At 44.4% G+C, this 143,005-nt stretch overlaps 3 protein-coding genes, 1 long non-coding RNA gene and 1 other non-coding gene across 17 annotated transcripts; 3 read left to right on the plus strand and 2 right to left on the minus strand.

The window, feature by feature from the left end:
• The first annotated feature begins 8,676 nt into the window (after positions 1-8,676).
• Positions 8,677-22,520, plus strand: Kiaa1191 (KIAA1191 ortholog). Of its 4 annotated transcripts, XM_028863773.2 has the most exons (9): positions 8,677-8,865; positions 9,396-9,502; positions 9,740-9,826; positions 12,229-12,407; positions 14,545-14,671; positions 17,275-17,399; positions 21,514-21,620; positions 21,760-21,899; positions 21,984-22,520. In XM_028863773.2, the coding sequence occupies exons 3-9, from the start codon at positions 9,799-9,801 to the stop codon at positions 22,187-22,189; spliced, it is 912 nt and encodes a 303-aa protein (XP_028719606.1). In that variant the 5' UTR covers positions 8,677-8,865; positions 9,396-9,502; positions 9,740-9,798; the 3' UTR covers positions 22,190-22,520. The 4 variants fall into 4 exon arrangements, with proteins under 4 accessions (XP_028719606.1, XP_028719607.1, XP_028719608.1 ...); XM_028863774.2 differs by lacking the exon at positions 9,740-9,826; XM_028863775.2 differs by lacking the exons at positions 9,396-9,502; positions 9,740-9,826 and having other exon boundaries at positions 8,682-8,865.
• A 763-nt stretch (positions 22,521-23,283) lies between these two features.
• On the minus strand, positions 23,284-58,963 carry Simc1 (SUMO interacting motifs containing 1). Of its 10 annotated transcripts, none has more exons than XM_028863765.2 (11): positions 58,726-58,962; positions 48,956-50,279; positions 47,895-48,919; positions 44,475-44,707; positions 43,755-43,824; positions 37,949-38,103; positions 34,623-34,775; positions 32,905-33,033; positions 28,757-28,913; positions 28,522-28,606; positions 23,284-24,211 (listed from the first exon to the last, which is right to left on the minus strand). In XM_028863765.2, the coding sequence occupies exons 1-11, from the start codon at positions 58,852-58,854 to the stop codon at positions 23,949-23,951; spliced, it is 3,723 nt and encodes a 1,240-aa protein (XP_028719598.1). In that variant the 5' UTR covers positions 58,855-58,962; the 3' UTR covers positions 23,284-23,948. The 10 variants fall into 10 exon arrangements, with proteins under 10 accessions (XP_028719598.1, XP_028719597.1, XP_028719596.1 ...); XM_028863764.2 differs by having other exon boundaries at positions 47,895-48,505; positions 48,542-50,279; XM_028863763.2 differs by having other exon boundaries at positions 47,895-48,430; positions 48,467-50,279.
• Positions 58,964-59,148: 185 nt separating this feature from the next.
• Positions 59,149-79,989, plus strand: LOC114689469. Its single transcript, XR_005091551.1, has 5 exons — positions 59,149-59,257; positions 59,350-59,533; positions 63,493-63,570; positions 64,290-64,396; positions 79,767-79,989. It is a non-coding gene; the product is annotated as an uncharacterized LOC114689469 (long non-coding RNA).
• Positions 79,990-84,423: 4,434 nt separating this feature from the next.
• Thoc3 (THO complex 3) lies at positions 84,424-95,201 on the plus strand. Its single transcript, XM_028863777.2, has 6 exons — positions 84,424-84,767; positions 85,359-85,515; positions 86,654-86,858; positions 90,843-91,004; positions 91,098-91,198; positions 94,917-95,201. The coding sequence occupies exons 1-6, from the start codon at positions 84,432-84,434 to the stop codon at positions 95,078-95,080; spliced, it is 1,125 nt and encodes a 374-aa protein (XP_028719610.2). The 5' UTR covers positions 84,424-84,431; the 3' UTR covers positions 95,081-95,201.
• Positions 95,202-130,272: 35,071 nt separating this feature from the next.
• Positions 130,273-130,345, minus strand: Trnaa-agc. Its single transcript has one exon. It is a non-coding gene; the product is annotated as a tRNA-Ala (tRNA).
• Between the last annotated feature and the right edge of the window lie 12,660 nt (positions 130,346-143,005).

The following is a 143,005-nucleotide window of genomic DNA, read 5'->3' on the forward strand; positions in this document are numbered from 1 at the left end:
GTGTGGGTCTGTTGATCTCCCCCCCCCCCCCAGTACTTCAGAGAAAGAAACACTGAGACTTAGGTGTTAAGGACGCACCTTAGTGCAGTGATCTAATTTTACGTTCAAACCCAAGCTGGTATCACTCGGAACCACAGAGAAAAATTGAAGCTCTTCATAGGGAATCATACGCCAGTAGGATGGCAGAAGGAACTAGAACCGGAGTTCCCAATTCGAAGCAGCTTCTAACCCTCCTTTGGTTGCCTCCTAGAGGCCAAGGCTTCTTGCAGTGCTGTGCATGGTGAAGTATGTGGAATCAAAGTTTAGAGCAATCATCTTGTAAGTCACTTCCAGAGACTGCAAGATTTCCAGGTCCGAAATAGAAAGTGGAAAAAATGATTCAAGCTACAGCAGTCCCTTAGCCCTTCACTGTCGCTGCAGGATAATGGGAAAGAGCCAATGAGTTACTCCTAGTGTACCCTTGTGCCCGCCTTTCTCTTTAAAAGTTACCCACACTACACACTCCTTGCAGTGCCAATTTCTCTGTGTCCCAGGCTCTGTCCTTGTTGGATCCCCTTTCCTTCTGGCTACGTATCTGTGCTGCTCCCTTTCTTTTAAAATTATTTTTTATGTGCATTGATGTGAGGGTGTCAGATCCCCAGGAACGAGAGCTACAGGCAGTTGAGAGCTGACATGTGGGTGCTGGAAATTGAACCTGGGTCCTCTGGAAGAGTGGCCAGAGCTCTTAATCACTGAGCCATCTCTCCAGCCCCGCTCCCCCTCTAAAGTTTTTTTTTTTTTTTTAAGCTGAAGATCGAACCCAGGGCCTTGCGCTTGCTTGGCAAGCGCTCTACCACTGAGCTAAATCCCCAACCCTATCTTAAGTTCTTATCTCTTATTTTAAAAAAAAAGTGTTTTGTTTTTTGTTTTTTTTTTCTATAGGAGGTAGAGAGATGGCTTACTGGTTAAGAGTGTGGACTGCTCTTCCAGAGAACCCAAGTTCGGTTCTTTTTTTTTTTTTTTTTTTTTTTTTCCAGAGCTGAGGACCGAACCCAGGGCCTTTGCTTGCTAGGCAAGTGATCTACCACTGAGCTAAATACCCAAACCCCCCCCCTTTTTTTTTTCGAGACAGGGTTTCTCTGTGTAGCTTTTTGCCTTTCCTGGAACTCGCTTTGTAGACCAGGCTGGCCTTGAACTCACAGAGATCTGCCTGCCTCTGCCTCCCGAGTGCTGGTATTATAGGTGTGCACCACCACTGCCTGGCCCGAGTTCTGTTCTTATCACCTAATTGGTGCTCACAACTGTAACTCCAGTTCTAGGGGATCCAACCCTCTTATCTGTCTTCTGCAAACACATGCATATGCCTCCTTGGTGCTGGGATTAAAGGCATGCACCATCATGCCTGACAGCTTGTCTGTTATTTTAACAAGGATCTTTCCAGGCCCCTGAAGATGTATTCCAGGGGGTCATTATGAAGCGGAATAAGGAAGAAAAGATCAATTATTAGATTTACTTAAAGCACCGCTTGTACCGTTTGTTGCCAAACATGACTTCATTTGGCTACCAGAAACAGAATGACCTGAAGCAATATCTAAAACACAATAAGTTGTAGCCCATATTTACCTAACAACAAATGCTTAGACCTGTCTGTAGCACAAATCCTAATGGGTCTTAATAAAAAGGTGAAAGATCAGAGAAGCAGAGCAGCCAGCCACTAGTTCTTATTCTATGAAATCCTCCACGTGAAAGGGGACTGAGTTCCTGTCTCCTCCCACCTTACATTCCTCTCTCTGCCCAGACTAGTCACTTCCTATCTCCATCTCCCCAGTGCTGGGATTAAATGTATAAGATCCCGAGTGCTGGGATCAAAGGTATGTGCTACCACTGCCTGGCTCCTATGGCTAACTAGTGGCTTAGCTCCACACTGTGATCCTCAGGCAAGCTTTATTTGTTAGATCACAAACAAAATCTCATGCCTGTCCAGGTAACATATACCTTAGAAACCTCAAAGCCAACTGCCACCTTGTAGTCGGACTTTTTCATCAGGACTGTTGGCTCCCCAGCAATGACAAGAGACTGATTATTAATTATGGAAGCTCAGCCTATAGCTTTGGCTTGTCCCATTAGCTCTTAAAACTTAATTAACCAATTTCTGTTCATCTATGTGTTGCCACATGACTCATGGCTTTTCCCTCTCCTCTTGCATGTTGTGCTCTCTGATTCTGGTGACTCCACCTTTCAGAATCACTCCAGTGATTCCGGTGACTCCACCTTTCTTCTTTCCAGACTCTTGGTTGCCAGAAGTCCCACCCAACCTCTTCCTGAATGGCTAATGGCCATTCAGCTCTTTTTTTAAATTTTTTTTTGTAAATTTACATGAGTCATGTGGCAACACATAGATGGTTTTATAGTATGAAATGAGAAGCAAACTAGACCTGAAGCTGGGTGGTGGCACACGCCTTTAATCCCAGCACTCAGGGGGCAGAGGCTGGTGGATCTCTGAGTTCAAGGCCAGCCTGTTCAGCCAGGGCTACACAGAGAAACTTCTCAAAAAAAATCAAAACCAAAACCAAACCAAACCAAAAAAACCTGGACCTGAGACTGAAGACTTTCAGGAGCTATCTTGGCTTCCATCCACTGGTGACATCCCCTCTCTCTGACCTCACCTTGTTGTGGCTTAAGAAGCTCCATTTTATACTAGGTATCCATCTTGGTACCCACTAGCTGTTTGTCACTGACTGGAAGATAAGGTCCTAGTAACTCCAAGATCTGACATCCTCACACAGTCATACATGCAGCAAAACACCAATGCACATAAAATATAAATAAATAATTTTAAAGAAGATTTGTTTTGTGGGGATGGAGAGATAGCTCACCATTGATAACATTGAATGCTCTTCCAGTTGACCCAGTTTGGTTCCCTGCACCTCGAAGTGGCTTGCAGCTGCTGTAACTCCAGTTTCAGGGATTCCAATAGCCTCCTCTGGCCTCCATGGTTACCAGGCACACATATGCACATACGTATATATGTGGGCCAAGCACCAATACATATAAAATAAAACAAAAATTTAAAATGTTTATTGGGGGTTGGAGAGATGATTCTGTGATTAAGAGGACTGGCTTGTTGGAAGCCATGCAGCCTTGTCTTGGATCAGCATATGACTGACTACCTGTCCAATGGGTTTCCTCGGGACAAGGCACCCGTGGAAACTGATTCTCAATTGGCAAGGACCAGTAGTCCAGGGGACAGTGTAGGAATTTGCAAAATTCATGCAGTTTGCAGGCTCTTTTCTTTCTCATTATATTGTTGATTCCTTTGGTGGTTTTTTTTTTTTTTGGTGGTGATAATGTGTTCCCCAATATATTGTGCACCCTAATAAACTTATCTGGGGTCAGAGAACAGAACAGCCACTAGATACAGAGGCCAGAAAATAGTGGCACACACATCTTTAATCCTAGCATTCCAGAAGGCAGAGATGCATCCGGATCTCTGTGAGTTCAAAGCCACACTGGAAACAGCCAGGTATGGTGACACATGCCTTTAATCCCAGGAAGTGATGGCAGGAAGTGGAAAGGTATATAAGGCTTGAGGACCTAGAGCCTGGTGAAGCTTTCAGGCTTTTGAGCAATAGTTCATCGAGATCTATTCTGTTAGAGGCTGAGGACTCACGGGCTTCCAGTTTTAGGAAACAGGATCAGCTGAGAAGTTGGCAAGGTGAGGTTCGCTGTGGCTGGTTCTGTTTCTCTGACCTATCAGTGTTCACCCCAATATCTGGCTCCCATATTTTTATTAATAAGACACTTTAAGATTCGTGTTACAGTTTTCAGTTTTATTTTGTCCGTCACACATGGAACAGCTGTAATTTGCCCTGGAAATTCTGTTCTTCCTTGAATATTTTCCCCTAAGATTCAGCTAGGGGCTAATGTTTCTCAAATCTCTTATCTGGAATTACGAACTACAATGTCTAATCCTGGGAACTTTTCTGACTCAATAGAGACAGGTACATATGAGAAAACAGCACTTGGAACATTAACTATGTTTCACAGTTCTGGAAAGGAGAGTAAGGCATGCATACACAGAATAGGGGAAAGCCTCAGGAGTACACATTGTGCCAACTGTTGAGAGAAAGTTCCCTGGACACCAACCATGTAGAGTCAATGATTGGATCAAGTGTGATCCAATGGGAAAAATGCAATGTAAAGTATGGGATGGAGAGATCCATCTCTACCCTACACAGGAGCTTATATTGGTGGAAGAAGCATGGTGTAGTGGGATGGGAAGAGAGTGCCTTATCAAAGTCTGCCTTTACAGAGAGACTGAGACATGGGGCCGCCTTGTAGAAAAAGGAACTGGATAAAAGCATATCTTGCAGACATGAAGGAATTGTCTGGGTTTGAATATTGGTGTCCTTTAAACATTGTACCCATCTCTGTTACTTTTTAACTTTGTAACCACAGTAGCTGCTGGCTGACATAAATGCTGCCAGAGCAGGATGTGTCTGGTGTGATATTTAGTTAAGCCTGCAAAAATGCTGAACTCTGTAAGAGTTATATAAGGGATGAGAAAGTGTATTTGGGGACACATAAAGAAGAACAATGGGACTTTTATAATAATTGCAATGTATTTTTTCTTTTCTATTTCTTTCTTTTTTCTTCTTCTTCTTTTTGTTTTTTGAGACAGGGTTTCTCTGTGTAGCTTTGGCGCCTTTCCTGGAACTCACTCTAGCCCAGGCTGGCCTTGAACTCAGAGAACCACCTGGCTCTGCCACCCGAGTGCTGAGATTAAAGGTGTGTGCCACCACCACCTGGCTACTATTTTTGACTTTTAAGAAATATATCATATTTTAAGAAATACAGCCAGGAGGTGGTGGCACACGCCGTTAATCTCAGCACTCCGGGAGGCAGAGGCAGGCAGATCTCTGTGAGTTCAAGGCCAGCCTGGTCTACAGAGCAAGATCCAGGACAGGCACCAAAACTACACAGAGAAACCCTGTCTCGAAAAAACAAACAAAACAAAACAAAAAAGGAGCCAGTAATATAACTGTTTGTGTAAGCCTGGTAGAAAAAAACTCTGTTAAAGTATGAAGACAGCTTGAGCTAATTGGGCCACTTGAGTACAAATCTACCTGTGGTCAGACTCTTTCCTTGTGCTGACCCTCTTTCCCCATCTCAAGATTTGAACCTAGAGCTGAGGCTGAATCCTGCATTAGCTGCTCTTCCAGAGGACCCAGGTTCAATTCCAGACACCCACATGACACCTCACAAGTGCTTGTATTACAGTTCCAGGGGATCCAATGCCCTCTATGACCTCTTGGGACACCAGGCACTCATGTGCTGCACATACATACATATACACACTCACACATATACATTAAATAAAAATAAAGCTGGGTGTGGTGGTGCACATTTTTAACCCCAGCATTTGGGCGGCAAAGGCAGATAGATCTCTGTGAGTTGGAAGCCAGCTTAGTATACACAGAGAGTTCCAGGTCAGCCAGGGCTACATCGTAAGACACTGCCTTGGAAACAAGTTTATAAAATTTCAAAAAATTATGTGAATGTGTATATGGATAAGTGCACATGAATGCAGGTACTTGCAAAGTCCAGAAGTGGACATCAGATCCCCTGGAGCCAGAGTTTGCAGGTGGTAATTAGCCTGATGTGGGTGCTGGGAACCAAGCCCTGTCCTCTGCAAGAGCAGTATATTCTCAGCTGCTATATCTCCTGCCTCCCTTTGAATTTTGTATTAAAATTGAGTTTATGTCAGAGCCGCACAGGTGACCCTGGTGCTCAGGCTTTGTTTGATCAGTTTGTTCCTCCTAATGTGGCTACACCGAGCAGGTTTTCCTTGTCTCACTACTGTGTCTTTAAACAGTGTGTTCGGGCGAGCGCTGAGCATAGTTACTGGGGCCGTGGAAGCACGGACCTTTGTTTTGAAACTCCTGTTATCGTGTGAACTACACAGAATTGGGACTAAACACTCTCACTTTATGTCAGCACTACCTTAGAAATCAACTTGGTACCATGTACAGGACGTGGCAAACCCGATCAACCATGCAGACCATGCATAAACACCTGCAGACTACATGAAGTTGAACCAAAGGATTTTGTATCTTTTCATTTAGTTTTCATTTGTTAATTTTAAGTTATTTCTGCTGATCTGATTATTTTCTCCACAGCATTAAGTAATACTTATTACAAAATATGCATATCTAAGATATGACTATTAGAGATAAGGTAGATTTTAGGACATTTTAAAATTAAAAAATTATTTATTTTTAAAATGTGTGTGGGTGTTTTTGCCTGAATGTAAGTCTGTATGCCATTCGCATGCTGAGGCCATAAGAGGGTGTCAGATCCCCTTGAATTGGAGTTACAGACACTTGTGAGCTGCCATGTGGGTGCTGGGAATTGAACTTGGGTCCTCTGGAAGGACTCTTAATCACCAAGCCTTCTCCCAGGTCCCCATTTTAACTTTCTGTGATTTATGATTGAATGAAAAAAAGAAATAAGAAGGAAAGAAAAGGACATGACTGCTCTTAGGTATGGTTGAGGAGAAAGTTGACTGCAGATAAAAGCAAGAGCATATGTAGAGGCAGAGACACCTGGGATGTTCAGAGTGGACACAGCCAGGCTGAGCTGGGTCAGGTGGAGAGAGGGGTGTAGCAGCCCGGAGGCCAAAGGTACAAAAGAGGCGGGTAATAAAAATGTCTGGATTATATAAGGAAGAGCCTCTGGGGAAAGGGCAGCCCAGCCCCTGGACTAGAGAGTTCAGGGTAGAGACTGGCCATACCCTGTGGTGGTATTGTGTTCTCCGAAATATTGTGCACCCTAATAAACTTATCTGGGGTCAGAGACAGAACAGCCACTAGATATAAAGGCTAGAAAATGGTGGCACACACGCTTTTAATCCTAGCATTCCAGAAGCAGAAATCCATGTGTTCAAGGATACAGCCAAGCATGGTGACTCATGCCTTTAATCCCAGACAGTGATCCTTTAATCCCAGGGAGTGGTGGTAGAAAGCAGAAAGGTATATAAGGCGTGAGGACCAGAACTAGAAGCATTTGACTGGTTAAGCTTTTAGGTTTTGAGCAGCACAGTTCACCTGAGAGACATTCAGAGATGAGGACACAGAGGCTTCCAGTCTGAGGAAACAAGACCATCTGAGAAGTTGGCCAGGTGAGGTTAGCTGTGGCTTGTTCTGTCTCTTTGATCTTCCAGTGTTCACCCCAATACTTGGCTCTGGGTTTGATTTTATTAATAAGACCCTTTAAGATTCCTGCTATAGGCCGGGCGGTGGTGGCGTACGCCTGTAATCTCAGCACTCGGGAGGCAGAGGCAGGTGGATCTCTGTGAGTTCAAGGCCAGCCTGGTCTACAGAGCGAGATCCAGGACAGGCTCCAAAGCTACAGAGAAACCCTGTCTCAAAAAACCAAACCAACCAACCAAACAAACAACAACAAAAACAAAGCAAAACAAAAAGATTCCTGCTATAATACCCTTTAACGGATAGGGACTTGAGGGATGTTGGGAGAAACTGGAGGCCAGGTCCCATTTGATACATTAAATAGGCACCTCAGCCTTTTGTTCCGGGTTTGAAACTTAATAGTGATGTGTACTCTTCCCTAGTAGTAGAAAAGGGCAAGAGTTAAAAAATTTACAAGAGTTAAAAAATTGGGCATATTTTCCCAAAATCACAGTGCAACTCAATTGTGCTATTCACAAACCAAGTATAGAATTTACAGAAGACCTTAATTCCTGGGGCACTCATGGTCATAACAGAAGGCAGGCAAAGTCTAATGCTGGACTCTGGATGTAAGATTTCCCTTCCTTCAACAACCATTACTGCCCCCAGAGGTGACTGCAAACCTTGGACTTGGAGCAGAATTGAAGGTAGATGTTTTCAGCTTTTTCTCAGGAGCACAGTTTTTTGTTTTGTTTTGTTTTGTTTTGAGACATCTGAATGGTGCTGGGGAGGCAAGGTCGTGGTATGCTCCTGTATTTGGTCCAGTACTAGTGTGGAGCCTCCCTGCTTCAGAGGCTTCTGGAAGAGTTTGGCCACTCCACAGCTTATTAACTGAAGTGATTAACATTTTAAGATCCACTGTGTGTGGGATGGGTGGGGTGTGTGTACGGTTTATGGACAGACCTGGACAAGACAGAGAGAGGACGGGAAATGGTGACAGGGCCACAAGCCCAGGGAAGTTCGTGAGCTTTTGGCTTTGATTTTATGGTATATTTACTGTGTCGTCTCCATCTCCTTTTTTAAAAGATTGATTTTATTTTTATATGCATTAGGTTGTGTGGAAATGTGCGTGTGAATGTAGTGTCCTCGGAAGCCAGAAGAGGGCGGCAGATCTGTAGTTACAGGAGGTAGTGAGATACCGAAAGTGGGTGCTAGAAACGAACACAGGCCCGCCAAAAGTGCAGGATTTAACTCTTTAACTGCTGAACCATCTCCATCTATCTTCATTCTTTTCCCCCTCTCCTCTCATCCCACCTCCCACCACGCTCCCGTCTCAGCCTCCAAGTGCTGGGATTACAGGAGCAGAGAAAGTGATGGTAACAGGTGACCCTCCCTCCGGGAACCCCGTGGAATTTCCCTTTAGAGTCCAATCTAGAGGGGCAGATGAAGGTGGTGATGGTGATGAGCCCAGATCGTGGACTACAACTCCCGGCATGCCCTGCGAATCTGCGAGTCAAGTCTCGCGTGACGTGCTGCGGTCTTGCTCTGGGCAGTGGTTCGGCTGCCGGCCGGAGGCAGTCCTCGATCGGGGAGCTTTCACGATGGCTCTTCGCTGCTCAGCTCCGCAGCCTCTTGGGCCATCTGGAGCCTCGGAACCTCTTTAGTGCCGGAGTTCGGGCCGCAGGCGGCGGGCGAACAGGTGACAGATCACGGCCTGGCGCCGCTGGGGACAGTCAGCCTCCGGGCGCCGCGGCCTCTGGCCGGGTGGGAGCCTCCGAGTACGCGCGCCGCGCTCCCACGGGCTTGGCCTCGAGGGGTGGAACCGTGGAAGGGTCTGGCCAGGCGTATACATCCCAGAGGCTTTGTTTTGTACTCCCTGAAGGAGAGACGTGGGCTTGGGGTCGCTGAGGGAGGGGGAAAGGCTTGTGTTTGTCTTGCGGATGCCCTCTGGGCTGCGGTGAGTGGCCCCTGTGAACTTGAACAAAAATTCGGGTCAGTAATGCCTGCTGTGCAGTGCGTCGCAAGGGTTTTTAAAGACGAGTTTTCTGTAAGGTGCGATTACTGTTAGCCGGCGTTAGTAATAGTGAGTTGTTCTTCTCTCTTTCATAGCCCATTTCTGTCTAGCGGAAATGCTAACATAGCTCGGGAGGCCGATAGTTGGGCATGTACAGGGCATCATTTGGTGGACCTGGGAGCGCTGTACCAACCCCGGTTGTTTATTGTTATTAGAACCTCTGGATGGACTCTTCCTCGGAAGCTTTGCTAATTTGCAGCAGCTGGGCAATGCTCCTCATTACCATCTGTCTGTCAGCATAGTCCCGCGTCATTTCACTGTGGTAAGGTGTCTTCACTGTGTCTTGTCTTTACCCTCTCAGGTGTTAAGATGAGCCAATGGATACGGTGAACCTTGAACTTTACCCTTTTGGGGTGTGTTTGTCACACATTGGTTATAGTATATCTATGTTTCAACCTTGTTAACAAGCCATAAATCGCTGTGTGTCTGTCAACAGAACAGCACTGGAGTGATCCTCTGCTGTTCAGCATAAGAAAATGCCCTTTGTTATTTTTATTAGGTGGCAGGGACTCAGCTCCGAATTCTGTATAGAGAAAGCACCTGGATCCTAGTCTTTCAATGGCTTCAAGACAACCAGAAGTGCCTGGTAAACTTAGTTCTTTTTGGTTAAATCTGTTTTGCACTTACTGATCTAAACTTATTTTCTCCAAATCACATATTAATGGTTCCTTTTTGCCGCTAGGGAAATAGGTTGTTACCATTTTAGTATTATCTCATTACCCTCCCAGCCATGCCCAGATCTAGATTTAGAGCCACTGCCCTTAAGTGTATGACAGATACATTATTTATGCCAAAGGAGAAGAATTAACAGTGTGTTTGTAGGGTATATCAGCATGATTAAATTACTCTAGCTAGGATGCAGGGCTGGGCAAAAGGTACTATCACTTGTTACATCTACCATAGTTGTAAAAATGTTTGCATCAACATTTAGTATGTACTTGGTTTGTGTTGCACAGTGCTGTCTGGGTTGCTGAAGTCATTGATTTCTCCTTGAACTGTTACCAGAAAGGAAGGTGATTTTTAAATCAATCTGAATTGCCAAGTCCCTGATTCTCAGGAGTGTAGATGGTCTTGCTTGCCCATCTAGTGTGAAGATTAAACAATTTGTTTTTTTTGTTTGTTTGTTTGTTTTTGTTTTTTTCTCTGTGTAGTTTGTAGTTCTTGCTGTTTTGGAACTCTCTATTTAGGCCTGGCTGTCCTGGAACTCACAGAGATGCTACTGCCTCTGCCTTCTGAGTGCTGGGATTAAATGCATGTGCACCACTTCTGGCTCAAAAAGTTTTTGATCTCTTTGTAGGAACATTTTTCCTAGTAGAGGTTAGCTGGCTTTATGTCTTTGTTTTTATGAAGCCATTGGGAGAAGTCTTAAACATGGTTTTGAAATTGCTCCCCAGTTAGGTGGGTTAATGGAAGCTCCCCACTCTGTGTGTCCTAACATCTTTGTCTCTCCCATTACTCGTGTCTTCCATTCATACCACATTGCTGTACACTCGCTGCAACCATGCGGAGCTGTGGTGGTGCACTCGTTAGGCCAGTGCTTCGGAGCATGGGAGCCTGGGGGCCCTGGCTCCGGTGTCTCCTGCACACTTGCCACCTGTATGATACTGCTTATGTTCTGTACCAGTTTCCCAGTCTGGGAATAGGGAGAAAACGTGTTTGATGAGGATTAAGCTACAAGGAGGGCTGTTAGTGCCTGGTAATTTTATTTGTGTGTCTGTTTTAGTTGAGATACAATGCACATACTGTAAATTCACCCACCTAAAGTAGGTAATTTAATGGTTGGTGTGTTCTTAAGGTTTGTGCATCCATCAGATTAATCTACTTACAGAGCATTTTCATTCTCTCAGAAAGACTTTGTTCCCATTAAGAGTTATACCTCATTGCCCTCTCTTCCTGGCCTTTGGCAACCAGTAACCTCTTGGGTTTGTTAGTAGTTCTTAATATTAGTAATAGTCACATGGTAGCTCTGGGTCCCTTTGCTGTTTAAGTGGCTGCCAGGCAGGTTGGTATCTTGAAGGATATGATGATATAACAGGAAACTATCACTTTGTGGAAGGTTCTGGATCAGTAAACCAAACAAAATGAACCTTGCTCTCTGCTTTGGCACAGCTGAGAGTGCCCTTGAAGCATGATGTGTGCGTCACAGCTGGACATTCTGGCAGTCAGTCCTGGGGACAGGAATGGCAGGATCAAGCTGGTAGTGTTAAAGAGAGTGCCTGTCCGTATTGTCTTTGATGGAAATGTTTAAGTCATCAGAACACTAGGAACTAGAGGTGGTGCCAGACCCAGAGCACTGCAGCTTGTAGTTCTCTTTGTGAAGGAGACACGAAAGGCCTGAGGAGGGCTTGTCATAGGTGTGGTCAGACCTCAGCCAGCCGTTTTCTCTATGAACTGAGGCAAATCCGTTCACCACTAGGGTTTAGTTGCCTCATCAGATGAGACAGTGACAGGCTGTGGAGTGAGGAAAAATGAGAGAAGATACCTTTAGTCTCTTTATAGTCTCCTTAGTCCTGTGTGACTGAGAGTTTAGTATCCAGGCTTAGAAATGAGACAGGTTTGCATTTTGACTGGAAATTGTGCTTTGAAGTTGAGGCTTTGCACAGGTAAATTTAAGTTGAGCTTAAGGTTCTTTAGTCTATAAAAGTGGAGTAGAGCCTGGTGTGGTGGTGTGTGCCTGTGTCCTGCACTTGGAAAGAGCTGAGGTAGGAGGACTGACAGAATTTGAGGCCAGCTGTGCAAACTACACAGCGAGTCCCAGCCAGTCAGGACTCCATGGCAAGACCCTGCCCGAGAAAGGAGGGGCGAAGAGCGTTGCGGGTGGAGTGGAGGAGGAAGGCAGTTGGCCTGCCTGTATTCCCCTCCTTGCAATGGATTAGTTGTTGCAGACAAACTGTCCTTAAGTTTCACAACTTTCTTGTCCACAGATTAACTTAAAGCCACTAGTATGTGCAGTTGGTATCCCATATTGACAGGTGTCTCTGTTCTTAGCTCTTGCGCCCAGTGGGCCTCTAGGCAAGATGTCCCTGCCCATCGGGATGTGCCGCCGGGCATTCAGCTATGATGATGCCCTAGAGGACCCTGCGCCCATGACTCCTCCTCCATCGGACATGGGCAGCATCCCCTGGAAGCCAGTGATTCCAGAGCGCAAGTATCAGCATCTTGACAAGGTATCTTACCCTGCTGACGGCTTCTGGCAAACTTACCCTCTTTGTTCTCCTCCTGTTTCAGAAGCCTTCAGTGATTCTCTGTTCCTACAAAATTGGGCAGCAATTGTTCTCTTTGTATATTTTTTGTGGTTTTTAAAAAATTCAAAACTTGAACAGTAATGTCACTTGCTTGAGAGTCTTCTGGACTCTACTTCCCCAACTAAAAAGCCAAACTCCAGAACCTCTCAATGCCTGAATTCTGATGAATCCTGCTTTCCTCTTTGTACCGTCTATTATCTAGCCATAGAATTATTAGGCTATTTGCATAGACATAATGAGCTAGTTGAGGGAACAGGACCCAAGTCTAAATATGAAATTAATTGATGTTGTATACATACCTCCTACTCATAGCCTGATTACTCTTATGTAGTCATGTTTTTATGTACAAAATGAAGTTTGTGGGATGTTTTACTGCCTCTTGTGTCACGGCAGTGTGCAAACGGCCTCAGAATTTTGGTCACTTTGAGAGTTTAGTTTTTGGATAGTGATGCTCAGCCTGTAATCTGTTGCAGTCCAAGGTTTGTCATAGAGTCCAAAAAAGCCTTAGCAGGTTGGATTTGTGATGGGCATAGCACAGGTCTCTTGAACAGCTGCTGTGTTCTTGCTTGTGCTTGTGTGCCTTTCCCTTGCTGGCAGCAGGGAGCACAGCACTCTCCTCAGGCTCCTTCTACACAGCTCCATCTGCACTCAGGGCAGGTCGGCCCCAGGCCACTGTGTGCACTCTGCTGCTGCTGCTGAAGCCTGTGCCTCTCACCTCTGATTCCATCCCTGGACTACAAGAGAGATCATCCTACTGCCTGAGTAAACCAGGCCTCCTAGAAGCTCAGAGAAAGCCATTTTACCTGCAGCTTCAGCTGGAGGCCTCAGAGGAAGCATCCAGTGAGGGTCTGCTCAAAGCAGACCTGGAATGGATCCCAAGTGGCTTCACTTGGACAGTTTAACCCCCAAGTGCAGTGCCTCTGTCTGAGAGCAGGGAATTCTTAGAAGTGGTGAGGGAGTAATAGTCTTAAAGACTTGGTCGGTGTGTGGCTGAGCTGAGCCAAGGGCTGTCTGTGCTCTCCTTTCTGATGAGTGCTACCTTGTTATTCTTGCAGAACAGGGGACTTCTTTCCAAGACCCATCCCCTACTGCTCTGGAGAGCTCCTTAGTCAGTTGTCAGCTGTAGTCTGAATCAGGTAGCTGTTGAAGAGAAAGTGTTCTAAAGACTGGGAAGCCAGGCGGTGTGGCACACAAGTTAGAAACACAAGTTTTATTTAAAAATATTATTATTATTATTATTATTATTATTATTATTATTATTATTATTTTCTGTGGTGCTGGGGATAGAACCCAGGGTTTCACACATGCTGGGCTAGAAACAAATTCTTTTTTCTTTTGACATCGAATCTCATTATGTAGTCCAGGTTGGCCTTGACCTCACGGCAGTCTTTAACCTCCGTGCTGGGGCTACAGATGGGCGTCACCGTGCTCTGTTTCTTTGGTCCTGGAGATGGAGTCCTTGTGTCTCACCTCTGACAGCCAAGCAGCCTGAAATGTATTTGTTCAGTACTCAGGTCACTGATATGTGGCCAAGCCTGAGGGAATGTTCTGCTCAGGCTGACTAAGGCTCAGTACTTGGCATATGGTTAGTGCTTTGTAAGAGGTGTCTCCATTTTGTTTATGTTCCCTTGTGTGTCCTTTCTTTCCTCTACCCCTCATTAATTTTTCCTCAGTTTTGGAGACAGGGTTGTGGTAGATATTCCATCCTTGCCTTGAACTCACTGTGTAGCCCAGACTAGACTTGAACCCACACCAATCCTGCTTCAGCCTCCAGCACTGGGATTCCATGTGTGTGCCATCAAGCCCAGTCTGCACCTGCAGTCTTAGGTGCAGACAGACTAGAAAGTTCGGCCTTTCCTTGTGTGATTCTAGGCTCTTCTCATAGGGTCCTTTCCTGTTGACACTGTGGGCCAGTGGAGGTTGCCACTGTCCCTTTCAACTGTGTCTTCCCTTAGAGGTTACATATTCTCGTAACTCTTTCTCTAAAGAAGTAAGTGTAGGTGTGTGGTGGCCCTCCCCCCTGCCCCCCCTCACCTACTTCCTTACCTCTCTTGAACAGACAGAGGAAGGAGTGGCCAGTGTCTCTTCCCTTGCTGTGATTCCATCAACAGCCACTGACAATTCAGAGAAGGCTCCTGTGGTGAAGGCTAAAGCTACCCATGTCATCATGAATTCCCTGATCACAAGTAAGCGCCTGTGGTGGTATTGTGTTCCCCAGTACTGTGCACCCTAATAAACTTATCTGGGTAAGAATAAGCAACAATATTAAACATAGAGGTTAGGCAGTGGTAGCACATGCCTTTAATCCTAGCATTCCAGAGGCAGAAATCCCTCTGGATCTCTGTGAGTTCAAGGCCACATTGGAAACAGCCAGGCATGGTGACTCATGCCTTTAATCCCAGGAAGTGAGCCTTTAATCCCAGGCAGTGATGGCAAAAACAGAAAGATATATAAGGCGTGAAGACCAGAAACTAGAAGCATTTGGCTGGTTAAGCATTCAGGCTTTTGAGCAGCAGTTCAGCTGAGAGGCATCCAGTCTGAGGAAACAGGATCACTTGAGGAATTGGCGAGGTGAGGAAGCTGTGACTTGTTCTGCTTCTCTGATCTTCCAGCATTCACCCCAATACCTGGCCTCAGGTTTGATTTTTATTAATAAGTACCTTTAAGATTCCTGCTACAAGCACCCACCCTTCAGTCTCAGCAGAGTAAATTGAGGGAGGGAGAGCTTGAGCCTCAGCTGCAGATGATGCTCAGACCTGCTTTCCTGGGGCCCACATCCATCTGGCTCTGAATTTCGTCAAGGAGGAAGATGTACTGACTGTTAAGCACCTATTGCCTTAGATAGAGCCCTGCGGTTGCTTGATATAGTCTGGTTTTCCTGTAGTGACCAGTGGCCACTTAACACTAGATTCAGCACCTCACTTTCTTCTGAAGTCGGGGATCTAGCTGGCAGGTTGATGTTAAGGTTAGAGTTCATTAGCAGGAGCTTTGGATCCACTGCTATTCCTGGCCTAGGTGTGTTGCTAGAGAAGGTGGCACACTGGAGGGCAGCCCTCTGCACTGCTACATATGTTTGTTTGGTTTTGAGACAGGATCTTATTATGTACTCATTGGCTTCAAACTCAAAGCAGTCCTCCTGCCTTAGTGTTGTGAGGGCTGGTCTTGGTCATGCACTACTGTACCCAACTACTTTAAAAAATTTTACATATGCATTAATAAATAATTTATACATATTTTCACAAATTTGTGATAGTGTTGACCAAGACCTTGTACATGTAGGTCCACCAGGAAGAAGACCAGGTTTGGTGCTTCAGTTTCTTTCTTTTTTTTTTTAAAGGTTTATTTATTATGTATACAGCATGTATGACTGCAGGTCAGAGGAGGGCACCAGATCTCATTACAGATGGTTATGAGCCACCATGTGGGTGCTGGTAATTGAACTCAGGACCTCTGGAAGAACAGTCAGTTCTCTTAACCTCTGAGCCATCTCTCCAGCCCCATGCTTCAGTTTCTTTAGTTTTTAGAATGTGTTATTGATAGCCCTAATGAGGCTTGATGAGAGCTTTTTTTTTTTTTTTAACTTATTTTTCTTAATTTTTTTTTAATTTATGTGTATAGTATGTGTGCTTGAGAGTGTTTGGAGGTGGTGAGGAGGCCAGAAGGTATCAGATCCCCTGGAGCTAGAGTTATGGACAGTTGTGAGCCATCCAATGTGGGTGCTGAAATCTGAATTTGCGTCCTCTGGAAGTGCTTTTAATCACTGAACCATCTCTCCAGCTCCTCGTTTTAAACTTCTATCACAAGTTACCTAAGCGTCTTCCTTCTCAAGGGCCATTCTAGTTGTTGTGGGAAGTTAATTATTCAGTACTTGGCTCTGCATGTCAGCAATAATACCTGTCCCAGGGCTGAGGTGCGCAGAGGTTCTCCTTGGTTGGCTCTTTTTATGTCAAAGCTCTTTACTTTCTTCTCCAGGAGGGCATCAGTTTGTTTTTGTCACTTCTGGAAAGTTGCCTCAGAGTCCAAACCCACTGTTTCTCTGTGACTGCACCGTCTGAAGCAGTAGCAGCTAGTTGTATTCTGTAGCTTGACTATTTTGGCATTAGGAAGCATAGCTGTTGTGGCTTCCGAGGGCACCAGGCATGCACGTCGTACACAGATATAGATCCTAAACCAGCTGCCATGCTCGGGTGTAGTGTTCAAGGTTTGTAGCTTAAGAAAAAAGGTCATCTCTTGTTCATTTCACAGTAAGTGACTTGTGAAATAATAAACCAAGCTGAAAGAACATTGCTGGCTAGGCCAGGAACAGCAACAGGCAGATCATACATAAGAAACATGGCGTCTGTAGGCCCGGGCTAGTTCAAGGCAGGTTGTGCTATGAATCCGACTGGTACCTTGGTGCCAGCTGGCAGGAACGTGACCTGCTGCCCTTTGGCAAAGCTTCTGTGCAAGTGCTAAGTCTCTTAGGGAGCTTAGTGATTTGGGAATTCTGGATGCCAGGTGCCTCTGCTCGCTGTTGCTGAATATGAAGGTGTTACGGAGTCTAAGTGAGAGGAGGTAACACATCTAGCATCCCTTTAGGGCAACTTGCTTTTAGTGTGCTGTGAGGGAAGGCTGGCTTCCGAGGGAACCTTTTTGTCAGGATCAGAATTACCATGTCAGTGCCTGTTTGGGGCACCCTTATTCTCCACTAGTCAGTGTGGCCTCTTGCTTCTGGGAAGAACAGCAGATACTTGGTCCCGGCTGGTTTGTGACTGGTTAGGAGTTGAGCATGACTGTTCTTTCTTTTCAGAACAGACTCAGGAGAGCATCCAGCGTTTTGAGCAACAAGCAGGACTGAGAGATGCTGGCTACACACCTCATAAGGGCCTCACCACTGAGGAGACCAAGTACCTCCGAGTGGCAGAAGCACTCCATGTAAGCAACCACAACTGTTCATGGCTTGACATACGGCTACAGTGTAGAAGTTTACAGCTTAGCTATTGGGCAGCTGAGACAAGTGACAAGAAGATAATGGCAAAGGGATCAGGACTGTCCTCCTAAAGCCCGGAGGTCTTAGCTGCAGATATTTTGCTTGCTTGTCTGTAAATTGAGGGCATGTTTTGCTTATATGTGACATGTATGAAAACTCTGAACTGTGGACTATTTTATATGCCAGAGTGGTTGGCTATGACAAGTGAGAGGAGAATCCCAGTTCCAAGAGTTAATAGTTCAGCTGGATAACATCATTCTGTTTACTTATAAGCCTAGGTTAGTATAGTAGCATATTCTTTTAATCACAGTGTTATGTGTGAGTGTGGGGCTTTCCAGGCTAGCCAGGGCTACATAGTGAGATCCTATTTCACACAAACAAAAAACTCCAAAACTCAGGCTAGCCTTGAACTTGTGATCCTCTTGCCTCTGCCTCCCAAGTATTGAGGTTATAGGTATGTGCCATCATGCCCAGCTTATACTTAACTTTTTAAAAATTAATTTCAGGAGCTAGGTGTAGTGGCACACATCTTTAATCCCAGGATTTGGGAGACAGAGGCAGGCAGTCTGTGGGTTTGAGGCCAGCTTGGTCTGCATATTGAGTTCCAGGCCAGCTAGGACTACATTGAAAAACCCTGTCTTGGGGGGTGCAGAGATTATTTTGATGAAGGTTTATTTAATGATGGTTAAAATTTTTCTTTGTGGCCAGGCATAGTGGTGCACACCTTTAATCCTAGAACCCAGGAGGTAGAGGCAGGTGGATCTTTGAGTTTGAGGCCAGCCTGGTCTACTGTGGGGGGCCAGCTCCCACATTTATTTATCCCAAGGACTCTTGAGGAGTGAGGGATAAGAGATGTAGATAGAAATATAGAGGAGAGAGACAGACAGAAACACAAGATAGCCTCAGGAGGGCCTGGGTCAAAGCCCACGGGTCTCTACTAAGGGGCTTTTAAAGGAATGCCAAGGGGTGAAGCAAAAGACCTCCCCTCAGCACAGCCAAGTGTAGACCATCCCAAACACCTGGTAACCATGCACATGGTCAGTCCATCCCCTGATATAGTCCTGCTGTGTAAAGCAAGCTCAGATCTCACTAGAAAACCTTTGTGGGCTCCCACAGTCTACAAAGCAAGTTCTGGGACAGCCAAGGCTGTTACACAGAGAAACTGAAACCTTGTCTCAGACAGCCACAAAAACCAAACCAAACAAACAATTTTTTTCTTTGTGCTACCATATCTTGAACCCAGAGCTTCATGCACACTGCGAAGTGTTCTACCACTGAGATACATCTCCAGCCCCTCACCCCCTTGTTTTTTGTTTTATGGATTTTTCTGTGTATGGGTGACTTGTCTACACGTGTGTCTGTGTACCACTTTTGAATCTGGTATCTGCAGAGGCTAAAAGGGCATCAGATCTGGAACTGGAGTTACAGACAGTTGTGAGCTGCCATGTGGGTGCTGGGAACCAAACTTGGATCCTCGGGAAGAGCAGCCAGTGCTCTTAACTGCTGAGCCATCTCTCCAGCCCCTTCCTCTACCTTTTTTGAGATGCATCTTTCTGTGTAGTTAAGGCGGGCCTCAAAGTTATGATTTTCCTGTCTCAGCCTCTCAAGTGCTGGGATTCCTGGTATGTCGCTATGCCTGGCTGTGTTGAAATGTTTCAATGACTTCCTTAAAAAATGTTTTTTTACATTTATTTATTCATTTATTGTGTGTGTGTGTGTGTGTGTGTGTGTGTGTGTATGCGTGCGTCTGTGTGTCTGTGTGGTTAGTTCATGCCATGAAACATGTGGAGGTCAGAAAAAACTTGCAGAAGTTGATTCTTTCCTTCCACCCTGTAGGTCTAGGGATCAGACATCGTTGTCAGCCTGGCAGCAAGTGTCTTTACACACTGAGCCTTCTCACTGTGGTTCACATGGTTCTTTTAGAGAGGCCACTTCATATGGAATGGTGTTCTGTGACTTACAAATTCACATAATCTTAACATTGATCCTTGGTGGTAGATACTGTATTCTGTTTTGTAAATAAAGGAGATACTGGAGAGATAAATCAGTCAGTAAGGTGCTTGTTACAGAAGCATGAGTATCAGTCCCTAGAAACCATGTTTAAAGCCACATATAGTGGTCCATGCTGGCTGCCTCAGTGCTAGGGAGGTAAATAAAGATAGGCGTATTCCTAGAGTTGACTGCTAGCCAGCCTAATCTAATCAGCTCCAGATTCCAGTGATATGATCTCAGAACAAACAAACAAACAAAAAAACTAAAGTGGTGACAGACATAGTGATTCATGCCTTTACTTCCAGCACTCAGAGGCAGAGGAAGGCAGGCAGGTTTCTGTGAGATCAAGGCTAGCCTGGTTTACATAGTGAGTTCCAGGACAGACAGAGCTTACATGGAGACCTTTCTTAAAAAAAAAAAAAAAAAAAAGCCCAAACCAACAAGGTGAGTGGCTGTTTTTTTTTTTTTTTTTTCTGGAGCTGAGGACCGAACCCAGGGCCTTGTGCTTACTAGGCAAGCACTCTACCACTTAGCTAAATCCCCAACTCCAGTGAGTGGCTTTTGATTAGTGATGGGAAGATGATCTTATGCATTCCTACCCTGTGTGCACACCCTCCCCCCACAGTACATATATACACACATGCAGGCAAACACTCATGCACATAAAAAATAAAAATAAAGCAGGGCAGTGGTGGTGCACGCCTTTAATCCCAGCACGCAGGAGGCAGAGACAGGCGGATCTCTGTGGGTTCGAGGCCAGCCTGGTCTACAGAGAATTCCAGGACAACCTGGGCTGTTACACAGAGAAACCCTAAAACAACAAAACAACCTATATACACACACACACACACACACACACATACACATATATACATGTATGTATATATGTGTATGTGTGAGTGTGTGTGTGTGTGTATATACACACACTTTTTTTGGTTTTTCGAGACAGGGTTTCTCTGTGTAGCTTTGCCCCTTTCCTGGATCTCGCTCTGTAGGCCAGGCTGGCCTGGAACTTATAAAGATCCGCCTGGCTCTGCCTCCTGAGCGCTTGGATTAAAGGCGTGCGCCACCACTGCCTGGCATGTATTTTTTTTTTTTTTTAAAAGAAAGAAAAGGCTGGGCAGTGGTGGCACATGCCTTTAATTCCAGAACTCAGAACTCAGGAGGCAGAGGCAGGTGGATCTCTGAGTTTGAGGACAGCCAGGGCTACAGAGAAATCCTGTCTCAAAAAAACCAAAAACAAATGAACAAAAAATCCAAGTAGCCATGGCAAGTTCCTTTGGGCATAGTAAGAACATAAAAAGCACCAGGAGATGGTGTACATGTGTGTATGTGGGGGCGGGGAAGATGCAGGACACCATGGATGGGCTGCATGTGGAAGGAGTATTCCAGATGAATCTGCAGGCTAAGTTTAAAAGCCACTGCTGTGAGAAGTCAGTGTTGAACTGGTGTCCATTTGAGCTTAGACAAGAGAGATGCTTCTTGTGCTCAGTTTTTGCCATTCATCGTATAACAGATTGTCAGCTTACACAAATTGATGTGTTGAAAGTCAGCTTGGGTCCAGCAGAGAGAGGCACAGCCCTCATGGAGAACAGACCTGCTTGCTACTCTGGAGCTTCAGCTTAGACCTATAGCTCTATAGTATAGTCTTAGACCTATAGCATTTTAACAATGCTGTGGAGGTGGTTGGTTATGGGAGAGGAGGGAGAATGAGGTAGGTTTCTTGGAGGAAACATTTCGCTAAAGAGGACAGCAAGTCTGAGTCTTAATTTGAAAGTCTGAGCAGGGCAGGTGTTGTACTGAAAGTCAGGAGCAGAATTGAAGGCCAGATCTAAGAGGTTTGCAGCTTGGTGCCTCTTCCCCTGAACGACTTGGCTTTTTTGGACACATAAGTTCTAGTGCAGGAGTGTGAGGTGCTCTAGAGCACAGCTCCATAGGAACATGGTGTCCATCCAGTGTAGAAGAAACAAAATCACTGAAGTTAGGATGTGCGTCCGAATGCTTCTGCCCAGACTGCACTGCTTTGTGTCTGCTGTCCTCTGAAGTCTCTTCTTGCCATCTGAACAGAAACTAAAGCTGCAGAGTGGAGAGACAACAAAAGAAGAGAAGCATCCTGCATCAGCCCAGTCCACTCCAAGCAGCACCCCCCACTCCTCCCCCAAGCAGAAGTCCAGGTGGGTCCTTCCTTCAGGAAAGCCAGTGCTGAGATGGTGCTGGCCTCCAGCCTGTGGTTTCTTGTTGCTTTGGTGGAAGACACTTCTTGTGACACAGGAAGAGGCCATTCAGAAATATCTATTTACTTCTCTGTTCCAGAGGCTGGTTCCCCTCTGGTTCCTCCACAGCCTTACCTGGCCCAAATTCTCACACCATGGATCCTGGGAGTGGGAATGACAAGAACTCAGCAGAAAAGTGGAGCCTCTTTGGATCGAGGCCCCTGCAGAGGTCTGACTCTGGTAAGGCAGCTCCTTCAGAAAGAGTAGGGAGGCCCTGGCTGCTATGTGGGCTGGGGGCTGTAATCATTTGCTTTTCCTTGGCAGGTTTTGCCATCCAGGCTTACAAAGGTGCCCCGAAACCCTCCCCTATGGAGCTAATGCGTGCTCAAGCCACACGAGTAGGTGATGATCCAGCAACCTTCAAGCCGCCTAAGATGGATATCCCAGTGGTAGAAGTGAAGAAACCACCACCTCGAACCCATAATCTCAAACCCCGTGACCTGAATGTGCTCACACCCACTGGCTTCTAGAATGCTTTCTGTCCAGGGTCTGCAACTTTCCCTGGGCTCTGACATAGGAGTGATGTAGTTAACTGGAGGCTGGAGTGACATTGTGCAGATTGTCCTTGTGTGAGAGAAACCATTTTGCACTGCTTTCAGGTTGGTGGAAAATGTCAGTGGTGCTGAGTGGGGACCTCACTTTTTTTTTTTTTAAATCATTTATCCTAGAGGAGGATTTGACCTTTGCTTTCTTAGGTAAATAGTGCTGTTGTGCTTCCAAAACTATCAACATGAGCAGTTACAAATCATGATAGAGGTGCCCACCATCTCATTTGGACAGCCATGGCTTCTTGACATGCTTTAGCCTTGTGAGTGGGCCTGGACTTGTCTGAGAGCTGGGTACAGCTCATGACCACACTTGGCAGGAACCTGGCTCTCTAAGTTGAATCACGGGTTCTTTTTCCTGATTAGTCCAGTGTACACTTTGTCCTGACCCTGCAGTTGGAGGGTTGTCTATCTGCTGTGTCACAGAACAAACACTAGTCTTGCATGGCCTCTTTTGCACTTTAACATGAAATTAATTGAGCTCCTAATTGAGTCTACTGGTTTCATGATGATAACTCCTTTTCCCCCTTCCCTTACTGGGTCTTGCTCATGCTAGGCAAGTGCTCTACCACTGATTTTCACCCCTAGTTCCTAAATCCTAAGGTTTTTTTAGTTGTGTGTGTTTTGTTTTTTGAGATAGGGTCTTACTATGCAGCCTTGGCTAGGCTGGAACTCACTCAGTAGACTCAAAGAGAAGATCTACCTGCCCCTGCCTTCCAGTGCTGGGATTAAAGGCGTATACCACCACTCCCAGCTCAAGCTTTTGTTAAAGATAGGTACAATTGGATTATAGTCTTCAGGTTCATCTGAACTTGGTTTCACCTTATTGTGATAACCTGAGAGCATTTTCCACCAAGTTAGCCTCATATGTTCAGTAACACATCTTACTGAGGAAAAGATTCTCATTGTTCACAGGTCTGTTGGTCTTGCACACTGTCACATTCGCTTGCTAGATCATTTTAGAAATTAGTCTGTTTACATAATGAGCTAACCTCACAGAGAAGCTCTGGAGTCTAAGATTGTTGTAAAAATTAATTTATTTGTGTTATCTTGTATTGACAATAAAAATCTTTACTACTTTCTCAAACCCGGGTCTCTTGTCCATTCTGCCTGCCCTGTAGTAGAGCCAGAGCATTGTAAACTTAGTGCCTTTTGTTGTATCTTTCTGACATCATGCGTTTCATTAACAGGCTCTATCCTTTCTTTCTTTGCCTGCTTTATCTTATCTTTAAATAACTGGCCACAGTCATATTCATAGGCAATGTGAAAAGTCTAATATAGAATATGCTCTATTCAGGAAAAACTGTCTTTCCAGAAACAGGCGATCAGTACCTTGACTGATGTAACACTGATGGAGATTGTTCAGCAGAAGGGGGTCTTTCACATCTTGAATGGAAATGTTGGACATATAGTGCATATCGTATTGCCTGTTTCCAAAGCATAGATAAATAATTTAATAAAAAATATATACACATTGTATATTTAAGCCACATTTGAATAGGCTAGGATAAGGATTATAAAAAAAGATATACTGAAGAGTTTCAAAGTGATTACAGCATACAGATAAATAAGATAGGTTTGGTCCTATGATATTCTTAACTACTGTTTGTACTTCAGAGCTTCTAAGTAGCTGGCGACAGTCAGGAGGTATTCTTGGTACTCAATGCTTAGAAGTCTGGCTGCCTCAGTGCTGTGCGGCAGGCTGTGGGGCAGGCTCTGTGTCGGGGTTCAAGTCGGCAGCATAGAAGAGCAGCAGCTTCAACAAATGCACTTTGTCTTGGAGCTGGGGGACTAGAGGTTCTCCCAGTATGTGGACCAGGCGGCTGCGGAAGGCCTCAATCTGCTTTTCCACATCCACCACCGTGATGTCATCTCCTTGCTGGGGCTTGGGCTTGATTCTTTTGATGATCAGATCTTTCCGATCAATCACTGAACTCCGTAGATGCTCTGCAAGAGGGAAGGGGTCAAACAAGTGCCTTTTGTTCCTGGGGATTTAAAAGTTCAAGTCCAATTTTATAAGCAAGGCCTGGCTCCTGGCTACTAGGAGACAAGTCAAAAGGTCGTGAGTTACTGTGGGAACTCCATTTCCTGAAGATTTGTGTTCTTGTCAACACTGTCAAGAAGAATGTTGCTGGGTAAAGCAGTCATGACTAAATAGACCCTGTCTCCAAAAAAACAAAACCCAAACCCTAAAAGATATTTATTGTATGTGTGCCATGTGTGTGCAGGTGCCCAGAGGCCAGAAGGACATCAGATTCAAGTGGAGTTACAGTTTTGAGCTGCCTGATGGAGGTGCTGTGAACTGAACCTGCAGTTCTGAAGAGCAGTAAATGGTCTTACCTACTGAGCAACCTCTCCAAGAAACTTTACATATTAAAAATATTCTAATTTCTTTCATTTGACTTAAACAGTAATAACTGTACTAAATAAAACTATAATAACCACTTAGGGGGGTGGGGAATTTAGCTCAGTGGCAGAGCGCTTGCCTAGCAATCACAAGGCCCTGGGTTCGGTCCTCAGCTCTGAAAAGGGAAAAAAAAAACAAAAACAAAAAAAAAAAAAAAAAAACAAAAAACAAAAAACCACTTAGGGAAAAATTCATGTGATTTTTTTTTATTTTTTAAAAAACCACTTTGTGTGTTTGGGTGTACTTTTCATTAAGGGTGCTAAAAAATGCACACTCTATGCAGCTGTGTACTATGGCCTGAAACTGCACCCTTTGACATCTAGTTATAAGGACTGGGGTACAGTTAAGTGGAAGGTGCATGTCTAGCATGCAGGAGGCTTGGGTTCACTCTAGCACTACAACCCCAGACCCCTGAAGTTTTAGATGTAAGAGTATGAAACAGAAAAGTCTTGTCTGCCCCCAGACAGGCAGGCTGAAATTTAGATACTGGTGAGAAAATTTACTACTTTTTCTCATACAAGAATAATCAATTCTAAGTTAAAGATCACCAGCACTGTAGTGAAGAAGTGAACCTAGAAGCCTATGTGTAGCTCACCCTATAGTCCAGGATTTAGGAGGCCAAGGCAGGAGAATGGCCATGAGTTCAGGGCCAGCTTAGGCTAGAGACAGTCAGACTAAGTTAGTGCTAGTATTTAAAGAATGTCCTGCACAACATTCTTGTTCCCAGGGCTGAGCAGGTCATGAGGTCTCTTTACTTTCTATGTGACATCACTGAGTTAAAGTCAATCTCAACATAAGCATGGACAAGTAAAATTTCCTCATTACTATGTGAGGATAATCTACAGATACCATGATCAATAACGCAGCATGCATTTCCCAAGATCAAGGACATTTACTATTGTAATCTGCTGTAATTAATGAGAACAATATCAACACAATATATCACACTTCAGATTCCCCAGCTGTGCCTTTGATTTTTGCAGACCTGGGACTAAACACGTTGCCTTGCATGTGCTAGGCCAGCGCTTTATTGCTGATCCTCAGCCCTCCAATGCCACCTTTTTTTCTAATTTAGAATCCTGTCTAGGATCACACGTTATATTTAGCATTTACATGCTTTAGCTGCTCTTTAGTTGAGAACAGTACTTTTGAAAGAAAGGGACAGACCATTCATTTATAAATGGTTTCTGTCCCAGCAAGTTTAAAATCAACTTGATTTGGGAGGAGGGACTCTGAATTGAGAAAATGCCTCTGTAAGATTGGACGGTATGGCATTTTCTCTAGTGATCAATGTGGGTGATGCCAGCACTGGGCAGGCTCCTGGGTGTTGTGAGGATGCAGGGTGAGGCCAGGCATGGTGTCACACACCTCTAATCCCAGCCCTTGCAGGTGGATCTCTAAATTAGAGGCCAGTCCGGTCTACAAAGCAGAGTTCCAGGACAGCCAGGGCTGTTACACAGAGAAACTCTGGTGGTTGGGGGAGGCTGAGTAAGGTAGGAGAAGCATGTCAGGCAGCAGCGGCGGCAGCAGCAGCAGCGGCGGCGGCGGCGGCGGCAGCAGCAGCAGCACTCCTCCATGGCCTCTGCTTCAGTTCCTGTTTCCCAGTTCCCCTGGATGATGGACTGTGATAGGAGGCATAAGTAAAATCAGCCCTTTCCTCCCCAAGCTGCTATTGGTCATGGAGTTCTATCCTATCCCAGCAACAGAAACCCTGACTAGGACAGCCAAGCTATGGAAAGAACAGCATGTGAGGCTGTGTTCTCCATCCAACATGTCCAGGGGAAATGCCCTCCCCATGATGTTACTATTTTTGGTCAGTCGTGGTGGTGTACTCCTGTAAACCTAGCACCCGGGGAACTTGAGGTCGGAGAACCTGGGATACATAGTAGGTCTCAGACCATCCTGAAATACAAAACAAAGTCCAATCTCAAAAAAGAAAAAAAAAATGTACTTAGTACTGTGTTTACAAACTTCCTTAGTGACAAGGTCTGTATCGCAGGCTGGCCTTAACTTGCTAAGTAGCCAAAGGTGACCTTGAACTTCTGATTCTCCTAGAATTCTCCAACTGAATGCTAGTTTATGCTGTGTTGGGACTGAATCCAGAGCTTCATGAATGCTTGGAAAGTACTGAGCCAACTGAGCTATAGTCCTAGTCTTTCTAATCATTTATTAATTTGTCATTTCTTCAGATTTACCAAGGTCCTCAATAATCCCTAGTGAAATCATTCTTACTTGATGAAGTTATTCAACCATGATTTTTGCCAGCATGTGCAGCCTGCATGCTACCCAGTCTAACTCTCCCAGCAACTCTGAACAGCACTATTTCATAGACTTTAAGGTTTCCCTGTCCACAGCACTGGGGATTGAACTCAGGGACTCACACATTCAAGGCAAATGCTCTAACCCTGAGCTACAATCCTATCCATTGTAAAGATGTCCATCTTGCTGCAGATATGCTCTATAGTTGTACTTTACTGACAGCTGTTTCTAATATTGCTAGTCTGTGAACATCTGACTCAACAAAGGTGCTAGAGAAGCCAGGGTTCTCGTGATAGGATGTTTTTTGCTTATCTACAGAACCTCATAACTAGGAGGACCACTGTATTACCATCAGCTGTAACAAAATAAGAACATTTTCTCATCACAGTGATTCTAGCTATGCTCCCTGTACTTGTAATCAAGGAATGATGCTTTAAATTTTTGATTTTGTTATTATTATTGGTTTTTTTGAAAGAGGGTTTCACTGTGTAGCCCTAACTGTCCTAGAATCCACTCTGTAGACTAGGCTAGCCTCTAATTCACAGAGATCCACCTGCCTCTGCCTCCTGAGTGTGGGATTAAAGGTATGCACCACCTGGTGTGGAACAACCCTTTCTACACTATGAATATGTATTACTCTCATTGGTTAATAAAAAGTTGACAGGCTGGTAGCTGGGCAGGAAGTTAGGCAGGAAAGCCAAACTGAGAAGGATAGGAAGGAGGGCAGAGTCAGGGAAGATGCCAGCCAGCTGCCCAGGAAGCAAGACATGCTAGAGGACAGGAAAGCCATGAGCCACGTGGTAATACAAAGATTAATAGAAATGGATTAATTTAAGTTGTAAGAGCTAGTTAGTAACAAGCCTGAGCTATCTGCCGAGCATTTATTTAATATAAGCCTCTGTGTGGTAATTTGGGAAGCAGCTGCTGGGTATTTGGGAGCAGGAGGTCAGGACAAGGAATGTCCGATTATACCACCTGGCTTCTTGTTTCTATCCCCCACCCCTCCCTGAGGCAGGGTTTCTCTGTGTAGTTTTGGTGCCTGTCCTGGATATCACTCTGTATCCCAGGATGGCCTCAAACTCACAGAGATCCGCCTGGCTCTGCCTCCCGAGTGCTGGGGTTAAAGGCATGTACCACCAACGCTCGGCTTGTTTCTATTTTTAAAAGTTAAATTTACTTATTTTTATTTTATGCATGGATGTTTTGCTTGCATCTCTATTAGCACATGTGTTATGCCTATGGAAGACAGAAGAGGGCACTGGGTGTCCTGGAATTGGAGTTACAGTTGTTAGTTACCATGTGGGAGCTAGGAATCGAACATGGGTCCTCTATAGGAACAGCAAGTGCTCTTAATCGTTAATAATATCAGCTGGAAAAAAAAATATCAGCTGAAAAGATGGCTTATTACTTTTTTTTGAGACACACTATTACTATGTAGCCTTCAACTCTTCATCCTTCTGCCTCAGCTTCCTGGGTGCTGGGATTACACCAGTGTCACCAACAAGTGAGTATGATCTGAGAAACTGTCCTTTATGTAAGGTCACTGTGAGACTTCTCACAGGACCTCCTCTTGTGAGCAAGTGCCCCTTACCTCTCAGCACATGCTGATAACTGGACAGCAGGAACTGCAGATGCTCAACCAGCTCATCCCATGTCTGCCACTGGGCTTTATCTGACTGCAGAGATAGTAAAAGCAGCAGGTAATGAATGCTTGCCCAGTTAAAGGTCCCAGTTACAGCACAGTTTCCAAAGCTCTTCCATGATGCCCAAACAGTAGGATTAGGGAAAGTGCTCTGGGCGAGGAACTGAAGCAGAAAGGAAAGTACCTGACACTTGAGCAGTGATGTGGAGTTGTTCAGAAAGTAGAGGGCCTGGGCCAGAGACAAGGGAAGCCGGGTGGGTGTCTCACAACTGTGGAGGAATATGATCTCTAACACTTTGCAGCGCAGAAGATGGCTTTCCATAGTAGTAAAGAACATCTCCCTGTGTGGAGAGGAGGGAGTTAGACAGAAGTCCATTCAAAAAGCACACGGCACAGTGTGCCCTGAGTGTTCTGACATAATGGATGCTAGCATTCAGGCATCTGCACTGGCCTGCCCTGTGGGTCCTAACAGAATATAACCTCGCTACGTTTCCTCATAAAAGGTGGGCCTTGTACACTTCCCGTGTGTGTGTGTGTGTGTGTGTGTGTGTGTGTGTGTGTGTGTCCGTCCGTCCCCGTGTCCGTTGGTCCGTCCATCCTTGTCCCTGCCCTTCTCTGCTCCTTCTCTTTCCCCTTCCCCTCAATAAACCTCCTACATGGGCCCTGTTGTATGGTATGACTCCTTCCTACCCTTTTTAAAATACAACAATGGAGGTCTACAAAACCACATGCTGTAGATAGAAATGCATTTGTTCATGAAGTAGTAACTTACAGGATGAGGTGACAGTCTGACATTTAAAAAATAAAAGGTATCCTGGTGTACACCCAGGGAGGGAGGCAAGGGAGGAGCTAGAGGCTGGCCAGTCATGGACTGAACTCAGGACCTGTGCTTCAGTATGTTGTCTACCACTGAGATGGACCCTTTGACCTAAAGTTCCTAAGGCTTTTCATCAGAGATGATATACTCGAGGTAAGCAGAACATCTTTAAAATACATAAAGTACTTAGCAAATTAGGAACTGTATTCAGCAAAAATAGTGAAATAAAAACAAAATCAAGATAAATAAAACAATATAGCAAGCCAGGCATGGTGGCATACACCTTTAATCCTAGCACTCGAGTCAGAGGCAGGAGGAACTCTGTGAGTTTAAGGCCAGCCTGGTCTACAAATCTAGTTCCAGGACAGTCAGAGCTGTTATGCACAGAAACCCCGTTTCACCCCACTCCAAACAACAACAGTGTAGCTAGGTTGCTTCTCTTGCCTCAGGCTTGAGAGTTGAGATAACTGGCTTCAAACACCAGGCCCAGCTCTCATTTGTTTTTCATTTCACAATATATCCTGGAAATCAGTTAATAGAAATTTCCTTATTTACATAGCTACATTATGTTCCATCATATAATAGGCATTTATCCTAGCCTGTGTATGGGCATTGGTTGTTCCCAATATTTTGCAATTGTAAATATCACTGTAGTGAATATCCTCATGCACATGTTTCATTATTTATCCCAGCACTCAGGAGGCAGAGGCCAGCAGATCTCTGAGTTCAAGGCCGGGCTGCTCTCTAGGGATACAGAGAAACCCTGTCTTGAAAAACAAACCAACAAAAAATGGTAAACTCTAGAATGCACATGTAGTTCTGTCAGACACTGCCAAATATGCCCACATTTCTCTCTAAGGCTCACATCATTTGTATCCTCATAAGCAATGAACATGCACCTGTTTTCTCATAACCTCCTTAATAGAGAATATTATTGGTCTTTAAGTTTTTTACTGTGTGGGTAGGTAAGAAATGGTATCTTGGTGTAGTTTTTACTTTTTAAAAATATGAAATTGAACATCATAGGAGAATAAAATTACAGATTATTATCCTTTATAAACATAGATGTAAAAACTTTAAATATTAGCAACATGAATTCATCAATATCAACATATTAAAAGGATAGCATGCACTGGGTTGTGGTGCACACTTTTAATTCCAGCACTTGGGAGGCAGAGGCAGGCAAATTCCTTTGAGTTTGAGGCCCACCTAGTCTACAGTGCTAGTTCTAAGACAGCCAAGGCTATACAGAGAAATCCTATCTAACCACCCCACCTCAAAAAAAAAAAAACAAAACAAAAAAAAAAAAAAAAACCAAAAAAAAAAACAAAACCCAAACCAAACCAAACCAAACCAAAAAACCCAACCAACCAACCAAAAGAAATGACAGCATGCAACCAAGTAGGGTTTTGATTCCTGGCATGTAAAGCTAATTAAACTTTATTTTTATTTATTTTTTTTTAAAGATTTCTTTATTTATTATGTATACAGAAGAGGGTACCAGATCTCATTAGAGATGATTGTGAGCCACCATGTGTATGGTGATATTTTATTTGTATTAAAATGTTATTTGTATGTTAATAAATAAAGTTGCCCAGGGGTCAGAGCTATTAGCAAGCCATAGGAAAGCAGGGCAGTGGTGGCGTATGCTTGTAATCCCAGCACTTGGTAGGCAGAGCTAGGTAAGTCTCTGTGTGTTCAGGGATACAGCCAGTATTGGATACACATGCCTTTAATCTCAATACCAACCATAGAAAACCTGGACGTCTGTACAGACAGGCAATGATGAGGCGGTCATGTGGTTGGGTTTACAACCAATGAGAAGGCAGAACAGAAAGTCTATATAAAGACTTTAACACAGGAAGTAGCTTTGGTTCGGAGAGTTAGGACCACAGCAGGAGGAAGGGTAAAGTTTTAGCTCTTAGCTCTGACTTCTTGGCTTTCTTCTTTGCATTGGTTCTGTGTTTCTTATTTATAATAAGACGGTTGGTTACATCTACACATGTGGGTGCTGGGAATTGAACTCAGGACCTCTGGAAGAGCAGTCAGTGCTCTTAACCTCTGAGCCATCCCTCCAGCCAGCCCCTAATTAGACTTTAAGAAATTAATTAGCATAATTCTCCCCTTGAAGAGAAGAGGAAAAATTATGATTATCTTAATAAATGCTGAAATCCTCCATATTTATTCTTTAGAAAAGTACTAGTCAAGTAGAAACAGAACTTCTCAGTCTGACAACAGGTGCCTACAGACATCTCTAACTTACATGGAATGCTCAAGACTAAATGGTTCCCTGAGCTGAGGAATAAGGCAAGGATGTCTGCTCTCACCATCTCTCTAACACTCTACTTGGAAGTCTTGGTGGAGTAAGGCAAGAGAAACAGGCAAAGTCCTACAGACTGGAAGGGAGGATGTCAACCTCCGTCTGCTGAGGTGAGTGTATGGAGAGAGGGCTAAGAAAATCGCAAAGAGACAAAAAGTCCTATTGAATAGGCGAACTTGTCAAGTTTGCAAGATTTTCTTTTTTAAACATTAAGGAAACCATCTTCCATCTTAATTTTTTTTTTTTTTTTACATTTCTTATTAATTTTGTCTGTGTCTGTCTTCATGCCATGGCATGTGGGTGGAAGTCTAGGACATCGTGTTGGGACTCAGTTCTTTCCTTCCTCTGTTCGGACTCCAGTAATTGAACTCACACTGGCAGGCTTGGCAGCAGGTACCTTTCTTTACCTACTGAGCCATCCCGCCAAGGCTGCAGGATCTCATACTACCAGCAAGCCACTGGGAAAAGACAGGTCAGCATTTGTCAGGACTCATGAGTACTACCTGTGTAAACCTGTGGAGTTTAACAGTTAAAAAAAAGATAACTGCAAATTATACCTGAATTAATAATGAATCAAAGTAAACGGTACTTCATGTATCTTCTAGTATAATTTGGGTGGGTGGCCAATTTATCCCTTCTGAGAAAAACTTAGTGTTAGCTTTTATTTATTTTTGTCTATTCCAAGTCTAAGCTTGAAGGATGACTTGTTAATCAAATTGCTATGGTAGGGAGATTCAGGATGCCTTGACAGTGTCCTGCTTCTTCCCAAGGAATTATGCCTTGACTGCACATCGATTATTTGGGAACCTCCTCCTTTCATCTCAAAGACATAAGTAGTTCTCCTACCCCTTTTTTCCTTTTTCAATTAGTTTGTGTGTTTTTTTTTTTTCTCTTAAAATTCTGTTTCTGACAGGCAGAGATTTAAAAAAAAAAAAAAAGTTAATTAAAAAAAAAAAAAAAAATGGTGCCGGGCGGTGGTGGCGCACGCCTTTAATCCCAGCACTTGGGAGGCAGAGGCAGGCGGATCTCTGTGAGTTCGAGGCCAGTCTGGGCTACCGAGTGAGTTCCAGGAAAGGCGCAAAGCTACATAGAGAAACCCTGTCTTGAAAAACCAAAAAAAAAAAATGGCTTTTTAGTTCTCCTTTTAATGGGGAAATCCATCCAAACTAAAACAAACCTATCCCACTAAACTTACCTCTGACTCCTCTCAGGGATGTCCAGCACAAACCCAAACATCATCTCAGCTATTTTATTGGAGCTGCAGGTAGGAGTCCTGTCCACCTCCACAGCGATGGACAACATCCTCTGAAGCTGACACACAACCCTGGATCCAGAGCACAGGATAAAAGTGAGTGGGAAGACTTGGTGAGAGACTTCCTGAAGCTGGAGGTCCCCACCAGTGTATCCCAAGAACAGACTGCTGGGTGTGCAGGTGTATGCCTTTAATTCCAGCACTCAGAAAACCTCTGAGTTCAAAGCCAGCCTGGTCTACACAGTGAATTTCAGGCCAACCAGGGTTACATGGTTAGACTCTCTCACAAACAAAACAAAGCAAAACAAAACCAACAAGCAAACAGCAACAACACAAGGACAGAGACTATTAGAGGGTCAGCAAACACACAACAGGACAGGGAGAGTAATCAAGTTATTAGCTGGCTCTCACTGAGAATTCATCCATCTGAATCCCTTTGCCAGATCATATGTGAACCTGTCAGAATTTGAGGGTGAACTACATAAGCAGAAGCACACAATCCTAAGGGTCTAGAGAACTTAAGACACTGTAATGTCCCTACTTTGTAAATGAAGAAACAGGTCCAAAGTGACTAACTTTATTTAATTTCTTTGTTATGGGAGAAGACAAGCATCTGCCATTAAATTTTTAAAAATTTTAAATTAATTACTTTTACGTATGAATATTTTTCAGGCAAGTATGTCTACATGCCACATACTGCCTGGTATCCTTACAGGTCAAGAGGGCTCTAAATCCCCTGCAACTGGAGTTACAAGTGGTTGTGAGCCACCATGTGGGTGCTGGGAATTGAACTGGGTGGGTCCTCTGGAAGAGCAGCCAGTGCTCTTGACTGCTGAGCCATCTCTTTAGCCCTACCAGGTAATTTTCCTATTCCTGGTTTCTTTATGACACAGTAGTTCTTACCAAGACTACTTTCAGAATGTCCACCGTTGGACTTTCACCTTCTCTCCCTTCAGACACAAATATGGGAGAGAGGCAGAGACGTGGCTGGGAAGCTTGGGCAACACTTCAGAAAGGTGAGTCTGGCTTACTAGTCATTTAAATAGGTATTTGATGGAAGGGCATTGTTTTCAGAGGAAACGGCCGACAGTGGCAAATAATGGACAGATTCTGGCCTACAATGAGAGGTTTATAAGTTACTATGTTGTCTCTGTCCAAGTCTAATCATGTTTGTTTTTTTAAACATGAGGACAGTTTTATTAGAGTTTGAGAGAAAACAACAGGACAGGCAAGCTAGAGGTCTTGAGCAGCCGGGAGGTAGGAGATAGATCAGACTAGAAGTCAAGGAAGGGGGTGTCCCCAAAGGGAGCAGGTGCCCGGTGTCAGGCAAAGCAGGCCCAGGACTTTGGTTAGTGTCCACAAAAGGGAGCTGGAAAGGGGGAAGTGACACCGAATGAGAATTGGAAGGTGCAGGCATGGAGGCTTAGCAGTGAGGACCTGTAAGCAGCAGCCCTCCCTCCCTTTCTGCTGGTGAAATCCAGGTCCTAAAGCACGCCACACAAGGATCCTATCATCATTACACTCCTAGTCCAGACTAAGTGAGAATCAGCCTGTGTTACAGAGGTTGGTAATCTGGGGCAAGTTGCTCTTTGGGACTGGTCCTACTCTTTAAATACCAACTCTTCGCAGCCCTGGAAGACAGCTCTTTGTTTGCTCCTTACAGCTGATTGGTGTTCCTGGTCAGGTTAGGCTGGGGAGACAAGTGGTCACTGCTAGCTTTCAAGACTCCTGTTCCTGAAGAGGTCTGAGTCCCATCTGGGGGCTGTGTTAATTCATTTTCAGTCACTGCTTTGACCAGCCACTTGATAACATCTCTGGAACACAGAAGAGGCAAGAAAGAAAAGGTTTGCACTGCTCTTGCACCTATAGTGTTCAGACCCGCATCTCACACTGGACTCCCAGACCAGGAGGTCCCTCCAAAGGCAGCCGAGGACCGTCAGGGTTGGTTTTTTTTTTTTTTTTTTTTTTTTAATTTTTGGTTTTTTTGAGACAGGGTTTCTCTGTGTAGCCTGGAACTCTCTCTGTAGACCAGGCTGACCTCTAACTCACAGATATCTTCCTGCTCTGCCTCCCGAGCGCTGGGACTAAAAGTGTGCACCACCACTGCTCGGCTATTTTCAAAATTTAAATAAGTCTAATGAAAATCACACATTTGGGCTGGAGAGATGGCTCAGAGGTTAAGAACACCGACTGTTCTTCCAGAGGTCCTGAGTTCAATTCCCAGCAACCACATGGTGGCTCACAACCATCTGTAATGAGATCTGGTACCCTCTTCTGTGTACATAATAAATAAATAAATCTTTAAAAAAAAAAAAAAAAGAAAGAAAATCACACATTTAACTGCAGCCTGATTATAAAAGCAAACTGACATACAAACATTTTTCTTTTTTCTTCTTTTGTGGTACTGGAGCCTGAGCCTAGGACCTTGTGTATGCATGCCAGCCAAGCATTCTACTACTGGGCTGTACCTCTAGCCTTCAACACTTTCCTTGAAGTTATTATATATTAGTTGCGTTTTACCATTGTGTGGTAAATTTCTGACAGAAATACCTTAAGGGAGGAAGGCTTTATCTCAGCTCACAGTTTTAGAGGGTTCAGCCAATGGATGCTTGGACCTGTGCAGTCAGGCAGAACATCCTGGAAGGGGAGCACGGGACAGAGGCTGTTCTTCACTTCTTAGTAGATAAAAAACAGAAAAGGGGAATGTAGGAAGTGGCCAGTTATGAGTATGTGACCCTGCTTCCCCCAATCAGTATACTATGAATTCATAAAGGAATTAACACATTCATTAGGGCAGAGCCCCCAAGATAACTATCTCTGGAAACACCATCACAGCCCACTGAGGTGTGCTTTACTAGTCCATTCAACTGGACAATCAAAAGTGGCTACCATAAATAGTAATTATACAAAAGCACCTCTGGGGCAAAGATGACTTTCTGACCAGCAATCCTACCTAGAGGTGGAAAGCAGGACTAGGTGAGAGGTGGGTCATCTATGAAGGCAAGAACTAGGGCTGGAGGATGCGCAGTTGGACATACTTCACATGGGGCTCAGGCGCTATCAGTAAGGCAGAAACAGCTCATATCTTTAAGATTTATTTTGTTGTTGTTTTTTGTTTCTGTTTTCCAGACAGGGTTTTTCTTGGTAGCCCTGGCTGTCCTGGAACTTGGTTTGTAGACCAGGCTGGCCTCAAACTCAGAGATCTACCCTGCCTCTGCCTCCCAAGTGCTTAAAGGCATGCTCCACCACTGCTCAGCCCTAAAATTTATTTTGCTGATTACTAATTGCTTAAGTAACCAAGTTTAAAAAAGTTGTATTGAATACACACACTTAATTATTTCCCTCCTAAAACCACAATAACACTAGAGAAAATAAAATTGTAAAGTACTGATTTGGGTGCAGTGGCACACACGTTTAATCCCAGCACTTAGGAGGTAGAGGCAGGCAGATCCAGCCTGGTCTACACAGTGAGTTCCAGGCCAGCCAGGGCTACATAGAGAAACCATGTCTTAAAAAACCAACAACAGCCAGGCGGTGGTGGCGCATGCCTTTAATCCCAGCACTTGGGAGGCAGAGGCAGGTGGATCTCTGTGAGTTCAAGGCCAGCCTGGTCTACAGAGCAAGATCCAGGAAAGGTGCAAAACTACACAGAGAAACCCTGTCTCGAAAAACCAAAGGAATCAGAGACCCAAATAACCAAAACAACCCCACTCCCCTGCCAAAGGCAACTAACTTAGGGAAAACAGATGTTATGCAGAAAATCAGATAACAATTACCAACGATAAGAGATGTATGAGCGCTAGCCCCTCTTTTATTTTTCTCTATAAATTATTACTGATGAAATTTAGACAGCTTTATTTTTTAATCTTAGGTGTTTGCTCATTTTATCTATATGTATGTCTGTGTACCACATATGTATGTGCCTGGTACCCATGGAGGCTAGAAGGTGGTGTCCTATCTTCTAGAACTGGAGTTATTTATGTTTTTGAGTTGCCATGTGGATACCAGGAATCGAACCCAGGCCCTTTAGAAGGGTAGCCAGTGTGCTCCTAACCACTGAGCCATGTCTCCAGCCCTGCTTCTGATTTTTATATATGTGCTTTATTTGCATGTATACCTTTGTGACAGAAGAGGGCATCAGATCCCATTATAGATGGTTGTGAGCTACTATGTGGTTGCTGGGAATTGAACTCAGGACCTCTGGGAAGAACAGCCAGTGCTCTTAACCTCTGAGACATCTTTCCATCCCTGCTTCTGATTTTTTAACCGCACTTCTGACAGCTAGAAGACAGTTTCTGCAAAGTTCTGCACAAAATTTATTTCTAAATATCTAAACTAAACTAAAAGTAATCAGCCTACTTATTAGTCAATACACAAGAGAAAAAAGATTTTCAGACATATGAGATCTCAAAACTTTTACTTTCCATATAATCTTCAGAATAAGGGAGTAATCCCCACTACTTAGACACATGTTCAGTCCAGTTCTTTTGATTGTCCACAGTTTTGTTATTGATCCAATTTATGGTATTTAGCAATGAGGAAAATCTCATGCCCTTGTAGTCTCTGGGTTCATGAGTGACTGAGAACACTAGTAGAGAGAACTTCCTAAAACAATTATGCCTCACCGTCACAAAAGCTCTTCTCTAATGTTGGTCCAATCTACTGATGAATTCAAAATCTGAGTAGACTGTTGGGAGAAGGTCAAACTGTGGAAGGGGAGAGCCTAGCTGGAAAAGTGCATCACTGGGGACAGGGCCTTGGGAATGCATGCTGCTTTGGCCCCTTCCTTTACTAATCTCCTTTGCTTCCTGGCTGCCATGAGCTGAATAGCTCTGCTCCTGCTACGACAGATGAAAACCCCCAAAATGATGACCTTAAATAAATCCCCTTTCCTTGACTTTTCACACACTGTCAGTGATGAACTAACACATTTGTCACACACTACAGTCCCTATTCTTGTCATATCAGAGAGCTAACAGCTCATTACCTGACGTTGTGGGGCTGTTTGTCACACGAAAGAACAGTGTTTGCAATGGATTGCTGGAGGTGCTGCCGCTGTCTCCTCAAGATCTGCTGGAAGTCATCTTCCAGGGTTTGTACTACATAACGTAGAAAGAGGATTCGTCCTGGCAGAGTCTGTCCCTGTGGAAGAATGAGTAAGTCAGGCTTGCTTCTCAGTCTCTTGAAGAAAGGAAACCATAGGCTGTCAGAACCCAAAGTCCAAGAAAATGCCATGAGTCAGAAAGTCTGTCTATCAAAGAGAGGTTTGTGGGAGACAGCAGGTACTCTGAGTCACAGCAATAGAAACTACCAACTGCTTTGTAGAGTGCTGTACCATTTGCATTCTCACCAGCAATGACACAGACTCATTCCTCACAGTCTTGCCTAAAAATGTAAAATAGATACTATATCAAATTTCTATCTTAGCCCTTTTAAAATAGTGTTAGAGTTTGAATGTGTGTCCTCTACAGGCTCATGTTTTGGAGGATAACACCTCAGCTGGTGTTCTTTTAGGAGCTTTGGCACCTTAGGAGATGAGGCCTAGGTGGATTGAAACAGGTCACTGGGAGCATGCATGCCTTGAAAGGATGCATCTTGACCCAGCCCCTTCTCCTGCTGTTTGAATGCTTTTACGTGAAGTGATTTCCCTTCACTGCCACCCTTCTACTGGGGTGTTTGACTCATTACAGTTTGGACTGAAATCTGAGACCAAAAGCCCAAATAAATCTGCCCTTTTAAATTCTTTCAAGTATTTGTTACTGTGAGGACAATCCTGATACAACTAGCAGCTTATTCATAGTCATGCACAAGGATCCAAAAATCGGTCATCCTGCAAAACGGAGCTGCACTGAGATAAAAATTCTTCAATGGAATGTCCCAGAATGCCTTTAGTATCCAACTTCCTCCAACTAGTACCAACCTCCTCTAATGCCATCCACTATGAAACCACCAATGGACTAAAAGCCCTCATTCAGTCACCCTTTGTTTTGTTTTGATACAGGGTTTCTGTGTATTGCTGTCCTGGAACTCACTCTGTAGACCAGGCTAGCATTGAACTCAAAGATCCACCTGCCTCCCCAATGCTGGGATTAAAGATACACACCACCTCTGCCCTCTATTCAGTCACCTTTTATCTACAAGCTGGGGACAAAGCCTTTAACATGTGAGGAGGTGGTAGTTATATATATATATATGTATGTATGTATATACACACACACACATATACACACATAAATTTTCATGATTTACTCATGGCAAGATATACATGTCTAAAAATTTATCCATTTCTTATATATTATCTTTTTTTGGTATACAGTTGTTTAATCTCTAATCTTTTCTTTCTTTCTTTTTTTTTTTTTTTTTTTTTTTGGTTTGTTGAGACAGGGTTTCTCTGTGTAACAGTCCTGGAAATCACTTTGTAAACTGTTGGACCATGGGCCTGGGTACCAGGTGTTTCCAAGGTCTAACCAGCAAGAGGGAGGTCTTTTGATCCATCCCCTGGCATTGTTATAAACAGACCTTTGGAATAAAGTTCTGGGCCCATTTGGATAAGGATCCAGGCCCACCCAAGTCTATCCTGTGTTTTCTCTCTCTATTTTAAACTAAGTCTCTTATCCCTCATTTTTCAAGAGTTTCTGGGGTAAATAAATGTGGGGGCTGGTCTCCTACAGTAGACTAGGATGTCCTTGAATTCACAGAGACCAGCTTGCTTCTGCCTCTGCCCCCTCAATGTTGGGATCAAAGGTGTGTGCCACCACCCCCGGCTCCTCTAATGATCTCTGTTTATCTCCTTTTTCTTAAGTCTAGCTAACAGCTTTGTTTTTGTAGTTTTTAGAGAATGAACTCTTAGGTTGTGACCTTTCTTTGGAAATAGGTATTTGAAGAAAGTGCCTTTTCTAGTATGTACAGATTGGATTTATTTAAGGTAAGACATTTAGCAATCAGTATGGCTTGAAATTCTGGACCTGTCCCTTTTCTAGTAATACCCACTTTAGGCATGTACATATACTGTCCTTATTCTGTTTTGTATATGTGGTGTGTGTATGTGTACCCATGCACTTGCAGGGAGGGCAGAGGAAGACATCAGGTGCCCTGCTCTATCACGTTGTCTGATCCCCATGGTCTCTCACTTAACTTAGAAGCAGGCTGATGGCATATAAGTCACAGCAATCCTCTTGTCTCTGCCCCCACAGTGCCAGGGTTACAGGTTTATATAGTACACCCATCTTTTTACATGAACGCAGGGGATTTGAATTCAGGGACTCAAGCTTGCACAGTAAGTACTCTTACTTACTGAGCCTTCTTCCCAGCCTTTTGCACTATATTTAAAAAAATTTTTGTGCTGGGCGGTGGTGGTGGTGCACGCCTTTGATCCAAGCACTCAGGAGGCAGAGGCAGGCAGATTTCTGAGTTCAAGGTCAGCCTGGTCTATGGAGCCAGTTCCAGGACAGCCAAACCAAACCTTATTGTTTAAATATTAATCATATTTATATGAGTGTCTATGCATGCACACATGCACATATCTACACATCTGTGGAAATTAGTTCTCTTCTTCTGCCGTGTGGGTTCAGGGGATTAAACTCAGGCTGTCAGCCTTGACACCAAGTCCCTTTCCCTGGTGAGCCATCACGCTGGTCCCCATATACCATGCTTTTAAGTGCATATTTAGCATTCCATGATCTACATGTGGCAGTTAAAGGTCAGAGGATAACTTAAGAGTTCTTTCTTCTCTTCCACTTTGTTGAAACAGGTTCTCTCTTTTTGGTTTTTCAAGACAGGATTTCGCTGTGTAACGGCCCTGGCTGTCCTAGAATTCTCTTTGTAGGCCAGGCTGGCCTCGAACTTACAGAAATACGCCTGTCTCTGCCTCCCAAGTGCTGGGATTAAAGGCTTGCACCACCACACCCAGCCTGAAACAGGTTCTTTCTTGTTGATCTGTCTTACTGTTTATTCCAGCGTACCTAACCTGCCATCTCTTAGGGGATGCGGTCTCCTTCTCTCAACCCACTATGCTCACAACAGGAGTGCTGGGATTCCAGATTTGCAAACCGCAATCAATTTTTAACATAGGTTCAGGACGTCACGATGTTACCCGCTGAACTATTTTGCTAGCCTCCAAGTAGTGTACTTTTGACTGTCCTAATCTCCCCAAGTGGCTTGCTTCTCTCAGCGCTCTCTTGCTTCCCCTGGTGTCTGTCTATGGAATTGCAGACACTATCGGTAGTTCTAATACTTGGCATTACTGCCTGTTTTCAAACCATTCTATTGTTTTCGCCATGCTCTGACACAGGCAGGACAAAAACTAATCTCTAGCAGCTCCCAAACAAACCGGCACACTTGGGGTATGGTAAATCTGTTTCTAAGGAGGAGCTGGGAATGAGTGGTTTCTTTCTGGATGTAGCTTGTTACATTGAGTAAGGGGAAGTACCTGAGCACGGTAAACACTAGGAAATGGCTACCTCTATTGATGGAGCACCTTCATGGTCATGAGTTAGACGGTACTCTGTAGCTACTCTACAGTCTCTGAAGTCCTCACAAGTCTTGTAGTCCATGTGTTGTCTGGTGGTTTGAATGAGATGTCCCTGTAAGTCTCAGGCATTTGGATACTTGGTCCCTAGTTGGTGGTTGTTTGGGAAGGCCTTGGAGGAGGTGTGTCACTAGGGGTGGACTTGAGGTTTCAAAAGCCTCCCACTATTCCTATTCCCTGCCTCCTTGCTCCTGGATCAAGATGTGAGCTATCAGATGTTCCTGCCATCATGACTTTGCTCGGTTATCATGGACTCTAACTCTCTGGAACCAAAAGTCACTCGTACCTTACAAGAGTTTTGATGTGGTCATGTCTTAAGCTTTATTGTGCACATGGGATTGAGTTAATTATGACCAGGAAACTTTCCTCCAAGGTTGTGTTCTGCTTAAATATGCCTAACTACCAGGTGTCAGACCCTCAAAGTTTGAAACAATGCCAGAAATTGAGTCATGTTGAACCAAATTTCCTTCTTGCCTCCCCTGGATCCACATTCTGCTGGCCTTGGTGTATGCAGAGACCTCTCCCCCACTCTGACTATGTAGTGTTTTTGGATGAATGTGGACAACTTTGAAATTTTCAACTAAAAAAGTGACTAAATGCTGTAAATTTAATGGGCCAACCTAGTAGGAGCCTGGCAGATAGTGCAGAGCCATGTGGACTTTGGAGGCCCATTCAGAGGTTTCAGGGGAACAATATTTGCAGCTGGGCTAAAGACTGTTCTTGTGATATTCTGGCCAAGAACATGGCTGCTTTTTGACCTTGCCCTAAGAATTTGCCTAAGGTCAAATTATGAAGTATTAGTTTCCTTGGAAGACATTCCAAGACAGTCCAATATTTACTCTATGTTGTGGTTATTACTCTATTCGAGTCTACAATGATGAAAGGCAAGCGGGGGCAGGAAGAAATACAAAATGTCCAGTTTGACAAGAGCAGCATCCCAGGAAATTTAAATGTTGGAGCTAGCTTGTGTGAAAGACATGAGGAGATTAAAAACTCCAGCAGTTAAAGTTGGATGTCACTAAAGAGAGAACATGGAATTTTTTTTTTTTTTTTTTACTAACTTTATAGCATCTGCTTTTGCTTATTACAGATGGTTCATGCCGTTTCTTTAGACTTTTTTGCCTACTATGTTCCAGAATGTAGTAGCTGACAGCTCCATGTAATGATTTTCAGCAGATACTCACTATCCCTGTACTGGATTCATTCATCCTGCTCAGCATATATATTGCATTTCTGAGTGGGAAACTCCTTTGGTGCTCTAAAGTGAAGATTTTCTTCCCTGGCTACGGTCTCTTCTACAAGTGTTCTAGCTCCTGGCTGTCTCTGACCAGCCTCATGACTCATCACCCTAATGTCTTCTTCCTTAGACTGCTTGAATCTTGACTCACTTTCCTCTATTTTCACAGCTAAGGAGTATGACTTTCTTCATTCATTCTTTCTTTTGGTTTTTCAAGACAGGGTTTCTCTGTGTAGCTTTGCGCCTTTCCTGGAACTCACTCTGTAGACCAGGCTAGCCTCAAACTCTCAGAGATCCGCCTGCCTCTGCCTCCCAGTGGTGGGATTAAAGGCGTGCGTCAACGCTGCCTGGCTTCCTTTCTCCATTTATTTACTAGCATTAATGTTTACTTGTCTGCAGTACTAGGGACTAGATTCAGGGTCTCATGCATGGCAGGCAAGTGCTCCACCACTGAGCTGTGTCACCAACCCTCCCACTAATATTCTCAGTTTGGTTTCAAGGAGAGAAGACATGAATATATTAATATCTGAGTTGGAAGGCCACATTTTTTTTTTAACAGTAATTTTTTGGTAGGGTAGGACTGTCAGCAGAAAATAATGGCTTAGTGGGTAAAGGCAATTGCTGCCAAGCCTGACAATGAGTTCAATCCCCAAGACCCACAGGATGGAAGGAGAGAACCAATTCCTGCAAGCTGTTTTCTGACTTCCACACACAACATGGTGTTTTCAAATACACACACACACACACACACACACACACACACACACACACAAATAAATGTAATTTAAAAATTCCTCTGCAAGGGCTGGAGAGATGGCTCAGTGGTTAAGAGCACTGGCTGCTCTTCCAGAGGTACTCAGTTCAATTCCCAGCAACCACATGGTGGCTCACAACCATCTGTAACCAGATCTGGTGCCTTCTTCTGGCCTGCAGGTGTATATGCAGACAGAACACTGTATACATAATAAATATATAAATCTTAAAAAAAAAATTCCTCTGCAAAAGATATATCTTCATAATTTATGTTACCTCTTCTTCCATGACATAGGTGAGCAGTTTCCAGTCCCATTCCACGGTCTTGGCATTGGCTGGATGCAGCCTGAAAGTCAAGTGACATCAATCAGAATTCTGGGGAATTTAGTGGCAGAAGGGATAGGGTCTGTACAAGGACAGGAGACAAAGCATCTTCTCACCCTGAGCACTCTGGCCTACCCTCCAGTACCACACTGTGTCAGTCTCTGGCCAGCTCATAGCCATTGAGCTTTACCTACCAGGACTGCAAGAAGCATGTGATTTGCTGAGCTAATTACAATATTCTATCATTCACTGTGATTGTCTCAAAAATGGACTCGTGTTATGTTAAGCCAATTATAATATGACTCAGTTTCAGAATTGTTATGTAATTACGGAAGTTGATTTTCTAACTCAAAGTACCATAAAAATCTAAAGCTGAAGACTACAGTGTAGAGCCCCAAAGCTAGAACCAAGGCAGAGTTAAAAGCTGGGTCCCAGCAGCCACTTAGGAAAACAGTATCAAATAACATCTTATTCCCAAGTTTCCAGTGAAAATAAGTTATTAAATTCCTTTACCAGCAATTGAAGCCAGTTTTGAGTGGGTTTCCTGTCCCTTACAACCAACATTATTAAGAACCCTCCCCAGGTCAGCTGAATAAAGCTTAGATAAGGGAAGCTATGCCCTGAGTGTACAGTCCCTAGAAGACTTGGTCAGCCAGTGGTAATGATGCATACTGTTGAATTTTCATGAGAAGCATGTAGGCCTCCTTGAGGACATCCACAGTCTCAGAGCCACTGAGCAGGATTTTCTGGATGATGTGAGCCACAATTTCTCTGGGTGGGTAATGCTGGGGTGAAACAAAGTCCATTAAGAACTGCACAGTCCCCAAAGGAAAGTTTTCTTCAATAGTGTTTGTCACCATTCTTAGTCTTCGATGAGGGATGGGCTCTAATTTCTGACCCTTGCTCTGTAGAGACAAAGAGATAGACAGACATCAGGATGGACTCTACACTTCCTAAAAGCAAGAGGTTCTGCAACAGGTTGAAAACAGCAAAGTTTTCTATGCATTTGAAATATTTTATTAAAGAGACAAGAAAGCTCTACTTAAAAAGCAAAACAAAAAAACCTCTTAATGATGGATGTAGAGAAGTTAAAAGACAAGAATTCTAAATACGGGCTGGAGAGATGGCTCAGAGGTTAAGAGCACTGCTTGCTCTTCCAAAGGTCCTGAGTTCAATTCCCAGCAACCACATGGTGGCTCACAACCATCTGTAATGATATCTGGTGCCCTCTTCTGGTGTGCAGACATACATGCAGGCAGAACACTATATATATAATAATAATAATAATAATAATAATAATAATAATAATAAAAGAATCCTAAATACATCATGATTTCATCTATATTAAAATGTAACAGAAAGATGGGTATGGTGCATGCCTTTAATCCCAGCACTTGGGAGGCAAAGGCAGGTGGATCTCTGAGTTTGAAGCCAGCCTGGTCTACAGAGTGAGTTCCAGGATAGCCAAGGCTACACAGAGAAGCCCTGTCTCAAAAAACAAAAAAACAACAGAAGTAACAGAAACACAAATACCAAAGAGCCACGAGCAGTCAGAGACTGGCTTTGAGTTCCTAATCTTCCTGCCTCCATCTTCTAAGTGCTAGGATTATAGGGTAGTGACAAAGGTATAGTAGACACTTTAATAGAGATAAGAAGGGGGTTGGAGATTCAGCTCAGTGGTAGAGCACTTGCCTACCAAGCGCAAGGCCCTGGGTTCGGTCCTCAGCTCTGGAAAAAAAAAAAAAAGAGAGAGAGAGAGAGAGAGAGAGAGAGAGAGAGAGAGAGAGAGAGAAGACTGGAGAGATGGCTTAGCGGTTAAGAGCAGTGACTGCTCTTCCAGAGGACCCGGGTTCAGTTCCCAGCACCACATGGCAGCTAACAACTGTCTGTAACTCTAAGATCTGACACCTTACATAGACATAGATGTAGGCAAAACACCAATGCACATAAAATAATAAAAATAAATAAATTAAAAGAAAATAAAGAGCACTGGCTGTTCTTCCAGAGGTCCTGAGATCAATTCCCAGCACCCACATGGTGGCTCACAACCACCTATAGTGGGATCTGATGCCTTCTTCTGGCATAAAGTTGTGCATGAAGATAGAGCACTCATATACATGAAAAAGACATAAAAAGACTTGAGCCCATTGTGTTGCTAGAAGAATGAATACCACTTTCTTCCTCCTCCTCCCAATCTTTCTCTTTTCTTTTTGAGAGGGCCCAGGTTTGCATCAGTACTGGCTTTGAACTCCTGATCTTCCAAGTACTAGCATTACAGGCCTGTATCACCATGCATGATTTTTAACCATTACATTCTATAAACAACAAAACAATAACAAATGCATATATATATTGTTTGCTTTTTGTTTGTTTTTGTTTTTTTTGAAATAGCGTTTTCTGTGTAGCTTTGGAGCCTGTCCTGGAACTCACTCTGTAGACCAGGCTGGCCTTGAACTCACAGAGATCTGCCTGCCTCTGCCTCCCAAGTGCTGGGATTAAAGGTGTGCGCCACAATCACTTGGCACAAATACATATGTTTAAAAAAAATACCAATTACTTTAAAAATTGAAATGGTTACGTATAAAAGTTAACTGGGAAGGGAATACATGGAATTATTCATAATAAATGTCTGATAACACTATGAGTAAGTTTAAACACATTAAAATGTTTTTTAAAAAATACTTTTTAAAAAAATTTTTTTAAAAAGATTTATTTTTATTTTCAATTTTATATATGCATGTATGTCTAGGTGTGGATTTGTGCACATGAGTGCCCTGGAGCTGGAAGTTCAAGAGGTTCTGACCTACCCTATATGGGTGCTAGGAACTGAACCTGTTCCTCTAGAAAAGTAGTAGACATTATTAAGCACTGAGCTATCTTCCAGCCCTGCCTTTTTGACTTTTAAAAATCACATTTCATTTATCTGTCTGTCTGTGTGTGTGTGTGTGTACGCGCGCGCATATGTGCGTGCACGTGTGTTTATGAGCACAAGTGTATACCACAATGCAAATGTGGGGGTCAGAGGACAATTTATAGGAGTCAGTCCTCTACTTCTACCATGTGGGTTCAGTCTATATATAGAATACAAGTTGCCAGGTTTGGCAGCAAGTGCCTTTACCTACTGAGCCATTTTGCCAGACTGCCTACCTTTTGACTTTGTTTGTTTTTTCAAGACAGGGTTTCTCTGTATAGCCCTGGCTGTCCTCAAACTCAGAGATCTGCCTGCCTCTACCTCCTGAGTATTGGGATTAAAGGCATGCCCCACCACTGAGTACTTTACACTTCTCTTAAGGTTGAGGGTATGGTTTTGGATAACAAAAAGGTTTCATGCTGTGAGGTTGTCACATTTTTGTCCATATATATCTAATTTAGTTCTCATAGGTCAATGAAGACAAATGGGAAATAATATTCACATTAAAGTTTTAAAATTTAGTTTCTACTCCCAAAGTCTAAGGATGATTTGAGGCACTGAAGTGACAAGAGTCTTCTGTGATATAGGGACTGTGTGGGTATCAGGAAGAGAGAATAAAGGAATGGGAGACAAGAACTGACAAAGGCCAATGATGAGGCTCACAAAGGAAATGACAATGCACAGTGCTGGTTTTTAAAGTGTGGGCTGAGATCTGAACACAGATCTAACTCCACCTTCAAGTGGGAGAAAGATAAAAATTTCATTTATATTTGGTCCATTCTCTAGTGCATGGACTCTAGCCATTGTAGCACAAATCTAATTAATCTTATCAATAAAAACCAGGAGTCAGATATCGGGGTAATAACCTGAAAGATCAGAGAAGCAAAGGAGCAGCCACCAGTGACTTCTTACCTCTACAAATCCTCAGACCAAATGGGGCCAAGAGCCTGTCTCTGCTCCACCTTATTACTTCCTCTCTCTGCCTCCTGTGTGCTGGGACTAAAGGTGTGAGCCACCACCGCCTGGCCTCTATGGTTAACTAGTGGCAGCTCTGCCCTCTGATCTTCAGGCAAAATTTATTTGTTAGAACACAAACAAAATATCACACAAGTCATTGTAACTTTATCCAGGACCTATAGGAAGGAGACATAATCCCCAAGGGGTGAGTATACTTAGCTTACCTCCCGTGTGTCTTTATCTGGTATTAATGTCTGGAAGAAGAGATGATGTACTGGCGGTCGTAAGAAGTATTTCAGTCTATGCAGGCAAGGTCTATTGTATACCCCAACTTGTGGTATTTGTCCTTGTATCTGGGCAGACCCAGGGTTGGCAAGCTGTGGAAATGATCTCTCTTTTCTGGCTAAGCTGTCTGTGACAGAGAGCCAAGGAACTTTTTCTAAGGAAAATTCAGACTGTGGAGACAGTGGGCTGGCAGAGCAACTTGGAGAGGATGGAGCTGAGATATCCATAGGAGTGTCACGATTCTGCACATCATCTGGGGCAGATTTTGGTTTGTCTCTTGCTAAGTCCAATAACCCTTGTGGTGAGTGCAACACATCTCCTGGTAAGTGTGGTGCATCTCTAACTGACTGTGGCACACCTGGTGACTGTATCACATCTCCTGATGACTGTGGCACACCTGGTGACTCTATCACATCTCCTGATGACTGTGGCACACCTGGTGACTGCATCACATCTCCTGATGACTGTGGCACACCTGGTGACTCTATCACATCTGGTAACTGTGGCACACCTGGTGACTGCATCACATCTCCTGATGACTGTGGCACACCTGGTGACTCTATCACATTTGATAACTGTGGCATACCTGGTGACTGCATCACATCTCCTGATGACTGTGGCACACCTGGTGACTGCATCACATCTCCTGATGACTGTGGCACACCTGGTGACTGCATCACATCTGGTAACTGTGGCACACCTGGTGACTGCATCACATCTGGTAACTGTGGCACACCTGGTGACTGCATCACATCTCCTGATGACTGTGGCACACCTGGTGACTGCATCACATCTCCTGATGACTGTGGCACACCTGGTGACTGCATCACATCTGGTAACTGTGGCACACCTGGTGACTGCATCACATCTGGTAACTGTGGCACACCTGGTGACTGCATCACATCTCCTGATGACTGTGGCACACCTGGTGACTGCATCACATCTCCTGATGACTGTGGCACACCTGGTGACTGCATCACATCTGGTAACTGTGGCACACCTGGTGACTGCATCACATCTGGTAACTGTGGCACACCTGGTGACTGCATCACATCTGGTAACTGTGGCACACCTGGTGACTGCATCACATCTCCTGATGACTGTGGCACACCTGGTGACTGCATCACACTTCCTGATGACTGTGGCACACCTGGTGACTGCATCACACTTCCTGATGACTGCATCACACCTCCCAGTGACTGTGTTACACCTCCTAGTGAGTGTATTGCATCTCCTGATGACTGCATCACACCTCCTAGTGACCGTGTTACACCTCCTGATGACCTCATCACACCTCCTGATGACCGTATCACACCACCAGGTAACTGCATCACTTCTGATGACTGTGGCACGTCTCTCAGCAGTGGTGGCACATCTTGCAGTGATTGCAGCACATCCTGTAGTGACAGTGGCATGTCTTGCAGTGACCATGGCATGTCTTGCAGTTGTGTCACATCTTGTGGATAGGACAGGTTTTGAGGTCGACCTGGCGCATCTTGAGGTAGGCCCAGAGTGTCTTGGGGTGGGTATAGTGGGTGTTGATGAGGATGCCATGATAAATTTTGACGTGTGCTTGGCATATTCTGCTGAGGGCATGGCACATCTTGAGGAGGGCATGGCACTTCCTGAGGTGGATGAGGCAAAGCTTGGAGTTGGCACTGCACAGTTTTTGATGGACATGACAAAGTTTGTGATGGACATGACAAGGCTTGTGGTGGACCTGACAAGGCTTGTGGTGGACACGAGGAAGCGCGTGGTGGACATGGTGAAGCTCTTAATGGGCATGATAAGGCTTGTAGCGGGCATAGCAAGCCTTGTGGTTGGCAAGGCACATCTTGCTGTGGGCATGGCAAAGAGGCCCTCTGATTGCTGCTGCTACTGTTATTGCTTGTTGAGGAGAAGGAGCTAACATCTGAAGAGAGATGTAGGCTTGTCAAGAAGCTGAGGCCACCTTTGTACGTGATTGAGCTACAGTTTGGCTCTGATGGATAAACAGAGTCCTGGCTGATAGCTGTAGGGGGTCGAGAACCTTCAAACATGTTTTCCTCCAACAAATCCAAATCTACAGGATCATTGTTGACCATTCTCTGTGCTGTAGGCTGAGAACCTCTATCTCCCTGGGCTTCCATCACCTCTTTGCCTGAAAGACTGGGACATGTCTGAAGACTGGGTGGCTCCTTCTGAGATGAAGCTACAGGTTCCAAAGTCAAATCAAGAGTGGCAATAGGTCTATTTTCTTCCTCACTTCTTGTCAGATCAATCACACAGAGTCCATTACGATCTTTTGCCCTTGTTCTGGTCTCTCTAGTTAGGTCAATGAAGTCCTATTAAAGATTATGACAAGAATAGAGAAGGGCACATTAACTTTATTTGAGAAGGCTGAGGTTTTAGCTTTTAAAGATAAACATTTCTTTACTTTTTTTTTTTTAATCTCATTGATATTTTATACATATCTGCAGTGCTAGTGATTGAACCCAGAGCCTTGTACATGCTGGGTAAATGCTCTACCTCTGAGCTATCTCTCCAGCTTCCTATATATCTTCTATAACATAAGTATTAGTTTTATTTTCTTTAGTTAACATTTTGCTAATGTGTGGTAGAATATTATTTTAACTAGGCAAAGATGTGTTAACGTTTATGCTGCAGAATATTACTTTAATTGTGTAAAGGTGTGTTACGTTTGTGCTGCATGTTTAACTACATAAAGTATGTTTCATTTGTTTTACCTTGTTTGCACCTGATGGGTCTAATAAAAAGCTGAACAGCCAATAGCTAAGTAGGAGAGGGATAGGTGGGGCTGGCGGGCAGAGAGAATAAGTAGGAGGAGAATCTAGGCTCCAGAGAGAAGAAAGGGAAGAGAAGGAGGGAAAAAGAGAGGGACATGCCCAGGGCCAGAAGTCAGGCAGCCAACAGCCAGACATGGAGACAGCAGGAAAGTAAGATATATAGAAAGAAAGAAAGAAAGGTAAAAAGCCCTGAAGCCAAATATATATAAGAGAAACGGATTAAAATAAGAGCTAAGATAAGGCTGAGCATTCATAACTAATAAGTCTCTGTGTCATGACTTGGGAGCCGGCTGGTGGCCTGTAAAGAAAGCCTTGTACACTAACGTCAAAGCTGTCAACTTCTTTTTTTTTTTCCCGAGACAGGGTTTCTCTGTGTAGTTTTGCGCCTTTCCTGGGACTCACTTGGTAGCCCAGGCTGGCCTCAAACTCACAGAGATCCGCCTGCCTCTGTCTCCGGAGTGCTGGGATTAAAGGTGTGTGCCACCACCGCCCAGCCCAAAGCTGTCAACTTCTATACATTTATAAACTATCTAAATGCCAGATGTATGTGAGAATGCAATGGGTTTTTTTTTGTTTTGTTTTGTTTTTCTGATCCAAGAAAGACAGATAAATAGTAGAGAATATTGCATCCTTCACAAAGAGAAAGCAATCTTTGCTTGAAAAGCAAATTTCCAGGATAATCTGCAACAGAAGCTAAGCAAGATGGTAAGTTAATATGAGTACTAAGTACTAAGAACACATTAAGTGTTTGTCACTGCATTCAGGATTCCCAAAGATTCCTAGTCTCACCAGAGAAGGCTCTTGAGGATGGATGTGTAAATAGGAAAAAAATTTATTAGGGGAAAATTTCAAAAGTACACTCTTAAAAGGGAGAGAAAAGTAGGCAACTTAGATAATAGGCAACTGGAAATTGAGCTTTTAAGGGCTAGAGGAAAATCCTCCATAATATTATGCATATGCAAGTGTAAATTTTTTCTGGAAATTGGGAGGACATTTTGAGACTCAGAGGAGAGGTTTGACTAAACACAAAATGTCAAAGGCAGCATCTATGTGTAAGTACAGTTATAATGAAATGCTAAAGAAATGACGGGGCTTTGGGGTCTCTGAATCTCCAATAGAGCACAGCTAACTATAATAGCAGGATGCTGTGCAGTCTTTATCTGGATGAAGCCATGACCATCAGGTTAAATTTACATCCAATAGGGCTAGAGAGATGGCTCAGTAGTTAAGAGCATTGGCTACTCTTCTCAGAGGACTGGGTTAGACTCCCAGCATCCATAAGATGGTTTACAAGCATCTGTAGCTTCAGTCCCAGGGGACTGGATACCCTCTTCTGTTCTCCATGGACATAAGACACATGGCTGATAAACAGACACAGGCAAAACACTCATACATATAAAATAAAATTAAAAATATTTACATCCCATTATCTTGTCTCCCTGATTACTCATGTCATTTTTTCTGATTTCTTAAATTTTCACAATGATACTGCAGGATAGTATTGCCATCTCCATTATATACATGCAAAAATTAGTTTTGCGGGACCAGGTTACTTACTAAGGATTATACAGCTAAGTAATAGGAGCAGACATTCAAATCCAACTGTCTGCCTTTCCTGTTGAGGGCCTAGGGATGCATAACTTTTTCCAATATGCAATCAGCTTTATTGTCTTTGTCTTTTCTTTTTAAGTGACTTATTTATTTTATGCATTGGTATTTTGCCTACTCATCTGTCTTTGTGAGAATGTCATATCCCCTAGAACTGGAGTTCCAGACAGTTGTGAGCTGCCATGTGGGTGCTAGGAATTGAACCTGGGTCCTCTGGAAGAACAGTCAGTGCTTTTAACTACTCTAAACCATCTCTCCAGACCCCATCTTTCCTTTTTGGAGACAGGATCTCACTTTGTAGCTCTGGCTGTCCTGGAACTCACTATGCAGACCAGGCTGGTCTTGAACTGACAGACATCCACTTGCTTCATCCTCCTGAGTGCTGGGATTAAAGGTATGCGCCACTACACCTACCCTGTAATCAGGTTTAAAGATTGTTTTTAAAACAATAAGGGGTAGGTATAAAAGCAATGGTCTGAATTTTAACTAATGGAAAACCACTAATGCTGTGGGATGTTCTGTGTTTACTTGGTTGGGTCTGAGCGGCTGTGGGACTGGCAGGTGACAAAGATTTGTCCTGACTGTGGGCAAGGCAGGAAAACTCTAGCTACACACTAATCTTCAATCCCATTCCTCAGCAGGTTGATCAAACAAATTATAGAGTTGATGATGCCAGCCAGAGATACTGTCACCACCTGTTGTGCCATGAGCCTGAAATAACACTGTGTTAGTCTCCAGGTGTCTTCTCACCTGACTGGGTACCATCACCATTGGCATATTATGGTCTGGCCATGCTAACTATTGCCACCATAGCCAGCATACAATTTCTCTCACTTTTAAATGTTATTATTGTTATTTTAGTTAGCATACAAAGTGTTTAACTATGATACTTCTTTACAAATGTTTGCCTTCTTGGTGGTCATGAATGGCTTTCTTCATCTCCCCCACTCTTTCACGCTTTCACTCCCCTCTGCTTTCACGCTGTTTCTCCTAATAGATGTGAAGGTCACCATTGTCAACCGATTCAAAGATATGGAGTTCTGAGTGGGTCAAGTACAAGTCTGGTATGTACCTAGTCCTGGAATAGAAATTGTTTGGCAAAATCAAAAGCCTCAGTTTCTAGGAAAGGACCACACTGCATTGGTACCTTTGATAATACTCAACAGCCAGTTGAACACACAGAGCTAAAAGTCTACTCCAAAGGTCTGAATTTAACTCGCTTCCCACAGCCAACTGCTAAAATGCAACATTACCAGGTTGGGGGGTATAGTTCAGTGTTAGAGTACTTCCTTGCAAAAGACCCTGGACTCAGTCCCCAGCAACAGACACATACATACATACACATCACATGTCACTCCCATTTTCAACCATCATCAGTTTGACATGAACTTCAGGATTAAAGTCAAATGCCTTAGCAAGATTCATAAAGTTTCTACATCATAAGCCTAGTACTGTCTATTCCTTAACACATGGTGCACCCCCAAATGTGCTAAATTTCTCAAGAATCTTTTGTTTGTGTTTGTTCTTTCTCTTACCTGCAGTGACTATGGTCACTTTATTGATTTTCTAACTATCTCTCTTGAATTTCTTTTGTTTTTTTTTTTAGTTATACATCTTTTAATTATATTTTCAGTGGCTGACTTGGGGACTAGAGTCTGGAAATTCACTATGTTCTAGTATCTTAGAAAAAGTTATAGCCGGGCAGTGGTGGCGCACACCTTTAATCTCAGCACTCGGGAGGCAGAGCCAGGAGGATCTCTGTGAGTTTGAGGCCAGCCTGGTCTACAGAGCAAGACCCAGGATAGGCACAAAAACTACACAGAGAAACCCTGTCTTGAAAAACAAACAAACAACAACAAAGTTATATTATTGTGTGAGTGTTCTGTATGCATGTGTGTCCTGATGCCCTTGGATCCCCTGGGATTGGGGTTACAGATGGTTATGAGCTGCCAGGTGGGACATCTGGAAAAGTAGGCAGTGCTCTTAACCACAGAACCATCGTTCCAACTCCTATCTCTTAAAGTGTTAGTTTTTAAGCCTATATTTAGAATTTCTGATGCCCTTCATTTCTTTGTGGAAATACGCATTTCCACTTGATGTCATTTATTTTCAGCCTAAATATCTTGTAGTGCAGGGGTTCTAGTGAAAAGTTCAGTTTTTATTTAAAAATGTTTTTATTTTGCTTTCATTCTTGGAGGTAATTCTGTAGACACAGAATTCTTTTTTTTTTTTTTTTTTTTTTGGTTTTTCAAGACAGGGTTTCTCTGTGTAGCTTTGCGCCTTTTCCTGGAACTCACTTGGTAGCCCAGGCTGGCCTCGAACTCACAGAGATCCGCCTGGCTCTGCCTCCCAAGTGCTGGGATTAAAGGCGTGCGCCACCACCGCCCGGCTAGACACAGAATTCTTAACTGAAAGTTTCTTTCTTCCATTATTTGAACATGTCAATCTGAGTCTTTTGGCCTCCACAATTACAAGATGTATAACTGTTTTCTATGTGTAACATGTAAATTTTCTCTGTGTAGATTTAAAAAAAGTTTTGTTTATTCTTGCATGTTTCTTATTTTTTGGGTCTGTACATTGGTCTCCCCCAATCAAATCTGATAAATTTCATCAACTGTTTTTTCAAAAACATTTCTCTCATCTATCCCTGCTCCTTTAAGACTCCTTTATACACATTTTGGTACCCTGCATAACTATGTAGTTATTGAGTTTTATTAATCTCCCTGTCCATTCTGTTTTTGAACTTGGTGATTTCTATATTTGTCTTGAACTTCCCTGTTTGCTCTGTCACTATTTTCCATTTTCTGATGAGCTCATTTAGTATATTTAAAAAACATTCAGTTATGGCAGATCTTTACTTCTCCCTCCCCTCCTCCAAATCCAGCCCCTCAGTTTTGTAGCAGACAACCTGCTTCAGCTTCCTACCCACCATGCCCCCATCTCCAGTGGATCCTACAGATCTTCCCTCCTAAATTCCCTCCCCCACTCATTGCTTTATCCCAGCCTCCAACTCCAGCAGGCACCCCCTGGGAACATGTAGGCATCTCCAGCCAGAGAAGCAGCCCCCAACTCCAACACGTATCAGAAGCTATCAAAAGATGGAAAGATCTTCCATGCTCATGGATCAGTAGGTTTAACATAGTAAAACTGGACAACCTACTAAAAGCAATCTACAGATTCAGTGCAATTCCTTTCACAATTTCAACACAATTCTTTATAGACCTTGAAAGGACAATTCTCAACTTCATATGGAAAAACAAAAACCAAAGATAGCTAAAACAATCCTGAACAATAAAAGAACTGCTGGAGGTGTCACCATCCCTGATTTCAAGTTATATTTCAGAGCTATGGTAATAAAACCACATGGCTTTGACACAGAAACAGCCACACATTGATCAGTGTAACTGAACTGAAGACCCAGACATAAATCCACATACTATGGACACCTGGTTTTTGACAAAGACACCAGAAATACATACTGGAAAAAAGAGCCTCTTCAACATATGGTGCTGGTCAAACTGGACGACTGCATGTAGAAGAATCCAAATAGATCCATTCACACTTATCACCTTGTACAAAACTCAACTCCAAATGGATCAAAGATCTCAATATAAAACCAGATACACTGAACCTAATAGAAGAGAAAGTAGGAAATAGCCTTGAACTCATTGGCATAGGAAAAGACTTTGAACAGAACACCGTTAGCACAGGCACTAAGATCAATAATTAATAATTGAGACCTCATGAAACTGAAAAGCTTCTGCACAGCAAGACATCACCATTCAGACAAAGTGGCAGCCAACAGAATGGGAAAAGATTTTTACCAACTACATATCCAATAGAGGGCTAATATCCACAATACATAAAAAACTAAAAAAACTAGATATCAAGAAAACAATCCAATAAAAAAAAATGGGGTAGCATACATTCCACTGTAAAGAACTCATCCTACAAACATCCTATCATAGTCTTCAATAGCAAAAGTAAGAGATTCTCTGTGTAGTTTTGGTGCCTGTCCTGGATCTTGCTCTGTAGCCCAGGCTGGCCTCAAACTCACAGAGATCCACCTGCCTCTGCCTCCTGAGTGCTGGGATTAAAGGTGTGCAACACCACCGCCTGGCCCAGTTGAATCATTTTTATGTCAGAATAGCATAAGCTGATAAAGAACTGTGTACCAGGATCCATACTATATATACAGGGAATAACAATATCAACAATATGGCCTATAATCTGAATGAGGTAGAGAAGTTCAATTTAAATGCCTAAAATTATTATGAGCTTTTAAAAAGTTACTACAATCTCAGAGCTGAGATATATCCCAGTTTGTATCATGTCTGCCTAAGAAACATGAAGCCCTAGGTTTGATCCCCAGCACCCCATAAACCAAGTACAGTCATACACGTCTGCAAGCTCAATATTCAGGAAGTGTAATGGGGGAAGCAGAAGGTCATCCTCAGCTACACAGGAAATTTGAGGCTAGCCTGAGCTAAATGAGACCCTGCCTCAAAAGAAAAAAAGTTAGTACAACCCTATTAGAAAAGAATTAGATACTTAAAAACATATGTGCATCCATATAGGGAAATTTTTCTGTAAGTAATACACACAAAAAACTGTAGCTCTCCAGACAGTAGAAATGGTTTATCATTACTTACAATCCTAAATTTCTTACCTCTCCTTAAAATTATATTTATAATCTAAAGTGGTGGAAATTCATTTTTCCAAAGATGATTGTGGACCTTAAGAACAGCAATAAGTTTTCCCTTTATGGTGAAGTAAATTATTTATTAGCTATGATGGCTGTTCAATCCAAGGTATTGTATGGATGGATGTTATTATGTGGAATCATATCATAAAGGTATTTTTAAAAGATGCACTAGAATAAAGACATATTTGTAATCTGGATAATACAAAAATACAAATTAAGTTCCACACCTACTGTGCTGGCTAGTTTTATGTCAACTTGTCACTCTAGAGTGATCTGTGAGAAAGGAACTTCAATTGAGAAAATATATAAGATCAGGCTGTAGGCAAGACTGTAGGGTATTTTCTTAATTGGTGATTGATGGGGGAAGCCCAGTCTATTGTGAGTGGGGCCACACCTGGGCTGGTGGCCCTGGGTTCTGTAAGAAACTGATGGGCTGGAGAGATGGCTCAGAGGATAAGAGCACTGATTGCTCTTCCAGAGGTCCTGAGTTCAATTCCCAGCAACCACATAGTGGCTCCCAACCATCTGCAATGAGATCTGGCGCCCTCTTCCAGGAATATATGCAGGAATATATGCAGACAGAACCCTGTATTCGTAATAAATAAATAAATCTTGAAAAAAGAAAGAAAGCAGGCTGAGCAAACCGGAATGCGTCACTCCTCATGGCCTCTGCATCAGCGCCTGCCTCCAGGTTCCTGCCCCATAGGAGTCCTGTCCCATCTTCTTTCGATGATAAACAGTGATGTGGAAGTGTAAGCTAAATAAGCCCTTTCCTCCCCAAGTTGCTGTTAGTCATGGTGTTTCTTCACAGCAATGGTATCCCTAACTCAGACACCTACCTTTGGGTGTAGGAAGAACCTCCAAAGGCAACCTAGAATGAATGAGCACTCCACAAGTGATTTACAGGCTTATGTAGTAGCTGACCTTGATTTAGTACATATATTAGGAAGAACAGAGAACGACTCCTGGACTAATAGAAGCCACAGCATCTGGAGCATGGTAGGGGTTCACTAGATTTCTGTGGAGGGTTCTAGAAAGGCAGAGATATTTTTATTCACCACTTCAGGAGTAAGGACAAAGATGAAGGATCTTGAGGAAAAACAAAGGTGTAAGTGCCCCGCCCCCGGGCTTTGTACGTGATTCGTATTTGCAAAGCGAAATAAACCGTCCTTCTCCACAACTCAAAAATCGGGCCCCTGGCTCGGAAAGTAGGCCCTGGAGCGCAGCCGCCTCCGTGCCAAGGGCGGCGCTCCCCTCGCTCGCAGCCGGGGCTCCTGTTACCTCCCTGCACACATCTGTGCCCATCACCAGCCGAACAATTACGCGCTCCCGCGCGCCCGCCTCGAGGTCCGGTGGCGGCTGCGGCCTGGCCGGGATCCCCACCTCCTCCCGCTGCCAAAAGCTCTGGTGCCACCCCGGGCCGGAGGCCACCGGCGGCCGCTGCACGGCAGTCCGCCCTGGTGCTCCGTGTGTCGCCCATGTGCTCGGCCCGCTCGGCGGCGCAGCCCTGTGGGGCGGTGCGCTGGCCAGCCCGAGGCCTGCCGTCCCGGCGGCGCCGCAGCGCTCCTCGAGGCCCGAGGCCGCCAAAGGCGGGAAGACACGGCGGCGGGGAACCAGGGTCGCAACGCCCGGCGCCCGTGGGGCGTGGCGAGCGGCAGCCCGCTCACTCACCACGGTTCGGCGGGGCAGCGCGCCGGGGGTCCGGGACAGGGCCCGGCGCAGCCTCCGCGCCCTGCCCGAGCGGGTCCCGGCCGAGCTCTCGGAGCCGCTGTCGTCGGAGATCACGATGAAGTCCTCCATGGCTACGGGCCCGGCCGAGCCACGCGCCGGCGGCCAGCGACCCCGGCGACTGCGACTCCGGTTCCAGCTGCTGAAGCGACTGCAGCGACCGCGTCGCCCACGCTGGGGTTAGTACCCCGCCGGCCCCGCCCCCTCCATTGCCCCGCCCCGCCCCGCGCCCCGCCCACCACGGGGCCGCGGCGCGAGGGCAAGGGCGCTGTCGTGGAGCCCCGGAGGCGCCCGGCTCTCTTTTCCTCCGAGAAAGGGAGGGAAAGGAGGAAGGGGGGCGGGGGAGGGGAGGGAGAGACCTGAGAGGCTGGGCCGTGCGGTTCGCGGGCCAGGAAAGACGTTGGTGCTGAGGGGGTGTCCGCCGCGGCTCCCAACTGACCCCGGGCTGCCGGGCTGGGGCCGGGCCCCGCTGCAGGTGTGAGGAGTGTGACTAGCAGCTTGATTCACAGCGGGAGCGGGCCCGGGAGGTGGGCTGACCTGGCCTCTGACAGGCATCTCATTGACCAGGTAGCGGGGCCTCCACCTGCCTGACAGTGGGTGACTCCACAGGCCGAGGAGGCCGCGAGGGGCTCAGAAGGGTTCTTACCTGAACTTGGTGTCTTCCTGACTGGGGCAGCAGAGCCAGCTGCTTAGAAGGTGGCCTGACTTCTGGCTGAGGCAGGGGAGAAGCCCCACGTCTTCGTATGTGCAGGTAGATGCGTAGGCTAAATTCCAGAAGTGGGATTATTGGATCAAATCTATGTGGGTTTTTTTTGTTGTTGTTCTTTGGCAAATACTGTCAGAATTACCCTAAGTTGTACCAATTTGAGTCTCACCAACAACATGCGTCTCAGGAATTTAAACTGTCATAGGTAAGTTATTGAGTTGCTGGCTGACTGAAACGCCGAAAAGGCACACACGTAGAGCTGTGAGGTCCCAGAGTACATGTACACTCTGATGCTGTGACCAAGCAGAAGCTATAAGGAAAAAACTGTATCCCCAACAGAGGGAAATGTTGGTAAGTAGTGGATCTTTGGTTGGTTTGTTGTATGGCAGGGGCATTAAAATAAAAACAGGGCCCATGGTTATTTTTAAAATGTGGGGTATTGACAAAATCCTGCTGCTTGGGCTAAAATAACTTTGAAAAATAGAGTAATACATTCAAATTAAAATGTCTTTAGCCAACAGAGGTTTTTCCTACAGGAATAGCTGTTGGGTGCTGTAAGCAGTGTCCAGTGCAGTGGTTTTTAATCTTTAGATGAACTTCTGAATCAGCCAGAGGAGGTGATAATAAAGACTGCAAGACCACACACCAGCATGTTCAACTGAGAAACTGAATTTTTGTGAGGCCCCAAAATTGGTATTTCTTTCAGGCTCCTAGGTGATTCTGACATTGCTTAAAGTCTGGTAAACACACTTTGAGACTTGCTGGTCTGAGTCAGACATGCCTTAAATCCTAGTACTTGAAGGCTGAGGTCAGCCAAGGTGAGAGAAAAGAGAAAAAAAAAAGGGGGGGGGGGGCTTGAGTGGTGGCTCAGTGGTTAAGAACACTGGCTGTTCTTGCAGAGGTCCTGAGTTCAATTCCCAGCATCCACATGGTGCTCACAACTATCTGTAACCAGATCTGGTGCCCTCTCCTGGCATGCAGGCATACATGCAGGCAGAACACTGTATACATAATAAATAAATAAATCTTAAGGGGAAAAAAAAAAGACCAAAAAGGAGGAAGAGGAAGAAAATGAGACAGAGGGAAACGAAGGAGACAGATCACTGGCCTGGTGGGTGTGGGGAACTGCCCCCACTTTTTCCCCCAGGGTACTCTTGAGGAGAGAGGGACTAGAGATTTAGATAGAAATATGGAGGAGGAGAGAGATAGAAACACAAGATCGCCTCAGGAGGGCCTGGATCCTTATCTACCCGCCCCTCCTGTCTCTTCTAAAGGACTTTTTCAAGGAATGCCAAGGGGTGGTGCCAATGACCTCCCCCCAGCACAGCCAAGTGCAGACCCTTCCAAACACTTGGTACCCACACACGTGGTCAAGCCATCCCCTTATGCAGCCAGGCTGGGTAAAGCAAGCTCAGATCTCACTAGGAAACCTCTGTGGGCCCCCACAGGTGGGCAAGTACTTTAGGACCCACAGATTTCAGTTGTTTTGGTCCAATAGGTGAATTGTTATAAAGGGATTCTGTAAGTTGAGCTCTCTGTATTGCTATCACTCATTTTAACTCACACACACCTGCACACTGGCGATTGAATCTAGGATGCTGTACAGGTGAAGCTATATCCCTGGCTCTCTGGCTAAAGTCCCTTTTTTTTTTGAAACATTGTGTTTTTTAGGCTTTGTGACTACATTTCTCTTATCACTTCTTTCAGTCTCTTGCTGACTCCTGTCCCTTTACTCAGACCTTAATTTTTTTTCTTTTGGTTTTTCGAGACAGGGTTTCTCTGTGTGTAACCTTGGCCAATACAGAACTTGCTCTATACATCAGGCTGGCCTCAAACTCAGAGATCCACCTGCCTCTGCCTCCTGAGTGCTGGGATCAAGGTGTGTGCTACCACTGCCCAGCTTAAAAAAAATGTTAAGTTTCTTGTTTTTAAAAAGCTTTTTTAGATTTTTAATTTTATTTTCTATGAGCATTTTGCTTGTATGTATGTATGTATGTATGTGCACTACATGGATGCCTGGTGGCTTCAAGAAGTCAGAAGCAGGCATTGAATCCCCTGGAACTGGAGTTGTGGATGGTTTTGAGTCATGTGGGTGCTAGGAACTGAACATGGGTCCTTTGCAATAACAACAAATTCTCTTCACCGCTGAGCCTTATCTCCAGCTTCCAGTACTTAAATCTTAATGCTCCTTAGTGTTTTGACATGGGCCACTTCTGAACGTCACTTTCTCCTCAACTATTCCTGTGACTTCAGTGACCATCTTAATGCTAGTAACACCCAACATGTGTATCTCCAGCTCAGCCTGTCCTTAAAGTTCCTTTGCAAATCTCCAAATGGATATTGACATTTCTAGGCATCTGAACCCACCTCTATTCTTCCCACAGAAACTATTTTCTCTTAAAAACAAAACAAAACAACAACAAAAAAACCAAAAAACCCTACTTGCTTTCTTTAAGTATTTTCTAAATATTAGTATTTAGCCAGCAGTTGTTCACATGAGCCATCTGCTTGATTTCTACTTCAAGTCTTATTTTAATTCCTAACTATCTTTTGCATTCATTCACTTTTTTTTTTTTTTTTTTTTTTTTTTTTTTGGCTTCTGCTAATGTGATTCTAGCCAGGTTACTGTCACCGCTGGCCCAGTCTTCCTAAAGCTTCTTGCCTTCCACTCCTTTTTGTTCACTCAGCCAAAGGAGTCTCTCAGAAAGGGTGTCACATAGCTGGTGCTGGGGAAACGGAGGCAGGACCACAGTCTGAGATGAGTCTGGGCGCCACAGCAAGACTCTGTCCCAAACAAACAAACAGGATAAATGCATCATTTTTCCTTCAGCCACTTTCTTTCAACTTTGTCTTAACTCTATCTGCCATAATAAAATACCTGAGACTGTCTGGTTTAAGCAGACATTTATTTCTCCAAGATGAAGGTTCGGTTCCTGGTGAGGATTTTCTCTCTTGTGTTGCACATGGCGAACTTATCACTATGTCCTCACATGGCCTATTTGGGTCTCCTGGGAGGAGAAAGAACTCCCCCCTTTTCCTTTGCAAAGCCGCCAATCCCACTAAATCAGGCCTCCTGTGCTGCTCAGTTTTTGACAACTTGACACAAACTAGAGCCCCCGAGGAAGAGGGGAACCTCAGCAAAGGAATTGTCTCTTCCTGTAGCACATCCGTGGTGGTGGGGGGCATTTTATTGTTTAATAATTGCTGTAGGAGGACTTTACTGTGGACAGTGCTACCTCTGGGTGGGTGGTTCTGGGCTGTATAAGAAAGCAGCTTGAGCAAGCCATAGAGAGCAAGTCAGTAAGCAGCACTCCTCCATGGCCTCTGCTTCAGTCCCTGCCTCCAGGTTGCTTCCTTGAATCCCTGCCCTGAATTCTCTCAGGGATGGACTGTTACCTGGAAATTATAAGATAAAATAAACCCTTCCCTCCCCAAGTTGCTTTGGGTTATGGTATTTACCAAAGCAGCAGAAAGCAAACTAGGTCACCTCCCAAGTGCTCCAGCTCCAAAGACCAGAACACTGAGGGTTAAGGATTCAATGTCTGAGTCTGGGGAAAATGCAAACATTCAGTCCCCAAACACATTGTGAACTAAATATAAAGACAAACATAGCTTACTATATGTTTTTAGTTCATATAAATATTTAGTACTTCTTAAGCTAGATAGAGAGTAAATGTATTTACTCACTCAAAAGCTATGCCAACAGAGTGCCTTGGTCCTGGTTTCACTTTAAGGGGAACAGATTAGAAAATCCTGGTAAGACTACAGTCATGGTGAGAGGTGTCAACCTGTGAATCATAAATATAAAACAGTTTAATTTTCCCCCAATAGCCACTACCACTGTCTCTGGAATCCTTTTGCTTTCTGGGTAGCGACTTTCCCAAGGAGAGTACTGTAGCCACTTTCAAAGGAGTGATTCATGTTCCAGGTGTTAAAACTTCAGCCTGACCCCTTAAAATATTTCATCTCCTATTTAACGCACAGCTTTTTCTGTTCTATTACAGGTTAATTTGTGCCTACAGTTGCTCTCTCTAGAAGGGTTGATGACGTCTCCTACTTTTCTCTCCCCCTTCTCTTCTCAAGTAAGAAAAACAAAGGAGAAAGAATGTTCTTTGCAAGACTGTCCTTGAAGGAGTGGCAGTTGTCACTCTGCTTTCTTGAGTAACAGCTCTCCCATTGTGTAATGTTGGCTCTGTCACCTGTGCTGTGTGAACACTGTTGCCTTCTGGGGCTCCTAAGTTAAGAGATTGCAGGCTCAGCCTCTTTCTCCTGGATTCTCCCACCAATGTCTTCCAGGGACATCTAACAATCTTTTATTGTTGAGGGATCCAGATGAGCTTCTCAAGAAATGCCAGCCACCTTCTGAGCTGTGCAAGGGACTCACAAACACGGAGAACTTAGCATAGTTCAAGGAGGAAGGGAATGCAGGAAGCTCCCACCTTAGTGCCCCTCTTTATTACCAGCCCTTTACTCTTGTGAGTATCAGAGACTCGTTCAAGTCAATCGATGAGTCAGTAAATTCAGACAAGTTCTTAGCTTGGGGAAAGGAGTGAGGAACACCTTGTTTAACCTTACTCTGTGAGAAGTGAATGGAAAAGGCAGAAGAGCCCCCATTTCCTTTAGCTGGGAGGAAGTAATGGCTTCATCTGGTATGGAACAACTAATTGGAAAATTTCAAATGTCCAGTTTTGCTAAAGAGTTATAATAAAATTACTATTAATAAATGACTTTCAAGCATGAAATTGGTCATATAACTGTAGGGGTACAGCAGTGTTCTGATTGTATATATCTTTCTCTTCAGTGATCCTGCCTAAAACTTGGTAAACACAGAGTCCCTGACTGCATCATCTGAGAATTTCTGCCAACCAGATGGGATGAATATTGACCCTGGAGTTACTTTCCTTAACTGTAAGTCACATGACTAATAGTTTCTTGGTCATCCTGGGTTAGTCCTGAAACAACTTGTTTAACTAAGACTTCAAAAACGATGAGTCTTTTCAGAAGTGTGTATGTGTGTACTTGCATACACTCTGTGTCACTTCTACATAGATTTACTCCCCTTAGATAGTAAAATAATCCATAGCAACCAGTGTAGTCTTTTGTACTTAGTAAGAATATTTATATATTCTTTTTCTTGTTGTTGTATTGTTTTCAAGACAGGGTTTCTCTGTGTAGCCCTGGCTATCCCTGAACTCACTCTGAAGACCAGATTGGTCTTAGAGATCTACCTGCCTCTGCCTCCTGAGTGCTGGAATTTAAGGTTTGCGCCACTACCGCCCGGCATTATTTATATGTTCTTTATTGAATACCTGCTGTGTGCCAAGTACCATGGAAGAAGCCAGGGCCAAAGCAATGAGCAGTTGGGGTGTAGCGATGTAATCTGTCATCCTAGAACACAGGTGGCTGGGGTAGGAAGATCACTATAAATTTGAGGCCATCCTGGTCTACAAGGGTAGTCCCAAGCCAGTCAGTGCTACATCGTGACACCCTGTCTCAACAACAAACAAACAAACTGAAACATGTAGGCAGTAAGGCAGCTATTGCCTTATCCAAAGCATTGCAGCTGAGGCGGTATCCTTGGTTTGTAATGAAGAAAAGAAACCCTCCCCCGCAATGCTGGGTGCTGGTGGCACACGCCTTAATCCCGGCAGAGGCAGGCAGATCTCTGTGAGTTCAAGGTCAGCCTGGTCTAGAGAGCTGGTTCCTGGACAGCCAGGGCTACACAGAGAGAAACACAGTCTCAAACCTACCCCTCCCCCTACCAAAAAAATGTTCCATTCCAGGACTTTAAAATATAGTAATAAGGGCTGGAGAGATGGCTCAGAGGTTAAGAGTACTGCTTGTTCTTCCAAAGGTCCTGAGTTCAATTCCCAGCAACCACATGGTGGCTCACAACCATCTGTAATGAGATCTGGTGCCCTCTTCTGGCCTGCAGGGATATATGCAGACACAACACTGTATACATAATAAATAAATAAGTCTAAAAAAATAGTAATAAATCTTAATTAAGTTGAAAATTAAACTTGGAAAAACTATAAAATTCAAATTGAAACCACAATTAGATACTACTTCATACCCATTAAGATTATTGTTTGTTTTGTTTATTTATTTTTTTGAGACAGTGCTTCCCTGTGTAGTCCTGCTGGCTGTCCTGGAATTCACTCTGTAGACCAGGCTGGCCTCAAACTCAGAGATCCGAGTGCCTCTGCCTCCTGAATGCTGGGATCAAAGCTGTGTGCCACCACTACCTAGCTAAGTTTTTTTTTTTTTTTGAGAGATATTATTCCTTCATAAACCAAGCTAACCTTGAGCTTGTTATGTAGCTCAGAATGGCCTCCAGCTTATAATCACCCCGTCTTAATCCCTGGAATTCTGGTATTGCAGATGTGCATATAACAGATAATTCTGCTATAAAAAGTAAAGTTCTGATGTATGCAACAAATGGATGAACTTTGAAGTCATTGGGCTAAGCAAAATAAGCCACACAAAAACACCAATGAGCACTTCTCCCATCCCTCATATCTGAAATTGAACAGTGTTATAGAACTCTGTTGTCTGGTCTTGACATGACTGACATGGCTGCTGATTTTTTACACCAGAGTCCTTACAAGACTGATCCACTAACATCCCCTCATGGCAGACGAGGAGGCGTGGGCTAACTAGGCTAACATGCCCTGCCCCTCCTCAGAACATTTAAGCCCTTCACGGTTGCTGGTGGGGAGACTCTTCAGTGGTATAGCTGCTTTTAAGTTGCCTCTAGCCTGTAAGTAACCCCAGTGACAGTCATCATTCACCCAAAGCTGCACTTGGTAGAATTTTTCTTCTGTCTCTTTGTTCCTTACCTGGTGTGAAGTCATGTGTGTTCATGTCTCCCAGAAAAGTCCTGCAGTAGTCTTTAAAGTTTAAAGAAACATGTCTGTGAGACCAGAAAAGGCTTGCTTCACCAAGTTACAAAAGGGAAAGACTGGTAGTTAAAAGCTGTAGATAGTTGTCTGGCAAGGTAGGTCAGTGAGTAAAGACAATTGCTGCCTGGCAACCTGAGTTCAGTTCTCTGAACCCACAAGGTGAAAGCGAGAATCAACTCCCAGAAGTTGTTCCCTGACTTCCACCTGTCCCCCCCCAATGTAAAAACAAAAAGTGTACTATTATCCATCGGGTAGTGTTTACATTGGCTGATCTTTCTTTTTTTGATGATTATATTCAAAAGTCACTGTAAAAGAACGCTTCGCAATTTATTTAAGCAGTTCCTGTGGTAAGTATTCTGTTTGTTTCTACATTTTTGGTTTTTGTTTGTTTATTTGTATAGTTTTTTACTATTGCCAATAATGTTTCAAGAACTAATATTTTATTTATTTATTTATTTATTTATTTATTTATTTATTTATTTATTTATTTTTGAGACTGAATGTGAGGGGTGCGGTAAAGAAACTGAAATGCCAGTCTGTAGATGAAAAGGGAAAAGTTTATTCTAAACAGCCAAGGCAAGGGCAGTGGGTGGTGGTAGGGTGGATCTTCAGGGTTATAAGGGAATGGGTACCTGGCAGGAAGAGAGCCAGTGAACTTGGTTCAGGGATTTGAAGTGTATAACTTGTGAGTCCAAACTGAGGGGGCCTGTGAGCCAGCTCGGACCTAGATATGCTCATAGGCACCACAGGCACGTGCTAATGGGAGAGCCATATGTCCCTTTTGTTAGCAATAAGGAGAATGGCTCCTTTTGGTAAGTGGGTACTAGTTTCCCAAATCCCTGAGCGAATGCTGGCTTTTGTATAATTGCCAGAATTTGGGAAAAGGAGTTTCTTTGGACCTGACAGGCACAGGTATTCACTATGTAGTCCTGGGCATGAACTTACTATGTAAGCCAGACTAGCCTGGAATTCACTGTATAGTCCAGATTGGCCTGGAACTCACTATGTAGAGTCTACATTGTAGACCAATATGCTTTCAAATTCACAGAAATCTGCCTGCCTCTGTCCCCTGAGTGCTAGGATCAAAGGTGTGGGCTACCACAAAACTGTGCTTTTCTTACTAAGTCTTGCCAGTGCAGCCACTGGGAAGTTCCTACAACTTGGAAACCAGGCTAGAGGATATGTGTATGTCATCCTTGTTGATAAATTCCAAATTGTCATCCAGAAAGTCTGTGCCAAATAGTATTCCAACAAAAAAGTTTGAGAGTGCTCCATTTTCCAGCCCCCACATGACGGTTATCTCGTTCTCTAGTTCCAGTCAAGTAATAAAGTCTGGCATCTTGTTCTGACTCACATCTGCTTTACTATGGGTGAAGAAGAAGTGCTTTTAAACATGCACTGTCATCTGTAGTTTTTTCTTTGCAGCTTTCATAGATACTGCTCCCCAGGCTAATGACCCTTTCCAGTAACAATCAATGGCATTTATGTGACTAGCTAGCAGGTATTAAAGAAAGTATTATGTTGCTTAGATAACTTATTCAGTAGTCACCATATAACAAATACTGGTTTACAGGAGTACTGTGCAGCTGTAAGTATACTGGGCTTTCTTTTCACCATGGGCGAATATCTCAAATTGGATTTTTAGAGGTGGACATAAATACTAATTTGAAGTTTAATTATTTATCTAGATGGGGTAATGGCCCAAATTGGGGTGTAGCCTACAATAAAGAGGAAGTAAACAGTTGTTCCTAACCACAAAGCCAATCATTTTTGAGTGGGAGAACTAGCAGGCTAACTGATGATAAAGTCCTAAATCATCTTCTCCATTTGAGCACTCAACACCCACCCCACCCCCCAGTCTGTAAACTATAGGTTTAAAAGAAAAAGACAATTTCAAGAGGATGTTGGTATTAAAATTATGATAAACCCATTCTAAATCATTTAAGTATATTGGCTTTTCTTGCCATCCTTCAAATTAGATTTTTAGAGGTAGAAATAAATACTAATTTGAAGTTGAGTTACTTATACTTTAAAACAATATTATGTGATGGAGTAATGGTCCAAACTGTGGAGTATTTGTTGGCCATGTAATTCCAGCATTGAGCCACTTAGGGACTCAAGTCATGAGCAGAGCTCTAAAGAACCTGTACACAAAACAATACATTAAACTAAAAGAATTTAGGCTGATTTGGAGGAGGCTAGACTACTCACATTTCTTTGTATTTGAGTACAGTATGAAATACAGAGTGAAATAGTTTTTGCATTTCTGATCTGAATAGTAATGAATTTGGATGCCAATTCAGGGCCAATTGCACTAATGACCACAAAGCCACTTTTTTGTTCGACATGATTTATTGAAGATGACATTGTATTCAACTTGACATTTCAAGAACACTTGGGGCAGTTTTGAGCAGCAGGAGGTGTGCCTTGAGTTAACTGAGGATTGAAGTTATGAACACTATCTTGCAAACATAATTACCCAAACAGTCATTTCTTTCATCCACATTACTGACAGGCAAAACAAAGTAGGCAAACATTTGCTGTCAGCTGGTTTGTTTTCAATCATGTGAAATGTCAATTGATTTGTTTCTTCTTTCCAAAACAAAATCTCCTTCACAAATGACGGAGTTCTGTCTCCACTGTATGCACATCAGTCTTAGAGACTTGCAGTAACAGGACAGCTAGGTGTTTGATCTGTTAATACTCATTTCACTTAACATATATGGGTTTTTGTTATTTTGAGACATAGTCCCATTATTATTATTATTGCCCTGGCTGTCCTGGAACTCACTGTGTAGACAAGGCTGGTCTTTGAGCTCACAGAGATCCACCTGCCTCTACCTCCTGAGTGTGCCGGGATTAAATTAAAGGCGTGTGCCACCACTGCCTGACTCCCCCATTGTCTTCATAAACCAGTGCATTACTTCCTGGTCAGGCATCCAAGAATGAGAGTTCCCATTCATTGGATCACACAAACTTGGAGGACATTAGCAAGAGGAGTCTGTTAACTTACCAACACTGCCAAGGCTCCTGGGCATCAGGGTGGGAGTGCATGGCTTCTGAGCCAAGCTGAACCCATTTGCTTCAAAACCTTCTGCTGCTTCTCCTCCCTATGCTGTGCGGTACAGCCACAGTTGTGCAAGGTCCCACCACGGAAAGCAGTGTCATCATGCCGTGAAGGACAGTATTGGTTTCTGTGAAGACAACCTGGAGAGAGGGGAGTCCCTGACCTTAGCATCAGTTGTCACATCTGAAGGCCTCTGTTGGTGCCTGCTTCTGCTGACCAAGATGACAAATAAGAGAATGATGGGAAGCAGACCTAATGTAGGGAGAGGTGGCAGAAGCCAGCTTCCTGTGATTGCTGAGGTCTCTCTTCTGGGAGGTGGTGAGCCTCACGGAGATTTGTAAATTGACTGTTTGACTATGATTTCCAACAATAGGAAACCATAGCCTTCCATTCCTCCAAGGCTGAGGAAGCCCTGATCATTCATGACCACTCCCCCCCACCCCCCACCCCCCGCCGCCCTTAGGAACGCCAGAAAAAATCTACTATAGCTTTAGCAGTTGATTCTCTGGCTGCTTGAGGGCCTTTGAGGTTTTGTCCCAGGGCTCTGTGAGATTGCTTTGTCAGTTCCTCTAATCTCTTCCCACAGGAATTTATGATCTGTATAAAGCTTTGTGGCTCCATCTGCTCTCCAGAGAGTCCACATCACAACTACAGATTCCCTGGCAGCCATAAGATACCATGTTGTGGATAATGTCAGTCACATGCCTTTTCCTCTGCAGTTTTTGACAAGCTTTTTGATCCTGCTGATGCACTATCAAAATTCAGTGGAGTAGTTAAAAAGGTTTTGCCTATGTTTTTGCACTGCATGAGTGAAGTGCTCTCAGAAGCCAGAAGAGGGCGTCAGATCCCCTGAAGCCAGAAGAGGGCATCAGGTCCCCTGGAGCTGGAGTTGTGAGCTGTAATTCGGGTGCTGGGACTCTATAACCTGGAAATTTTAATAGTTAAAATGTATATAATTGTGTGGCCAGGTGTGGTTGTATACACTTTTAAAAATCACAGTACTGGGGGGAGGCAGAGGCAGGTGGATCTCTGTGAATTCAAGGCCAGTTTGGTCTACATGATGAGTTCAAGGACAGCCAGAGCTATGTAGAGAGAACCTGTCTCAACAAACAAAATAATATATAACTGTGGTATGTATGCACACACACAGGAGAAGGAGAAAAAGAGAGAGAGAGAGAGAGAGAGAGAGAGAGAGAGAGAGAGAGGAGAGAGAGGGAGAGAACTTCCAAATCTTACCAGAGTAATTCCACCTTGCAGCAAGCTACTGTTTATTTGTCCCTGTACCATTCCTTTGTTGTAAGTCATGTTTGGTCTGTGTTGATGAGCAGCATGGTACCCAGTAAGGGTAAAGGCCCGTGTGTCTGTGCTCTGATATCTGAGCTGTTGTCACCCTGGCTGCTGTAACACTAGGCATGCTCTAAAACCAGGTTTATGTCAAGTCTGTTGTAGATGTAGAGCCATGTAAATAGGAGCTTGTGCTGTGTGACAAAAATCTTCCTGGGGAGACTCAACACACGTTTACTCACCTCAGAGAGGGGTCCCTTGGCAAACCAGAGTATGGATACCACCAAGTGGAATATGGTAAGCCAATGAGTTTCACTGGGGTGACTTACAGGAGAATGGGTGAGGGGAACTCACAGGAGCGGGGGTAACTCAAAGGCAGCTGCATCACCAAGGCCCACCCCAGCATGGTGACAGCTCACAAAGCTGGGAAATGCAGAGCACACTGCACAGCCTTCAGACAGATCAACAGGTTGGAGAGTGTCCTTTCTAAGTGGTTTCCACTTCTTCCAGTCTTCTTTGCAGCTCTGCTCTGCCCTCCAGGGAGGCACTCAGATTTTTTGCTTACTCTAGCAGGAAGGGCCTAGTAAATCTGGTCAGTTTCAAGGACTTGCTGAAGTTGTTCTGAGTTGTTGACTTTCCCATTCAATGTCTCAGAGGAAGCTATGATGGCTATTCTCGGATGTGAACTTAACTGCATCTAGAATTCACTAAAACCCAAAGGACTGGACACCCCTGTGAGAGATTTTTCTGAGGAAGACCCACTTCTAATCTGGATCTTTGGGGTGGGAAGAGCCACCTTTAATCCAGATTTTTTGAGGTGGGAAGAGCCACTTTTAGTCTAGACCTTCTACAGCCTATGTAAAAGACATAGGAGAGGAAGCTTGTTCTGTCTTTGTACTTGCTCTTGCTCTACTAGAAAATCCATTCCTTCATTGGCATTAGAGCCTGATTCTTTGGGAGTCTAGAGTGTACTGAAACATTCAGCCTAATGGATTGAACAAAATTACTGGATTCTTGGACTTTATGTTAGTAGATAGCCATTGTTAGACTAGGTGGACCACAGCCTATAAACCATTCTAATAAATTTTACACACACACACACACACACACACACACACACACACACACACACTTCTTTAAATTTTGTTCTTCTAGAGAACCCTGACTAATATAATGTTACAAAACAGCTTGGTAGGCAGAAGGTTGGTGACTTTGGGAAAATACAAGTGGCTGAAGTTATTCAGCATCCATAAGTATAAGAAGTTCACTTTATTCATCAATATGAACCTGAATAAATTATTCTTTCAGCCATTGGTACCATCCCAGAAAGGGAGCTGATGTTAATTTTACATATCCCACCAAAAGTCACACAATTATCATCTATCTATCTATCATCTATCTATCTATCTATCTATCTATCTATCTATCTATCTATCTACCTACCATCTCTCTCTCTACACCACACACACACACACATACACAAACACACACACACACACACACACACACACACACACACACACAGAGAGAGAGAGAGAGAGAGAGAGAGAGAGAGAGAGAGAGAGAGAATTCCAAGGTGATATTGTTTTTTTGCATGGGGAAAAAAATCTCATCAATATAGTTTCAAGACTATAATTCTATCATCCCTGTAGTAATCAAGAAATCTGTGAAATGTAGGATAAAACGCTGCAAAAATAGATATATGTAAGCAAGACAAAATCAAGACAAGATAGATACAAGTTAGACTAGATACACAAACTGGTATCAGAGAAGAGACTGGAGAGACCTTTGCAAGACTTAAGGCATAATTCAATGTTTGAATTGAAACTTTGGCTTTGAACAGGGGTGTTCAAAAGGCTGTGCAGTGTTCTCCATGGTTCCCAGCTTTGTGAACTGTCACCTTGCTGGGGTGGGCCTTGGTGATGCAGCTGCCTTTGGGTCACCCCCGCTCCTGTGAGTTCCCCTCACCTATACTTCTGTAAGTCACCCCAGTGAAATTTACCCAATTGAACTTGGTGGCAAAGTGAATACAGAGACAAGTCAGCTAATTCTTAAGAAGATAAACACAGGCTGGGGGTTGGTTCAGTGGGTGAGCAGGCGTACTGCACAGGTGGGAGGACTTGAGCTCGGATCCCTACTACCCACATAAAAGCTGAGCATGGCAGGGCATGCCTGTAACCTGAGTGCTGGGGAGCAAGACCTGAGAAGAAAGGACCGATGGGGCTCGCTGGCCAGTCAGCCCCACTGGAAAAGGGCCAGGAAAATGAGCTTTGAAGCTGTGCCAGGGAAGTGACATGTAGTGATTGGGACTCACAGCTTCATTGTTTGGTCAGTTATTAATTTATCAGTGCAGATGTATCGTGCAGTTCTTCTTAACTAGTAGGTAGTAAGCAAGGCAGGATGGAGAGGTCAGTTATGGACCAGTAATTGAGTTGGAATGGCCAAAGCCCAGGCTGTGCCAAGTTGTATCACTGTTGATTATAGGGAGATCTGTATCGGCACATTTTCCATTGCCATAATGAAATAACGGACTTACCTAGTAACTTATAAAGAAGAGGGGTTTTAGCTCACACTTCTGGGATGGAGAGCCCAAACTGACGGCACAGCACTAGCTCCACTGAGGAGCCTGCATCGTCCCACCACAGAGGCGACTTGGTGGCAGTGACTGCAACAAGGACCACGTGGTGAGACCAGAGGCCATGGAAGGACTCAGGGACTAGGGTTCTTTAATCTTGGAAGAACTGACCAGGGCTGTTCTACATCAGTTTCCTCTGAGGATGCTGTCCCCCAGTGACCTTCTACTACGCCACACTTTGTATTTTTGCATCAGGGTCTTACTATACAGCCTGGAGTAGCCTCCAACTCAGAGTCTTCCTTTTTTGGCCTCCTTGAGTCCTGGCATTACTGATGTTGGTCACTCTACTCAGCTTAAGCCCTACTTTTGAAAGGCCCACTATTTACTTTGATTGGGAAAAAGGATTGAGACATATATCTCAGGTTGGCCTCAAGTATACTATGTAGCATAGGATGACCTTGAATCCCTGACCCTCCTGCCTCTATCTCCTAAAGGCTGGAATTGTAGGCTGGTGTCACCACACCTGATGGGAGAATTCCCACAGAGCTACAGCTGATTTGATTACAGAGTGTTAGCACCTAGCTTTGATCTGCCTTTTGTGATTGCTGCCTTCTGTTTGAGGTCTTATCTGAGTTTCCTAGGGGTTCGAAGCCCATGCAAACTTAGTTAGGGACAACCCAGAACACTGGTTTTCCATTTCTGAGAATTTGCATTTGGCATTGTCCCTCTGAGGGGCTCAGATAAGAGGTTTTGGTTACAGAATTGACTTGCTAAAGTTGTGAACTGCATAACAATAAAAGGGCCCTTTGCTAAGCTACAGCAGCAGTTCAGTCCAGAGACAATCCACCCTGCAGCTGGGAAAGGCTAAAATCATCCTTGAAGTGCCTCTGTCTTATGATTCCATGGACCCACGTGAACACCCATACCTGATATACAACAACACTCATCTTTAGGGTCCACCATCTCTTAACATTGCCATATGGGCATCAAGTGTTTCTTTTTCTTTTTTCTTTCTTTCTTTTTTTTTGGTCTGGGTACCAAGTTTTCAACACATGGCTTGGAGAATAATATCCAAATCAAGTACAAACCATTCTAAAAAACAGTTAAGATTGTAGTGTAACCCAAAGGACAACAGGCCTCTGCTACAAACTGGTTCCTTGTTGTTGTTTTGCAGGTGTCTCTGGAGCATGTGAAGTGGGGTGAGGGGGACGCTGTTTACCACATCAAATGGGAAGCGTGTCAGGTGGATGTGTGCCTTGTGCTGACTATTCCCTCTCCAGCCTTTGAGCTGATAGAGTTGTGGTGCATGGGTCCTACTCGAGGACACTGTATGGAGGAATAGGAATATGCAGGAGGGAGTCCTAACTGCAGTAGGTGCATTCATGCCCTGTGGAGATTAAGCTCTCTTCAGGCTGAGGTGTGGATTAGGAAACACCGGAGAGGATTAGGAAGGGCCAGCTCCAGAATGTGGGCACATGTGAGTCTACTAAGAGACAGACGTGTAATGTGATGTGTAAATAGGCTCAGTTTAAAAAGTGGCTAGGGAAGCCAGCAGTAGTGGCTCGTACCTTTAATCCCAGCACTCAGGAGGCAGAGGCAGGTGGATCTCTGCGTTTGAGGCCAGCCTGGTCTACAGAGTGAGTTCCAGAACAGCTAGAGCTACACAGAGAAACCCTATCTCAAAAAAAAAAAAAAATTTTTTTTACAAAAAAATAATAATAGTAAAAAAATAAAAGTGGTAGGTTTGTCCTAGAGTTGCCTAACAGTCTGAAAGGCAAATTCTATTGCCAGAGGCATATTCTTTTAGTCATGGAATGTTGACCCTCTGTGCAAGGAAAAAACCCTCACAGTAGAAGGGCACGCCCTGTCTCAAAGACCAGGGAGCAGCTGGGATACTCACACTGGAGCGCACTGCAGAGTCGGCATACCTACGTGCAGAGCTCCTGCCTCTTCTCCCCTGGCACTGGCACGATCCAAGTGACGCCTCTTACTCGGAACCTGCCAGTACTGATGGACCGGAACCACTCTGATCACGAAGCTATGGGCTAATGAGTCCCCTTTCCCTGGGCTGTGTGGAGAGGGAAGTGACGTACAGTGTCTCACGCAGCACCTGGCACAGGGTCATGCTTAACAAATCCCTTCTCTGGAGTGAGATGGGGCAGCTCCCAGGGAGAGCACAGGGCTGGCTACAGAGACCTGTCACGTGTCCCTCCCTGTCCCTCAGCTTGTTGGGCCACATTAATCACTCAGGCAGGTGCTATGGAGAAGGCTCAGCCATCACACCCAGGCAGAGCAGGTGGTATGGTGACATGGTAGAGGTACTTTACCATGCTTGCATCCTGTTTGGGTCCATGATGGGTCTGTGTGCAGTAAACAGAGTGTCACTCAAAACTGTGTGCCAGTGGGTAGGAGGGCAAACAAAGCTCCAGGTAGCTGGGCACCTAGGAGGAAGTGGGTGTGGAGGAGGAGGTCTCAGTGCAAGTTTTGAGGACAGTGGGTTCCCGTGTGCGGCAGAAGCCACAGGAGGAAGGCGCTGCAGCTGGCAGCACAGTCAGGTGTCCTGTGGTGGAGAAGATGGTCAGGGGAGCGTGAGGGGACTGGAGGGGAAGGGAAGGGGCAGTGCCAGGCCCTGGGTTGGTAGAGTACTGGGTGAGTAGGAAGAGGTGGAGACCTGGGCTCAAATTCTCTTTCTGGAGGAATCTGGATAAGCTACTTCACCTTCATGATTTTTCTTTCTTTTAAACATTTTTTGAATTTTGTTTTGCTGGAGATCAAACCCAGAGCCTCACACACACTGGACAAGTGCTCTTCCACTGAGCCCATGGTTGTGAAGTGTGAATAATAGCAGAGTAACTGGGGTAGAGTTTGTTGGTGTGTTAAGGTGCCTGGCACATTACTGACGTTTGGTAAAAAGCTCTCTCAGTCATACAGGTATAGCATGTGCAGGTGTAGCATCATAGCACATGCTATGCTGTGCTGGTGTTGTGTAAACTTGGCTGTCTTAGGACGGGCTTTCACTATGGCCTGGGCCCATCACCTTCTGAGCAAAGGAGAGATGGAAGATAGTCCAGTGTAGGCTTCAGTAAGGATGGTGTGGGGTGGGAAGGGATTCACAAATGAACGTTTAGTGTTTGTGTCTTATTTACTGTTCTAGTGCTATGGAGAGACACCAGAGCCAAGAAACTTATGGAAGAAAACAGTTAATTGGTGCTTGCTTACAGTTTCAGAGGGTTAGTCCCTAACCATCATGGTGGGGACATGGAAGCAGGCAGGCAGGCAGGCAGGCATGGCGCTGGACAGTGGCTGCGAGCTCACAGCCTGATCTGAAAGCAGCAAGGAGAGGAGGGGGAAGATGGGCTTGGCCCAGGCTTTTAAAACTCCAAAGCCCACTCCCAGTGACACACCTCGTCCAACAAGGCCACATCTCCTAATCTTTCCTAAATAGTCCACCAACAGGAAACCAAATATTCAAATATATGAGCCTTTGGGGGCCATTCCTATTCAAACCACCATATTCTACTCCCTGCCCCCCATAGGCTTGTAGTTACATCACAAAGCAAAATGCATTGAGTCCAACTTCAAGAGTCCCCATAGTCTATCAGTCTCAAACCGTTTAAAAGTCCAAGGTCTCTTCTGAGACTCAAGGCAGTCTCTACTGTACGGCACATACCTTCAATATGGAATGGCACAGAATATATATTACCATTCCCAAAGGAAGCAAAGAGGGTAGTTAGGAAATACTGGGTCAAACAAGACCAAAACCCAGTAGTGCAAACTCCAAACTCGGCATCTCCACGTCCCATATCAAAGGGCTCTCAGACCTCCAGCTCCTTCCAGCTTTGCTCACTGCAACACACTTTCCTCTCTTGGGCTGGCTCCACACCCTGTCTGCAGATATCCCACAGCTCTGGCATCTCCAGTATCTTAGGGTCTTCAACAAAATCCAGGCTTCAGCATCACAACTGTAGTGGGTCACTGAACTACCCTTAACACCATCTCATGAAGGCATTCTTAGGAAAAACTTAAGTGCTAACATTATCTTGGATAAACTAGTCTACCAGACCTCAATGGGACCCCATCACTGAACAAGGTAAGGGGGCTCTTGATACCTGTCGCCATACTCTGAGGGTCTCTGGGATGCTGCATGGAAGGTGACAGATTTTCTAAGGTAAGTGAAGTTTTGTAAAGCTGGAACCTCTGCCAAGTTTCTACAAAGGCTTCTGGATGCCTCCCCGACCTGTACACCCACTGATCTGGAAGCCCCAGAGAACAGCTGCATGGCTATCATAGCCTCTGTCACCTGTCAGCCCTGCTAGTAGAAGGACTCTCCAGAGGCTAGGGGGATTTGAAGGAGAGGTGTTGTCAGAGTAGAGTCTTTAATACCAGAAACTTGCCAGACGATAGGCAGGCAGAGGGTTAGCAAAGGCAACCGTGCTACTGCTGAGAAACAGGGATGGATGATCGGCCAGAAGGTAATGAATGAAGCCTACAGAGGTGACTGGAGATGCATCAAGACCACTCAGACCCACCCACTCTACCCCTAAATCAAGGTGCATATTGTAAAAGAGAAGGGCACTGGAAAAATGATGTCCAAACCAGCGGGTTGGCACGCCCGAGGCAAAAATGCTCCAATTAGAAACTGAAACCGCCTGATGGAGCCAGGGCTTGGTCCCATTAAGCCCCCACGAGCCCAGGCTTACCTTGAGAGTGGGGGAGGGCAAGCCAGTCAGTCAACTTCCTGGTAGACACTGGGACAACTTTTTCAGTCCTAAAGAAACCCAATGGACCCCTGGCAAAAAGAAATTAAAGTCCAAGGTATGATGGGGGATCCAGTGATTACTCCAGGACAAGTAATCAGGTTGTGGACTTTGGAAGGGGCATCATCACCCATATGTCCCTGGTTATGCCAGGCTGCCTCTACCCCATACTAGGCCAAGACCATTACACAAACCACAGGCCACTATCACTTTTAAGGAAGACAGGACAGAATTAGATTACAAACTCCCCACTAGAATTCTAGTTACTTGTCCAATTGAAGAATACCAGTTACTGTCCAAGCCATCCCTAGCCCAACTGGGATCCATCTCACATCTGGCTGAATTACAAGCAGTGATTCCAGGGGTGTGGGCAGAAACAAATCCACCTGGACTGGCAAAACACCAAGCCCCAATAGTAGTTCAGCTACTACTACCACGACCCCAGCCAGAGTGAAATAATATCCCATGGGGATGGGAGCAAAAAAGAATTGCAATTCACATCAGAGACTCAGGGAGGCTAACATTTTAGTCCTTGCCAGTCACCTTGGAACACCCCTCCCCCGATCCATAAACCCAGCACTAACTATTATAGGCCTATACACCGTTATTAGATGGTGTATAAGTTGTGCCCAAACAACCACTGGGCCACCATCCAAGGTACCCAAAACAGTTAGGTGAAATGCCTGGAGAACACTGGTAGGTGGACTTCACTGGGGTAAAAACCAGGCCAAAATGAGTTTTGTTGTTTTTTACTCTTTTGGCTCTTTACTCTTGGGGGCCCACCCCCAGCTCCTAAATAAACCCACACAGAGGCTTATTCTTAATTATAAATGCCTGGTCTTACTTGGCTTGTTTCTTGGCAGCTTTTCTTAAATTATCCCATCTACCTTTTGCCTCTGGGCTTTTACCTTTATTTCTGTGTATCTTTTCTTTCCTTCTTATTTCATGTCTGGCTGAGTGTCTGACCCCTTCTTTTCTTGCTCCTTTATCTTTCTTCCTAGATTTCTCCTATTTATTCTCTCTGCCTGCCAGCCCCACCTGTCCTTTCTCTTGCCTCATTATTGGCCATTCAGCTCTTTATTAGACCAATTGGGGTGTTTTAGACAGGTACAGTAACACAGCTTCACAGAGTTAAACAAATGTAACATAAAAGAATGCAACACATCTTTGCATCATTAAACTAATGTTCCATAGCATAAACAAACGTAACACATTTTTAATATTCCACAAATATCTCCTTGTATTTTCAGATACTGTCTAGGGTTGAGTAGAGGCGTTTCCTATCAGATTGGAAATGGTAAAGAAGCTGTTACAGGAATTAGTTCCCCCATTTGGCACCCCATTGGTAATGGGGTCCCACAATGGCCTGGCTTTCATAGCTCGAATCTCTCAATTACTGGCTAAGGTCTTAGGAATAACATGCAAATCACACTATGCCTACAGACCTCAAAGCTCAGCACAGGTAGAAAGGATGAACCAAACCCTGAAGGAAACCCTAACCAAATTAACAAGACAGTGAAGATTAGTGAGCCCCTTTCCCTTTCCTCTTCCAGGCTCCATGCACTTCCTACAGAGGGACAGAGGGTTTCTTTCTCTCCCATTTGAAATTCTTTTTGGCTGACATCTTCTTCTCCTACCTAGACTAGAAGATGTATACTCAGCTGAAATCTCTAACCATTCCCTTCTGCAGTCTGTCCAGGCCCCGAAACTGGTTCTTCAGCATGTCCTCCAAACTGTGAGAGACTCAGCCAGGAGGCGGAACTGTCCCCATCCTCATCAGGCCAATGACACTTTCTTCGTCTGGGTTAAGAGACATTATTCAAAGACACTTGCACCGCACTGGATCATAACCTGTGGTCCTCCCCATCAATCACTAATTAAGAAAATAAAATGCCCTACAGAGCTTGCCTACAGCCTGGTTTTCTTTTTCTTTTTCTTTTTCCTTTTCTTTTTTTTTTTTTTTCTTTTTTCTTTTTGGTCAAGACAGATTTTCTCTGTATCCCTGGCTGTCCTGGAACTAGCTCTGTAGACCAGGCTGGCCTTGAACTCACAGAGCTCCATCTGCCTCTGGCTCCCAAGTGCTGGGGATTAAAGGCGTGCGCCACCACTGCCATTATAGCTTGATCTTTTTTTTTTTTTGTTTTGTTTTTGTTTTTGTTTTTTGTTTTTTGTTTTTTGAGACAGGGTTTCTCTGTGTAGCTTTGCGCCTTTCCTGGAGCTCACTTGGTAGCCCAGGCTGGCCTCGAACTCACAGAGATCCGCCTGCCTCTGCCTCCCGAGTGCTGGGATTAAAGGTGTGCGCCACCAACCCCCGGCTATAGCTTGATCTTATGGGGGCATTTTCTTAATTGATGTTCCCTCCTCTCAGATGACTTTAGCCTATCAGTTTGGTCCACTGTGGTGTTTCCATCCCTGGGCTGGGTTCTGTATGAAAGCAGGCTGAGCAAGCCACCGGAAGCAAGCTAGTAAGCAACATCCCTCCATGGCCTCTGCATCAGCTCCTCTCTCCAGGTCCCTGCTGGTTGAATTCCTGTCCTGACTTCCTTTGATGAACAGTGATAGTGAAGTGTAAGCCTAATAAACCCTTTCCCCCACAACTTGCTTTTTGGTCCCATAGTGCTTCATTGCAGCAATAAAAACGCTAAGACAGCTACCCAATTCTAGGACAGAAATAAATAGAAATAAATCTGTAGCAGGAAGTTTCTGTGTCTGGCCAGCAACTCCCAAATACCCAGCAGCTGCTTCCCAAATAATTGACTCGGAGGCTTAACATTACTTATAAACCCTTGGCTGGTGGCTCAGGCTTATTACTAACTAGTGTGTAGGCTTAAATTAACTCATAATTTTTGTCTATGTTTAGCCACGTGGCTGGCTTGGTACTTTTTCTCAGTGCAACATTCATCTTGATTCCTCTGCATCTGGCCAGCTACTCCTGACTCTGCCCTTCCTCTTCCCAGCATTCTTAGTTTGGTTGCCCCACCTATACTTCCTGCCTGGCTACTGGCCAGTCAGCATTTTATTAAACCAATTTGAGTGACAAATCTTTACAGTGTACAAGAGGATTATTCCACAGCATAAATCCCCTATGATAGCATTTACGTTCTAACACCTGGGTAAAATTAGCTCATATTGTAAATACTACTGACTTTTATCTAAAAGAGGAGTTAAATGCTGAAAGTATGTTAGGTGCATGTCTTGTTCCTGTTTGTAAACCTGTCTAGGATATTGCTAACTTATCAGGTTAACCCTTCAACTGGTATCCTTAAGCCTATCAGTTATAAAGATTTTTACAGTCAGGGAAGGGCTTCTAAAGACAAAGTAGTAGATGCAACAGAACTCCAACCTCCCTGTGTTACAGTACATCCAAATGATACATGCTAAAATACACCCCCAGCACATCCCCAAGGGACAGATTGTTCCCATACTGAAGCTATCCTCTATGGATGGCCATATTCCTTTTTCTGAAGGATGGTTTTTCACTTGTGCACAATATGCCTATAATTATATTCCTGCTAACTTGTTTCACAATACCCACTGTTGTTTAAGCAGACTGTTATTTCTCCAACCGTCAAGGAAGGAAACACCTCAGTCAGGCAGTGGTGGTGCACATCTTTAATCCCAGCCCTTGGGAGGCAGAAACAGGCGGATCTTTGTGAGTTTGAGGCCAGCCTGGTCTACAGAGCAAGTTTCAGGACAGCCAGGGCTACACAGAGAAACCCTTTCTTGAAAAAACAAACAAACAAAAGAATACTTTGCTCTGTCATACGTTAGTCCTGTGACTTGGGGTAGTCCATGTGGCCTCTAAAACAAGGAAGTATAAGTCTTAAGTGGATGTAAAAATATGTAACCATATAAAATATTTGAAAAAGGTAAGGAGGGAAAATTAGATAGCAAATAGTTTTCTACCCAAAGACTTCAGTGATTTCATTGGTACTTTATTTTAGTCTAAAATCTTCACAGTTTCCAAAAATTTCTGATTGCAATGAGATCTGAAGAGACTGGAAACAGGAGCTACATGCACATGTGGCTTCACTTCTTATTTAGGACCTATGTTTCCTTACATGGCTGGATGCAGACTCTTAGAAACTCCTCATTAACTGTTTTGGCAAAATTACCTGAATCAAGTGTACAGTTCACAATGAAGTTTGTATAGAGATATTCACTGCAACATTGTTGTAAGAATAAATTCATTAAGGAAACAAAAGAAAAAAACGATTATATGTCTCTATAATTTAAAACTGCATCCTTGAAGAAGAGACATCTGTATATCCCAACAGGAAACACCCTCCTGGCTTGGAGTGGTAATACATGCTCAGAATCCCAGCACTGGGAGAGAAAGGCCATCATAAGTTTAAGGCCAGTTTGGGCTATCAGGTGAGTCCTTGAGCCAACCTGAGCTACATTTCAAGTCCCTTTCTCAAAGAAAAAGAAAGGCAAGAAGCAGTCCCCAAACAATTATAAGTCTGTATATCGTTCTGAAAGAGCAAATTATGTAAGAAAAGCTGCATCATGTTATAAATCTTGCTAAGATGCTCCACTATGTCTCTGCAAGGTCCCCCCTCCCCTGCCCCCATTTAAGAAAAAAAAAAAGATTTAATACAGTGTGAATGAGGGTTCTGCATGGGGCCTGGTGCCAGCAGAGTTCAGAAGACAGAGCTGGCTCTCCTGGAATTAGAGTTTCCCAGAGTTGTGGGCCACTTTCTGGGTGCTGGGGAGGGAACACCCATCCTCTGCTAGAGCAGCAAGTGCTCTTAGCCACAGAACCATCTCTCCACCTCCTCTGTTTTCTTTTGAAAAAATTAATTAAAAATATTATTAGCTGAGTGTGGTGGAGCACACCTTTAATCCCAGCACTTGGGAGCAAGAGACAGGTAGGTGGATCTCTAAGTTCAAGACCAGCCTGGTCTACACAGTGAGTTCCAGGACAGGCTCCAAAGCTACACAGAGAAACCTTGTCTTGAACCTCCCCACCACCACCAAGAAAAATAAATAAAAATAAAAAAATAAAAATCATGTGTATGTGTACATGTTTGTGCCTTTGTGGGTGGGTGTGCACATCTGTGTGTATGTGGAGGCCAGAGGACAATCTTGGAGGTCATTCCTCAGGCACCATTCATTGTTTTGTGGTTTGGAGACAGGGTCTCTCACTTACGTAGAACTTGCCATGGAAGCTGGCCAGCTGGCCAGTGAGTCCTAGGGGTCTGCCCGCCTGTCTCCCCAGTGCTGGAATTACAAGCCTGCGACACCGCAGCTGGCTTCGTAGGGACATTTTCACACAAGTATATATTATATGTAGAGCATATAATATATGTAGAGCATATAATATATATTCCTGTGGCCGAGCTCGCAGCTCTTCAGCTCATCCTGGACGTTCATCATTGATTCTTTTCCAGCTGGAAATCTTTTGTTTTAAGAGAGAGATAAGAAGTGGGAGTATCTGAGATGTGTGTGGCATACACAAATGGTCATTTTACTTTTCACTTTTTTTTTTTTTGGTTTTTTGAGACAGGGTTTCTCTGCGTAGCTTTGCGCCTTTCCTGGAGCTCACTTGGTAGCCCAGGCTGGCCTCGAACTCACAGAGATCCGCCTGCCTCTGCCTCCCGAGTGCTGGGATTAAAGGCGTGCGCCACCACCGCCCGGCTACTTTTCACTTCTTTTAAAATTTACTATCATACATATGCAATATATCCTAAAATCCAAGATCAAAAGACAAAGCAAAACCCCCAAACAAACCAAACCCCAAATCAACCAAGAAACTTTGCCCAATCCAAACCAACAAACCCACACCTCTTATCAACTCCTTACTTCTACAAACAGTTAACCTTTCTCCTGGAGCGAGATCTTGCTAAGGCCTTCTGCTTTAAGGGAGGGATGAGGGCCTTGTAGTGAAAAAACAACTCTATAAAAAGGATATTTTCAGCCTGGCCCTAGGGGTTGCATGCCTTCAATCCCAGCACGGGATTCGAGGACAGCCAGGTCTACAGAGTGAGTTCCAGGACAGGCACTAAAATTACAGAGAAACCCTGCCTGGGGATGGCGGGGTGGGGGTGGGGGTGGGGGGGGTGGGGGGTGGGGTTGGGGGGGGGAAGGGGGAAAGGGGGGGGAAAGGAAGATATTTTACTGGTAGGTAAACTGGAGGCTTTATCTTGCTTCTCTTCTTCGTATAAGCGAGACTATCAAGAAACAGGTAAGAAGACCATTAAAAAAGTTGAATTCTTCCAAAACGAAGCAAAGTTAGGGACGAATCATTGCTATTTCAAAAGGTAAAGGTGGACACGTGTTGCATGCTGGGATTTGCAGTCCCGGGGCAGGTGAAACGCGCCTGCGCGGAGTGACGCGACGCTCTTCTCGGCGCATGCGCCGGGCAGCGGCGCCAGGCCCGGTTGTGTGTAGCTGCCGGTGCGCGGTCCTTAGTGAGGGAGGTATGGCGGTGCCCACGTCGATCCTGGGGCCCCCGCCGGTCGGCCAAAGCGGCCCCGGCTCGATGGCGTCCTGGTGCTCTGTGAGCAGTGGCCCGTCTCGCTACGTGCTCGGGATGCAGGAGCTGTTCCGAGGCCACAGCAAGACGCGCGAGTTCCCGGCGCACAGTGCCAAGGTGCACTCGGTGGCTTGGAGCTGTGACGGCCGTCGCTTGGCCTCGGGGTCCTTCGACAAGACTGCCAGTGTGTTCTTGCTGGAGAAGGACCGGCTGGTGAGCTTGTAGGGCTTGGCCCTGGCCGGGAAGAGAGGGCTGTGTGTGGAGGAATGGATAAGAGCGTGACCTGTGTTGGTGGTGATGAGGAAGGATGTGGTGGGACTGGAAGAGTTGGGGTGAGTGCGAAGAGTGGGGTGAGTTGGGAGGAGAGCGGAGTGTGAACATAGTGGCTGTATGAAGAGTGGCCAGGGGAGATTGAATCAGTTGGCCGGGAGTGGCGAGGGTCTAGAAGAGCCCTGGGAAGGAAGCCCTGGCGGGGAGTGGCTAGGAACTGATGGAGTGGTAGAGTCCCTAGGGTGTCGAGAAGGTTTTATTTGAAAATGATAACACATCCTTTGGGAATGGACAGGTGGGTTGGGATGATGGTGGTGGTAAGAGAGAAAAGAAGGGAGGACTGGAAGGGCAAGAGGGAGAGCCAGTGTCGAAGCTCAGCACTTCACAGGGGTTGAAGTTTTGGAAGGGACTGGATTTTTTTGAATTATCCAGATCTTTACTGGTTCCAAGGTACCACCGTTTGGATGAAAGTTAAGTTGCATGTGCAGGCATGTACATCTGTGTGAAGTGGCATCTGGATTCTGTTCTTTTAAGGTCAAAGAAAACAACTACCGGGGACATGGAGATAGTGTGGATCAGCTCTGTTGGCACCCAAGCAACCCTGATCTCTTTGTCACAGCATCTGGAGATAAAACCATCCGCATCTGGGATGTGAGGACAACAAAGTGCATTGCCACTGTGAACACTAAAGGTAACTTCAGAGAGAGGAGCCTAGGGTGGGAACCATGTATTGCCTTCTTTGTAACTGGTGCTCGTCATCATGGGTTATCCGGATGGGGGTATATATGACTGCCTAGAGGAGTCAAGGAAGAATAGAATCTGAACACTTTTTTCATCAGCTATACTAACTGTTGGTCAGAGTGAGTGGGAGAGCAATGCAAACAGTACAAAGAACAATGTACAAAGGCATGGGGAATTTGGGAGATTCTGGGAAGTTAGAATGGTTGAAACTCAGATGATCTTGGTTTCAAATAAATGATTGGAAAGTTGTACATTACTTTTAAATGCTGTGTTCATGTCATATAGTATCCTGTAAATCTTGAGTCTATAGTAATTGACCCTAAGAGGTCATTTAAAATTTTTTTAAAGAAGCATTTTTTGTGTTTTTAGATTTTTTTTATTTTCATGTGAGTGTGCTACATGTGTGCAGGTGCCAGAAGAAGGCGTCTCATCCCCTATAAATGTATTTACAGCTGTTTGTGAACTGTGGGTGCTGGGAATTTAACTTGGGTCCTTGGAAAATAGCAGTTCTCTTAAGTGCCGAGCCAGATGCTCCAGCCCCACAACAAAATTCTTTTTTTTTTTTTTTTTTCCAAACAAAGCATTTTTGCTTTGTTTTATTTTGTTTTTGTTTTTTGAGACAAGGTTTGTCTGTGTAGCCCTGGATGTCCTAGAACTGATCTATATACCTGGCTGTCTGCCTCTGCCTCCCAAGTTCTGGTATTAAAGGTGTGTGACACCACCACCCAGCTCCCTTAGCAAAATTCTTGGCACACATACTGATAGATTTTAAAATGCAATATAGATAATAAAGTGTGAAAAAATGGCATTTTTGATTCAATGAAGTTGAACATTTTAACTTAATGTGTTCAGTGTGGACAACCCCTGGACTTTGATGACAAGACTGGTACCTGGGAGTGGAATGGTGTGATGCTTTTGACAAATGTTAGATTCACAGTTACCACTTGGCCAGTGGTAGCTTCCTTCCGCTGACCTGGTGATTTGAGTGCTGAAGATAGCTCTGCTCTTCCTTCTAGGATAGCAGAGTAAGCTTCTGGAGGAAGATGGGCAAGGATTGTGTTGCTGATGGATTGTATCTGGGTTCTTAGGGGAGAACATTAATATCTGCTGGAGTCCCGATGGGCAGACCATTGCTGTGGGCAACAAGGATGATGTTGTGACCTTTATTGATGCCAAGACACACCGTTCCAAAGCAGAAGAGCAGTTCAAGTTTGAGGTCAATGAAATCTCCTGGAATAACGACAATAACATGTTCTTCCTGACCAATGGCAATGGTTGTATCAACATTCTCAGGTGAGGGGGTTCTTGCTTGGGGGACTGTCATACCTTTGCATATATACTGCAACATACTGGGTGCTGTGTCAGGTACAGAGATGAGTTAGGGGTGAGCCTATCCTAAAAGACTTGAAGAGTGTTTAAAATCCTAGTTTCTTTTAGGCACATTTGAGCCAGATATTCTGGATTTTATTAAGTTCTTACTGATATTGCTTGTATCGTCCTATTTGACTGACAAGGAACTGAGGTTTGTAAAGGTTCACTTAATTATCAGGTAGCTGGCCCAGGGACTTAATGTACCTTAGTGTGACTAATTCTCTCCCTTAACATTTCAGCTTAAATATCTTTTTCCCTCTAGCGAAGTCACTTCCATCCTTTTTTTTTTTTTTGAGACAGGTTTCTCTGTAACAACCCTGGCTGTCCTGGAACATCTTTATAAACTTCCATCCTTATCCTTCTGTCCTGCTTTCTCTCCAAGATTAGAGGAAGGTTTTAGAGTAGCTTTTTTTTTTTTTCAAATTAAACTCCTTTATTAGTTGACTTAGACATTATATCACAACAACAGAAAAGGAACTAACAAAAACCCATAAGGTTTTACACCTGAATTAATTATTTCATACAATATAAGAGAAGTATCAAATCTAAAAGGGTTTCATTATCATGTAAATTCATAGTGCAAGTTTTACAGCTCTAGAGGCAAAGGTAACCTGACTATCAGAAGTCAGCCTATACCTAGAGATGTGAAAGGAAGTTATCCTAGATACTTACAGCTCTGAAGAGAAAGGAACACTGACTGTTGGAAGTCAGGCTATACCTTCAGCTGTGAAGGGAAGATAATCATGGATACCTACAGCTGAGAGGCAAAAGGTACCCTGACTATTGAGAAGTCAGGCTATACCTGAAGCTGGATTTCAGTGGGGAATTGTCTCCCAACAGAATGTCATAATCCTGCTCTTCTCCAAAAGGGAGCTGTTACAGCTGGGCTCTGTACCACTCTGCTAAGAGAGTTTCCAGGAGGGAGGTCCTTTCCTGCTCTGCTCCACTCCCCTTGGGAGCTCCTTAGTAGACCTGTCAAATATTTCTCTGCTCTGCTCTACTAGAGAGTTTCCAGCAGAGATGTCATTTCTTCTCTGCTCCAGCCCAAATTGTTACTTCTATGCTTCACTCAAGTAAAGGGGAAATTGCTACAGAAATGTAACAGTCTGATGAAAAGCTGTTAGTTATGCTCCACTTCTTTGAGAGTTTGCCAGCTGAGATGGCTATTGCTTCTCTGATCCAATCAAATAGTGAGTTTCTGATCTGCTTCCATGAAAGGTCTCCACTTACAACACATTCAAAAGATTTATTTGGGAGGAAGGAATCCAGGAGAGTGGCTGCCTCTTCCAGGGTGGAAAAAGGCAGCTGCCACCTGAACAAACACAGGGCTTGAACAACCTCAAAGATTTCATGCTCAGGAATTGGATGGTTTCAAGCTCAGGGATTGGTTGATTTTGTTCTTAGTTGGTCAAGGGTAGAGTGCGCTTCTTTGGCTGTAGTTTCAGGTCCAAAGTGTGTTTCTTTCACAGGCCCCTTTTAACATTTTGGGTCTGGTTTTGTTATGCCCAGATCTTGGGGACCCCCAAAAGACCACTACTGAGACCGAATCCTGCATGTAAAAGCAAAGAACCTTTATTCTCTTCAAGCTGAGAGCTTGGTCTCTCTGTCTGATGCAGTGGTGAGAGCAGAGAGCCCTGAGCTCAGGTAGGGTGGGGTTTTTATCATAGCAGAGGTTGGGGTGAGGGGATTTTTAGGGTTCAGGACCCTGATTGACTGACAATTGTCTAGGGGCATCTGTAAACAAAAATAGGTATGTGCTAGACTCAAGCACATCTGCCACCTTATCTAATGATTGGAATGTTTGGGATGTCAGGTACTTCCTCATCCCTGGGTGGATCCCTGGGTGGTATCAGCTTAAGGCTTTTCCTGGATCTGGGTGTTGCCTGCCAGTAAGCCTATCACAGAAGCTGTGTCTAGGCCCTTAAGCCTATCATGGCTGCTGTGTGGTCAAGCTGTTTTGGGGCCCTTCCACAGTTTCAGGGCCAGGGTGTGTTTTTTCCTCTGATTTTAGGGGCAAAGGTTGTGTCTTTCACTGGCTCTATTTTCAGGGCCAGAGTGTGTTTCTGCATCTGGCCCATCTACCCTATATATACATAAGCCTTCAAAATTCATAAATTCATTTCTTCAATGAGTTTGCTGGTGCAAACAATATAAAAACAGACATAATGCTTGAATAGTTTGTTGACACTGTCAAATATTTTTCTACAGGATACATGCTCTTCTATAACTGATTATAAGTGTTTTGGCTAAAGATCTTACCAAGTACTTTATAATAAGATTCCCTTAGTATCTTTTTCAGATAGACTATTGTAATATGGAAAGGCTTTAACAGATTGATTGCAAACAAAAAGTTTTACTCCTGTATACTGTGCAAAACTTTAACACACTGACTATATTTATAGAGTTTCTCTGCAGTAAGATTTTTTCTCATGATTTTGAAGATTACTGATACATGCAAAGGCTTTACCATACTGATTATATTCATAGGTTTTTCTCTCCAGTATGTGTTTGTTTATGCTTTTGAAGATGACTGTGTCATCCAAAGGTTTTCTAACACTGATGACATTCATAGGGCTTCTCTCAGTATGTGTTCTATGCATTTGAAGATTACTGTGTAGCTGGGTTTTTTTCTCTGGGTCCCTCTGAGCCCCGGCAGTCCGACAGCCCACTTATAAAATAAACACACAGGTGCTTATATTATTTACAAACTGTATGGCCGTGGCAGGCTTCTTGCTAACTGTTCTTAGATCTTAAATTAACCCATTTCTATAAATCTGTACCTTGCCACGCGGCTCATGGTTTACCGGCATCTTCACATGCTGCTGGTCATGGCGGCGGCTGCCAGTGTCTCCTTTCCTCAGCCTTGCGCTTCCCAGAATTCTCTTCTCTGCTTGTCCCGCCTATACTTCTTGCCTGGCCACTGGCCAATCAGTGTTTTATTTATACAGAACGATATCCACAGCATTACTGTGTTGTGGTTTTAGTGTATCTTATGCACTTCCTGTGGAAGCATTTCTTAATTCTGTATCATAATATGTATTTTATTTATCTCTATCTCTCATTATACTAGCAATGTCATGGTAGAAAGGACCGTTCTTGTCTTGTTTTCCATTGAATTGCTAATGTCTATCTTTTTTTTTTTTTTTGGTTTTTTGAGACAGAGACAAGGTTTCTCTGTGTAGTTTTGGTGCCTGGCCTGGATCTTGCTCTGTAGACCAGGCTGGCCTCGAACTCACAGAGATCTGCCTGGCTTTGCCTCCCGGGTGCTGGGATTAAAGGCGTGCACCACCACCGCCCAGCTAATGCCTATCTTAATAGTGGGATCTCAGTGGATATTTGTTCTATAAGTAAATGAAAATGTGGTACTAAAATTCAGGTCCATAAGAGTGTATGCTTACTGCTGTGCCGGTGAGTAATGCAGGGAGAGAGAGGGCCACAGATGCTGTGGTGGAGAGGTAGAAGTGTGCTGTGAATCCCAGGTTAAACCAAACAAAAGAAAAGTCATCATGTTGGCTGTGGACATTGGAGGAGTTATAAATTTGTAAACTTGTAGGTACTCTACTCTGCTGTATTTCTTGTGTTGGATAGTTTTGCTAGGTGTAATAGTCCTGCCTCATTTCCTTGCTCCGGTGTCGTAGGTGGTGCCACTCTTACTTTGTTTTGCTACAAAGTGGGGCTCTCAGAAAGTCCAGAGATGATGTAATTTTCTGTGAAGTCCAGTAACCTCACTGGTTTATCTTGGTGTTAAATGGTATAGGTTCATTTACCTAGGCCTGTGTTGTTCTCTTCTAGTAGCTTGAGCAGATTTTTTTTTCTCAAGTAGGGAAGTTTTTGTTGTTTTTTCTTTCAGTGTTTAGTGCCACAGTCCTTTTCTGCACATTGATGGCTATGTGTCTTGTTTCTCAGCTACCCTGAACTAAAGCCTGTGCAGTCCATCAATGCCCATCCTTCTAACTGCATTTGTATCAAGTTTGACCCCATGGGGAAATACTTTGCCACAGGAAGTGCAGATGCTTTGGTCAGCCTCTGGGATGTCGATGAATTAGTGTGTGTGCGGTGCTTTTCCAGGTAAGTAACTCCATCAGACTTTTCCTATTACATAAATTAGCTGTGCCTTCCTCCTTTGGGGTAATTCTGATGTTTCTGTCTGTCCTTTCACAGATTGGATTGGCCTGTGAGGACCCTCAGTTTTAGCCACGATGGAAAAATGCTGGCGTCAGCCTCCGAGGATCATTTCATTGACATAGCTGAAGTAGAGACAGGTAACTTAGTTTGGATCCTTTGTGTCTGATATCCAGCCTCAGGCATTTTCTTGTCCTATTTTAGTTCTGCACACCGCTACTTCAGCAGCATTATCAGAAATGGGTTTGTCTTGTTGAGACAAGTTTGTTGATATGACTGTCATTTTCATGTAGTGATGGGACAAAAAGGCAGGAAGAAAGTGCCAGGTTCGAAGGGAAGTGCTGTAGGAAAATACTTCGCATCTGCATTAGTTCGTCCATTATAAAAAATGTATTTTTTTTTTCTGAGACAGGGTCTCATTTTGTAGCTCTGACTGGCTTGAACTCCTGATGTAGATGAGGCTGGCCTTGAACTTAGAGAGATCCATCTGTCTTTGCTTCCTGAGTGCTGGGATTAAAGTAATATACCATCATGACTGGCTAAAAAGCTTTTTAAATAACAGAGAGTTGGGCATTTGTGTGAATTGCACCCCCCCAACCCTGCTGCCCCTTTCTGACCACTCACGACAGTTTTCTGTGTTCCCCAGTTGGCTTCTACTTTGAAGTAACTTTTAAGTACATGATTTTATGTATCTGTAAAACCTAGGACCCCCCCCCCCAAATGAGAGAAAACATGGAATTTTTGTCTTTGTGTTGATTTTTGCATAATTATCACCAAGTTGTGATAGTCTTTAGCTTTGTTTCTTTTCCTGTAGCTGTGATAAAACCCCCTTACAGAAGCAGCTTCCTGGAGAAAGGATGCTCTGGCTCAGTTAGGTTACAGCCCATTATAATGGGGGCCAGACAGAACATTGCATCATGGCCAGGAGCAGAGAGCCATGGATAAATGCCTGTGCTCAGCTTCCCTGCTTTCAGTCAGTTCAGGGACCAGCCCCTGAAGCCCACATTCCGGTGGGTCTTCCCACCTCAAGGAACTCAGTTAAGAAAGCCCCTCACAGGCATGCCTCATCGAGACAGAAGTTCAGTGAGACCCCCTTCACAGGTTGTTGACAATTCAGACTGGCCAGAACAGTCCTAATTGAACTCTACAGTATGTATACATATCTGAGAGGAGAGTGGACCTGTGTGATAAAGAGCTGCTCATTAGTCTTGGGTGAGCATTGCCAGCTGTTCAGCAATGCAGAGCCTTTAGGGCAAACTCTCCAGTCATGGCCCAGAGGGGTCAGGCACAAAGGCCTGAGGATTTTCGTGTGACCTTGGTATCCTGTAGGTATAGAGCAGGTACACAAACCAGTCACTGACAATGAGTGTTTCCGGGTGAGCTCAGCTCAGCGGGTTTGCTTGGTAAATTTAGAGATAACTGTTGCTAATTTTTTTGTACATTTCAGTCTGTTTTTCTATGTTTTTTTTTTATTGGAGTAAATAACATTAGGTATAATTTCTGAATATTTGTTAAGTTTGAAACAAGGTAAGAATGAATTTTTATTTTATTCCTGATAATGTGTAGTTGAAGTTCATTTTAATGGTTATTTCAGTTTTCAGACATACCACACAGCTTGCAGTTGTCTGTTTGAACTGGTGGCCTGGGATTGTCGCACAGTCTCATGTAGTTAGCACTGTATGTCATTTATTGATTAAGCTTTGCAGTAAATTATCGGGGTGTTTACTCTAGTTAGGGTTACTATTGCTGTGATTAAACACCTTGACCAAAGCAAGTTGGAGTTCATTTGGCTTACACTTCTATATCACTGCTCATCAAAGGAAGTCAGGACAGGAACTCAAACAGGGCAGGAACCTGGAGGCAGGAGCTGATGCAGAGGCCATGGAGGAGTGCTGCTTACTGGCTTGTTTCTTATGGCTTGCTCAGGCTGCTTTCTTATAGAAACAAGGAACTTCAGCCGAGGGATGGCCCCACCCAAAGTGGTTGGGACCATTCCTTGTAGTAGAATATTATTTTAAGGTGTGTTACTTTTGTTTATGTTGCATTTGTTTAACTTTGTGAAGCTGTGTTACTGTGCCTGTCTAAAATACCTGATGGGCTAATAAAGAGCTGAACTGTCAATAGCTAGGCAGGAGAAAGGATAGGCAGGGCTGGCAGGCAGAGAGACTAGATAGAGGGAGAAATCTGGGCAGGGAGGAGAGCTAGGAGCCAGAGAGGGAGGAGGACTCCAGGGGCCAGCCACCCAGCTCCCAAATAAATCACACACGGAGGCTTATTTTTAATTATGAGTGCCTGGCCTTAGCTTGGCTTAGTTTCTAGCCAGCTTTTCTTAACTTATCTTGACTACCTTTTGCCTCTGGGCTTTTCCTGTTCTCTTCTGTAAATCTTACTCTTACTCTGTGGCTAGCTGGGTGGCTGGCTCCTAGAGTTCTCCTCCCTGCCCAGATTCTGCCTCTGTATATCCTCTTTGCCTGCCAGCTCCACCTATCCTTTCTTCTGCCTTGCTATTGGCCATTCATGCTTTATTAGACCATCAGGTGTTTAGAGAGGCACAGTAACACAGCTTCACAGAGTTAAACAAATGCAACATAAGCAAAAGTAACACACCTTAAATAATATTCTACTACACTTCCCCATCAATCACTAATTAAGAAAATGCCCGATAGGTCTGCCTACCACCAGAGCTTATGCAGGCATTTTCCCAGTTGAAGCTCCCTCCTCTCCAATGACTCTAGCTTGTGTCAAGTTGACATCAGCTAGCCAGCACAGTATTCGGTTTGTAAGGCTGCATGGTTACCTGGGAAACAGTTGAGGCTTTTTCATGATTGCTTTGGTTTTCTTGAGTTGTGTGAATTTTTTGTCTTCACTAAACCTGTAACAAATGATATAGACTTAAACACCTAAAGAAAAGTGAGAGTTGTGTAGTAGTGAGTGCCTCCAGACCACTGGGTATGTCCACATAGCTGAGAAATTATTCAGACAAGCTGTAGATAGCTGTCCCTGACTTAGAACTACTTTAAATACTTCATGTATATAAACATAAAAATATGTACTTAATCATATACATGAGTGCATCTTTATAGTATATTCGTTTGCCATACAATTGACCTGTTAGATGTGCACTACACTGTAAGTTATTAATAAAAATAAAAAAAACAAAAAACAACAACAAAAAAAACCCCAAACATTTATTTGATGTGTATGGCTATTTTGTCTACATGTATATCTACATCACGTGTGTGCCTTCTGCTCATAGTGGCCAGAAGAGGGGGTTGGATTCCTGGGTGTTGGATCTCTTTGGACTGGTTAAACATGGCTATGAGCTGCCATGCAGGTTCTGGGAATCGAGCCTGGGTCCTTTAGAAAAACAGCTAGTGCTCTTAGCTGCTAAGAGCATCACTCCAGTTCCTGACATTGTAAGTCTTAACTCTTAAGTTAGGGCAAAAAATTGGAGCAGAGCTGAAAGAAATCATGTATAATTTCAACAAATTAGGAAAGTAAACTTTTGGGGAAACTTATTTGCAAGGCTTTGTGGTGTGCGGTATCTGTTTCTCTGAGACAAACTGCCTCATTTACTGTGTGCCATTTTTTTAGATGTCACTGTGTTAAGACACCACTCCCTCCCATTCATAAAATAGTTTTAAAAACTGCCTTATGGGGCTGCCATTGGCATCCAGGAAAGGACAGGCTATCTATAAGGTACTTAGCAAACGATAGCTGGTCACTGCTTTTCTAGGGAGTACAGAGTCGGGGTTCAGAGCTGTCACCTACTTGTGTGTGACATCTGTGCCTTTGTGTTCTCTGTGAGTGTTTAATGACTGTGCTGCTTAGTGACATTCTTTATGTTGCTTTCTATAGGAGACAAGCTGTGGGAGGTGCAGTGTGAGTCCCCGACTTTCACCGTGGCTTGGCACCCCAAGCGGCCTCTCCTGGCATTTGCCTGTGATGACAAAGATGGCAAATACGACAGCAGCCGGGAAGCGGGGACGGTGAAGCTGTTTGGGCTTCCGAACGACTCCTGAGAGGAGGGCCTGACCGGGAGAGGTGAAGGCCTGCCTTTGTACAGCGGGATCTGTTCTCTTGGACTTCGTGGGCACTCTGAATGTTTATAAATTGTCGTAAATTGCAAAACCTTCGGTCAGACTGTGCGTCCCTAATCCTCTCTGTGGTGCTGAGAATTGAACTGACCTTACACCACTTAGCTACATCCCCACCCACCCCGCCCCTTTTCCTGGTTTCTGGTTTTTGTTTTTGGTGTTTTTGTGTTAGCTGTTTCTGTCCTCACCCCCTATTGCCAGTTAGCTAATGAGGGCTTTGTAAATATGGATCATGACCCATTTTAGGGCTCTCGAAGGGAACAGAACTGATAGAGTGTGTGTGTGTGTGTGTGTGTGTGTGTGTGTGTGTGTGTGTGCGCGCGCACGATTTATTGGAGTGGCTTACAGCCTGTTTTCTGAGTCTAACATCAGATGTCTCCTAATGGAAAGGTCAAGCAAGACTGGATGGATGTCTCTGTAGAGCTAATCTGGCACTAGAGTCCTGAGGAATCCCTAAGAGCTGCTGGTCTTCAGTCTACATTGGAATCCTGAAGAAGTAGGTTCTAATACCAGCGAAGGAATGTCTCAGTAACAGGATAGATGAACTTGGTGCCAAGAGTGAGGGCAAGCAGGCAGACAGCAAAAGCTTCCTTCTCCCATGTCCTTTATACTGCCCCCAGAATGTGGCCTAGATTTAGGGTGGGTCTTCCCACCTCAAATGATAAGAAGAATCTCTTACAGGTGTGCCCAGCTGTTGGGTTTCAGTGATTTCCAGATGCAGTCAAGTTGACAGCCAAGATTAGCCATCACATGACTAGCATAGATGTCCCATGGCAGAGCCCTGTCTTCTGAACTTTAGATTCATGGCAGAGTTTGTTGAGCGTGACGCTGCTTAGGCATTACTTATTTTGAGGGAGGGCAGGAAAGGGATGGGATTTTTAAAAATAATTTTAAGAATTGAGCATTTAGCTGGGTGGTGGTGGTGCATGCCTTTAATCCCAGCACTTGGGAGGCAGAGGCAGGTGGATCTCTGTGAGTTTGAGGCCAGCCTGGTCTACAGAGTGAGTTCCAGGAAAGACACAAAGTTACACAGAGAAACCCTGTTTTGGGAAAAAAAAAAAAAAAAAAGCATTTAATAAAACTGTCTTTTATTATGAAGCTACTAAAGTTATGATGTTATATTTTTATTCCAGGAAGATACTACAGTTTTAAAATCTGAGATGTAGTGTTTATAATCCTGTTTAACATTCTAACTGAGGACTCCGACTGCAGTGCTGGGTTGCTGCAGTATTTTAAAGTCATTTGATTACATGGTGTATGTCTGGCCTCATTCTATCTGGTTTTGTATATAACAAGTTAGGACAAACAGAGAGAAACATTGTAAAACATAAATAAATACAAAATCAGATTGAGACAAATACAAATTAAAAGTCAAGCTTGAGGAGATGTAATAGAAATATGTGAAGAGGGGGCTGGAGAGATGGCTCAGAGGTTAAGAGCACTGGCTGCTCTTCCAGAGGACCCTGGTTCAATTCCCACAACTGTATTTCCAGCTCCAGAGTATCCAACACCTTTAATCATACATGCAAGCAAAACACCAGGGCACATAAATAAAAATGGAATCATTAAAAAAAAATATGTAAAGAGTGAGGACCTACATAGATGACAACTGACACGACTTTGAACTTTCTTGACAGCAAACAGAAGATGGAGGGAAGTCAGTGTGCTGATTCTGTTTTACACAAGTTCTCATCATGTTGCTCAGGCTATCTGAGACTTGCTCTGTAGCCCAAATATGGCCTTGAACTCACAATCCTCCTGCCTCAACCTCCTGACTACTACTATCCCAGGCAGATATCACAGTTGTTGTAGGGATCTTTCTGGAATAAGCATTCTGACACCAATGGGAATGGACAGCTCCTGAACGGCCTCAGGCCTGGGTCCAGTTTGCATTCTCATTTTACACCGTAAAACCACAAGGTGGCGTGAAGAAGCAATCAAGATTTTACAGAAGCATTCTGGCAGTCAGGCTGTTAGGGGCAACGACCCATTGTTTCAGCTCTTTGTCCAGGTCATTCTGTTCCAGGTAGTAAGTGAAGTCTTGGCTTGGTGAATAGGCGGTACAGGCAGTGCTTTAAGTACATCACTAAGTAAGTCAGTAAAGCAGCATTTAAAAACTGGTCTGTTCTGCCTTACTCTATTCATCATGCCTAGCTTCTTAAGAGAAATGCTTGGCAGGGCTGGCGAGATGTCTCAGAAAAGATGACCCTGCATGGGAAGGAGCTCACCAGCTCTAGTATGTTGTCCTGGCCTCCATGTTGCTGTTTCCGTGGAGAAGTTAGGCACTGCCAAACACCATGTTGGGTGTATTATTTAAAGTTTTTACTGTTTTGAGACAGAGTCTTGCAGTATAACCCTCCCTGAGCTAGTACTCACCAGAGTGGCCTCTAATTCAAAGCAGTCCTCCTGCCTCAGTCTCCTGAGTGCTGGGGTCACAGATAGATGCCTGACTTAAGTAAGTCTTTGTTTGGAGCTGAGGATTGAACCCAGGGCTTTGCACTTGCTAGGCAAGCGCTCTACCACTGAGCTAAATCCCTAGCCCCCTTAAGGAAGTCTTACAGACAGTTTAGTTATGGCCTTCCCTGTATCTGGTGTGAGGAGCGTTTTGGCTGTTAGCAGGTCTTGTTGACTCCTGAAGAGGTTATTTTCAGCTTTACAATCTTGGGAATTACAGGGAACTCACCGCTAGTCATGTGATCATGTTCAGATCCAGGGTTGCTGGAACATTGTCATTCATGTTTCATGGGAAGGAGGCCTTGGTTCTAAAACCTTGACTGCTGTCCCAGGTTAGTGAGGTGATTTGCTGGTTTCTGTCTTGGGCTTCCCAGCAGCCTGTCAAGGCCCTTCCTTGCCACCATTATTTAAGTCTGGTAGTATTCATGTCACTGGAGTACACTTGGACACATTTTTCCTGTTTTCTAATTCCCGTGGTCACTGCTGTACCTACCTGTTTCCCTTAACGTTGGGAAAGGATGCTGAGGGTTTGTGTAGCTGATTCCTTCCTCATCGATGTGGGGCTTTTCCTCTCTCAGTTTGAGATTAGCTGTCACCTACACTAGTCCACTAGGGAAGAGCTCCCCCTAGTGGCCGTCTCTGCACAGTGCTTGGACCCATTTATGCCTAGGAAGTTTTGGAAGTCACATGCATCCCAAAGGATGACATTGTGTCCTAGACCTGACACTTCCCATGGTTTGAGTGCATTCTGTGGTGCAGAGATAGTGGGAGACTGAAGGTCGGCTAGGGACTGGATGAGTTGGCAAGGTAAAACTGGGATTTACTGTTTCCTGACCTATCATGGTATGGGCCTGAAGGAAAAGAAAAACTAAAGGGTAGGAATTTTTGTCTGGGCATGGTGGCTCACACCTTTAATTCTAGCGCATAGGAGGCAGAGGCCAGCCTATTCTGTACAGAGTTTCAGGCCAGCCAGGACCACAGTACTTCTGTGGCAGTCCTGGTACTGTGGTGGCTTGTGATGCAGGGAGGAACCCCCCCCCCCCCCCCACACACACATGGTAAGATTGCATGAGTGGGTGTGTGAGGAGGCTTTGTCCTGTCTCTAACCTATGCAAGGACAAGGCTTGGTAGACAGAGCACTGGTAGAGGGGATTAGAGGAAGGGCAGGGAGTCCTGGTCATATGCTGGTCTCCCCAAGGACAGAGAAATGAATCAAAGGAGCAGGCAGTGCCCAGTGAAGGTCAGCACCGCTCACAGAAGACAGGCATTGTGTATCCGAAGGGAAGCAGGGGAACTCCAAACCCTGAAAGGCCTGTGCACCCACATGCCCTGTGTGTGTGGAGCTGGTTGGAGTATAGGTGATGTGTGGGTGGGCTCAGTGTAACGAGTGGTAGGGAGGGGCTGGACAGATGGATCAGTAGCTAAGAGCGCTTGCTGCCCATGCAGAGGACCTAGGTTCTGTCCCAAGCACCCACGTGGCGGCTCACAACTATCTGTAACTCCAGTTCTGGGGGGCTCACAATGTCTCTGGCTTCCACAAACCCTGCACATGTAGCACACATATATACATGTAGATAAAGCACTCATAAATATATGTAAATATAAAAATACATAAAAATATATAAATATAACAAGTGTTAGTTTGTTCTTGAGTCCTTTAACTCTGTGAAGGGCAGGTTCCATTCCCAGAGGCTTAATCCTGGAAAGAAAGAACCATGGAATGTTGACCCTCTGTGCAAGGAAAAAACCCTCACAGTAGAAGGGCACGCCCTGTCTCAAAGACCAGGGAGCAGCTGGGATATGCACACGAGCGCACTGCAGAGTCGGCATACCTACGTGCAGAGCTCCTGCCTCTTCTCCCCTGGCACTGGCACGATCCAAGTGACGCCTCTTACTCGGAACCTGCCAGTACTGATGGACCGGAACCACTCTGATCATGAAGCTGTGGGCTAATGAGTCCCCTTTCCCTGGGCTGTGTGGAGAGGGAAGTGTCTCACGCAGCACCTGGCACAGGGTCATGCTTAACAAATCCCTTCTCTGGAGTGAGGTGGGGCAGCTCCCAGGGAGAGCACAGGGCTGGCTACAGAGACCTGTCACGTGTCCCTCCCTGTCCCTCAGCTTGTTGGGCCACATTAATCACTCAGGCAGGTGCTATGGAGAAGGCTCAGCCATCACACCCAGGCAGAGCAGGTGGTATGGTGACATGGTAGAGGTACTTTACCATGCTTGCATCCTGTTTGGGTCCATGATGGGTCTGTGTGCAGTAAACAGAGTGTCACTCAAAACTGTGTGCCAGTGGGTAGTGTGGGGAGGAGGGCAAACACAGCTCCAGGTAGCTGGGCACCTAGGAGGAAGTGGGTGTGGAGGAGGAGGTCTCAGTGCAAGTTTTGAGGACAGTGGGTTCCCGTGTGCGGCAGAGGCCACAGGAGGAAGGCGCTGCAGCTGGCAGCACAGTCAGGTGTCCTGTGGTGGAGAAGATGGTCAGGGGAGCGTGAGGGGACTGGAGGGGGAGGGAAGGGGCAGTGCCAGGCCCTGGGTTGGTAGAGTACTGGGTGAGTAGGAAGAGGTGGAGACCTGGGCTCAAATTCTCTTTCTGGAGGAATCTGGATAAGCTACTTCACCTTCATGATTTTTCTTTCTTTTAAACATTTTTTGAATTTTGTTTTGCTGGAGATCAAACCCAGAGCCTCACACACACTGGACAAGTGCTCTTCCACTGAGCCCATGGTTGTGAAGTGTGAATAATAGCAGAGTAACTGGGGTAGAGTTTGTTGGTGTGTTAAGGTGCCTGGCACATTACTGATGTTTGGTAAAAAGCTCTCTCAGTCATACAGGTATAGCACGTGCAGGTGTAGCATCATAGCACATGCTATGCTGTGCTGGTGTTGTGTGAACTTGGCTGTCTTAGGACGGGCTTTCACTATGGCCTGGGCCCATCATCTTCTGAGGAAAGGAGAGATGGAAGATAGTCCAGTGTAGGCTTTAGTAAGGATGGTGTGGGGTGGGAAGGGATTCACAAATGAACGTTTAATGCTTCTTAGTATGTCTTCACACAGCCTAGCACTGTATTAGTTACTTTTTATTGCTGTGATAAAATACCATGACCAAAGGCAACTTCCGTAAGAGTTTATTTCGGCCGATGGTTCCACAGGGAGAGTCCATCATGGCTGGAGGAGGGATGGCAGCAGGCAGCCAAGGGGGTAGCTGAGCCATCCCATCTTCAGTGACTCACACAAGGCAGAGAGTGGGCTGAATACGGGACAAGGCTATAACCTCAAAGACCATTCCTAGTAATGTACTTCCTCCAGCAAGGCTGTACCTTCTAAAGGGTCCATAACCTCCCCAAACAGCACCACCAACCGGGGACCAAGGCTATGGGGGACATTTCCATTGAACTCACCACAGACTTTTTTTAAAGGATAATATGTTGAAAACTGTTTAGTTAGTAATTAAGATTTACTTTTGGTTTTTATGTTTGAAAATTATTGCCAAATGTACCCATAGTGCTCGATTTTTGTATTTTTGGTGACATCGGGTCTTCAATCCAGAACCTCACACATGCTAGGGAAACGCTCTACAACTGAACTACACTCCCAACCCCAAGTTGTGATTTAAAGGCATCTGACATCTTCATCTTTTGTAAGTTAGGAAAAGAGGACCGAGTGTGAAAAAGTCACCCAAATAACAATGCCATAGCAACACAGTCACTTGTGTATGCTTGGTCACCCTTCCATCAGCAGCTGCCATGATGCCTCTGAGAACAAACGGTGAATGCAGGCTCCTCTTACTCTGCTGTTAATGTCACTGGAGGGACAGTGGGCAGGGAGCAGGGCAGATGGAGCAAAGAGTCTGAGCACCATAGGATGTCCTGGGCACAGCAACTAGAACATGGCCTCAACTTCACACAGAATGCGGATTAAAGCCAACTTGAAAGTTTTTCTCCTGGGGTGAGATGCCACTGTGAAGTTCATGTTGGAGGTGATGCGGCCTGAGATTCTGTTTGGAACAGTTCTTTCTTGAGTGTTTATGATGTACTGCAACTCCAGCCTGACAGCTGCAGGGCTTTTGCTCAGCACTTAAACATCCTCACTGTCTTTGGGTAACTAGAAAGTGTCTGAGGTCTCTCTGCTGGGCTAGTATAGAGAAAGCATGATGAAGCAGTCTGTGGTATCCATTCGGCAGGAAGGTTAGGATTGTGTCCAGGATCCAGGATCAGTTCATTGCTTTGAGGCCCATGTTCCTTCCACTGTGTTATGATCCTGCCTTGGACCACAAATCCAGTTTCAAGTAGACGAGACCTAACAGTTACATAGACTTAAAAGCTCAGGAAGTGTGTGGGTTTTACTGTTGACTTTGGGATTCATGTGGTTCTCTGTGGGGAAGGTGCCATTGTGTTCACTGTGTATCCAGAGAAAAGTGAAGTTTGGCTTGGTGAGCTGGAGGCAAAGGATAGGTGAAGGCAGGAGAGTGCATTCAGCCTCCATACCTATCCTGTGCCAGCCTGAGCATGACACTAAGGATTCAGATATGGAGATCAACTGTCTCTATCCCAGGAGCATCTGGTTTGGTGCAGAGATGGTTACAATTCAGTGTGGTAGTGGTTGTGATGGGTAGACTTGGTTGTCAACTTGACCACATCTGGAAGCCACTAAAACCTGAGCAGCTGGGCACACCTGTTAGGGGTTTTCTTGATTGGATTATTTGAGCTGGGAAGACCCACCCTAGGAAGGGCCACACATTCTGGTTGCAGCCATACAGAAAGGACATGGAGGATGGAAGCTTTCACTTTTGCTGCTTGTTCTTAATCTCATTGTCAAGTTCATCTGCCCTGTTGCTGAAGCATCCCTTCATTGGTATCAGAACAGACCAGAGACAGCAGTTCTTTAGGAATGCCTCATGACTCCAGCACCAGATTGGGACTGCAGAAACACCCAGGTCTCGTGGACTGAACAACTATCAGATTCTTGGCCTTTGCATGAGGAGACAGCCATTGTTGGACAAGTTGGACCACAGCCTGTTAACCAGTTTAATAAATCTCCTTTTAATATAGAGATATTCATTCTATCAGTTCTGTTCTTTTAGAGAACTTTGACTAATACAGTGGATTCATAAAAGAACAAGTCAGGAACTGGGGTGATATTTCATTGTTGGGCAAGCCTGATGATCTTCTTCGATCCCAGAACCTATGAAAAAGCTAGATGGGTTGGTAAAGTATCTGCGGCAAAAGAGGAGGCCAAGGCAGGAGAATTGGCCAGAACAGCACCAAACCCAACAGGAGAGACTGTGCCTCAAAACAAGGTGGAAGATAGTTGGGCATAGTGGCTCATGCTCTTAATCCCAGCACTCGGGAGGCAGAGGCAGGTGGATCACTGTGAGTTCTAGGACAGCCAGAGCTACAGAGTGAGACCCTGTCTCAGGAAACCAAAACAAAAACAGCAAACAAAAAACAAGGTAGAAAGAGAGCAAATGTTGGAAGACCCCCTTGACCTTCCTGTGTGTGTTATGGTATATGGATGCCCGTTAGCACATAAACACACACAGAAGCGAATCTTTAGAAGATGAACCCAGGTTAGATTTCTTGTGCTCAGGACACTGAACTGGCCTCTCAGTGCACTGCCCTCAGGTCTTCTCAGGCTGTGCTCTTTGGCAGTTAGATTCTCATTCAGCAACTTGGCCTTTGGGCTTCTCAAGTCTCAGCTTTCTGTCACCCAGTGCTCCAGCTCTAACAGCGAGCCACCTGAATGAAGGGTTTTACTTACCATCAATACTGGGATTCATATGGTTCTATGTGGGGAAGGTGCTATGGTGTAACCAGACCTCAGTACTTGTCACCATCTGGAGCTGCTCATCTGTTGGCTTGCTTTGTGATTGTCTCTCCAACTAACTTGCCACATGTCCTGGGGATCTTGTCTAACACAGTCATTGCTCTACCTCCATGTCTATCATGGATCCAGTACTACCAGGCTATCTTTGGTGCCCAAACATCATGGCAAGAGTTTCCACTTAAAACCTGAGAGAACTTAAAAATAGATTCTAAAATGGAGCTGAGAGTAGCTTCCTAGTTCGTATGTCTCATGCAGGCCTTGGTACAGAGATGTCTAGGTACAGAAACACTGTGGCACAGCATGGTGGATTCCTGCTACTGTACAGAGAGATGTCTCCAAGCTGCACAGCACGCTGCATGGTGGATTTAGCTTTTGCTAGTACAGAGCAAAAACAAAAAGTTTTCTGGGCTACATGCTGCTTGATGGAGGCATAGATCCACTGCTTCCCAGAGTTGGTGGTGAGCATACCTCCGCCATGTTGGGAAACTGAATGGGGCAGAGTCAACAGCTAAAGCTGTCTCACAGCTTAGCAGTTTAAAATCTCTCCTGGTCAGAAAAGGATTACAGATATACAATAAGACAGATTCAGATGAAATAAATCTCTAAACAGTTCACAGTGTGTGTAAAAATGTACGGAGGCTTGGAAGAGAGAGGAAAATGAGTATAGATAGTTATAGAAAGAAATGAATAGCTTTAAAAAATAAAGTTTTTAAAGAGACAATAAAAGTAATATAAAAGAAATAGCCACACAAAGATGGAAAATACATAGCCTGGATTATGTATATTGTGTTTTCTTTTATTTTTGACTGTTAATGAGCTAATTGCAGGAAGACATTTGATTGTAAAGGCTTCTAAGTTAAACCAATATATATATATAATTTAAAGGTATCTTGATTTCAAAATTTGGAGCTAAGAATATGTTGCTTTGGAAAGGAAGCTCTGCTTTTGTTTCCACAGGAAGCAGGATTTGTTCTAGGTTAAGATGGATCAGATTTGATCAAGTGAGACCTCCTGAACCTTGACAGATGGAATCTATCAACAAGAAGGTTATAGTCAGTCTTCCTAGGACTTGACCATTATCTCGAATTTTCTCAGGATCCTCATAAGATTGCCAGCACCCCTAATCAGCAGGAAGTAGTATGAAAAGCTAAGCTCAAATTCCCAAAATATTGTTTATAAATATTTATTTTTATTTAAAGGAGGTTGGTTATAAATGCAATCTCTTTCTATATGATAAGATAAAATGGTTTGAAAATTTACTTTTATTTTGTTTTGTTTTTTTGTTTTTTGTTTTTTGAGACAGGGTTTCTCTGTATAGCTTTGTGCCTTTCCTGGAACCACTCTGTAATCCAGGCTGGCCTCGATCTCACAGAGATCCACCTGCCTGTCTCCCAAGTGCTGGGACTAAAGGCATGCACCACCACTGCCCGGAAAATCTACTTTTAAAGAACAACAACTTGTTTGCAATGTTTTACATTGCTATGGATTTTAGTTTATTGATACAAAATTAAATTTAATTTTGTTATGCTGTATATATATTTCTACTCTTGTTTAAGGTATTATGTTTATGCAACTCATTTAAGATTGTAATGTATCATTAAGAAATACAGATTAATAATTAGTCATCTATGATAATCAAACTTTTTTTTAGAGATTTATTTATTTATTATGTATACAGTGTTCTGCCTCCATGTATGCTTACAGGCCAGAAGAGGGCACCAGGTTTCATTATAGATGGCTGTGAGCCACCATGTGGTTGCTGGGAGTTGAACTCAGGACCTCTGGAAGAGTAGCCAGTGCTCTTAACTGCTGAGCCATCTCTCCAGTCCCAACAATCAAACTTATAGTCACGTTAGTTAAGCTTTTTTAGGTATACATAGATATATTTCATTTAGGTAGGTAATCTTCAAACACTTCAAAGACCTACAGAATATGGTATTTAAAATGTTTTAAAGGCTTAGACTTTTCTGGACAGTGAGACATATCTGCTCCTGGCAGCACCAGTTTACTTCAAAGAGGAAGATGAGCATTGAAGACACTTTATATGGAGTATATCTTCTTCTTGGCAAAACTGGCCATTTGAGCAAGAAACTGCTCTTGCCTGGACTGCTTGACAGTATATTGTATAAACTGGACATGCAGGACCCATAGGAAAATGACCACTGAACTTTGCCTAAACAGGGTGAGATGGTCCTTCAGTTTCCTGCTTCATAGAAGATACTGCCAGACATTCTGCAGGACACAGAGGAAAGCAATTGATAAACTTTGCCAATAAGTGAGACAATCCTTCAAATTTCCTGCTTCACAAAGAAGTCTGCCAGAGACTCTAGGCCTGTAGGCTGAAGATGGATGCCCCAGTGTTGCAGAGGAACATTGGGTGACTGTCCAGCCTGCCAGATGTCTCTGTCATTTCTAGAATTTTGGAAGTTGCTTACAGTGTACTTCCTGTTTACTTAGGTAATATATCCTTCTGGGGTCTTTGATCGAGTTGAAGACTAGATAGTTATAAATTATAGTTTTCCTTAATTATGATAAAAGGTAAATCAAATATACAACTTTAGACTCATAAATACAGGATAGATGATAGAATATTTTCTTTAATTTACCAAATACAAATAGACTAGATATTGTAACTGTAATTCTTGCTTGATAACTGTTTTGTTACATATGATTTTACTATGTTAAAGTTAAAACCTTCCTTTTTGATTAGACAGAAAAGGGGAAGTGCTGGGGGATGTTTTTCTGTATGCTATGAATATGTGTTGCTCTCATTGGTTGATAAATAAAGCTGTTTGACCAATGGTGAGACAGAATAAGGTTAGGTGGTACATTCAAACTGAAGATGGAGATGAAGAAGGATGGAGTCAGGAGAGATACCAGCCTGCCACTCATGGAGCAACTAGATGCCATCAGACTGGTAATGCCATGGCCATATGGCAACATACAGATTAATAGAAATGAATTAAGATGTCAGAGCTAGTTAGCAAGAAGCCTAAGCCATAGGCCATACAGATTGTAATTAAATATAAGCCTCTGTGTGTTTACTTGGGACTGAGTGACTGTGGTACCAGACAGGACACAGGGAAACTTCTGTCTACAGAGTACAGAAATATATGGGAAAGGGGTTACTGATTTGAATAGAATACCAAATAAGTGTAGAGACCCTAGCTAAACACTAGAAACATCTGATGTTTAGATCTCACCTCAGACCTCACCCTAGCTCCCTAGGGAATTCTAATACCAGTTACGTGGGAACCCTGCCTTCAACCTGTTTGTTTTCTCAGCACAGACAGGAGTAATGCCTGTGCATGGAGAGAGAAGACTTCCTGGAGGAGGCATTGTGGTGTGTGCTAGCTAGGTGAGAGGTTTGATTAAGAGGAGCCACCCTGGTCGGGCGTGGAGACAAAGGCTCATAGTGGAGGCAGGTAGTGGTGAGATGTTCATTCCCTAATAGCCTCTGCACCGATGAGCATGATAACCTGAATTCCTGGACACTCTTAATTTGCCTGCCATGTTCTAACCCACAGCTTCTAAACTCTTGAGACCCTACATGTGCTTGTATAGTTGAACCAGGGTTATTGATAAGAATTTGGTTACATGAATTTTGGAGCAGGAAGAGTTGGGTTGGGGAGAGGGAAGCAGGTAAGGAGGGATTGTGTGGGGAGATAACCAACACCAAAGGGCTTTGAGAAAGTCTAGAAATTTCCTAACATATATACAGGTACATATACACAAAGTGTTGAAATGGAGAGGGGACAAGCCACTTCCTAGATACCATAGACTACAAAATAAAGCATCCAGTCCCAGAAATGGGTTACTTCTTTTGGAGCTGTTGGTCAGCAGGGTCCCACAGACCCCCAATCATTACAGGTTAAATTGCCATTGCTTTTGGTTATTCTCCAGAACTTGCTGATGAGACCCTGTTGCTGAAGACACCACATTCTTCAGTCATGGAACATGTAGAAAGAAGGGAGCACCCACCTGGAACCTTTGTCAGGTTAGGCCAAATCTGATTTCATAGTGTTGGAAGGTGTTATGCACACTACTAGCTTATCTGGTTTACCGATCTTACTTGGCTATGAATCCTGTCATCTACAAGAATGACTGGCCTGGTAGGATATTCATGCCACTAGTGTGATAGTGGCATGAATGTTATAGAAGTAACCAATCACCACTTTCTGACTGGAGTTAGGGCCTGCTGCTCAAGGTGGTATTCATGCTTGTCACTGTTGTTATCAGGGTCAAGAATCTGTGGTTAGATAAGTCATAGGCTGTAGGGGAGAACCTACTATATTCATTTGCTAACTTATTACACTGATCTCTTATTGTAATACCCATATATTAGTGCATGTCTCAGCCTTCATCAGAGAAGCTTCTTTTAGCAGTAGATGGTGATTCACAGAGACTCACAACTGATCAGCAGGCAGAGAATAAGGAACTGCAGAGTGCTCAGCCTTAAATGGGACATCTGTGTCACAGCCCTCCTCACTGCAGAGTGCTCAGCCCTAAATGGGATGTCTGTGTCACAGCCCCTCCTCACAAGGCTCAGGGATTTTAGTGGAAGAGGAGGCAGAAAGGTATAGATAGGATAGGATATAAGGGTAGATTCAATAATCTATCATATTATATCATACCCTATCATATCTATATCTAACATCCAGCATCCAACTTCTGGGGCACAAATTCATGAAAAAGCCGCTTGCCTGTGGCTTTGTAGCCACTGGCTCAGGCCGGAGCTGCATGAGGCTGGAGTCACTTACCCCACTGGCTAGATTTTCCTTTTCTTCCTCAAGCCCTCTGAGGGAGTCTGGGATTTTTTCTGTTGTAGCAGTGGCAGACTCCACAGGCTTTTGGACTCCAAAAATCGCAGGAGTTAGCTGCTTTCGCCTGTTCCCCCGTGCAGACGGCTGGCTCTTTGGCTTCTTCTCTCCAAGTGGGTTGTGGGCTCTCCCTGGACCCCCTCCTTGGGCTGCTACCACACTAGGTAGCTGCCTTGAAAACTGCTCGGGCTTCTACTGTTCTATGCAGAGCAGTCAGCCTGACATCTGAATCATCATCACTGGCAGATTTGGTGAGACAATTGGGAACTCTTAAAGGGACAAATTAGTTAAAAAAGGAAGTTTTTCCCACATTAAAAAATGCAAAGCACTATTATGATGGAGAGAGTTAGGTCTCTGTATGATTACACAATGCATGGTTTGAAAATGGAACAATTAGATGAGAGGATAATTGATTTAGATGGAGTTTTTGTAATGTCAATTATAAACATTATCTGTCTTATCATTTTTGTTTTATCATTAAAAAAGTTGGTTGATATGAATACCAAGATAAAAGTTTTAGAAAAACTTATTAAAACAGATCATAGAGATATTCAGACCCAGAAAAAGGAATTTAAAGGAGAACCAGTCTCAGCATTGCATTATAAGGTTACAGAGAAACAGCCTAAAATTTTCAAACAGCCAACCTTAATTTATCCAGTAACCTTACAGGAATTGCCAAATGATAGATATCTTTGAGGCTGTGTAGGAGCTGAAAGGACTCCTGTGGAAATGTTAGATTTAAGGAGATTCAAGGAAATGATAGTCTCAAATGGCATGCATTCACCTTTTGTGAAGCAGATGTTAAAATTGTGTTCAACTTGTAATAGAATTATCCCTCAAGACTGGAGAGATTTGGTTACAGCAGTTTTGGAGGCTGGTCCTCAATTACAATGGAGGACCTGGTAGAAAGATGAGGCTAAGACCATTGAACAATGAAGTAGTGCTAGAGGTAGTGAAATCTCCCAAAACCAACTTTGTGAAGAGGGAGATTATGCTAATGTAGAAAGGCAATCTTTATGTGATGATCACACCCTGGCTTTATGCTACACAGCAGCCTTGTGGGACAGAATTGAAGAAGAAAGAAAGAAAATTGAGTCATTTACTAAAGTTATACAAGGCCTCAAAGAAACCTTCCCTGATTTCTTACAGAGACTAACTTCAGTAGTAAATAGAATGATACCAAATTCAGAAGCTAGGCAAATGATAATTGAATCTCTGACTTTTGAAAATGCTAATACACAATACAAAAGGATAATTAGGCCAGTAAGGCAAGATCAGCACCCTTGGAGGAATAGATCTGAGATATAATCAATATTGAATCTCATAACCATGATGATGCTAGGATAGGAGAGGTGATTTTCAGAGGTTTGAAGAAAAATCGAAATGCCAAATGTTCCAATTACAGTAAACAAGGTCACCTAAAAAGGGACTGTAAACAGGGCATTCCTAGAAACAATGTTTTTGCTAAGAATAATCCCAACAAAATGTCTTCCTTCTGGATTATGTAAAAGGTATGGTGAAGGCAGACATTGGACTAATGAATGTAGATCAACAAGGGACAGACAAGGTAACCCTTTGCCATCAGAAAATGCCTCTATCAGGCCCCTATGTCAAATTTGATTCAGTCATTTCCTGTCATCGTGAAGGGAACTCCTTCCCACAGCAATTAAAGAACCTAATGCCTATTTTAGAAAACCATACTGCTCTGCATCATAGAACAGCTATAGAAGAGAGAATAAAAAATTTGGAGTAACTATAAATCAAAATTGATAAAGATTAGTTTTGGAACCTTCCCAAAGTTAGGGTTGGGGCAGGGTTTTGTTTTTGCCATTTCAAGAAAATGAAAACAACCATCTTGAGGAATTTAAAGACCTTTGGACAAATAAGCATTCAAAGAAGATGGAAGAACTACCTAAAAAATTACTAAGAAAAGGAATAATCTGATCTAATACAATCTCTGAATTCTCCAAAAAGATGATGGGACTCCCACAATGATGATACCACATAGAATATGATAATACCACTAAAGTGACAAATACTACCTAAAAATTGGCTTTGGACTACAAACTGCTTAGGACAATTCCAAGGTGGCTAGCTGAGATGATGCAGCCTCACAGACTACTCTAGCCAGGACTTAAGACAAACCCTGCACTTTCCCATTATGCAGAGACTGGACAACAAATGATACAGCTACCTCTCCTAGGATTTGACAATTAACCCAAATTTTTCTTTTTAGGATCTCCTAAAGATGCTGTTGCCCCCAGAGAGCAGAAAGTAAACTAAAGAACATGATACCTACATTCCCAAGAGGTGGAATGGGTGGTTTTTAGTTGTTCAATAGATTATGGATATTTGTTATTATTTAGGGTGTTGATTACAAGTCACTATTGGTAATGGTTAAAAAAAGCTGAACCCAGGAGTTTAGATTCTGAGTTCTTGTTTTGAAAAGAGAAAGGGGAGATATAGATATGATAGGATATAAGGGAAGATTATTGAATCTACTCTGAAAAGAAAAAGGGGGTGATATAGAAATAGGATAAAAAGGTAGATTATTGAATCTACTTTTAAATAAAAAAGCAACTACTAGTTTTAAATATTTTACATTGATATGAATCTTTGTATATTGATACAAAGTTGAGATTTTTTTTTTTGAGACAGGGTTTCTCTGTGTAGTTTTGGTGCCTGTCCTGGAACTCACTCTATAGACCAGGCTGACCTTGAACTCATAGAGATCCACCTACCTCTGCCTCCTGAGTGCTGGGATTAAAGGCATGCGCCACCACTGCCCAGCTGAAATTATTTTTGTTAGACCATACTATACATATATTTCTAATCTTGTACAAGGTATTGTACCTATATAGCTCATTTAACAATGTAATGCAAATTTCTAGTCCTTGAAAGTTATTATTACCAACTAATTAGGATATAAAGAAATGCAAGTTAGTAATTAGTCACCTATTACAATCAAACTTGCAGTCATATTAGGTATGTTTTCAAGGTCAAACAGAGATATATTTTAGGTCGACAGATCATCTTCAAACACTCCAGAGAGCTACAGAATATGGCATTTAAGATGTTTTAATAAAATAGATTCTTTTTTTATGACAATGAGACATGTCTGCTCCTGGTAGCACCAATCTACTTCAGAGAAGATGATGGACATCAAAGAAACTCTGTATGGAGTTTACTTTCTTTGTAGCAAAAGTTAGCCACTGGGTAAGAAAATGCCCTTGCCTTGACTGCTGACAGTATGCTGTTCAAATGGGACAAACAGGACACAAAAGAAAGGACTGCTGAACTTTGCCAAGACAAGGTAATACAGCCCTTCAGAATATCCTGCTTCACAGAAAAGTCTGTCAGATATTCTAGGACTGTAGGCTGAGGATGGATGCCCCAATGTTGCAGGGGAACCTTGGGTGACTGTCCAGGCAACCAGCTGTTTCTGTCATTTCTCACAATTTTTGGAAGTCTCTTGCTTGCACTTCCTGCTTACTCAGTTAATATCATTTCCTTCTCAGGTCTCGGGAGTTGAAGACTAGGTAGTTATAGTTTTACTTGTTAACAAATTTAGAAAAGAAACTCACTAAAGATATGTAAAGTGTATAAGTTTCAGAGACATCAAAAGATAGTTTTCAGTTGGTAATACAAGTTAGGATCGAAAGTGAATTAGGTACAACACTTTGGATTTACCAAAATAGGATAAATAATGGAGTGTTTTTTTCTGAATTTGTCAAGTGTTAATTGACTAGGCATTATTGATTATATATATTATATATAGTTATTGTACTTATTGTATATACTTTTTCTTATATTAGTTATACTCCTTTTTTTTTTTTTTTTTTTTTGGTTTTTCGAGACAGAGTTTCTCTGTGTAGCTTTGTGCCTTTCCTGGGACTCACTTGGTAGCCCAGGCTGGCCTCGAACTCACAGAGATCCGCCTGGCTCTGCCTCCCAAGTGCTGGGATTAAAGGCATGTGCCACCACCGCCCGGCTATACTCCTTTTTATTTTAGACAAAAAAAGGGAAATGTGGTGATATTTTGTTTGTGATCTAACTAATAAAGCTTGCCTGAAGATCAGAGTGTCAAGTACGGCCACTAGTTAGCCATAGAGGCCAGGCAGTGGCACACACCTTTAATCCCAGCACTCATGAGGCAGAGGCAGACAGATTTCTCTGAGTTCAAGACCACCCTGGGCTGCACAAGATTGATCCAGTCTAAAGGAGAAACAGAGCCAGGCAGTGTTGGCACACATCTTTGCTCCTAGTACTTGGGAGGCACACACATGCCTTTAATCCCAGCACTAGGGAGGTGGAGACAGGAAGTGATATGGCTGGGCGGAGAAAGGAATATAAGGCAGGAGGAGAAAGGAGCTCAGTCTCTTTCAGGCTGAAGATTCAGTAGAAGTAAGAACTCTAATGGATGGCTGCTCTGCTTCTCTGATCTGTCAGCATTTACCACAATATCTATCTCTGGGTTTTTATTAAGACCAATTAGAATTCATGCTACAGAAAGGACTGTAAGAGCCAGAGGGGATGGATGGCCACAAAGCAATAGTGTCTTCAGGACACAACAGGGTGGTCACACATAGGAATCCACAGCAGTTGTGACAGCATGTGTGAAACTTGTCACAAGATCAAGCCAGAGAAAAATCCCAGTATGGGGGGTGGGGTGGTTCTACCCCTAGCTGAGGGCTTATTAGCAATTGTTGGCTTCTGGGAGAGTCAGTTTTCTCCAAAGAGGTGGCCCCTGAGAGGCCACCCAGGCTCCGGTTGATGGCCTACGTCTGTCTACAACGGGCAGTGCTGAGAGGACTTTAGGTGAAATGAAAACAGAAAACACATGAAGTTGGAGGGAACAGTAGTGGAGATGACGGAGGGGACCTGGAAGGGAAGGAATAAAGCACATCAAATGCATGAGTGAAAGTCTCAAACACTGGTAATATAAGGTTTCAGAATGCACAAAAAGTAAGTCAAAATCAAATCCATAATTAATCGGAGGGGTTTGGGGCGGCCTTCTTCTGTGTGCCCTTGAGTGTGTTTACAGCAGCCCTGGTTGTGAGCACACAACTGTGCACTCTGGGTTGTGTACTGTCACGCTACACAATGCCACTGGATGGTCCCCAGATACCTCAGCTCAGACTTGAGACTTCTGCCCGTCATGAATTGCAGTGTTTTTATGGTACATGCAAGTTTTATGGTCTCAAACAAAATGGTCTAATTATGGAAAACAAAGATTTCAATGTTTTCCAAAATTTCTCAGCATGTAAGTATCAAATTAGTCTATCTTTGGATTATATTGTGTTAGAACATTTGACTTTAAGAATTGCTGTTGAGTCGCTGACTTGTTTTATTAAAATCATGGAATGAATTTTGACTTTGAATTAGAGCAGAGGTTCCAACAGCTTCTGGAGTGTCCTAAATGCCCTCTGTCGTCTGTACTGAGTGTGTGAAATGGTTCTCAGGATTGACCACTTACAATCAAAATCTTCATCAACCCTGAAAAACATGGAAAATATCCTACACTTTCAAATATTCAGCTAATATTTTATTTTCTACACAAATATAAACATAGTGCAATGGCTTGAAAATTTGCTAATTTTTTTTCCTTTTCTTTTTCTTTTTCTTTTTCTTTTTTTTTTTTTTTTTTTTTTTGAGACAGGGTTACTCTGTGTAGTCTTGGCTGTTCTGGAATTAATTCCCTTTGTAGACCAGGGTGGCCTCGAACTCACAGAGATCTGCCTGCCTCTGCCTCTGAGTGCTAGGATTAAAGGTGTGCGCCACCACCACCCAGCCTTGCTTTAGTTTTTTAATAAATGATAACATACGTATACCAAGGAATTTTAAAAATAAATTTCTTGGGGCTGGGGAGATGGCTTAGTGGGTAAAAGAACGTGGCTGTTTTTCCCTGAGGACCCAGGTTCAATTCCCAGTGCCTGCATGATGACTGACGATCATCTATTACTACAGTTCCAGGGCCTCCTCAGGCGCCAGGCATATACATGCATCAGGCAACTCCCCTCCACACACGTTAAAAAAAAAATTCTTAGCTGGGTGTCTTGACTCACACCTTTAATCCCAGTGTTTGCGAGTTAGAGGCAGGCAGATCTCTATGAGTTCAAGGCCAGTCAGGGCTACATAATAAAAGCCAATCTCTAAATAAATAAATTTATATTTTATTTTTAGTGTTGGATTTGTATTCCTATTTTATATACTTATATGCCCATTGTGGTAGTTTGGATGTAATTGGCCCCCATAATCTCATAGGGAGTAGCACTATTAGGAGGTGTGGATTTTTTGGAGTGATTGGGTATGGCCTTGTTGGAGGAAGTGTGTCACTGTGGGGGCGGGCTTTGAGGTTTCCTATGTTCAGGATACCGCCCAGTGTGTCAGTCAACTTCCTGTAAGATATAGGACTCTCAGCTGCTCCAGCACCACATCTGCCTTCATGCCACCATGCTCCCTATCATGATGATAATGGACTGAACCTCTGAAACTGTAAGTGAGCCACCCCAATTAAATGCTTTCTTTATAAGAGTTGCCATGGTCATGGGGTCTCCTCATGGTGATAGAAACCCTAAGACACCCATGGTCCTATAAAAATTTTCTGGCCCAAACAGTAAGAAGCCCCAGTGTAATACATCCTGTTCCTGGACTACCTGTTCATCTTCAGACTCTGGACCCTCCCAGGCCCCGTCTCCTTATGTGAGGTCACAGGGAAGGAGGTCCAGAATGAGATTTGTGCATTGGGGCTCTCTGATGAAATCAGCTGGATACCAGAGCCTTTACTGGGAAGCCTGTTGGTATCCCAGCATCCACAGGTGTGCAACCCCCACGCGTCTTCTAATCAGCTTGGCCTGTTTGGCTTGAAGGCACCTGCACTGCTACATGGCCGCAGGCTTTTGTTTTGCAAACTCCAACATCCCCCAGTAGGGGCTTTTCCACAGGTGCGGAGTGGGTGCCCTCCAGTGTGCTCAGCTCAGAGGGACGGAGGGGCCCCTACACAGCACTGAAGGCCCTCGGTTGCCTCTCCACTCCAGCCCGGCGTCTCTCTGGTGAAAAGGGAGGGGGTGATGGAGAAGCACTTTTGGCTGGCTGTGACGGGGCTGGCGGTTGAGCTGAGGGTGTCAGCTTGAGTGCCTTGCTTGTCTTTAAGCAGTTGGAAGTTCTGTTTTAGAAAGACCACCTGGGGCGGTGCGGAGACTTGCAGATCAGAAGGAAGAAAGGCTGGAGGCTGCTGCCGAGCAGTGCGGCTCAGAAGAGTTGCTGAAGAGGCTTAAACCCTGCTGTTAGGTCTGGCCCAGAGGTTCAGCTCCTGTGTTGGCTGGTTATTGCTGTAACATAATAGCGGAACTTAAAGGAAATGTTTACTTCAGCTGAGGGAGGGAGGGAGGGAGGGAAGGAAGGAAACAGGGCATGGAGATGGAAATCTCCTCTTGAAGGGCATGCCCCAGTGAACTGCTTCCTCCGACTAGGATCCACCTCCTCATTTTTAGCACTGTCTAATCTCACCGTCAGCTAGTAACCAAGTCTCCGAGTTTAAATCCCCAGCACTTCCCAGGAGCCATTGCTGCTGCTGCTGAATTCCTTCAGTACAAGGACATAGCTCCAGCATGTAGACCATTAAACTATAGATCGTCCATACACATGTAGCCATATGGCTTTGGCCTTCTCCTTAACCTTTGTGAGACTTAGTTTCCTCCTCTGTAAACGAGATACTACCTGATTTCAAAGAAAGTTGTAAGACTTCTGGGTGACTCGTGCCTGCTCAGCACAGTTTCTGCAGACAGCATCCTGCAGTAGGAGGCTGTCTGTCATCTTATGGGTACCCCTGGGGAGGCTGCAGCAGAGTCGCGGGAGAAAGAGACCCAGGCTAGCGGCTGAAGGAGGGAGAGCAGGGGATGTGGTTTTCGGGTTCAAAGCTCTGTGATCCTCCCTCAGTGGAGCTGTTAAGACCTGTCGGTTGGGTCCCTGTGTGGCCGCTAGAGGGAAGCAGAGGCAAGGCTGAGGGCAGAAACCTGCTCCAGGTTGCTCTGGGGCCGCCTGTGCCTTCAGCCCTTATTCCCTGTTGTGGAGCCTTGTATGGACTGTGTATCTGCCTTGGACAGTCCATCCTTTCTTCCGCTGGGCACATGCTGTTGTTTTTGGAAAACACGCACTGTTCACACTTGCCTTACGCCTGGGGTCAGCAGCAGGTGAAATATGCGTTTTAATTTCTGAAGACTCAGGCTATATGGAAAGTGGGCATGCGCTCTGCAGCTCGAGGTCTCTGCCCCATCTTGCACCCTCCCTGCTTCGCAGCTTTCCTGCACTCTTTGATCTTGTGTGCAGAGTATTAAAGTGAGCCTCAGATCCTTAATCCATTTTGAAGGCTGGCCGGGAGCAGCATTTCTAGGGGCCCACTAAACGCACTGGTTGGAAAAAAAAAATCAGAGATGTTTTCCTTCCAAGGTCATGGAGTGTGAGGAGGGTCCTTCATAGCTTTTGGAGCTGTATTGATTTATCCCATAACATCCACAAGAAGTGCCAGGGGAGCTAGCCCAGTGGGTAAAGAGCTTGCCATGCAAACTCAAACCCAAGAGTTTGTTCCCCAGAATAGTTGTAAAAAGGCCCAGTGTTTGTATTCAGTGCCCTGGAAGGAGAGACAGGCCAATCCCTGGGTTCACTGATCAGCCAGCCAAATTTGCAAATTTGAGGCCATTGAGAGAGACCTTGTCTGGAAAAACAAAGTGGATAGCTGACCTCCAGACACCATATCGTGGACACACAACTGTATACAGAGATGTGCACCCCTCCACAAGGTGGCCTGAAAACATCACCCTGTGAATTTTACATATTATCTCTTCCAGCTGCTGGTGAGATGTTTTAATCCCAAAGCGGGGCTCAAGGGAGGTTGTATTAGTTAATTTTCTGATTGCTGAAACCAAATGCCCAGGAAAAAAAGAAAAAAAGCACAAATTAGAGGTTTCTTAGGGTTTATTTTTAGCTCGTGGCTTGAGGATGCAGTCTGTGGGTGCGCAGACATGGTGCTGGAGCATGAGGCAGCTGGTCACAGTTTGTCCACAGATGAGAGGCAGGGGGGGATTGCTGGCACTCACGGGACTTTCTTCCTTTTCCCTCTTTAGTCTGTGATGCCAAGCCCACAGGGTGGTGCTGCCCACATTAAAGTTGCATTAAAATTTTTTTCCATGAATTTCTTTTTTTTATATATAACTTATTTTATTTTTATTTTATGTGCATTGGTGTTTTGCCTGCATGAGGGTGTCAGGTCCCCTGGAACTGGAGTTACAGACTTTCGTGAGTCGCCGTGTGAGTGTTGGGAATTGAACTCAGGATCTCTGAAAGAGCAGCCAGTGCTCTTAACCATTGAATCATGCATCTCTCCAGCCCCTTAAAGGTATATCTTACCTTCTTAGTTAAACTTGTCTGGAAAACTCCTCACACACATACCCAGAGAATGTCTCCTTAGTGATTCTAAATGAAGTCAAGTTGACAGTCAGGACTGACAGGAGCTATATATAGTAAGATGTGCGGGCTCAAAGATGGTCTATCAGATATTCCAGCCAGTGTGCCTGACTCTAGAGTCCAAGCCTTTTCCTTTTTAAAGTATTGGGACTAGTCCATTTCACTTTTTCCCAGACTCTTTCCAGAGTGAGTATATAGACATTAACTGTTAGGAAGGAGAAAGCCAGGGCTATGACAAAACTCCCCCCCCCCCAACTCTGGATCCCGCAGTGTGGGTGTCAGTTAAAAGCATGGATTCAGCATTGGACTGCCTGGGTTTGAATCCTGGGCTACCCACCAAAGAGGTTTAACAGAGAAGAGAAGACCCACTTTGAATGCATGTGGGACCATCCTGAGGGCTGGGGTCACACATTGACTATATATATATATATATATATATATATATATATATATATATATATATATATATATCACGAATTCAAAATGGTCTTACAGTAAAAACCTGGAGCCAGATATCAGGGTGAAAGCTGAAAGATCAGAGAAGCAGAACAAGCCACCTCTTAACTCACCAACTCCTCAGCCTGCCGGAGCTCCAGCCAAGAGGGCTTCTAGCTGAAAGGGATGCTTCTGCCGAAAAGCCTTCGTTCCTGTCTCCTCAGCCTTATGTACCTTTCTGTGCCCACCATATCACTTCCTTCTTAGTGCTGGGATTAAAGGCGTGTGACTCTCAAGTATTGGGATTAAAGATGTGTGCCACCACTGCCTGGCTCTGTTCTCTCCTAGACGGAGTCAATCTCATTTAATCCAGGGTGGCTTTGAACTTACAGAGATTCAGACAGATCTCTGCCTCCTGAGTGCTGGGATTAAAGGTGTGTGCCAGCACTGCCTGGCCTCTGTGTTTAATCTAGTGGCTCGTTCTGTCCTCTGATCCTCAGGTACATCTTATTAGGGTACACAGTCTATCACCACACAAGAGAGAAAGACAGAGGAGCGCCAGCACTCATCTCCCTCTGCTTCCTGTCTGTAGATGAACTGTGACCAGCTGCCTCATACCCCAGGCCCCGTGGCTGCGCAGCCGTCTCCGTGAGGGCAGGTAGCTTTAGCTCCTTCTGGATGGATGAGCCAGGCACTTGACACCCAAACAACCTCCCTTGGGACTCTGTCCTTGGGACTTAGGGTGCGATTTGTTAGTCAGGCATTTCACATCCGTGTCAAATATGAGAACAGTTTCAAGGAGGGAAGACGATTTTCGCTCATGACTTCAGAGGTTTCACGGTCATGCTGAGTCTAGTTCTGGGGTGACACAGGACAGTGTGGCAGAGGCCATGGGTTGAGTTGTTCACCTCCTGGTGACTAGGAATGTCCCCCCCCCCCACTCCATATAACCTTCAAAAGCACGTCCCAGTGATTGAATCCTGACCAGGCTCTGCCTCCTAAGGTTTCTGCCATCTTCCACAATGGCACCAGCTGGGGACCAAGCCTTCAACAAATGGCTATGGGGACATTTCCTATGGGAACAAACCATAATAGGTGAAGTTAAACATGGGTGCTGACCAGTGTTCATAAAGTCCTGTGTGTTTCCCTGGTTAGTTTCTTCATCAGGTTGGGCTGTAGCAAGTCTGTGGGGGCATTTTCTTGACTAATGATTGATTTGGGAGGACCCAGCCCACTGTGGGCGGTGCTCTCTGGGTTGGGACTCAGTTCTACAGTTTATCAGCTGGGTCTTTTCATCTGTCACCCTGAGACTCAGTGTCCCAGTTGCAAAGTGAGAATGATTGTCCATGTTGTTAGCTTAAGACAATGTGGAAACACATGGCTTGGTCTCTGGGAGGCATCATTGACAATTGTTGTGGCACGAACCCTGACACTCTAAATCATTATCTGATCAGTCGCTACCAACAGACATGGCAGCCAGACGTCGTAGGCAGAATCCAGCTGTGCTTGGTTCAAACCCTAAGCTTGTCCTTATTAGTTCTCTCATTTTTCCTCTCTGACATGAAAATTGTCACTCCTGCCTCACAGTGCTGCTAGGAGAAAGTAATGAGATATCTACCTGGGACCCTCATGCATGCCCAATAGCTCATGCTGGGGTAACTAGTGATGGATGGGTTTTTAGACAGTCTCTACTCCTGAGCATGTCAGAAGTCCAGGTGCGAATCTATCAGGACAGAAACATGCTCTGGGAACAAAACCCAGCCCTTGTGGATAAAGGATCCACTTGCCCAGCGGCTGTGGACCTCTGGGGCTTTGGTCCTTTGCTCCTTCCCTTTCCCATGGGTGGACAGCCACGCTGTCTGTGTCATTCTTCAGTCCCCTCAGGCTCTGTCATCAGCTTGTCTTTCATTCCCACCACAAGGCTTTCAGCCAGCCAGTCATCTGGAGTGTGCTAATTCTTCTCTGTTGCTGGCAGAGATCTGGGATCAGCTCTGCATTAGGACAAGTTGTAAGTAAACACGCATTACTCAGTGTGATCCTTCTTCTCGCCACATTGTCTTAGAGTTGGACAGCTTCAAACCATCGAACCAAAGAGTGACTGGGGAAAGAAATCTGTATGTTATTTAATTCAGACGGTGTAGTGCAAATTCTAATTGGTCTTAATTATAAAATCCTGGAGTCAGATATTGGGGTAAATGCTGAAAGATCAGAGAAGTAAAGGAGCCAGCCACTAGAGAGACTTCTTATCTCTGCTGAATCCTCAGACAGAAAAGGGGGTGAGCTCCTGTCTCTTCCCACCTTATATTTCTGTCTCCAGATCAGTCTTGTGTAGCCCAGGGTGGCCTTGAACTCCTGATCTTCCTGCTTCTTCCTCCCAAGTGCTGAGATTAAAGGTGTGTGCCACCACTGCCTAGCCTCTATGGTTAACTAATGACTAGCTCTGTCCTCTAATCTCCAGGCAAGCTTTATTTGTTAGAGCACAAACAAAATATCACCACAAGACAATTCACTTTATACAGAGAAAATTAAGAATGCTTGGTTATACTGCCAGGGCCTTGCAGGAGACCTGACAACAGAGATCACGTTCTCTGGTTCTTGTCTAAAACCCTTAATGTTGCCTAGAGTTTTGGTGATTCAGTCACCCCAACATCTCTTAACATAAGCTCAGGGCTTTGTTTGGGGCCTTATGAAAACAGTTGAAGAGACTATCTCTGTTCTTCAAGTTCTAGAAACTCCCTCTCCCTCCCCTCTCCCTCCCCACTCTCTCCCCTCCCCTCCCCACCCTTCTGGGTCCTTTCCTCTCTCCCTCAAAACCTTCCTCCTTCTCTCCATTCACCCACTCATTTCCCCATGCACAACCCATGTGTCTTTTCAGTCTTCTGTCGACCCAACATGCAATATCTGCTCTTATTTCCCTCTATCAATTCTTCTTTCCATCTCTCCATCAATACATGTATTGATCGTGCTAGCCAATCATCCAGCTATCATTGAATCTCAAGCCCCAAGCCCTGGGCTGGGGAGGTGAGCACATTAAATAGCAGTCTTTTCTCTTCAGGCTTTCAGTTTTCATGGGAGATTCATAGAGAAAACTGCATCTAAGGATGTATATGGGGCTTTTTATACAAGAAAGGGGACCTGCCTCTTATTTCTGAGAAGGCTTCATTCAGAGGGTGAAGAAAGAGTCATTTCTTGGGTGTGAATTCCTAGTGGTCATGACCAGGAAGAAACTTCTAGGTTGAGGGAACAATGGGAAAGGCAGAGTGTCTGGTGGGCTTGGGAAGGGGAGGAATTTAATATCATTTGATGACTCTTTCAGGGAATGACCTATCTAAGAGTTGAGAGAGGTTGTCAAAGGAGGACCTGAATCCCAGACTTGGAGCCAGAATGCTGCCCTGGGGGTATCTGGGAGCCACTGCAGGGCTCTCAGCCGGCTGGGACATAGGTCAGTGAGCATTTAGAAAGATTGCTCTTGGTGGTTGGATGGGGGAGGCACCGGAAATACTAAGAGTATTTAAAGCCTGCTCTAATAGCGCAGGATAATTGACATCGTGACTTCTTGGCAGTAGAGATAGGGCCTGGAGGTGAGATTTTAGAGACTGTGGAGGGAGAGTCAACAGACCTTGAAAAGTGATGGAAGGCAATGCCCTTTGCTTAGAGACCACAGGAGGAAAATGCTGTGGGCCGCAGGAATATCATAAGAACTCAGCTGGTTATGGCAAAGTCACTACCTGGAGGAATCAGGGAATTCCTCCAGAGGAAGCCAAATCCCAAGGAGTTTTTGGTGTTACTTGGCTTGTTATATATCAGCTGTATTCTGTTATGAAAATCATGTGTGCCTTCATAGTTTTCCCAATTGATTTTTCCCTAAGAAGGGCTAACAATGTAGACTGATCACTCTCTAGACATACACATTCCAGGCATTTGGAGAACAGCCTCAGGAAAGGCTTTCTCTGGAATCAGATATCTCCCCTAGCCACTTTCAAGGACTAAAGGAGACATCACCCAGGTGGTCACCCAATTTCCGAGGATTAACAGTGATAACAACCCACAGGCGAGTCTCCTGACTTAAGGTAAATTCCACAAGGAGACACCACCTAGGTCAGGTGGACGTTAAGTAATAGCTTTACACAATTTAGCTCAGACCCCTCCTTTCTTACAGCCTTACTAACTTTATAGACCTCTAACTACTTACCTAACCACTTCTAGGAATATTTAGATAACCTTCTGTGCTAACAGCTATGCTCAGCCAGAACTCCCAGTTCAAGCCTCCCTGTAATTATCATTATTGGTAGCATCCGGCCAGGTCCATCACCGGATGGAGGAAAGTACCTTATCAGAGATACCTCTGTACTCTCTAAGAACAGACTTAAGCATTCAGGCTACCTGTTTGAGAAGGCCTGGTGGATGTGCTAATTAAGCTTAACTTTCTCCTTTCCCAAATCTTACCTCCAGTTCCAGATCTCCCTTTAACTATCACCAGAGGCATCTAGCTGTACACAGGTTGCCTAGAGACTGAGCACACTTTCCCCCACCCTGCAGAAAAACGGTAGACAGCTTGGACAGATAGGAGCCACAGGAAAAAAGAAGACAGTTTTATTTTCTCCCATTGACCTAGCAACTTATAGATTTTTTAACATCTTTTACCAAACACATTTAAGATTATAGTTGTGCACGTAAGATCCCTCTTCTTAGATATTACCCATATTTAGCCTTTAGTTAATTCATTAGTCACTTCCCCTTTGGGTCACAAATGGTAATTAACAACTAGTGCCCCTCTTTGTAATTCTTATCAACCCTCCATTTGATCCTGATAGCAGACTATCACTGCCTGAGGAAGTTCAGGCTGAGTGTCCTGGGTGGAGGGGAGGATTGTGATTTTGGGGAGATATATAACTGTAAAGTAGAGGACAGAGAGAGGAGAAGAGAATGGAAGAACTAGATGGGTAAGAACTTGAGAGGAACAAACCGAGATGGGGAAGAAGTAGATTGAAGGGCTACAGAAGAGGACTAGAGGAACGAGATGGAAGATGAGGAAGAGCCAGATGAGAGAGAAGGAGAGGAGATGATATGGGAAGGAACAAGATGGATGAGAACCTAGAAGGGGCAGAACTAGATGAAGGAATTAAGATAGAACCTAGAGGGGACAGTAGACAAATATAGAGAAATCACGCAAGGAAGGAGCTAGGCATGAGAACAAAATAGAAGCTGTGTAGAGAGAGAACTATCACAGAATAATAATAAAGTATATGAACTAAGGAGTTTCGTATTCATTTCATTTCATCAAAGATTAATTATCAGCTGGTTGTAGATTCTTCCTGGACCCTGGGAGGGGACTATCGAGGGGTTGGACCCCCATAGTCCCCGATAGGAAAAGGGCTTTTAAGGGTGGGAACAGTTAACATACTTGGATTTAGGTATTTGTGGGAACACTGAGGAGAAAGCTAGGAGGCCATTAGTTATAAGACCTGAAACTTCTGCAAGATGTGTGTGTGTGGGGGGGGCGATGTTCGTGGAGCTGGTGAGGTGGAGTGGCGAGGAGTGGAGAGTACCATTGCATCCAGGATAGCTGGCATGGAGGCTGTGGGATATGGGAGCGGATGAGGTCACTCAGTGCTGTGACAGTACAGAAACAGTAATGTAACTAACTACTCAACCCTCTTCGAGATGAACACCTACATCACCAGAGAAATAGAAAGAAAATCAGTCTTTGATGGGCTGGCTTATAAGAGCCATTGGGGATCCTTGGTTATCACCAGCTGAGGTCCCTGTGAGTGTCACAGGCAGGAAGACATTAGAGGGAGGACAGTTGGCACTGAGAGCCTTGGGCCTGAGGGAGGAAGTGCTTGATGCTCAGTTCACTGGGCCTGGTTTACAGGAGAAGCCGAGTCTAATTCAGCAGGGAGCTCAGGAATGGTTTAGGGCTTTGGTGGCTTTGCTGACCCCGGTGGTACACTATTGTCTTCATGAGCTCGGAGAAACTCTGATAGAGCTGAATGGCTTCGATCTAAACATAAACAGGGCTCATAAAGTGTAAAGACAATCAAGAAGGAACACAAGGGAAACAAAACAGAGAGGTCGGCCTGTCCAAGTGTTCAAAGGCAAATGTGGGAGGTCTGTATGGAGCTGGATTAGCTCAAGGAAAAAATCCAACAGAAAGCCAAGTGCTGTGCTAGTGACTTTGAGAAGACTTTAAACCCTGAGCAACAGTTTATAAGGAAAGATTAAGCCAGTCCTAGGGATAGACAATTATTTCTCTCACAGTATGTGGTGTAAAGAATATGGGGGTAGAGACTGTTCACCCAGCCTGGGGCCCTTTTGGCAGGCAGGTGTGGCTGATGGAAAGGCTGCTGGAACAAAGGGCCAGCTCCAGCAGTAGGCATGGAAGGCCAGAGTGCAGCCCTTGGGCCTGAGCCAGATCAAATAGCACAAGCTGGTCCTGCTGACACCGTTAGAGCAAAGAGGTGCACAGCAACCCTGCTGTGATGGCTTCACCCTGGATGAGCAGGTAACTCAAAGAGAACGTCAGATTATAGATCAGACAGAGTCGAGTGTCGAGTCTCCCACACGCCCCTATACCCAACACTGCTCTTTTGGTGGAAGAATTAATAAAAGTGGTGAGAGTTTTTCATACTGTGTTGGGCTTCTCTAGTGTTTGCTTTTTGGTGTCCCCTTAGGTGAAGACCAACTGGTACTTACTTAGAACGGAAGATCGTAGCCTTCAGAGACTCTGCCCACTCTCTGTAAAAAAAAAAAAAAAAAGGCTTATTATATAACGGTAACCTTTGAGTGTCTTACAGATTTATACAAACATCTTTTAAAAAAAGATAGTTGAAAAACCCAGTACAGTTTTAAAAAAGTTTATCTCACATGTTGGCGGCGAGTGGTGGGGGGACACTCTCAGAAGCCTTAAGTCTGTCAAATAAAAAAATCCCAGTGCCAGAGATGGGCCACCTCCCTATGAGTTGTTGGCTAGGGAGGCCCCAGAACCCCCATAACGATAAGGCCATTGTCAGTGCTATTGGTTACAGGCTAGAACTAGGCAATGAAACCTCATCACTGCAGACACTGTACATACATTGGTTACAAGACAAAGAAATAAGAGTGGGACTGAACTGAGGCTCTCTCCTTGCCGCTGGCTTTCATAATGATGAAGGTACTTCATAGGGTGTTGGTGGAGAATTTCCTGTACTCCTGTTCGGCTTTGGCCTCTGATAGAACACTATCAAAATGCCCAACAAGATGTGATCACATGCACAGCAGTGACCTAGCCAATTCTGGGTTCTGATTGAATTTAAAGTCTGCTCCGTAGACTGTGAACTCATCTCTAGTACTGTGAGTCAGCGGAAAACCTATGTCTGGGGAAGCCATAAGCCCCAGTGGGGAAGCAACTACTATTGTTTTATTAGATGGACATAATGTGCCTATCAAACTGTTTCCTAAGAACTTAGGCCTATGTTCATAGATCACTGTTGTCAGCTGGTCGTGGAAGGGAACTTCCTTTACAAGTGATGGTGTACCCTAGAGATGCACAATTGCTTCAAGACCTTTATATTGAACCCTTTAAAACACTCAAGATATTGAAGAAAACACTAGATGATGGAAAGGCCTCTCATGCTCATAGTTTGGGAGAATTAATGTTGTGAAAATGGCTAACTTACCCAAAGTAATTTACACATCCAGTACAATGGTCATCAAAATTACAATGTCCTTCATTATAGAAATAGAAAAAAAACCCTAAAATTCATATGAAAGCATGAAACATCCCAGGTAGCAAAAGCAATGCTGAGCAAAAAGAATAATACTGGAGGCATCTCCACTCCTGATTTCAAGTTAGACTATACTGTCTTAAGGAATAGATACAAAGCCAGACACATAGACCAATGGATTCGAAGGCCTAGATATAAGCCATGCAGCTATAGCCACCTGAATTTTGACAAAGATTACAACAGAAAAAGCTTCTCCAAAAGGAAGTTATATGGAAACTGAGTATCTACACGTAGAAGAATGCAGCTAAGACCACCATCTGCACAAAAGCCACTCCAAGTAGATTGAAGACCTTAAGGTTAAGACCTCTAATGGTTAGAGGAAAAGATGCGTAAACACCTGATGTATAGACTGCTCAGAAGCTGGTGCCACAGATTCTTCCTTGGCCACTGCTTGCTTTAGAACCACTACACATACTGTTTTTCAGATGGGGCTGCACTGTGTCTGTAACTAGGTCTCACACCCCTCCTCCCTCAGCTTCCCAGGTGTCACGTTACAGATATACATAATGATGCCTGGCACTGTTTCATATAAATATTCTGGTATTTTAAAAAAGAATTTCAAAGGATAAGGAGGAAAACCTTACATATTCCCTGACATCGTTCCATTTTCTGGTGCTTTCTGCTCCTTTGTAGTTCTGGACTTCTATGTAGGTATGATTTTCTCCTACCTGAAGGGCTTCCGTTAACATTCAACAATATTTATTATGTGTACAAAGGGCGTTTGCCTGCATGTTTGTCTGTGCACCACATGAGTGCCCGGTGCCCACAGAGGCCAGAAGAGGGTGCCAGATCTCCTGAGACTGGAGCTATGGACGATTGTAAGCCACCATGTGGGTGCTAGGAACTGAACACAGGGCCTCTACAAGAGCAGCCAGTGCTCTTGACCACTGAGCCATCTTGCCAGCCCTCTGTTCACATTTCCTATGCACCTTGTGGGTTTGACCATCATTACTTTCTTCAGCTCTTGTATGTCTTCACTTCGACTTTAAAAACACCCTCACCGTGTAACATTTGCACACTGGCAGGTGTTTGACCACCATTGTTCTCTCTCTAGCTCGATGTCTCATGTGCCTTTTTCCTCTGGCTGCCTTTAAGACATTTGCTAGTTTTGATAAAATCAATTGTACTGTGTCATTTTCTAGTCTTTAGAAAAATGTTTATTGTTTCTTTGAATATTATCTCTCTTCTCCTCATCACTTTATGACTTCGATTGTGTACATAACAGACTGCCTGGCCCTTGTCTACAAATCAGTGGTGCACGTGGCACCTACTCCTTTTTCTAAAGTCTCTGTGTAGTTTTAGCTTTAGAAGTTCGTTTTGACTGTTTTTCATTTTTAGCACAGATAGCTGCTTAACTTTTTGAATTTATGGATTATAGTTATCTTAACCATTTTAATGTCCTCATTTACTAATTCTGGCATCTGTGTCAGCTCTCAGTTCCAATTCATGGATTATTCTTCTCATCGTGGTTTATTCTTACTCTTTGTATTTCTTCATAGTCTTTGATTGGAAACCAGATGGTAGTGCTGTTGGATATGTCTATGTTCCTGTTAATCCCTGCTCTGGAACGAAGTCAAGTTATTTGAAAACAGTTTGATCTCACTGGGTCCTGCTTCTGTGATTTGTTGGGGACAGTGTTTTGTCTCTGGGGAATGATTCCACATAACTCAAGAAAGACCCTCAGGGTTGATCCATCCGATGCACCATGAAGTTTTGGTGTCTACTGTCTGGCTGGTGGCACCAAGTCCTGTTTCTAGCCCTGTGTGAATGTTAGATGGCAATTCCTTCAGCTCTCTCAGATGAGTTTCTCTGTGTTCTGCCTATCTGCACCAGCTGATCTGGCCTGCTTGCTGTTCTGGGAAGCCTTCTGTTGTCTGTGTTCTAACATGGGAATTCTAGCTGTCTTGCTCCTTGACTTCTGGCGTCTGCTGAGATAAGCTTCAGTCCTCTCTTTCTGGGCTGTGGCCTGGAATCTCTCTCAATATTGTTGGGATAGTCATAAATTTCATCTTGTTTATTTCACATCTCTCAGAGACCACTGCCCTGTGTTGCCTGATGTTCAGCGTCTTAGAAACTATTGTTTCATGCATTTTAGTAGCTTCTTTGGTGTTTTTAATGGGTAAATAAGCAAACAAAAACAAAAATCTGTCAGTTCCTGTTTCTAAGGACTGATGAACCAGCCTGCCTCCATCTCAGGCTGGGAAGCCAGCCATCTTATAGTAAAGACAAATTAGGACCATTCCTGTTTATGATTAAACCTGTTCCTCAAGGACTGGACCATGCTCCACCTGCAACCTTAGCTACAAATGGTCTGTCCTGCCCATTCCAGGACATGGCAGCCATGTCTTTGTTTTAAAAAGTTGTAATGGCCATCTCGAAAGCCTACTTTTGTTTCCAAAGGTTCTTATAGCTACCTTGTTATGTCCACCTTCTTATGTTCTGCTTCTGTAACCCCACCTATTCTGTCCACCAAATCCCCCATTTGGAAAACCTTATCCCTGAGCTATAAAAGCCTTGTCTCCCTCACATCCAATGCTAACCTCTTCAACCCTATGTCAGGGAGAGGCAACCATGTACACAAATAAAAAATCCTTGCTTTAATTAATTTGGCCATGATGATTTGGGCCAGTGTTCTTTCTCCTTGAATCGTTGGCATTAACACTCTGTGGACTGGCCCTCATTCCTGGGTCAGGGTAGCATTTTCCACATAATAATCTAACAAAAGATTATTAAATAATCCAGTGAAGAAAGAACTTCAGGCTTCTTTGTAGAGATGTAGACTCAGATGAGGCAAAGTTTAATTATCAGCACACAGCAGAGCATAGATTCAAAAGCAGACCCATCGGCCCAGTCTTTACATCAGAACTTAGCTATAGCGAATGCCACTTGAATAAGGGGAAACATTTGTTAGACATTGAACCCTATCTCTCATTAACAGGAATTTATGGCTGAGTCTTAGATTTGCCTTTTATTAGCTTTGTAGTCTTGGATGAGGGCCTTCCCCTCCCCCACCCCTAATCCTCCTCTTCACCCTCATTCTCCTGGAGCCTTCCTTGTTCACACCTATAATGTGGGAATGGTAACACCTCAATCACAGAGGTCCCTCATGGGCTGAAGACTATGATGCCTGTGGAAGGGCTCCATGCAGTGTTTGGTGATGTAAACAGGGGTCTCTCTCCCAGGCCTATAGATTCCAGACTAACATGGGCAGAGGAGCAGCAAAAGAATAGGACCTGTGGGGATTGTGAGAGCTGGGGTTGGTGTGGGTGGTCACAGGTAAATTGCCATGGAAAGGAACAGGATTCATTTGTAATTCTGGCTGTTCCAACACATGGGAACTTACTTGAACTTTGGGTATAGATCAATTTTTCTAAGATAGATAAAGCCTCAGTTTGCTTTGTGGATTCTCTCAATTTTTAAAAAAATGTCAGTATATAATTAAAACAGAAACTATGTGGGCCAAACAATGCATCTCTTTACTGCAGGTGAAGGTGTTCCGGGCAACAGAGCTCCCTTGGGGCAAGGTGGCAGGAGACAAAACTGGCCCTCCCTGGGAGCTGCAGTCCAGTGGAAGGAAGAAGAATCCTCACACAGGAGGAGACATTGTAATAGGATTGGGTGTCATGGGGGGTTGAGACTTTGTTATCTTTGACCTCCTTAGGTTTACATCTGCAGAACGGTTCCTTCCTTCCTTCCTTCCTTCCTTCCTTCCTTCCTTCCTTCCTTCCTTCCTTCCTTCCTTTCCTTCCTTCCTTCCTTCCTTCCTTCCTTCCTTCCTTCCTTCCTCCCTCCCTCCCTCCCTCCCTCCCTCCCTCCCTCCCTCCCTCCCTCCCCTCTCTTTCTTTCTCTAGCTGAAATGCTGAAATTGAAGCAGTAAGGCACTTTGTGGCTCATGGAGGGAATGTCTTCTTAGGAGGGAAGGGCTTCCTCTATCATTTGACTCATTCCTCTTTGAGCAGTGATCCCATTTTCCGTGTAGAGCCTTTCAGACTCAGGCAGTAAGAGCTGGAGAGTCCAACAAGCTGGGGTGAGGAAGAGCAAGCCTGAGACCCAGGTCTCCCTCATCTGTTTCCCACTTGGCCACACAGTGCTCCAGTAGGGAAGGGGAAATGGGAATGGAGGATACGGTAATGAAGGGAACGAGAATGGAGGATACTTGACTATCGAAGGCTCATGTTGGTCTTAGAGGAAGGAGCCTGTGGTCAACCCTGGCTTGGACTGATCAGCCCTACTTCAGATCATAGTTGAGGTCCAGAGGGATGAGAAAGAGACTCACTCAGAGGCAGCATCCTGGGAGCCCAGGGAAGACACCAAAGAGCCTGTAGCACTTTATTATTTTATTTATTTATTTATTTTTTGGAGCTGAGGATCGAACCCAGGGCCTTGTGCTTGCTAGGCAAGTGCTCTACCACTGAGCTAAATCCCCAACCCCGTAGCACTTTAAAGCCCTCTGAAGCTGAACACATTAGGCTTGCACTCCACTACATTTCGAAGAGTGACCTGAACTCTCAGCAGATTCTCAACGGTTCAATGATTCCAGCTTGGCAAGACACTACTGATTTAAGCAGAGTCCTTTCTGGTTCTAAAGCCCCTGTCAGTAGGTCCCCTAATGATCCTGGAAGAGAGAAAGCTTCTTGGAGTCATACAAGGTCTCCATAGGGGTCATGGCTCTGGTGCTAGCCTATTTCCTCATCTATAAAGTGGGATTCAATGGCATATGAGTCAGCCAGTGTTCAAGATACTGAAGACACTGCAGTGACTTAAACCACGCCCACGCCATCATTAACTTTTATTTTTGTGAAGGCACAAAGGCAGTTTAACTAGATGATGAAGAGTATGCAAAGGATTGACATGCCATGAAGAAGGATGGAGTAGGGGGACAGTGTGTCCGGGGTGTGACGAGCTATTTTTTGTGTCATGTGGTCAGAGAGGCTTCTCTGACAGTCCTTTAACCATGGACCAGCCCCATGGTATCCAGGAGGAAAGTCCAGCCAATGGGAAAAGTGACATAACAGGTAAGTGAGGATGAAGGCTCTCCGTGGTCCATAAGGAGGAAGTGCGGACACTGGGCTAGGCTCAGCTTTAAGTGATGCCACACTGAACAAAACAGTAGTTTTCCAGGCTGCATACTGCTGTCCTAGGAGGCTCCATTTTACAAGCAGCTTTGACGCCGTCTTTAGGGAGAAGGATGGCTGTAGCCCTGGGTGGACTAGCCCCACGCAGCACAGATGATAAATGGCTTTTTCCTGGGAACAGAAAGGGAGCCACCCTATAAGTCTATTGGGGTAAATTGAAACTGTGAGGGCTCATGATTATATCAGGAAAAGCAGAGCAAGAACTTGTTGGACACACTAGACCAAGGAAAGGTTGCAACCCTGTAAAGTGATGGACACCTAACACTGACTATACGGCCCCATGCCAGCCTATCAACTGATACCTGGCTTTTCTGCAGGCGAAGGTTCCTTTTTCCTCGAGGGAACATCATATCAGTTAGTTCCAGGTTGGACTGGATCAGTGAAGTAAGGATCGAATCAGAGGTTAACTTTGGTGATTGTGGACAAACACTGTAAAAATTTCAGTGGATGGTTTAGGAGTGTCCCCCAAAGGACCTTGTGTTAAACACTATGTCCTCTGGACGGTGCCAGCATTTCCCACTGGTGGGTTCCTTGGTCACTAGGGTCATGCCCTTGAAGAGGATCATAGGATCCCCATCTCTTCCTCTTCTGTTTTGTTTCCTGGATCAGGCTCCATGAGGTACTGCCTCACCACATGTCCCCAGTCCTGGGGTCAATTGATGATGTATCGGAACCCCTATACTCTGAGCCAAATACATATTAGGCTTTTTGTTGCTATGACAGATGCCTGAAATAATTTAAAGGGGAAAGATTTATTCTGACACATGATTTCAGAGTTTTCAGTTCCTTTTGAAGGAGCATGTGATGAAGGATAGTGTTGACCATGAGGCTCTAGGAAGGAGAGAGGGAGGGAGAGAGAGAGTGAGAGTGAGAGAGAGAGAGAGAGAGAGAGAGAGAGAGAGAGAGAGAGAGAGAGAACCCAAAATGTACCTTTCAAACACATACTTCCAGTGACCCACTTCCTCCAGCTAGGCCCAGCCTTACTTTCCATAGTTCTACCACTTCACAATCTCAAATTTATCAATGCAACCAATTGTTGATTATGTATGAGTCATCATTATTTAATTGTCTCTGGAACCCGCCTAATGGACATACCCAGAAGTGGGCGTTATTAATGTCATAGAAGGCTCTCAGTCTAACTAAGTTAATAATCAGGATTAAAAATCACTTAATGGGTGTGAGGGTGCGCTGGTTGTGACATCTTTCACCCCATTGATTGCCAGGGTTGAGTCAGCTGATGTGGCTGGCTAGGTGGGTGTCTCCTGAAGCCCGGTGCTCAAAGAGGAAGACCTTCCCTGAATAGGGGAGGACTGGTTGTCAAGAGTGGCTGTGCTGTCCTGTAGAACCTCCACACACGCTCCTAAGCATCATAGTTAACTATGTCTGATAGTTTGTTACAGCAGTAGTGATAACAGAGAGGATAGCAAGAACCTTTGAACATGTAGTGTACTGATGTTGAACATTTTGGCAACGGCCAACACAGTTTCTTCTCACTAAAGTTTTTCCTGTTATATGTGCATAATTAAAGAGAATCTTGAAATTGCAAGCAAATCTAGCTTTTGAATACTCTTAGTATTCTTTTGTTTTATTGTTTTGAGACAGGGTTTCTCTGCGTAGTCCTGGCTGTCCTGGAACTCTCTCTGTAGACCAGGTTGGCCTCAAACTCAGAGATCACTTGCCTCTGTCTCCCAAGTGCTGGGATTTAAGGTGTGCGCCACCACCACCTGGTGACTCTTAGCATTCTTAACTCCTATTCTTTGTCAAACTGGAAGGTTTTTGTTTTTGTTTTTCTTCAAGACAGGGTTTCTCTGTGTAGCTTTGGAGCCTATCCTGGAACGTGCTCTGTAGACCAGGCTGGCTTCAAATTCACAGAGATCCGCCTGCCTCTGCCTCCCAAGTGCTGGGATTAAAGGTGTGCGCCACCACCGCCTAGTGCAAACTGGAAGTTTTAAAAATATTTGCATGCTAAAAATACTTGAAAATTTTGCAGCCTAAAAACATTGGCTCTGGGTTGCAGTGTGATGTGATACAACACATCTGTCATCCACAGCTGATTTCTTATTTTAATCCATCAGCACATTCTCTTTGTACTGTGTGACTGACCCATACTATGGTTTGGATCTTAAATATCCTCTCAGTGCCCACATACTGAAGACTTGGTTTCCAGTCTTTGGTACTACCAGGAAGTGGTAGATCCTTTGGGACATGGGTCCTGCAAAGAGGAATTTAGGTCCTTGACATGTACTATTGAAGAGGTATTGGAATTCTGATCTCTCTTTCTCCTCTCTCTGATGAATGGATCCTATGGGGGGGGGCAGCCTCCCTTCCTGTGTGTCCCCACCATGAGCTCAAAGCAATGAGGCTGAGTGAGTTGGCCTGAAGCCTTCAAAACTGAGCTGAGCAGCACAGTGGTGGCACATGCCTTTAATCTCAGCACTTGGGAGGCAGAGCCAGGCGGATCTCTGTGAGTTCGAGGCCAGCCTGGTCTATAAAGCGAGATCCAGGACAGGCACCAAAACTACACAGAGAAACCCTGTCTCAGAAAACAAAAACAAGAACAAAAAAACCTGTGCGCTAAAGTAAGCCTTTTCTTCATAGCAGCAGATTATCACAGGGATGTTGTCATAGCAGCAGGACACTGACTGACACAACCTATAGGAAGTCAGTGTTACAGACCTTACGGCAAAGGGTCGATTTTCTTCACGGGGGTTACATTTCAGGTCCCATCTCCCTTTAGGAACACATGCTTCATGTAAGACTTGTCTTCATCTCTGAGCTCCAGCCCTGCCTAATTTGTTCTTCGTGACTGGATTTGTGATGGACATGTGACCCAGACCAGATCAAACCCCAGCTGGTCCCAGCATCTTTGCTACAACGCCCTGGGCTATTGAATCCACATGGGTCTCCAGCTTCTGGGGCTCCTCTAGCACATCTAGAGTAGAAATGAAGGCGGCAGTGGGAAGCTGAGCCGAAGATGCTGCAGACAGAGGGGCCTGGTGGCTGGTGTTTGAGTACCTGGGTTCATCCATGGACAAAGCCTGAACTGGTGCATTTCCTTTTTGTTTTGTTTTGTTGTTGTCAGTTTTGATTGACTTTTCTGACACCTGAACCCAACTTATACATACTGCCGCCATTTTCTCGTCAAGGGACAGGAGTCCCTGGTTTTTGTTCGTGTTGTTTCTGATGATAGTAGGGAGACCCCGTCAGCTTGTGGCTCTCTCAGGAATGTCTCACACAGGAGCTCTGCGTCACTTTTTAACCCTGTCAGAGTCCAGATACTCTTTGAGACTCACTGGGGGAGTACTGAATACAACATCCACCAAAAACTGGGTTGCTACTGAAGTATTGCTGAAATGGAAGGAAATATTTCTAACAAAACAAAAGAAAAACGTGCAGAGTGTGATGGACAAGCTTTCGGAAGTAGGATGGACAGACAATTCGCTAACAGATATCTAATGTCACTAAGACGTCAAGAGAAACAGATGCTGTCACTAATGAGTGTAATCAAGGTTATCTGGGAGCGGGGAAATGTTCACGGCTGCTGGAAGTAGGAGAGGAACGTGGCCTAACCTTTTCAGAGCATAGCTTAGTGGCTGTTCAAGTGCAGAAGACATGTAGCCTCTTGCTCTAACTTATTCTACAAATAAACTTGGATGAATCTGCAAAGATATAAGTAGATGTAGTGGACAGGGAAGTATTTATAATAGCAAAAATACTGGTCACAATTATCCACTGAAAGGGAACAGTCTTATTCAATCCCAGGACATCCAAACTATGAAATCAATTCCAGTTGCTAAAAAGAATGAGGTCACCCAGGATATATGAGGGTGGGAAGGTGTTGAGGGTATATGATGCTATTAATGTTGAGACGGAAATTATATCTTTCCAAAGCTAAAATGAAGTTGGGAAGTAGGATCAGGGAGCCAGGGGACTTTAATTTTCAACTAATTAATCTTCTTCCAGGCTGAAGAGAGGGCCCACTAGTTAAGAGGAAGGGCTGCTCTTGCAGACAACCCAGGTTCCACCCCCTGTAAATTCAGTTCCAGAGGCTCTGATGCCCTCTTCTGGACTCTGTAGGCTTCCGTACTCACTCATGCACATACCCTTCCCCCTCAGTAAAAAATTAAAATAAATCTTAAAAAATATTTACAACTTGTTTTTTAATTGTATGAGCATATATTACCGTACATATTCATTTGAAACCTAATATTAATAATACATGAAGTGAAAAAATTCAAGAGGCTCAAGGGGGACATGCCAGTTTTCTGTAACCAGCCAATACAGAATTAATTTATTCCTAGCTGTGCTTGTTGCTTGGAGGAGGAGGAGGAGGAGGAGGAGGAGGAGGAGGGGGAGGAGGAGGAGGAGGAGGAGAATGGGTGAGGAAGGGTGGAGGGCACTCCTGGTTACTTCTCTGTGTCTTCCTCAGAGTCATTCTTTGTACATGGGCTGGCTGGTATGAGGCTTCCTGAACCCCACTTAAGGACTTGGGAAGCCTTTGAGGGCACCTTGTCCATGGCCCCTGCTCTGGTTCTCCAAGGTCTGGCTCCTGAGCTGGGGGGGACTCCTGAGGCACTGGGTCCCCCAGGCCTGGCCCCTTCCTGCCAGCTCCCTTGAGCCAGGCCCGCCTGGCAGGTACTCAAACACTCATTAGGCAAGACAGATCTGTAGGCAAATATTTATCCGTGTGCAGCTGGGGCTGCAGGTGCAGGGCAGAGTCCTGTTTACTTAGTGTGCAGCCCAGCAGGCGCTGCCTGTTTGCTGAACGCCCTTGCTGGCTCTGCCTAGACGCCCACCTGGGAGCAGACTGGGGTAGAACAGTCCAGTGAAAAGTCAGGAGCTGCGGCCCGGGCAGCCAAGCCTTGCGGAGGCCCAGTCCTGACGGCTGATGTGGCTTGGTTGGTAAAAGTTACCGAGCTCCTCTCTCTCTCTCTTGCTTGTCTCCTGTGCTGTCTGCCAAGGTGGGTCATTGTCCACCTCTTTTCGGGATCTTTCTTGGGATTCAGCTCCCATACCCACTCTTCAGAGTCTTCATGACTCACCTCTATTCCAGACTGGTTGGGACTACTATTAACCACTGTTGTGATCCCAGCAGTTCCCAGGTGGTAACTATGGTTGGCCCTTGGTATCCACATAGGGTTGTTTCCTGGACTCCTTGCTAATACCAAGGGAGGACGCCCATGGCTCTTCCATACTTTATTTTATTTTTGTGCTGCCGGGGATCAAATCCAAGGCTTCAGGCAATGACTCTACTCCTCAGCTGCAGTCCTGCCAGGCTTGATTTCTTGAAATCACCTCTAGATGACTTACATTGTCTAACCCAGTATAAATGCCACGTAAGAACTTGTACTACAGGCTTCAGAGGATAACACCAAGCACAAAAGGAGCTGTGCATGCTCCATACAGACACAGATTCTTTTCTGAATGGGGAACCTGCAGATGTGGAAGGTGATCACACTTTCTTATTTTATGTGTATGAGTGTTTTACCTGCATGTATGTTTGGACACCACATGCATACCTGATGCCCAAGGAGGCCAGGTGACATGGGCAGATCCTCAGGAACTGGAGTCACAGTCTTGTGAGCTGCTATGTGGGAGCTGGAAATCAAACCCAGGTCCTCTGGAAGAGCAGTTAGTGCTCTTAAGCTCTGAGCCATCTCTCCAGCCTCCACACTTACCTGGTTCATGTTTGTCTTGGTGAGAAGATATAGATGGGCAAGGATGGGGGACTTTTGCAAGCTTTTGTTTCCCCAGACGTTCCCAGGGAGACTAGTGCCTAGCAGGTGCATCCAACTATCTGCTTAGGGTCATTCAAAAAGGCTTTGAATACCACACGAGTCTGGGTTTTCTCTAGTCAGAGACAGGAAATTGTTGGGTTAGGAAATGCAAATAATATAAACAAGTAAATAATAAACCAAATGCTCCCAATTGAGCAATATAAACTCTGCATCATCTGCTCTCCCAGCCACACCCCTTCCCTATCTCAATTCCCTTACCCCAGTCCATTGGCCTCTTTGCTATTTCTTTTAAAAAATTTGAAAAAGATATATTTATTTTTGTTTACTAGGTATGGTTATTTTGCCTACATGTATGTCTGTGCACCATTTGTGTGCATTGCCTATTCAGGAAGACAGAAGAAGGCATTGAATCTCATGGAACTGGAGTTACAGACAGTTGTGAGCCACTGTGTGGTGCTGGGAATGAAACCTGGGTCCTCTGGAAGAGCAGCCATTGTTTTTTAACCTCTGAGCCACCTCTCTAGCCCCTTTTATTATTTCTTGAACAACCTGGGAATACTGCAACCTCTGGATCTGCTACATCCTGAGATTTACAACATCCCCATCCTCTAAAGTTATATGCTGAACACTAGTCTGTCTCCAAGATGATAGTGTTAGGGGTGGTGCCTTTGGTAGGCAAAGGTTATAAGGGGGGTCCTCATTAATATAACTAGTGTCAACAATACATTTCTGTTCTTCAGTACTGAGCTTGAATGCATCTTCCCATTTGTGTGCTGAAAGTCACTCCCCTATCCCAGTGCAGCAGTCCTGGGAGACGGGACATCGAAGGGGGGGGTACTTAGAAGGGCTCTGCCCTCCTCAATAGTTTAATGCTTTTGCCTCAGGAGTGGGATCCTGATAAAAGGCTGAATTTAGTCTCTCTCCATCCTTCCTCCCTCTTAACCCTCCACCCTCCCACACTCTTTTGTCCTTATACCTTCCTATATCATGGGGATGATGCTGTGGGAAAGCTTGGGCTCTAGAATGTAAAGGATTAGTCTTTTCTTTATAAATTCCCTAAGCTGGCCAGGTGGTGGTGGCACATGCCTTTAATCCCAGCACTTGGGAGGCAGAGGCAGGTGGAGCTTTGTGAGTTCGAGGCCAGCCTGGTCTATAGAGGGAGATCCAGGAAAGACATGAAACCCTGTCTCTAAAAACCAAAAAAAAAAAAAAAAAAAAAAATCCCTAAACTGTATGTGGTGGTTTGAAAGAAAATGACCTGCAAAGGAAGTGGCACTATGAGGAGGTGTGGCTTTGTTGGAGTGGGTGTGGTCTTGTTGGAGGACATAATTTGTCCTTATGAAGCTTTGCTCAAGCTTCACTCAGTTGGACATTCAGTTCACTTCCTGTTGCCTGCAAATCAAGATGTAGGACTCTCAGCTTCAGCACCATGTCTGCCTGTGTGCCACCATGTCCCACTACTAGGATAATGGACTAAACCTCTGAACTGTAAGGGAGTCACCACAGTTAAATGCTTTCCTTTATACTCGTTGCAAGGGTTATGATGTCTCTTCACAGCAATAGCAACTGTAACCAAGCACTGAAGCATTGTTATAGTAGCCCAAAATTGATGGTGTTTTGTTATAGCAGTCTAAACAGACAAGGTAGGGCCTGGAACACCCTGCTTGCTTGTCTAGAACACTTTCCATTGAACATCATGGTACGTCTCCTTGACGACATCTCAGCCTCCAGGGTCACCTGACCAGAGAGCCCTTCCTTGCACTGCGAAGGAGCCTCATTGTCCATGCCCCGACCCTGCTCACTTTCTAACAGTTGAACCTGCTTACCTGCTTGTCGGTTTTGCCCCCGGGACAGGAAAGTGGGAGTGCCGTGCCTGTGTGTCCTGCTGTAATCCCAGAACTCAAAGCTTTAGACTCACTGAATGCCTGCTGAATGGCTGAGTGAATGTGGAATATTAAGTTAAACTACACAAGTTCTAGAATGAGCTCACTGCTGCTCACATGGGCCCGTGGTGGCCCTGTTTGCGGATCCTCACTCAGCCCGCTTTGCTCCGCATGTCAGTAGGAAGAAGATCATGACAAGCCTTAAAGAGTGATGAGCGAAGCCCAGGAGCTTCCCAATCTCACAGTGCCAGGGTGAGATGCCTGCAGGCTCATGGCGCAGCAAACCAAATTTAAAAATTTTGCAGGCGTTGCAGCACTGAGGGAAGTGTCTGTGTTTCGAGGCAGGTGTTTTCTGTGTTCAACTCCCAGCTCAGCTGATGACGTGTGACCAAGAAAGCCCCCACCGTGAGCCTTGGCTAACCTCGAACAGGGACAGCATAGAAGACATTTCGATAGGGTCATTTCCCGGACTACACCATTTGCTCTGTATCCTTTTAGGGATCAGGCAAGTTGAGTCGTACGCTTTGCTTAATCAGTTGACCATTTCTGGATACAGTAACAGTAGTTCCCGCACACTGATCATACTGGGGGCTTGGCTAAGCCCTAAGCTGTAGCTGCCCTACTGTGTCAGGATCCTCTGCAACCCAACTGTGTGTTGCTTTGCAAATGATGCACGTAACTCAGCAGTGGAATGTCTGGGACTGGAAGCCATGTTGTCATTCCTGAGAGCTTCCAACTTTTTGTGCTGGGGTAGAATTTTGTTCCTTTAAAAAACGATTTGAATTTATTTATTGCTTTAGACAAGGTCTCACTATGTAGCTCAGACTGGCCTGGAACTCCAGAGGGCTGGGAGTGCAGGTGTGTGCTTCTGTACCTGGGCTTGTTGCTGTTTTATAGGTAGGGAAAATGAGGCTTGGGGAGACCAGAGATTTGCCTTGGGCAGAACTGGGAAGAGCTGGGACCCAGATCTATCAATGTCTGTCCTATGCTCTCCTGTGGCCCATCCCTCTGCACTTTGGGACAACAGCCAAGTGTCTCACTTCTTCTAGACTGTGGGCAGTGACTGGAGAGGGGTGGTTTTTCCGATGTCTTCTTCATAACCAGCTGCAGGCTTGAGGATGGGTGGGGTGAGGGTGTGCATTGCTGGTGGGCAGAGGGACCTATTCTAGTCTACAAATGCTCGTCTCTTCCTTTCTGTCTGCACCCCCTCTGTTCCCGTTCTTGCCTCCCAGAGAGCTCTGTACTAATTAATCAGCAGACATTAGCTGCTCCAGCTGGGACCAAGTGGGGTAGACTCATTAGTATAGAATGACATTCATATAACACTTTTTTTTTTTTTTGAGACAAATGCAATGCTTCAGAGTAGTTGCCTATGGGGGGCTGCCTGCAGAACTGGTATGGGCAAAGAAATAGTTGTAAGAGGTCTAGAGGAAACCATGTGAATACGAAGGAGGACCAGCAGGTCTGGACAGATGAATGGACCGAAGAGAGGTTCAGAGCAACTGGAGCTCAGGCAGTTGTTGACTGGTTTGTTCCTCAGAACCTTTGGTGGAAATTCAGCATCTCTTCTTACTCTGTATTTTAGAATATAGAGCGAGCTTCTCAATGGACTAGGAACCTCTCCAACATGGGACAGGGACTCACATTGCTGACTGGTTGCTTCCTCTAGGGGCCAAGTAGAATAGCATTCTGGAAATGAATCCAGAAAATAAAACTCCCCCATAGGCCTCCTTGGAATAAGCAGGTTGGAGCAGCAGTGTTGTGTGATGGTCTTTGGGCCTGGATGGTTTGGAACAGGGTCTACCCTCCACTCCTCTGCTTTCTCACATTGTCCTTCAGAAGGCCACTCTGGTCCTCTTGGGCTTTTGCTTCCTCTTCTGGGCTGGGAATGTGTAATAACAGCTGCCTCTTGGGGCTGTTGGGGACCACGGGGTGACACCCTTTGCAGAGCATGTGCCAGAGGAGAGGGACTAGCCTGCTTTCTTTCTTTTCATTCATTATTCTTTACCCAGTAGAGCTAAGCAACTCTTGGTTTAAAAGATTACGGTTATTGTATGTTTGCATGACGTGTGTGTGTGTGTGGGGGGGGGCAGGCATGGCATAGTGAAGGGATGGCGGGGAGCAGAGAGCTATGTGAAGTGGGTTCTCTCCTTCAGCCTTTACATGGGTTTCAGAGATCGACTCAGGTTGTCAAACTTGTGCAGCAAGTGTCTTTACCTGCATCTCGATGGCCCTAAACATCAACTCTCTTTACCCACAGAGACAACAGACTCAAACTAGGCCCCTCCCTACAGGGAAACTTAGAAATTGATTTCTGTTGGCTTCCAATGCTGTTTCTTCACTCACTCATATCCTCTTCCACACACTAAGAACCGACCATGTGACAGCTAGACTAGACCCTGAGGTTAAGAAGGAGCAGGTGACACCATGCTCCTGTGAGGAAGTTAGCATGGGGGAAGAGAATTGCTAGAATATGGAATAAGCAGAGCTTTGGGATTTCCTCAAAATACTATTTCAAATGTGTTGTATCCTGGCACTGTTACCCACCTTTATTTTTCTTCAGGACATGTGGCTGGTGCACCAGTTGTCTTAGACACTTTGGAGAGGTGTCAACCAGGACAAGTGAGTGTCACAGTTTCCCTCCTAAGTGTCATGTGTTGAACACTTGGTCCCCGGCGCATAATGCTGTTGGGAAGTGGTGGTGGAATCTGAGGGAGGCGGGGCCTAGTTGGAGGTCAACAAGGGGGTGCACCTTTGAAATGGTACACTGGATCCCGGTGAGCCTCTCATCTGTCTGTTTCCTAGCCACTCCAGGCAGGCAGCTTTGTTTTGCCGTCCACTCCTAGCAATGGTATAGCTGGATCCCATAGTAATTCTATTTCGGTTCTTTGGGTAATGTCCATACCGAATCCCAAATTTGCACTAGCAGTGCAAAGGGTCTCTTTTTCTCTGCACCCCCGCCAGCATCTGTTGTCCTTTGCTTTTTTCATGATGGCTATTCTGACTCTTGAGTATTCACAAAGTGTTAATTTGCATTTGCCTGATGACTAAGGATGCTGAAGATTTTTCCATATGCTCCATCGTCATTTGTACTTTATGTTTGGAGAACTGTCTGTTCACTTCATTGGCTCATCTATTGGGTTATTCTTTTGGTATGTGGGTTTTAAAAAGTCTATTATATATTTCAGATATTAGTAATCTGTTGGATATATAGCTATAAGGATTTTCTCTCCCATTCCGTAGGCACCCCCTTTTCTCTTTTATTGTGTGTGTGCACGAGCCATTTGTAGGTGTATGGGCCAGCATGCAGGAAAACAGCTTTGTGGAGCTGTTTTCTTCTGTCACCCTTATATGGATTCCAGGTCTCAAACTCAGGTGCCAGGCTTCTGAAGCAAGCACCTTTGCCCCCTGGGGCATCTGCTCCTAGGCTGTCTCTTAATTCAATTAACTGTTTCATTGCTGTGCAAAGCCTTTTAATTTCATGTAATCCCATTTTTCAGCTCATGGCATTACATCCTGAGCCGCTGCGATCTTCTTCAGGAAGTCCTTGCCTATGCTTACGTCTTGAGGTATCCCCTACATTCCCTCTAACAGTTCTCAGGGGTTCAGGTCTTAGACTCATGTCTTTGTTCCATGTGGGATTGGTTTCTGTAATAGTGATAAATAGAGACCTAGCTTCATTCTTCTACACTGGATGTCCAACTTTTGTGAATCATTTACAAAAGAGGCTGTCTTTTCTTCAAAATATGGTCTTCGTGTCTTTGTAAGAAAAACTCAGGTAATGGTAGCTGTGTGTATTTATTCTGTTGATCTGCATGTCTGTTTTTGTTCCTATGGATTTGGGGCATAACTTGATACCAGGCATGGTGATTCTTACGGCATTGTTTTTATTTATTTATTTATTTATTTATTTAATTTAATCGATATTGCTTTGGCTATCTGGGCTGTTTTGTGCTACCATAAGGATTTTAGACTATATTTTCTACTTCTGTGAAGAACGGCTTTGGAATTTCGATGGGGATTGCATTTATTCTCTAGATCACTTTGGGCAGCATAGCCATTTCCCCTACATTAATTCTGGCCATCCATGAACATGGACGTTCTTTCCATATTCTAGTGTCACATTCACTTTACTCAGTATTTAAAATTTTTATTGTTGACTTCTGTGGGGCGTTTACCCACCAACCCCACAGCTCCCCAGAGTTTTCTTGAGTGTGAGCAGCAGGAAATATTAGATAGAAGGATTTATTGCGGAGAATCTTGAGGAGATAAACAGATAGAAAATAAAGGATAGCCTTGAGAGGGCCTGGAACCTTTTCCAATGGGCTCCGA

The sequence above is a fragment of the Peromyscus leucopus genome, chromosome 5, assembly GCF_004664715.2.
Source record: "Peromyscus leucopus breed LL Stock chromosome 5, UCI_PerLeu_2.1, whole genome shotgun sequence".
Lineage (NCBI taxonomy): Eukaryota > Metazoa > Chordata > Mammalia > Rodentia > Cricetidae > Peromyscus > Peromyscus leucopus.

Bases quoted from the DNA above. Each gene is read 5' to 3' on its own strand.
- Kiaa1191 (XM_028863773.2), top strand. From the start codon at position 9,799: ATGGCTTCAAGACAACCAGAAGTGCCTG. The intron at 21,621-21,759 runs GTGGGTCCTTCC...TCTCTGTTCCAG, and splicing joins TCCCCCAAGCAGAAGTCCAG to AGGCTGGTTCCCCTCTGGTT. The intron at 21,900-21,983 runs GTAAGGCAGCTC...TTTCCTTGGCAG, and splicing joins CCTGCAGAGGTCTGACTCTG to GTTTTGCCATCCAGGCTTAC.
- Simc1 (XM_028863762.2), bottom strand. From the start codon at position 58,854: ATGGAGGACTTCATCGTGATCTCCGACGACAGCGGCTCCGAGAGCTCG. The intron at 28,914-32,904 runs GTAAGTTTAGTG...CTCTCCACACAG, and splicing joins ATCCCTGAGAGGAGTCAGAG to GGAGATGTTCTTTACTACTA. The intron at 24,212-28,521 runs GTAAGGGGCACT...TCCCTCTTGCAG, and splicing joins TTATCAGCATGTGCTGAGAG to AGCATCTACGGAGTTCAGTG.
- Thoc3 (XM_028863777.2), top strand. From the start codon at position 84,432: ATGCGCCGGGCAGCGGCGCCAGGCCCGGTTGTGTGTAGCTGCCGGTGC. The intron at 84,768-85,358 runs GTGAGCTTGTAG...TGTTCTTTTAAG, and splicing joins TGCTGGAGAAGGACCGGCTG to GTCAAAGAAAACAACTACCG. The intron at 91,199-94,916 runs GTAACTTAGTTT...TGCTTTCTATAG, and splicing joins CATAGCTGAAGTAGAGACAG to GAGACAAGCTGTGGGAGGTG.